The following is a 122,025-nucleotide window of genomic DNA, read 5'->3' as shown; positions in this document are numbered from 1 at the left end:
AAAATGTTTTAAATAGTAAGGTTTTAGCAAAAATGCATGTGTTTGGTGTGTGAGAAAAACAAAGTTTTCTTCACAAATTCAATGTAACACGGTATGAGAAGTATTGGCTTTAAAAAAAATGTTGCGGGTGAAGAATTCCTTTAAAAAACACAAATTGTCTGATGGTGGAATTTTGAGACCTAGATGACCATTAAAGGCTAATAAACTCTAGTAAATTTTGAGAAAAAAATTTACATATTTTATTCAAACATTTGCGTTAAGTTTTCATGCAAGCTTTACGTAATGGTAAAATTATAATGCAGAATGCAAAAGAAGAAAAACCTCAGTCATTCAGCTCACTCAGCATTATCGAGGTTAGCACAGGTGTATTTGCTGTAACGCAACTGTAAACTGATGCTGCTACAGGTGTAGTATCAGGAAGTATGGGTGTATTGTCAACTGACAAAGCTGCTTCATTGACACAACCATCTTCCCCGACAACAATAGCTTGTGTATACACACCCTCTGTTGATCATGGGACTTAGAGAATGCGGTGATACCAGGAGGCTGAGGAGGAGAGTGAAAAAGTTCAGAGGATTTACTGAGCTGATGAAAGGGAACTGAAGAAAAAATGGGATAGTTTGTGGGTTCATGGTTATTATAAGCATGATTGCTCTGGGTTTGATTTGATTTTAACCAAATGTGGTTCAAAGAAAAAGCCTTAATTGCCCTTTGGTTTCATCAGCCCAGAGCTAATCCACGTACCAGATAATACAGAGATCTGTTGAACTGTTTTTTTCGATGCTACTAAGAAATAAACTATTAACTAACACCAATTACGCACTGACTCAGTCATTACAGCCGGGCTGTAGAGACTGACCCACACAGACACACCTGGCTGCCTGGAGAAGACAGCCTGTGTCAGATCTGTCCACAGAGACAGGTGGAGACAGAGCAACATCTCCTGCTACAATGTAGCACGAATGAAGACATTAGAACAGAGTTCTTTATAAAAATTACATGTAAACTCTAAGATTTTGATCACTCTCTGACCAGATTAAAATGCAACATCTACTTGGAGAAAACAGTATCAACACCACAGAAACAGGAATATGTCAGTGCATATCAGCCTGAGAGATAACCAACACCACACATAACAGCTGGAGTTCACCCCCTCACAACTCACTCTCTGCCTTTTCATTCATTACTCTTACATCACTCCTACTTTACTTACTTTATTACTGATTTTGAATTGATATATTGTTAACTGTTACTTTGTTGATATGTATGTATATATGTGTGTGTGTATCAGCGCTTTCAGTGTTAAACACAATGCCATTTAGGCATTGATTGATTAATAGTTAATTTTTTTTAAACTCACGTTGAAAAGAAACATTACAGTCTTGTACAGTCAATTTACAGTCGCTGTACTGGGCTGAGTTTTAAAGCTAGAGTGATGATGAGCCAACCACGATGAGCCCTAATATATATATATATATATATATATATATATATATATATATATATATATATATATATATATACACACTGAGAGGGAGATGGACCTTTAAATTTAATATGTATATGTAATGAATGAATATATGCAGTTTGTTTGTTTAGAAAATGCATAACATTTTTGTTCATGCTAATAAAGCTATTTGAATGAAATTAAATGAAAATGTCTTATGCATGAGAAACGCATGTAGAGAAACTGCATAACTGACAACTCTTCACCACCTTTCTACTCCAATATCATCCCCGCGTCCATAAAGACAGATATGTTTATTTGGCACGTTGTGGAGGACTTCACATGACTCAGATGCATTAAAACATCCATCTTACTGGAATTAAATTATTCTACCTCTCCCACTCCCTCCCTCCTCTCTCCCTGTTCCTCCTCTTCCCCAGCCGGCTGTCGTCATCTCCAGCAACAAGTGGCCTCTTCCCCAGATGAATTTTTACACCCGTGGTAATGCAGTCTGCTCCTGACACGAAGCAAACGGGGGCGTTTCATTGATTGTGCTCAGGGGTGACAGGTATACATGGAGGAAGTGGGTTTATTGTTCACAAAAATATAACAAGTGCATACACAACACAGCCACACCGAGGCCTTCTATCTCCCCCCTTTTCCTCTTGATCAACCTGACTGAGCGGGCTGCTCAAATAAAATTTTAGTGCCGTGGTAATGTTGCGGAGCAGCATGGCGCCACAGCTAATGGGGGATCATATCTACACCCCCCAGTTCCTGCACCCAGCTCCATGTTAAACCACAGCGTCTGTCATCATCTTGTGCGCTCTGCACGGGACACAACGGGCCCAAAAGTTCAAATGTCCGCACATAAAATAAAAATAGAATTACAACAATGTGATATTTCTGTGTTATAGAGGTCATAAAGGAAGTTGGGAAAAGTCGGTAGCTTTTCCTCTTCTGTTGTGGAAGAAAGGTTGGTCACTGTGGTCGTGTGGTTTGTGAAATCCCCGAGCAGGGCTTGATTTGATTAAGGAAGCACTCCATTATCAGAAAATACAGAAAATAAACAAATACAGGCACGACTGTTAATCAAGTATATCTGTGCTGTTTTATTGCTCAGAAACATTGTAAAATCTGACCAATTGATCTAACTTAAATATAATCCTGGAAAACAATGGCAAGTGGAATATGGAAAAAAAAGGAAAGTAAATGTAACTATTAATCTTCATTTATGCTTCATCCAAATCTAATTGTTAAGTACTTAAAATACAGCTATATTTACTTAATTTTATTAAATTGTTGCAACTTAAAAATAACAGTTGAAACTACCTTGGTCTTTTTGAGTGTTAGCTTCAGCTAACTTCTGAAAACCAAGTCAGTCTAATTTAACTTAATCATGCATGATTGCCTGTAAAAAGTGATTGCCCCTACTTGTTGTACAATTGAAGTTATTTTAGCCTACTTAAAATAGTAATATGAAATTGTTTAAACTCACAGTACCAAGTTAAAACAACAAATAATAATATATTAAACAACTTGTAGTACTTACCCCTTTGTCTTAAAACATAGGTAATCTTGAAGTTGAACTTACTTATGTTTTTAAGGCAGCAGGTGAACTTTCGTTTCTAAGTTTAACCAACTTGAAAGTTATTACACAATCACAAAGAGAATTTTGCCAATGATGAACTTAGGAGATCTGTGAGTTTTGTTTTGTTAACAGGTTTAAGAAAATACAAAAATGTATCTTGTTTGCAACTATCTTTATACAGATAGCACAGTAAGCTTGGTTTACTGAAGTTGCTAAAACTCGGAAAGATTGATTTAATTAAACTTGTCATATTGAAGTTGCAACAACATCACAAAATTAAGTTCATATAACTACATTTTAGCAAATTTAATATTTAGATATAATTAAGCATAGCTTAAGACTGATAGTTTCATTTACCTTATATTTTTAAAGGCGATCAGTTTCCCGAGATTTGTTAGAATAAAATTAACTCATCAGACTTTGCAGTGTAAACATGATGCATATACACTATAGTGTACATGTTTTGCAGACTAGTCAAAATGTTTTATCAAATCAGAGGCCTGTCAGCAAAAGGGTGTGTGTGTGTACATCATGTGAGTGGAGCATTATTAGGCCTTTCTGGGGAGTTATCCATTAATTCGGGGTTAAAGTCCATTTGCATCTAGACAAAAGGGACATGGGCCATCCATCTCCACACTGAGGTGAAGGGGGTAACAGGGAGGGGGGGGGGGGGTGCGTGTAGTCTCGTGTGCGTGTGTGTGTGCGTGACACAGAGAGAACGAGAGAGAGGGAGAGGTGAACCGTCCTCTTGCAGATAAATCTGTTGCCCTCAGGGGTGCGTTTACATAGGTGAGGACTGACTGTTCTGCAAGCCGAGAGTGATTTATCTGAAAATACCACCAGTAACCACACACACACACAGACACCGACACACACACAAACACTGAATCAATTCCTTCACTATGGATGAAGCAGCCTATTTCACTTCCAGTGTTTGTGTGTGTAGATTAACTCACAGCTGCACACTTGCACATGCAAACACTAATGTACACAAAAAAGGGAGACACGCACACACTGCTTAACTAATCCATATATGATAAAAGGAAAAGGGGGAAAAGTCCAAAATCTATATTCAAAGGAGGATAAAAGTTGATTTTGGGTTTTTTTTCTTTTTTTGCAGAGGATTTTTTACTGCAGCTGCCTTCTCATCCTGCTTGTAGATCCTCCCTCACACAACCACAGAAAGGATTTCCTAGCAACGATTATAATGCGCGCGCGCGCGGGCACGCACGCACGCACGCACACACACACACACACACACACACACACACACACACACACACACACACAAGCTCAACGAGCTGGGGCTCCCTCCAGCTATCAGCGTGGGCTTCCCCCTCCTTCTCCCTCCTCCTTCTCCTCCTCTTCTCCCTCGCTGCTGCCGCTCCGCCGTTGAGGGAAGGAGAGAGACAGAGAGAGAGAGAGAGAGAGAGAGAGAGAGAGAGAGAGAGAGAGAGAGAGAGAGAGAGAGAGATCCCCTCTTCACAGCTCTCCCCTGGAAGCCCCAGCTGCTGGCTAGACTGCGCGGTTACACGGGCTGCCTGCCTGCTCACCGGAATGGCGGTGTGTGGATGTGGAAATGGTTCGTTCTGCGCCAAAAGCGGCCACGGAGCGAAGGAGTGGACGAGAGACGGATAGACAGGGGGAAAAGAGGGAGTGTTTGTGCGCGCGCCGGGGCTCGTTTTCGCGTGAAAGTCTAGAAAGAAACGGGAAGCGGCTCCGTGTTTTCGCGGAGAGGGACAGTGAGAGGGAGAGGGGGGATGGGGAAGCTTGGAGAGCCACGGATGCCCGAGAAGTGCGCTTTTATTCGGTGCGTAATGACACGGCGCGTCTCTGCGATGGTTGTACCGACGTGCTGTTGACGAGAAGAGGAAGAAGGGGAGGGGGGAGGGGGTTCAACGTGTGAGGCTCTACCGGCGAATACCGGGGACGGTTTCATATCCAGATACTACAACCGACACGGGAGCAGAGGCTACAGCCCCATTGCGCGCAACTCGACGCACATGGCACGCCCCTCTCTGCCCCTCGCCCCTTCCTCCTCCACACTGACAGGGAGGCGTTTGCTGCAGGGCGCCATTTTCAAAAGCCTTCTTTGCATGAGATTTATTTTGCTGCAGGAAGGCTGCAGCCGTCCTGCCGTCTCATGTTACACTTGTATCTGCACAACAACATGGACTGAGGAGGAAGATAACAGAGAAACTGGACGAAACTTCAACTTGTCATCTATTTTTTTTCTTTTTAAGATTAATTTAATTGCAAAGGTGAGAGATTTTATGATATTCTTTCAGTTATTTATTAACAGCAATGACATGTAGCTGTAGGTTAGTAGGGCACTGACTCCGGTGTGTTCCTGTTCGTTTTGATTTCCACAGCATTTACATTTTATTTTAGAAGAAAATGCAAATAATCATTAATTTAAACAATAACCATGTAATTATTATATGTCAAGAATTATGAAAGGTTATGAAAGTTAAAAATACAATCAACCTACACAAAAAGTGGTCACATTTATTTCAAAAAATAAAAATGAGAACGAATGCATATATTCAAATTTAAAATGTGAAAATATAAATGTAATGCGATATAAAACATTGCATATTGCATTAATTTCCCACCATTTCTAAATATAACTAAATTAAATGTAATATGGGGTTTATTTATTCTGAACTTTTCTGGATTTCTAAATATTAAATATTACTATAAAATAAAACAATATAATACTATTAAATTCAGTTTAAAACACATTATGGTGCGTTCAAACTTAAACTAATAAAACCTAAAAATCGATCATTGGCGGGGTGGGCGAGCCACATTCGCCATGTTGAGATCCTTTGTGTGTGTGTGTGTGTGTGTGTGTGTGTGTGTGTGTGTGTGTGTGTGTGTGTGTGTGTGTCCAGAGGTCTTATTACCCTGACCTTTTATTTCTACCCCAAATATATAGGTCATTTACTGATTAAATGTTGAATTAAATGTAAAAAGAAAATATTTTTATAAATGGTTTTACCCTTATTTCAGTTGCAAGAAACAAAAAAGATTTACACAAAAATTCGTAGAGAATTTGACACCAGTGCGAGAATTGTTTCTAAAAAACGAATTTATGGCGACTCCGTACTTTTTTTTCACGCTGAAATATTTAATTTTAGGGAGGTCTCCTCTTGTTTCTTGCCGTATGATTCGATGTTGGATCTTCTTTTTAAGTCCACAGGCTTCAGAAAAATGTAAAATTACAGGCTGGCTGCAGAAGCAGGCCTACTTTACATAATTACATACGGAGGACTAGTCTGCTCACTTTGAAGAACACGCTTTTAGTTTTACTAATCATCAGAGCACGTACAACAGCGGCTCATTAAAATGCAAACATATTATCCTTATTATCTTATTCGCAGTTTTTGTAAATCAGTTTGAACATTTTTGACAAAAGGCAACATTCTCTTCTCTCCTCTCAGTTCAATTGTCTCACTGCAAAACTGGGTGACTTTTAGTTCTGTCGAATAGTCTCTAATTTTCGTAAACAGTAATAAACATGTGTTTGTATTTAAGTGTGTTTGGTCAAACTTTAGTGACTTTACGCTGTAACCTTTGTGTGTGTGTGTGTGTGTGTGTGTGTGTGTGTGTGTGTGTGTGTGTCTGTTATAGGCTGCTGCAGTCAGTGAGGAGTTAACGTGTTAGTGAAGTTAATTCAAAGTGACTGCAGTAGTACGGGCAGCTTTCTGTGGCAGCCCGATGAGGCGGTAATAGCAATAATAACAATAACAGGACGCAGACTCACAGGCGGAGGAGAAACACCGGGATATTAACGTTATAACTAGTAGAGACTATGCGATCACCAATATTTATTTATCTGTTTATTTATTTTGAAAGTGTCCGACTAAAACCTAACTGATACCATGGTGCTTCAGAGAGCTTAATAAGTAGCCACACTAATAATAATAATAATAATAATAATAATAATAATAATAATAATAATAATAATACATTTATAAATAAAAAGTGTCTCATATAAATATTATGGATGCATTTTACTATTTTACAGGCTACGTTATTCTTAATATTTTAAAGATTAAAATTAAAAGTATTATTACTACATATGCATTGATAATGCTTTGAGAAGAAAAAAGAAACAAAACAGAATATAAAATATTGTCAATAAAAAAAATAAAAATAGTCTAATAAATAATTTTGTTTTGAGAAAATAAAAATGTTCCATTCTTCAAACAAGCAAATACACAAACTGTCAATAATCACTAAAATAAATGAATGAATAAATAAATAAATAAGGCAAGAAATAATTTTGGTTTATTTATTTATTTGTAATTATTTATTTATTTTTGTAAATAGACTTTGCCAGTGTTTTTTTTTAAGCTAAATGTTGCTTTAATCCGAATGGAGATTTGACAGCTACACGTGTGCTTTTTTACCCCCCTTTCATGATTGTTTAGCAAATGTTTAAAATAAAATGCTTTTAAATCATTTTGGCCATTTTTGATTTTTTTTCCCCTCAAAACGTAGATCCTTAGTCTTTTCACTGTATTAAAAATACACAGTGTGTTTATTTTTGATCATTTTGAAAATCTTGTTCATGTTTTTGTGCCACAATGATTATTAAGATTTACGATTTTCAGTTGTAGCTTATTTGCCTGTAAAATACTCCTGTACGTGCATGTGTGTCTCTTTGTGCATGTGTAATTATTATAGGCCTACCTGAACCATTTAAAAATTTGCAAGACAAACAAGCTTTGCGTGTGCGTGTGTGTCTGCGCGCATGTGTGTGTCCACGTGTGTAATCTATGCAAACTTAGATGAAGGCTTTTGCTGATAACTTTTATTGAATATCGCCTAAAGTGCAAATAGATTTAATTTAAAAGCATAAAAAAACGCAGCCTTTCAGCAGAGCAGAGAGGGTTATGATGGGCCACGGCAGCAGCGGGGCATGCTGGGATGTGTCCGCGCTGAAGCTGCGTGGCGCTCGGAGGTGATTCCAGCAGCCAGTCGAGGCCACTAACAGTCAGCCTCAAACCGGGGAGTCAAAGGGTTGATTTACCGGCCTGCACGCTCCTTCTGCTGCACTGATGGGCGTCATACACACCATCCATATCTCCATAATTGCATCGCAAACAATTAAGACGCAAATTAGCAAAGTGGTGTGCATATGAAGTGGAATGTAACAGAGTCAGATGTGCAGCCCGTGCAATGTGTGCGCGATCATTCAAACAGAGATCAGCCTGACAATAATAATAATAATAAAAAGTTTCTGCTAAGATAACTCAGACCCTGTTTCTTAACCTTATTAAATATATTTCGACTCATAAAATCAAATTGATTAAATGAGAAAATGGAACAAGTTGATGCTTTCCTGAAGATATAATCAATTATTTGTGTCTATTTTAGAATGGAGGTTACAATTGTTCACCTTTTTTTGCCCATCACTATAATTTAAAACGGACCAATGAACGCTGTAACATACAAATAACAACTTTGCTATTTAGAGAACACAATATCTGAATGCTTCACTTTACATGAAAGATGCCCATTTTCGCTACCAGTTGATTGTTTGGTAAGACAGAGGCGGAGCTGAGAGGAGGAGGGGTGAGGTGGAGTGGAGGGGGTCCCCTCTCCTCTCCTCACCCCCCTCCACCTCCCCTCTCAGCCCCTGCTGCACTGGGATGGCCTGAGAGAGAATCCCCCACCCTATAGCGAGAAGGCACCCAGCTACGAAATACAATACAAACTCAATTAAATGCAGTCTCCGCTGCGATTTACTGCAATGAATGATAAATTGCTCGTCGTTCTCACACTGTAGGATCTCTGAAATTGCAATAATAGGCAGAATCGTTATGTAAAATATGCATAGGCGCACATTTACCAAATTTAGTCCAGGAGGGGTAACTGTCTGTCTTGGACGCCTTTGTTAGGAAATTCCTGCTCAAATAACCAGGTTTGTCTCAGAAAAGCTGTGTGTTTAAGGTCAAACTGCTACATGGGCTAAATTGCCACATTGTTACCCGCGAGAGAGGACAGGCCGCTGCAAAATAAAAAATGTATCTACGACTTTCACATATTGCAGGAATGCTGAATAATTTTGTGGCTGTCTAGCGTGAAATTAGTACATGGCAAAAGATGGTTTAGCAGTAAACAATAATTACAAACAGAAAGAGGGAGGAGGGAGGAAGGGAGGGTCTGTACCTGCAGCCTCTGGAGCAGGGAGAACAAAACCACGCAAAGTCATTTTAAACATTTATTCTAAACCCATAAAACATATTCACAATCATTTATTTGCTTTAAAGCAGAGAGTTTCGTGGTGAGATTGCAAATAAGTCAGTGAACGCTAAACAGTCAAAACAAGACCGTCCTGTTACACACTCATCAAATGATACATGTTGAGGATTTAGAGATTAGATTAAAGAAAGAAAGAGAATTTAAAATTATTTACTAAGATTTGAATTTTACATGGGTTAATCTTGTTTAACTGCTTTATGAGTTTATGCTCATATAAGTAAAGCCTGTTGAGTGTTTGTATTACTTAGAGGAGATATTATAGACTTCTATGACAAGAACATTTTGTCCATTTTTAAGCTTTTTTGTTATTAAAAATCAGAGGATAAAAAGATGTCCAACTGGGGATCAATAGTGCAATAATGGATTAACTTCACCCAGTCCAAAAGATCTGGCAATCCAACAGTAATACAAAAAACACTAAAGTCAAAAAAACCCATTGCTATTAACCCACTATTGCCGCTGTTATAAATTGAGATTTATCCAGAATATAGTAATTTTATTGTTGACGTGTGCAATTTTTTGTATTTCAGTGGAGAAATAAATTAAGTTACAACATTTTGTGTAAATTTAATATACAGAATCATTGCCCATTTTCAAGTTGAATTGGATTAAATTATCTACATTTCACTTTCACACTTCATCATCAGATAAAAGCACAAATTAAAATTTCACTAGTTTGCACCCTAAATGTCATTCAAACTGCTCACTTGGAACAAATCTCAAAAGGGTTGCATATGGAAAAGAAAACAAAAATACAATTAATTTATCATGTTAAAAACATGAATAAACACAGATTATATATGACTTGACACCACTGCTTATAAACCTAAATCTACATTTATTTAAAATTATAGATTTCCAGCCTGAGTCACCTGGTGAGTGTGTAAATACGCTGAGGGTCCAAACCGCTGAAACTCTTTTTATGACTCACATTCGCAGCAAATATCACAGTAAGTGGCATCACACTGATGCCAGGTAGACGAAGCCCCTGAAGGAGGAGTGAAAACCACAATGACTTTTGAAAAAGTGACTTATTTTAGGTAACATTTAAAGCTTTACTGTCTATTTATTCTTGAAAACTTGTAGATTTTAAAGCAGAGACTGTTTCTGGCGAGCCACCCCGCTCCTCCTCCCCTCAGACTCTATTCCCTTTGAGACATTCAACGCATAGTTCAATTCTCTCCTTACTGAGGGCATAAAACAACAAGCCCACTATTCATTTGTGAACGTATCTGCACATTCCTTTTTCCCTCCTCTCTCCACACACTGAAATTTTCTCATACAAGACCTTCCCAATTACCCCGCTGTGCTGAAACACACTAATTTAATAGAACAGAAAAATCGATGCAGTATTATGCTCCTTGGGCTTCTTCTTTTTCTTTTCTTTTTTTTTTTTTTAATATAACAGACACCAGCATGCTGACATGATGGCAACATGTTGGAACTGGGTGCAAAATATCTGCAGAGTGAGCAACGACACTTACACTTTGCAGGAGTGTGTAGGAAAGCTGTACAGACAGTTTTATTATGAAAATGGAAAACCTCAGGAACACATTCATAAACAAATCAAATACTACAATTTCAAACAGACGTGTCTAATTAGTGCAGACGTCAGATTGCAAGTCGGGACAGCTAATATTTAGGTTTTGATGGGGATATCTGTGCGTATATATACGGCCAACAGTGAGAGCTGTGTATCATGGAAAAATATTGATTTTGCAGTGGCCTGAGAAAGACAGACGCACACACACACACACACACACACACACACACACACACACACACACACACACACACACACACACACACACACACACACACACACACACACACACACACACACACACACACACACACACACACACTCGCCTCTCTCCCTCCTCTTTCTCCTCTTTATTCCATTAATCTCTCGGAGCAGTGTAAGATACTGGAGGGTTAGTGTAACATAGTGCAGCTCTAATATATTCCAGCCCATACTTTGCCTGTGGCATCCATATGTTTAATTCCACTACAAATGTTTTGACAGCAAATGAAACTCGTTTCTTTCTCCCTTTTTCCAACATTGTGGAAAAAACCCCAGTTCTTTTCTTTCTTTTTTTACCGTCTCTTTCTGCATCTAGAGGGCTTCTCTCTCTCTCGCTCTCGTGTGTGTGTGTGTGCGTTTCAAAAAGAAGCACTGTGATGCTTTATTTAATTGGTTGTGGACCACCTGGAGTTTCAACATTTCCCCTGGCTGATTTCAGACTCCCTCAGGTCAACTATACATGTGATGTGTATAGCTGCAAAGAGACAGATGAAATGTGTCATTTGCAATGCTAAACTGGTAATAATGTTACATTAACTGTTTGTTTGTTTTTGTATTTAAAAAAAACGTAATCTTTTTTTAGAATGAAGAATTCAAAGAGAGATTTTTGAATTTGCGGCTTTGTTGACAAACATGACCATACAGTGTACTTAAAGGCATGTATGCACACAAAGCACATAACCTGCAGGTGCGTGTGTGTGTGTGTGTGAGACAATGGACAAGACACTCTCTGTTGTGGTCTCACACACACACATCAGGATCTTGTGTGTGTGTGTAGGGAAGGTAGATGTGTCGACCAGGAAGGAAGGAGGCTTATAAGGAAACCAGGAGAGAAAGAGGAGGAGAGATGATAGTGGAGAGAGGGCGAGAGAAAGCAAGAAGTGTGTGTGTGAATGTGTGTGCGCGTTTATGTGTGTGAGAAGCAGGCCGGGGTGGCAGGGGGTTTCTAACGTGTGCTTCCGGTGCAGGATAGCCCATTCATCATTCTCACATGGTGGGTTTACTTTGCCAGTGATAGAGAAAGGAGTGAGAAGCAGCACTACGGGGAGAATTAATGTGTGTGTATGTGCGTGTGTTGGAGGAGGGGCACGTCAATTGAGAATGGGTCCGATGGCCAAACCAGATGTGAAGGTGTGCTGCTGCATTTGCCTGTGTATGTGTGTGTTTATGTGGCGAGGTGTGTCACAGGGTCAGATTTACTCCCCCTTTCCTCCCTTGTAGCTGACATACACATCACATGCCACCTCTCCCTCCCTCCTTTTCTGTCCCCCATCCACACCTACATAAAATAAGGCAAAACACACACACACACATACACACATACACACACACACACACACACACACACACACACACACACACACACACACAGCTAAGAGTTTGCTTTGCTACATTCCTCTCACACACACACACATAAAAAACAGTGACACACACAACATTACAGCAGAGCTTCATTTAAAGTTAAAGGTGTCTTGTTCGAGATGACATCACACCACAATTGTGTATGTGGGTTCAGAGTAAGGTCAGGTGACATAACAGATGATCCCGTCATGGTCTCAAACAAACAGCTGCTGCCATGACAACAACTAAATATGCAACAGGCCAGAAAGAGAAAGAGAAGAGGAGGAGGAGGAGGAGGTCAAAGGCTGGAGGAGGAGGACAGATGAGGAGTCACATCCTCCCGTCAGGGTAAACTTCAACCACCGTATAGTGACTTCACACCTCCTCTTTGCCTTTCTGCACCTTTTTTTTCAGTTAAATTCAGAATCAGCTTGACTGGAAGCTTTTTCCGAGGCCATCTAGCTGACCTCTGACCAGCAGAATCAGCTGGTTTTGTGTTATGGGAAGCGACAGGAAGGCGTCTCAAAGGATGAGCCACAGCCTCCCCTACTGGCCACATACCAAAACACACTGTGACGAAGAGGAGCGGGACTTGATCCCGAATCATCTGAATCTGATTAACTGAACCAATTAAAGGATCCGTATGATTAAAAGTCAGCAGAGGAGGTGAGATCTGATGGAGAGTGGAGTTTTTTTAATTCTTTAAGGGGAAATGGTGAAGGGTGAGAGAGGGGACACTGAAGCGAGGTCGCCGCGGTAACTGGGAATTGGGAACACCTGTGGGATTCTGGGATTCGTCATATCATAGACATGCATGAATAATACACTGATACAGTGTAAACGTGCACGGGTCGTTCTTCCTTTCCCCTGCACACTTAAAAAGCGCACACACTTCCCTCTGACCTTGTTTGGGGTCACACGGAGGGGGACTGAAATGAGTTTCAAATGTTCACATTATTTATTATTGGGTATCATCTCACTGTACAAATCCTTTACAGATGTAGCCTCTGGTGCATGCCTGGGTGTGTGTTGCTTGTTGTGCGGTGTGTGCATGGTTAGGAAATGCTATGGAGAGAGCATATAATACTTTTAAGAGGAGGTTGGGTATGTTAGTGATTGGGGAGGTATGCACGGAGGTCAGTGAGCTTTAAGTGATGGTGCATCTTTGTGTGTGTGTCAGCAGGAGGTGAGGCTCTGAGTGACTTGAGGAGAAATGAGGGATGATCTTTATGTGGCAGCTTATTTGTTTTTAAATGCAGGAGGCTGGGAGGCCCCTAACTGAAGGCATCAAGAGCAAGGGCAAGAGGGGCGTCCGTCACCAGTACTGTCAGCAGACACACAAGCCGCTTCGTCTTGTGATCGGCCCCTTGTGAGTTTCATTTGAGAGAAAACAGCTTCTCTTTTTGCAGAAGGGAAAACAAGCACGGTGCAAGATGATCAGTCACGCACAGGATGCTGTTTTACAAGGTGAAGAGTCAGAGGAGTCGCAGAGAAGTAAGAAAATTCACAGCGATGATGTGATACAGGATCACGAAAAGTTGAAAAGGGGAACAATATAATGTAGATTACCACAGTAAAAGGTAAATGTTGGGCTGTCAAATTCTCCTGATCACTAGATTTTTCTATATGGATTATTGAACAGTCAAATTGTATAAACATTTTTGCAAAAAATTAAGAATTAAGTAAATATGGTAATATGGCATCTAAATGTAAATGTCTCAGACATAGGACTCTAAGATAATGCCCTTTGTAATTTGTACTGAGAATTTAAAATTTTAGTGACCGCTCGGAAACAACAGCACATCTATATACATCTATATTGAAATCAGACTATTTTGGCCATAAATAAATAATAAAATAAAATACAATTGAATTGTATTATATTACATATTTCAAAATGTCCTCAACAGAATTTTCTTTCATGCCATGCAGACATTTAAAGTACGTAGTTTTTCAGAAAATACAATAAACAATTCACCAAATAAATAAAATACAAAAACTAAATACAGAATTTTTTTTACAATTTATTTTTGTGTCTGGTTGCATATAGGGGGAGTTTACTCTCAGGACCTTAGTAATTGTGAAATCCTGGCTTCATGCCTGATAACGTCACTGGCAGGCAGTGAAAATCACATGTCTGAAAATTTTAAGTTTCCAGATACACTGAAGGATTAAAGTGTTGAGAAAGGTTACTTTCTTCTTTGGCCAATAAAACCCAGAAAAATCCTTTCGATTATCTCAGAAAGGCGTTATCACAAACATGAAAGGCTGTTTTTCTTAGTAAGTTAACAACATTCATGCAGTTGGACACGAAGTACGTGTTTCTCAAATGACAGTTACACAAAACTAAAATCTTAATGCAGAATGATCACTTACACTTTTGATACTAACAACATTCTTATTTTGCAATTATTAAATGTAGTCAAGGTAGTAATATCACAATTGTAAGTATATTATTAGTTTTATTAGAATTGCTGCTAATTTAAAATGTATACAAATCTAGATTGTCTCTGTTTTTTTTCTGTAAAATTGGTGGATTAAAAAAAAACCTGAATAAACTAGCTTTTGATATTAGTTGGAGATAAATGAGAGCTCTACATAAACAAAAAGAAGCACATCTGAGCAAAAAGATGGGCTGATTTTCCCGATGAGCTGCACTTTGTCTGAGGTCTGGTAGCAATGAAACTCTCTGTAAAGGTCAGCGGAGAGGAGAGGAGGAGCGGCACTGGTCGCCAGGCTCGCCTGAGGATAGAGGGTCAGCTTCGTCGCAGCCTGGACAGGACTGCTGACCTTTCTGCTGTCAGAGCAGGGGTCTGTGTGTGTGTGTGTGTGTGTGTGTGTGTGGCCTGGCCTGGGGGAGGATTGAAGGCAGGTCATATATAAATGTGCCCACATGTTGAGAAGGGGATACATATCTCCCTGCCTCTGCATTGGGATTTTTGTTTTGTGGGTGGATCAGAGTTGGATATCAGCAAATACATAAAGAACGCACACATATAGAGGAGGAGGGGGACATTGGTACTTTGTAAAACACCTCGGGTTTCTGTTTTTGGCCCACACACTACAGAGTCCTTGGCAGAAGCTAAATGGACCAAAGTAAATAAAAGTGGCCATTATGTGTGGGCTCCAGTAAATAGCTGCTCTCTTGTCTCTCTGTGCTTCAAAAAGAGGGGCGGAAGATGCGATCACGAGGAAAGCCCGTGTCTTTTCTTCTCCGGCCACTATAGAGGGGGTCTGGCTCTCCTCCTCTGCCTCCCCCTTTCCTCCTCTTCTTCTTTACCCCCCTTTTTTCTCTCTCTTCTCTCCCCTTTTCAGCTTTCTCTTTCTGCTTCCTGTCTCTCTCTCCAGTTCACTTTCTGTCATTCCTCTCCTCTTCGTCCTTCTACTCTCGCTGCCTCGCTTTTGCCCGCCCAGTGTTTCTCAAACATGCAGGAAGGGAGAGATCAATGGTGTCCTCGGAGAGGGAATTACACAGCTGAATTTCGATGAGAACAGAAGAAAAGGAGGAGGAAGGGAGAACAAGTAGAGGCGGGGAAGGCATGTGAAAAGGGAGAGAGGGAAGAAGGATAGTATATCCTTCAAGGAAAAAAAAAAAACAAGAAATGGGAGGAATGTGGAAAACTATGCAGAGGACTAGATGAGTGTGAGTGAGCCGTGCAAGACTTTAAAATCTAAAATTAAAATCCTTGAAAATTAATCTCTACGAGTGTAACTTAAGGTGTGTGTGTTTGCTTGTGTCGCTGGACCAAGACAACGCCAATAACTGTGACCATCGGCCCATAATTTGTGCTGACAAGTGAATGTGCCTGTGTCTTATTTTCTGGGATTGAAGAGATATTTCCTGTTTTAAGGGGGAATCTGCTGTGTTTGCATCCACACACACACACACACACACACACACACACACAATTTTCATCAGCAGGTGTGTTTTTTCAAGAGAAAAAATGTGCTTGTCATTTTGGTAAGCCATGAACCTCATTAAGGAACAGTTTCTCTGATGTCTTTTTTTTTTATTTGCTGTTGAAAATGTGTAATTTGGTTTTATTTTCTGGGCTCCATAGGTGAAATTCCATTTACTTCCATTGAAGGGCATATGTTTCATTTCAAAATTAGGAGACACATATAAAAAGGGAGTTTAGAGGGTCCTCGAAAGTTTGCACATCAAACACCTAATTTCTTACACTGTGGTGAATTACTCCAATTTGTGCATCAATTTACGGTGAAAATTTCTTTAATTTTGTCCTCTGCTACTTTTATATTTTTGCTGGCAGAAGAAAAATGCATGTGTTGTAAATATTTAGGGGGATGTGTCGCCTCGTTAGAAAATTAGACAAACTTCAGATTCGTTGTTTAAATTAACTCTGAACATCTCAGAAACCTCCATGTTCACATCCTCTGCCGATCCTAAAGCATTCTGCGCCTCCATGTGGCAAGATTCACTAGAGACTCACCATAGACTGTGAGAAAATTTTAGTTTTACTTACAGGAAACTCCTTTGCAGGATTTGGAAATGGTGAAAAGAGTTAAAAGCAAAATGTGGTAAACTGTCCGCCCCAGACCTCCAGACTCTTTCACCTCACGACTTTAATGTCAAACCGCTGTCTGTTTCTTGTCATGTCTCTTCTATGTAATCCTGCGGTTGGAAAAATTCATCTAACTTTCTGTGCACAGAGCACTTTAAGTAAATTTCAAGAAACAAACATTTAATAAAAGTTTTTTAGTCTGTATCATACAGGGCCATTTACTGAGTTTGTTCATTCAGGCTGATGTCTGTTCACTCTCAGTCTGTAATAAATCAGCAAAGCAATAAAAATGCAGGAATAATCCGAATATTCGTTGGGTAAGGACCTGACTGTTCATGTGGTAAGTGCCACTCCTAAAATCCTAATGATGCTGCTGGCACCAGAGAGCCATATAAAACAGCGTTTCAAATGAAAGGCCTGTTTTCTGGTCGACCAGCCGCAGACGGCCGCAGAGAAAGGAGCAGTGGAGGAGCCTGAGGAGAACCTGGGATAACACCATCTCTCCTGGCTCTGAACTCTGCACATGGCCTCGAACGCCGTCAATTACTGGGAGATATACGGGCCGGCCCGTTTCCACCACTTCACTGAGTCCCCTTCAGTTGCAACCCACTCGGACTGTAAATTATCACTCCCCCGTCCAAGCTTTTGCAGCAGTTTGGAGTCACCAGTGAGACCCTCCTCTGTCTCGGTCCGAATATGAAGGAATTCCCTCCCTCTGTGTGCCAAACCCCAAACCTTTTGCAAAGCGGAGCTGTGGAGCATGCAGCTGCACGCCCATGTGGACACGCTCATTCGCAAACATTGATTTAAACACACACAAATGCACACAAATGTTCGTATATGGGTATATAAAATCCCCTGGAGCTATAGATCATTGGGAACAGGTAGAGAATTTAACACACACACACACACACACACACACACACAAACACACACAAACACACACAAACACACACACACACACACACACACACACACACACACACACACACACACACACACACACACACACACAGGCTGTAGATCATTGAGGTGGGCAGGGACGTCAGCACTCCCATACACAGTGAGCCTTATTGCAGAGTTTAATAGAGGAAAGCCAGCATGAATCCCCACAGTCATTCTGTTCCAGTCAAACACACCATTCACTACACTCTGGCCCTGTATGTGTGTGTGTGTGTGTGTATATGTCAAAACACACACATGCAAGTCCCTACTGTACATCATGTGTTTCAGTGTGAACTGTATGTGTGGTCAAATATGTGTTCAGTATGCATATGACTGTGAGTGAGAGTGCTTTAATGCAAACGCAACACATTGTGGACTGTCTGACATCTGAGAGAGAAAGTACTTGAGTGTGTGTGTGTGTGTGTGTGTGTGTGTGTGTGTGTGTGTGTGTGTGTTATAGAATGGGGGCCATATTGACCCATCAGTGCTGCTCTGTCACCTCTTCTGTTTATGAGTCTGGCCTTTTAAAAACACACTGAATTTATGGTCAGTTTGGGCGCTATCTCAAACACGAGGGGTGTGTGTCTGTGTGTGTGTTTGTGCAGCATTGGGGAAGCTCCTTTGAAAGCATAGCCTTGCAAGCTACCAGTTACTTCATACTGGAAGAAATTCAACTACAGAAAAGATGCAGCTTGGTTAACAAAAGCTACTTCAAAAATTGTTCAAATTGATAAAATAAATAAATAAATAAAAAAAAAGAAAAAAGATATGATACAAAAAAAACACATGTGAGCATAAAATGCCACTCAGTTGAGTTAATCGCATTTGCTATTCATGGTAAAATGCAAGGAGAGTCAGCTCTAGTTTTGTGTATAATGTCCATCAGTCAGACACCTGTCTCCCAGAAGGTCTCAGAGTCCAAGTATTGCACAAAGCAGAGTACTCCATTAGCCAGGTAACTTCGAAAATGGCGTGCAACAACTTTTCTGAACATGCATTAATAAATAGAAATAACTGATACTCATTACTAACTGTGGTCAAATTACAGCGGAAAAGCGATGGTAAAATTTTTTTTTTGACCCATCTGACTGTAATTTCCGTAGTTAACTACACAAAAACTGGAAGAGAAGTAATTGAACTACTTCAATCACTATTAATATACAAATATATGAACACAGTTAAACTAACAGAAAGCTACTGCAAGTTTTACTTAAACTACTCGTTTAATTACATGTACCTAATTTCTTTCCAACACTGTGTTTGTGTGTGTGTGTGTGTTAAAACCAACCCCAAAGTAGGAAATTATCTCATTTGTTGTCAAAAGGGGAATCAATTACATAAACAGCCGAAGTGAATAGACATTATTAGTGCTGTGTTACTCTAAAGAACACTGAGAAATAAATGTTATGAGATATTTAAAGAGTGGTGAATATAGTAAAGCTGCTACAGTCCGAGTTACATGCAAGGTATAAAGAAATAAACCAAGTACTAGAATTTTTTGACCAATTCAGGTATTTTGTCTACAAAAAAAATCAGCAAAAAGATTCAGCCAGCTTCCTGGTTCCACTGTGAGTTATGCCATGGGAACCTGACAATCTCAGCAGTAACAGCAAAAAGGGACAATAGCTAATAATGTACCCATAATGCTTTGAGAGTGTGCATTTGCATTTATATAATAATGTGAAAGCACTTTAGTTTAGTTTGGGGTTTAAACTATCCAAGTTATGTTGTTTACATGTGTTGATCTAAAACCAGGTGACTGACTCAGAACAGAATTCCTCCTGCATCCAAACATAGTGATTAATGTCGATATTAACACTTACACACACTTTGCACATGCATGCGTACAGAGCTGAGTGGTGCAGATGGCGATTTGGCATCTCACACTCTCTCTCTCTCATTCTGTGATGCAAAATCTCACGTCATCTTTAAAAAAAAACACTCTGCTTCCAAATTGATTTCACAGAGCAAGAACCCCCCCTGGAGATTAACAAAGTAAATTCCACTTCTTCTCTCCAAAAGAAGCACCCACATTTTTTTTTCACTTGAACCTCAGATAAGCAGACGTGGAGGATTTTCTTGAGACTATACGTCCTTTATCTGTGATTCTAGGTGCTATGTAATTGTGGATGGAGTCTAATGTGTGGTCCATTTGCTTCATTAATGGGGCAGACGCAAGCCGTTCAGCCAAGAAAACGCCTATTGTTCCCTTTACCTTCCACGTTTTTAATGTGTGGCATTAGTCCAGCAGTTGTTAGTGCTCGACCGTAGTGCTTTGCTGATGGTCAAATGACAAAGTCTTAATAGAATATAGTGGGACGGGCAGGACAAAGGTGGGCAATGTTCAGCTGGATGCAGCCAATTTCTGTGTGAGAGGCCTGCCTAAAAACCCTATTCATAGGCCGTCTATTGCTGGTGCGTAATTAAATGTGATTACTGGAGCAGAGGGCTCCTCTCTCCCTCTCTGAGGGCCACACACAGGACTGGAGGCAGCGTGCATGCGCTCATTAAGGAGGCGCTAACAGATGTACACAAGCAACAACCACAGGCATACCTAAAAATCCAAGCCATATCTCTCTCCCTGGCACACAAACATAAACAGACGTACAAAATCATGTATCCCCAAAATGTCAACTTTTCAGCCGCTAAGAAAAGCAGGATTGGATTTGAAAGGGAAAAGGCCCCAGGGTGGCTGAATTTTTTTAAGCGAGGAGTATGTAATCCTTCAACTGAAGTTTAATTGCAGTTGCAAGGTTTTTACCTGACAGTTTGTAGCCTCCTAAATGCATAAAAACAAATAAACGCATACCAAGAAACGCAGCCGTAAATAAAAATCAGGCTAAACTATGACCTTCAGTCGCTGATAATCATAAAGCAAACAAGCAGAAATATAAACAAAAATCAATTATGGTTTACACACACACACACACACACACACACACACACACACACACACACAAAACACACACACACACACACACCTTGTCTGGCCCGCTCTCCGGTCCAGTTTCCTGGGCAGACACGGTCCCCTGGTGCTCATGGGAAATAGTGAGCATACCAGGCCCCACAAAGGCGTCCTTTCAGCCGCCCGCATGCTTGACCTGTGCAGGGTCAGCGCTCTGCTTTGTGCCCCACGACCCCTGACTGACCCGGGGTCGCGGCGAGGGCCCGAGGTCAAATCCAGATGCCTGCGTCTAATTTCGCCCCAACTGGGTTATCCGTCCAAATCTGCCCTAAAATTTGCCCTCGCCTACCCCACCCGAAAACCCACTGCTACCTCCACACATGACTGAGTCCCATAGAAATACATAGGTACTCTGTCTAATTGGACTACTGTGGAGTAGTGCTCACACTCAAGCTCTCTCTACTCTCTGTCTCTCTCTCACACACACACATGCTGGCCTGACCCCCTGTAACTGCACTAATACCCCATCCCATGGCCTTTGGTCTATCTTGAGGGATTAGGTGCAGAAAGACACACATACAAGCACAGATACATCCACACACACACATGCACACACACACTCAGGGGCGCAGCAGGCCTGGCTGAGGGTCTACCTTGAGGGATTAGGTGCAGAGAGACAGGACCCTCCAGCCAATCAACCGGTCTGTCACATTGATTTTGAGGGGTCACTGGTGCACAATGGCCAGGGTTTTCCTGTCTTAACCTCTCTGATCACACACACATGCACACACACACTCATACACATGCACATGTAATGAGAAAATAAACTTAATTTATATCATTTATGTAAAATACAGGGCTAGAAAAGTGCATTATGGGAGGGTAAAATGCCAAATAAGCGGGTAAAAAAGAATAGAAACCATACAAATGTTTATGCAGGGTTTGTACAGACAGGGGCAAGTCAAATTCAAGGATTTCAAACACTCACTTCTTCAAACACTCATTTTTATCCTTAAGGATGAAATTGTTTTCTCCACAAGCATCAGTTGCAAGAGAATTGAAAAAATGTTCTCCACCATCCACAGTGAGACACACATGGCTGCTTATTTACTGCTGAATTACAGCACAAAACTTGTGCTAACACCTGATGCAGCTCCAGTGTGAGTGTTTTGCAGGCTAGCAAAAGATCCTGGCGCAGACTATATTTACTGGCGTTTACCAACCCATCAGCACTCTGATCTTATATTACTCATTACGCATTAAAATATAATTGCAAACATTAACATTTAGAAATAAAAAAAAACATTTTCATTGAGAGGAAACGTGAATGTGTTCTTCCTCACATGGCAACCCTTTACACACTATTTCAGTAGGATAAACCCATGAATGATACTTGATAACACTGTGTTTCCTACAATGGCATCTCTGACATCCCTTTTTTAGATTCTATTTTCATTTTTTTGTATTTTTTTCTTTTTCATTTCTCTTCTTTTATTCATTTATAATGTATTTATTTATTTAATGTTTGCCTGTTAGTACTTTTACGTGCTCTTTGTAATTAAGAATGTACAGGCCTCCTGCCAATAAACAGAAGTTTAAAGAAAATGAAAATAAATCCAATCATGGCCATTCTTGGATTCCAAACTTAAAACATTTATGTAATATTTTTCACATCATATTCAAGTACTTTTTAAATTAAAAATATGTCTGATTTTCAAGGTATTGCAGCACTTAAATATCTGAGTTTCAAATTGAAGTACTTCACGCACCTCAAGCCCCTTGTATGATTAAAATATTTCACATCCAAGTCTACAAAAGTGTGTTTTTCAGAATTAAAGATTATATTGAAAGAATGTAGAAATTCTTCAGACAGGACTTTGTGCAATCTTGCCACAAAGGCACATACACATGCAAACACACACATCTATACAATTCAAAATTCCCCCCTGTCCGCCTCTCAAAGCTTCATCATGTCTCTGCTTCTGAAAATCCTACATCCCCGGGGGAAAGCACACCCGGCTGGGGGAAAGCTCCCAGGTCAACCCCCCTTCCAACCCCTCTCCCCTTCTTCTCTTTCCTGGTCAAACAACACAATAGTTGTCTATCAGAGAGGGCACCGGACCTGACTGAAATAAACCCGCCAACTGCCAGCAACATTTCAGGTGCGAGGGCTCTGTATTTTCTCTGACGTCATCTGTGATTTGCCTGTTCTGTTTTAGTCTTTTTTAGTTCCCCCCTAACACCTCGTATCCCTCTGTTTGCCTGTTTCCCTTTCCTGAAGGGAATCTCTGTGGCATCTGGAAAAACAGGATTCATGCATGTCTGTTGGTATTGTTATGATTACAGATCTCGTCAGTGGTGGGAAAACTGGTCAGGTCATTTAGTTAAGTAAAAATAGCAACATGACAATCTTAAAATACTCAATTACAAGTAAAAGTCCTTCATTTCCACTTGAGCAGAACATGCAGAAGTATTGTAAGCAAAAAGTGCTTAAATTATCAGAAGTTTAAGTACTCATGCTACATAAAAATAGCTCATGTGAATGGTGTTTTATTATATTATATCACATCATCATTACATTGTCCCTGATGCATCAAGGTGTCAGCTTGGTTTTGCTGTTGTAGCCGGTTAAGGTGGAATTAGTTTTAACTACGTTATGCAGTTCTGTAGTTATTTATTGATAAATCTGAGGGGCTGGGAGGAGATTACTGAAGAACAAACATGAGTGCTACATAGATGTGCAGTTATATTTGAAGAAAACCATATGAAAAGTCAAGTGGGTAAATCACTCTTTGGTAGGAGTGACAGAAAATCACAAACTTCTGAAACATAACACACGGCCCAAAGTAGAATAGGCCTAATTCTGTTGTAAGAGGTCAAAAGCTGAAAGCTTGAGAGCCACTTGTTTAATTTTTTTAAAACCTTATTTTATAACAAATCAGAAATACTGATTCCTGCGAGACAATTGAAACACATTACAATTGCTCTTATAGACCTATTGCACATAGAGAAATCATATGAAAATAGATATAAATAGTATGCAGGAAAATTGTTCATTATGCTACAATACATAGCCGAACACAATAGACATGCATATAAATATAATAATACGAAATATGTAGTTTACGAAATAAAAAGTATGAGAAATATGTACAAATATGTACATCATACTACCAGTGTGCTCAACATAAATGTAATAATAGAAGAATGGAATAGATCAGAAAAATTATATATATATATATATATATAAAAAGAGAGAAAGAGAGAGGGAGGGAGAGAGAGAGAGAGAGAGAGAGAGGCTTGTTTTAATGTCAAATACTCTGAATGTGGACAGTAACGTAGTGGTGGAGAAGTATCCAGATCCTTCACATAAGTGAAAGTACTAATACCACCCTATGAAAATACTCTGTTACAATTTGAAGTTTCTAAAATGTTTCTTTTTTTAACCTTCAAATATACAGGGAAATGTACTTAAAGTATTAAAGTAAATGTATCTATTTACTACCAGTACTACCAGAAAAAAAATAAAAAACACGGCCCCCCCCATGACTTAACTGTTTATCAGAAGACTGGAGGGCAATTAATTTTCCATCAATAAGATAATTTCTAAGTTCACTAACCATGTCAGCTGTACTTGTGTAAATTGTTTGGTAATTAAATTTCTAACAAAATATGTTTTACAAAATGTTCTCCTGTTTTAATGCAAAAAAAATCTTAATTTGTAAAGTAAGTGGTAACCAAATCTTTCAGGTGCATGTTGTTAAGTAAAAAGTACTATATTTTCCTTGGAAATTAAGTGGAGTAGTATAAAATATAAAGTGGCATGACAAGAAAGTACTTAAGTAAAGTACAAGTACCTCAGTCTAGGCACTTTGTTACATTCCACCCCTGTGTGTAACCATAGCTGTCAGATAAATGCACCATCTTAGGAAATTGCTACATCAGGGAGCTTTTTCACAGCAGACATTTTGACCTGTGGTAGTAGGAGGTGAAACTGGTAAAATTAACGATGGGTTACTTTGTTCCATTCAGTTTTCAAGTAGACTATTACAGTGACCCAGTGTGGACAATACAAAGTGGAAATGCAGCTAGCATTACTGTCATTAAATACATCTGTGCTTTTTCTGCAGTGACATGTCAAAAGGTCGTTTTCCCGCTGAAACGTAGTGGAGTAGAAACTTAGTGAAGCGCAAGTGAACTACACGACAGTAGAAAGTTCTTAAAAACGTAAAAACCTACGAATATGTTGAATAAAAACAACGAGAAAATGAAAAAATTGGACTTACCCTCAAATACGTCCAATGGCACTAGAGACATGACCCATTTGTTACCACTTGTGGGCGCCCACATATTTCACCCGCCATGAAACCAGCAGCCGTGTTGTCTCCTCTCTTCTCGTCGACTATAAGCTCCACTTCCTGGATACGCGTTCAGAAAAACAGCCAGGTTAGGTTTGTCATAATTATCTCACACCGAGGTTCCGTTAACCTGTAGAAAACACACATTAAGGCGCGAATCTTCTCCGATAAATGGTCGTTTAACACCAGGAAAATACCGAGGATGACGGAAACAGGATAGCGACGCGGCGCGCGCAGAAGTCGTAGAGAAAGGTGACTAACTAATACCACTAACGGTTACTTTAGCCTGATAGCTAAACGCTACAGTCTTTATTATCTTCATTTTGATACGTTTTTTATTTATGTTTGTGTCAGTGTGTATGTTACCAGACGACGAAAGGATAAAGTGTGTCAAATGTTGAACTCAGTTGTGTCTGTGTTTTCTTCCAGAGCGCCACGTCATTGATCGGCGGAGGAGTCAGAAAAACACACCCGGGATTTAGTCGGAGTTGTTTGGACCAGATATTAGACGGTTACGCAGTTCACCTTCAATGAGCTGCTGCCTCCGTGTAGTTTAACATTTACTCACCAAAGCAGGACCAGTCGATAAGCGGTTCAAAATGACGGCGTCTAACTGGGGTCTCATCATGAACGTGGTGAACAGCATCGTGGGAGTCAGTGTGCTCACCATGCCCTTCTGCTTTAAACAGGTGGGTCACCTGCAGCTGCATGCGCACCTGCGGATGTGCACATGCGATAAAAAAATCGTCTCTAGAAATAGGACCCTTTATTTTCGACTTTCGTTACAGTCGCTTTGATGCCAAGCATAGAGAGTTACAGAAAGTAGAAACAAGTACCAGCACAAAGTTTGTAAAAATATAAAGTATAAATACATTAATAATAAAAATAATTGGCACTAGCATGTGTGTATTTAAAAAAAAAACCTACCCATTAATAATTAAAACAATCAGAACTACTATGTGAATATTTGAAATAATGTGTACAATGTGCTAAGTGTGTGAAGTCTGCCAAAATATAAAATATAAATACAGCAATTAAACCAACAGTTAGCAATATTTTGAAAATATCTAATTATTATAAATATCTAATTATCTAATTATTATAAATATGTATAATGTGCTGAGTCTTGTGTTAAGTGTTTAAAAATGAAAAATATAAAAGTAATAGAAATACAGAAATAAAACAATTAGCACCACTGTATGAATATTTGAAATAATAAATTTGTATAATGTGCTGCGTTTGTAAAAAGTGTAAATATAATGTGCTTTATGCTACAATGCCACACATAAAGTCAGTATGTTTATTTTTTAGAAATGGAACATGTGTGATGCAACAATGTACAACAAATATAAACATAAGTAAGAATAACAAGAATATATTCAATATGTGTAACTCGTTAAATATAGCCTACATTCAAGAACTGAAAGAATACTGTGCATTTTAATAATTGCGCAGAGGACTGCTGTAAGTGAATTACTGCACAAATTATTGCACTTAAGACAGTGGTACAGCAGTGACATTTAGTTTTGTTTTTTTTTTACTTTAATAAAAGTATCACTGTCACTTAATAATAATTGCACAGGATAGATTTAAACTGTAAATATTGAAAGAATTTTGAATGATTTAAACCAAAGTACATTTATTTTACTGTATCTCCATCATTTAATAATAGACCCAGGTCAGCAATACTTTTATTTTGCCATATATCATTAGAAAGAAGTTTACCACCAGCTCCTCAGCTTGATATTGATGACACATTTTGGCCTCCTTGTGTTTTGGCATGTCATTGTACCCGGAAACAAGTGTGAAGGGAAATGAACGTAATGAATGACTGTCACCCTTTAAACTTCCTCATAAGATCAGTGGACACTTGTTCGAAAACAAACATCATTTCCATCTGTTGTTAAGATCTATTTGCTCTCAACATGTTATCGCTTGAACACATTGTCTTACAGGTTTTGGTGCAAATACCAAACTTTTGGCAAACAAACGTTTTGTGTTTGCAGAATTCTTGTTGAAGTAACATTAGGTTAAATGCTGCAGAGCAAGGCTGCCCCTCTGGCCTCCTTGTGGAAAACGGGGCATAAAGATATTATATTTGTTGTACATTGTTGCATCACACATGTTCCATTTCTAAAAAATAAACATACTGACTTTATGTGTGGCATTGTAGCATAAAGCACATTTTATGAAATATCACTGTCATGGCAGATTGAATTCAGGAAGCTGTGTTGTGAAGCGTTTCTGTCTTTTTCCTGTCTTACTGTCTCTCTGTGGTTGTTGTTTGTGGGCTTGGCCTGTTGAATGTAGCGTGTATCATTTGTAAATTGTCCACGTAATGTTTTCACACAGGTGTCTCTGGTGTTTTATTGCCCACACTCTTTGGAAGCAAATCATTCTGTTTCTGTCATTGGTCAAACTTCATTTCTCGATATTTTACGTTGTGGATATCCTGTACATGGACAAGCTGTCAATTCTTAAGTTATAACTTGATATGTATGTATGGCAATAGCAATTTTTTATGTAGCAGGTTTCATTAGACGTACACCCAAAGTGCTTTACAGACAGATAAAAGAAAAATATGAGAATATGAGAAAGATAAGATACAATAAGATGAGATAAGATAATCCTTTATTAGTCCCACAATGGGGAAATTTACACTGTTACATCAGCAAGGTGTTAAAAAAAGATGCCAAACTTGGCAGTTAAAAAGTAGCAAGAATTCTGTATTATTTTTGTGATATTTTGAATCTACTTAATGTAAAACAGGCAAATGTGTTTCCTCCTTGGACTGAATCCTTGGTAGGATTTTGTTGTTTGCCGTGTGTTTTAAGAGTGGCTGTGCTCTCTTTTCAGTGTGGGATAGTGCTGGGAACTCTCCTATTGTTCTTCTGTTCGTGGATGACCCACAAGTCTTGCATGTTCCTGGTCAACACGGCGAGCAGCACCAAAAGAAGGACCTATGCAGGACTGGGTGAGTCTGAATAGCACAGAGAGAAAAGAAGTTACTACTGACAGTCAGCAGTTGCAACAACAACCACCACGGCTGAACACACAGATAAAATCGAGTCAGAAACTTTATTTACAGAAAACCACATCACTACCCACAGTCATTTGCCCGCCGCTGCCATCTGTTTGTCCACATGTTCACACTGACGTCTCTCTGCTCTCTGCAGCCTTCCATGCTTACGGGAAACCAGGGAAAACAGTGGTGGAGATGAGGTAAGTCTTATTATTAATTCACGACATGCATTACGCTGTGTTTGCGGAGTGTGTTACGACGTGATTCCTACAGATAAGCATCATAGATGTAGAAGCATAAGGTGTATTTATTTCCAAAACCATAGACACTAATAATAATAATTGATATTTCCGCTCTCTGTCTCTCTCCCTGCAGTATGATTGGTTTGATGTTGGGGACCTGTATCGCCTTCTACGTCGTGATAGCTGATCTGGGCTCAAATTTCTTCGCTCAGCTGTTGGGTTTACAGGTACTGTTATTATTGTTGTAATTATTTTTGGTTTTTGTTTTCAAGAAATAAGAAAGCATATTAAGAAATGAGCAGATTGATATAATAATTTTAGATAAAAAGCTAGGGAACAATTTACATAAAACTATGTTCTAAATATAACCATTATACAGTACATCAAAAAATATTTTACCAAATTATTTTACATTTTTAAACACCTTTTTTCAGGTTATTTCTGTTTTCCTCTCTTTTATTATATATATATTTACTAATTAAATACTTTGGTGATTTTTTTTGAGTCACTTATTGCTTTCTTCCCTTATTTTTTTGGGAAAAAAAGACAATTTGAACAAGTTTCAAAGGGATTAGGAAAGGTTTAATCGTCCCATGTTCCACCTCCAAGCTCAAATCCTCCGAGCTAACACTTTCCTCACCATCCATGCTTAAGCAGTGAAAGGCGTCAGTGAATGGTGTGTGTGCATCAGCATAACTAACGCCGCTGCTTTCTGAAAATGGCTGAGTGGGAGTTTCCATTTTAAAAAAACACGGATAGAACACAGAAGGACCCACCCTTTAATTTTACTGTCATGCAATCAAAACTGCTTCCTGTAGTAAATGTCAGAGAAATTTTATTTAGGTAAATAAACACATTTATCAATAGGTTGAATCAAATCTGTTAGAAGAGAAACAATGTTGTATTATTGTGTCACACAATCCTCTAAAGGTGACTGGCAGTTTCCGCGTGCTGCTGCTGATCGCCGTGTCCCTGTTCATCGTCCTCCCGCTGAGTCTGCAGAGGAACATGATGTCCTCCATCCAGTCCTTCTCCGCTATGGCTCTCATGTTCTACACCCTCTTCATGTTCACGGTACGTCCACCAACGCACAGACAGCTGCACTCGAACGCAGTGTGTCCGCACAGACTGCAGTGGAAACACTTTGGCCTTGCTTACAAAACTCGACAATCAAAATGCATGAGAGAGAACTGCCCTTGCGAAAGATGAAATGCTCTTATCTACAGCACACTGTGGGGCATATAAAGTTCATCTTAAAGTGCAGTGATAGTCTGACATCAGCAGTATAGAAACTTTAATTGAGCTTTTGTTGATGCATGTTTATGTTCTCTGTAGTATGTTTAAAGTATTAGAGTTGATTCTGAAGCCAGTTTGCTCATCATTTTAGTCTTCTTACTCAAATATACATTACACATAAATACTGCAGATGCATTTATAATCTGTAACATCATTTATTGACCTTATCGTCTGTTTAAATTGATTTGATTTTCAGAATATTGCTTGGATAAACGTTGTACTTTGTGTTAATCCCTCTGTTGTACAGGACTGTGTCTTCCTCACTGTAACAATATTGTCTTGCTCCTCTTTTTTTAAAGAGCAAATTCACACTGAATCACATCAGGCAGAAAACATTTGCTGCACTGCTCTTTATAGCTGAAACAAAGGCTTTCCCCTGGGAAGGAAACACCACGTGGAAATGGCCACTAGAGACATTTTAAGAGCTGTAAGTGCAAAGTAAATGGAGGTCACACAGTCAACTCCACTAAATCACAAACCATTGCAACTAAAGGGAATAATCTTTCTGTATTTGCTCATTTGTAACCAGGTATAAATATGTCAAAATGCAAGTACATTTGGCATGCTGTTTACAAAGCAAAACATGTCACTTTTTAGGGAAGACTTACTCTGTAACCCAAAGACAGCACAATATTCCTATTTGCACAAACCTTTTGCCCCAGTCAGTCAGCAGTGAGTAGCAACACGGCTATGTCTGCTGAAATATTTCTGAAATTCATACAAAACTTAATGATTAGCTGAACATAGCTCCTTCTGGAACAAGCAATAATTAGAAGATTCATGGTTGAAAACACACATAAGTTACATTTTTAGCCTTGCAGCCCTCCTTAAACCTGCTGATGGGGTTGTGTCTTTCTTTGGAACATTTGAATCATGTTGCACTTCTGGCTACACTCGAGCCGTCACTGTCTAAGCAGGGAACTGTTCAATATAAAACTGTTTTATACTCTGTTACAGAACCAAAATTCTCTTTTGGTTTTCTCTCCAAACTGTAGGCTGTTTTGAAATTACCTTTTACTTTTATTTTGAAAGGGGAAAACTTTGCCTCCACAGTGCAAAGAGGCAACTAACTTCTTTTTTTCTTAACCAAATATTATTGTAGGAGCCATGAATTATTTTAGAAAGTAATATATATTTTTTTAAGATTAACAAGATTTGGGATGGTTTATTTTTTGGTATTGTTACACGTTACATTTTTTTGCCAGGTGCAGCCTCAGCCTCTCTGCGACTTTTTTTTATGTCCTGCTGTCGCTAAAACTATTTTGAATTTCTTGTAATTAATTGAATAAACTTCACGTAAAAAAGAATGTCCGAAACAACCTCAAATAGCTGTTTCAAAAGATTAATATATTGTAATTATACTGCTCCCAGGAGTAGAAGTTTCAGTACTTGTGCAAACTCAGCATAGAAATGCACATTTTTTTTATGTTAAAGTCAAGTCCAAACAACCATCAGTACACTATGAAGTACATTTTTGGCCAATAAACACATTAAAACTTTTTCTTTCAGTCTTCCCACAAATACTAAACTAGGACACTCACTATACCACTGAAGTAGCAACTAGTACAACTTTTTCTAACAGGACTTCTGTGCGCTGCTGCTAAATGTTAAGCAGCACTAAAAACACAGCTCTGATGGGTTTTTGCTTCATAGGTTGGAAAAAAAAGCTTAACTCTAGCAGCACTTTTCTGCCTCATGCGATTCAGCTCGTTTTCTCTTTAAATGCACACACAGAGTGTGTGTGTGTGTGGTTCTGTTGTACTGACCCGTATCGCTGCTTTCACAGACGTCGGGCTGCAGGTCACAGTCTCTCTGTGTGATGTGACGTGTAGTTCTGTAGCATGGCAGATCACCTGGAGCAGTGGTGTGGTGTGTGTCTGGCTTTAGATCCAGGCCCGGCCCAGTCCAGACCCCTAACCCTCTAACAGTGATGTATCTCCTTCCCTCCCTCCTTTCAACCTTCCCTTCGTTTCTCCTTTCTGCTCATTTGCACCTCCTTTCTCTTCCTCCTCTTTTTCCTGGTGTCCTCCTGCTGTCCCTCACTCTCCTCGACTACCTCCTCTCGTCCTCTGCACCCTTTGTTTGCTCCCCTCTGTCCCACTGCTGCTGCTGCTGTAGATAGTGTTGTCGTCTCTGCGATACGGCATAATCTCAGGCTCCTGGGTGGAGCGGGTTCACCTGTGGCGCTTCAAGGGCGTCATTCAGTGCCTGCCCATTATCGCCACAACCTTCTGCTGTCACCCGTAAGTAAACCATGGCAACCACCCCCGAAATAACACCACCGTAAGGGCAGTGGAGAGGGGTGGAGAGTGAAGGAACTTGATTGTAACTTTGTGCTCCTTAAACTCGCCCTCCCACACCTACCTGAACCTTCCGCTCACCCCCTCCTCCCTCAGTCATCCCCATTTTTCACCTTTAATTCGGGTTTGGTCTGAGCCATTTCAGCTCTGTGAGTGTGTCTGTGTGTGTATGTGTTTGGTGGCAGTAGTAAGGCAAGAGGAGTACTGAAGCAAAATCTTTGCTGCCCTCCCACTGCAGCCCCACACCCAGGACGAGCAGCCTGCGTGTGGGAGGTTGGAGGGCTTTTGGAGTTTTCTGCTGTCTTTTTGGGGACTTTAGCAGGTAATTAAAGGAGCAAGACGTGAGAAACACATGCTGATCGACAACCTGTGGGGCAATTTTTTTTTTCCAAGACGACCCTTTCATAAGCCCTTTATTTTGATCAAACTTATAATTTCACTGTTATTCATTGCATAACTCCGTCATAACTCTGTTTTTATTTCAGCTGTGATGGGTTTTTTGTTCAGTATGGGGTTTCTCGTCATGTCTCTTTGTTGTTTCCCTTTCTTCATTTTCTCTTCTCATTGGTTACTTTCATTATCTGTCCGTGAGCCGTCAGCATGGTTGCAGCCCCCACTCCCTTCTTCTTCTACTTCGTGCTCTTCCCCCACTTCTCCTCATTTGGTACGGGCCGTAACCCACCCCCCTCCCCCCTCCTTCCCCTCAGATGGTGCTGTCCTCGTTCAAACACGGGCTGCTCAGCGGCTGGTGGCTAGTGCAGGTCAATGTGGTGCGCTGGGAGGGTGTGTTTCGCTGTCTCCCCATCTGTGGGATGGCCTTCGCCTGTCAGTCGTAAGTACTCCTTCCGCCCCCCCCCTCCACCCGCACAGGACCATGTGATGAAACTAATGTCAAACAAGATTTGAAACAAGCTTCATTCTGAGGAAAATCTGACAGTCGTCCCAAAATCATGTGGTGGGTAGATGCTCAAAAGAGGGCTTTTCCACTGTCTAACTCCTGCTGTGGCACAGTGACATGAATCCTTCATTGCATGTGGAAATTGAGCAAAATGCCACAATCAGTGCATGTGCACTTGCATCTTTACTTTAAACCATAGTGGGGAGGGGGGTTTGGGGTGAGTCCTGTCATGTAAAGAGATGCACTAATTTGTGGTGGAGAAGAATTGGTTGTTGAGGGATTTCTAGTTGCGACGGGAGGCTACTTATTTTTGCTAATGTGCTTGTCACAGTCTGCTCTGCAGTTTTCATCAAAATTAACCCGAGACTTAAACAGATTTCTGTCCACACTGCTTTTGTTTTTTTCTAGTTTGACATGATTAAAACTCGATTTGGCAGTAAAGCGACTTCTAAAGCCAAGACACACCAAACTATACCACAGAACTAGTGGAGACAGAGGCCAACTGTTGCGTCGCCTGTGCCCCAGCCAAAAAGTTGCACATAAACACAAAGCAACAACTACGGCCAACAGCCACATCACTTTCCCCAAGGATCCTTAAAAATTCTTCAAAGGCATTTAATTAATTAAACTTAAAAGTAACGCTTTGATTGTTATTAAATATATTTTAAAAAATCTTTCTAAAGTCTTCAAAATGCGCTGACATGGAAAGTAGGATTTTATGCATTGTAAAATGTAAAAATAATCAGTAATACTATTATTATTATTATTATTGTATTTTATTATTATAATTAATATTATTATAGAAAGTCTGCCAAATTCCCCTCGCACGCACATCACCAAAAAATTCACATTTTATGTTATATTAAAAATGCTTGTAAATATTTTATTTTTTTTGTTGAAGTGGTCTGAAATTTCATTTCATATCACAAAATTACAATGAGAATTTGCTGAAAAAAATGTTGAAAAAAATCAAATGTAAGACATTAAGACAAGTTATTAACTGTTAGCTCACAAAAAAGGAGAATAAATACGTTGAGGTGAACTTTCAGTTTACAGTTTTTCCCCTATGACACTGAAATTGGGCAAAATAAACGCGGATACTGACTTAGCCAGTGTGGCAAATATTGTGCATACGAAGATATATATATATATATATATATATATATATATATATATATATATATATATATATATATATATATATATTTTTTTTTTTTTTTTTTGCCGGATTGTAAGAGGGTTTCCATTAACTTTCTCTACAGTGACTGCAAAGTTCACACTACTGCTCGTCACCTCTCACACTGTATTCATTCATTTGTCCATCCTCACCCATCTGCATGCTCTGTCACTGCCTCTTCTTGTCTTGTCCTCCACGCTTCAGTGCTTGCTCTGGGATTGCGGTGAGCTGAGGGGTAATGTGTGAAGGTCCGATGGGATGTGGGTGCACACAGTCTTATCTTTGAATTGAACGCGGCGCTGGGGAAGGATGTAGGGAGTGTTGCGGTGAGGTCATTAGGGGCCAGATGTTTGGGCGGTGCTGCTGTATGGGGTTATTTGTGTGAGAGAGAGAGTGAGGTAAGTGGCAAGAGTGGGTGACCGTCGCCCTGAGACTGAAACGAGACTTTAATTAACGTAATCGCACACGGCCAACATGACATTACGGTATGGCGGGGCGTTTTCATTAGAAGTGAAGTGCGCGCATGTTAGAAGAAGAAGCAGAAGAAAGTGTGCGCCTGTGTGTGTGTGCGTGTTTACGCCTGTGTGTTTTGTGCGTCGGTTCCCACTCGCAGCGCTGAGTGATATTTGGCAGGGTGATTTCTTGGCCTGCGGTCAGGCCGAGCGAGGCTCCGTTAGGCGGCAGGCAGCTAAAGCCAAACCACTAATCAACACATTGGACTGCCGCCACCTTACAGACACACACTGATGTATTCACAGGCTGATTAAACAGCTCTCAGCACATTGGATTTTTATTACATTCATGAAATGTGTTTACTTTCAGTTAAAACATTACTTAACATCACCATTATGACGGGATGGGAGCTGGCCCCGTTGTTTTTTTGGCTGCGCGTTTGAATAGCGAGGAGCAGTTAGCTCATAATAGAGGGACATAAGAAAAACATGTGCGGCGAAAATGTCCCTCTGTGATGCTACTGTCAGCATGCTCTCAACTCCAAGTTAATGATATTACCTACAGCACACATTTAACCCCTCCCAACACACACACACACACACACACACATACACACACACATACTTCCCCACATTTGATTTGAAGACCTCCTCCATCATATTTCCTTCATTTAAGGGCAGCATTAAAGCAAAACCACATTAGCCTCTGAGTCAGGACTATTGAGTGACCATTAGATGCTTCAGCTCCCCACTTACAATATGCCATTTTCTTTAACCTTGGCTACGAGATTTACTGGTTTGCGGATTAAACAAGCATCAAGAAAAAGCACCACGGGACAGCGCTTGCTCATAAAAACCAGAGCGTGTGAAAGAGAGACAGGCAAAGAGAGAGCGAGAGGCAGAGAAAGTTATGGTTTCTTGCTCTCTCTCATGATCTCTCTTCTCTCTGTTTCTTGCTTTAACATATATAGGAGGGAGAAAGAGAGGACGCGAGCACAAAAGAGTCTGCCAGGAAAGTTTATAATGCTCTAAAACCTGCCAGGCACTCGCCATTATACATAAAGCCTGTAAATTCACAAGTTAATGTGCCAACGGTCGCCCTCCGCGCTGCCACGCTCTCTCTTATAGCACAGGACAGAAAATGACAAGAGGGAGACAGATACCTGTGTTTATAGACGGGGCCGTCTCAGGTTCATCCTCAAACAGCCTTGACTGCTGTCACCCACTCTGTGTCACACACATACACGCACACACTCCACCCCCCACTGCCATGACATTACTCCCATCTATTGCAGTTAAAACATCTGCAAACATAAAATTGCCTGTCAGTAAATAATTGCATTATATTTAAAATATATGAAATGCTTGGAAACTTGTTGCATTCATGAGCATGTCAGATGTGCTTACACAATTTGTACACTGATGTGCTTTATGTCAATACTTATAAGCGTCCAAATTACCTTTGGTTGTATGGGTTTGGAGGCCCGTTTTTGCACATATTAAACAACTAATTATAACAATTGCTGGATGAATGATAAAGCAGAGTTGATAAATGAAACAAAACGAGCACTTTTGTGAATGAGTCACCCTTATAAATAGGGATAATAATGGAGAAGAAAGTCTCAAACTTGCAAGATCATCAGGTATAATGTTCAGACAATGAGTGGGAGCCCGATTTTGTGGACCCAGAGAATGTTTGCTTTATTTTCATACACAAATAAGCGTTATTCTATTGTAGGGTTCTTAGATCTGAAACAGAAAAAGTACCTATATAGGCAGAAACAGTGTTAATTCATAGCAACTTCCTCACGTCGTGTACATGAAATCAAGTTTCAGATCAAGTTTTGCAGAAGTTGTTAGTGAACTACATTCATAAACTATACAGATTGTCTGCAGATTTCCATCAGTGAAACAAGAAATGTAACTACAGTTCAGTAGACAGTATAAATCTTAATTTGATGTGTTACTAGTGACTGTCTTGTAAGTGTAAGAAAAAAATAATGGGCTAATTAAGCAAAAAAGTTCTCACTTGTCTGAGTTGGATGCTGACAAGGACAGGAGGAAAGACACGCATCGTGTGATCGTTGAGTGGCACAAATGGGCCTCCATATGGCTGCTCATCAAAGAAATCGACAGAGCAGTTTCCATGATCAAATTTTAGTGTGATGTTGCATCTTGTCAGCTGTTTAAGCATTACGAAAAAATCCCAACTCTGCTGATTCACGTTTCATGTAGTATGGGACTACTTTCCCTGCTAGATTTGGCTTCCTGTAGCCGATCATCCGGACGGCACATGAATGCACAAGAGCAACACCAGTTTGGTTTAGTGTCACGCAGCATGCGGAGTGTTGTGTTTTTGGGCTGCTTGTCTCTCACAGGCAGGTGCTGCCGACCTACGACAGCCTGGACGAGCCGTCTGTCAAACGCATGAGCACCATCTTCACGTCGGCCCTCAACGTAGTCACCATCTTCTACATCACCGTGAGTGGAAATGCACTTCCACGCACATCGGCCACCCTCATTCACACTGGCTACATTTACCACAGTCACATGGAAACATTCATATTTATAATATTCATGTCTAAAAGTTATTGAATGCTGTCAGTTTCCATTTTTTAATGTCAGTGTTTCACACAGGAAACACTGTGAGAAATCTGATTAATTTTATATTTATATCAGTGGTGGTCTTTTATTGTTTTATACTGGCATTAAAACAGTCCTCAATTGTATTGTTTCCATGAGATGGTGCCGCAGACATCTTATGCATGTGAACACAGTTTCATTGAGAAAACGTTGACTAATTTGAGCCCAGTTCTAAAATTCTCCTCCTTATTTATGTCTCCCACTTGCTTTTTTATTTCTTCCTACCCCGTATTTGGTTTCCCTCCTCCTCTCTCTGAGCCAGGTGGGTTTCTTCGGCTACGTCAGTTTCACAGAGAACATTGCCGGCAACGTGCTGATGAACTTCCCGTCCAACCTGGTGACAGAGATGATCCGGGTGGGCTTCATGATGTCTGTTGCTGTGGGATTTCCCATGATGATCCTGCCCTGCCGCCAGGCCATCAATACCATGCTTTTTGAGCAGCAGGTAAATGCTACTTTTAATAATAAATATAACAGCTCTATGGGGAAGGCAATGAAATATAAAACAATACAACTTGCTGCCTTATTATTGTGGAACCAGCACTCTAGATTTGGCAACAATATATACAGTACAATGGCAAAAATGTGTCTACCAGTTAAGATTTAGTAATAACCGTTTCTACCCTGGGTGCAATTTGGGGCAGTCTATGTAACAAATCAGTCCTAGATTCTCATGTGATTTCTTGATTCTCTTGTAATTCTCATGATCTTGCAAATCCAGCTTCCTGTTGTAAAACAGAAACACTTGAAATTATTGATCTCAACAACCTCAATGCTTCCATTTTGCAAAAATTTTAGTTGTACTTTTTTAATACATTTGTTTTTAACTCAAGTGTTGTCTCATTTGAGGCCATTTGTTTCATTTTTTATAGATATTCAGAATAAGAGAATAAAATAATCAAATATGATACAAGTACTGTATCGCGATATTTACTGTTTCCTTGATGTAATGTTAATATTAATCATATTATATAACTAGATCAAAGATTTTGCTCATATCACCCAGCTCTATGGCATTCCCATCCGCTCTCTATGCAGTTTGACAAAACATGAAAACAGAAACATGCTGCTTCGTGTAACCAGAGCACCAAGGAACCACCTGTTGTGGAACTCAACTGTGACGTCAATTGAATATTTATCACATCCAGACATTGCAGGCACATAACATCCTGTGACACACACAAGTCCTTTCACAGTTTAAAAAGGCATTGAATTAATGAATCTATGAATAAGGTAAATTGGTCTTAATTAAATCTTAAAAGTGCTGTTTGTGCTGATTTTATGCATCTTTTTTTTCTGACATTGCATAGTTAAATCTCATAATAATAAGTAACTTAAAAAAGGGAGGGAAAAAAATCACTGAATGCCAGTTTCATTGCAGTTACCAAAAAGTTATATTTTATGTTAAAGTAAATATTTGGGCGAAATTCTACCTAATTGGTGTCTCACCTTTTTTTCTCTCATTATAATTATCATTATTTTAATAATTTTGGTTATTGTGAAATCAGTCTTAAATTTCATTCAAAGTGGCACTGGAAAATCTTAAAAAGTCTTAAATCCCACTTGCCTTATGCTGTAGAAACCCTGAGATAAGTGGCATTTATACAGCACATTTTTTTGTGAGAACAAGATCAGGATTAAAGACTGCTGATATGATGAGAAATTAGGCAACATTGTGCACACGGACAGGTGCGCCCACAACACTCGATAATATATAATATATATAATATATAATATATAATTTTGAGATTTGTGAGATCTTACTTATCTTTCCTCACGTCCCTCTCATCTCAACTCTGTTTCCGTCTTCCAGCAGAAGGATGGGACGTTTGCTGCCGGGGGATACATGCCACCTCTGCGCTTCAAGATGATCACCCTCTGCATTGTGTTTGGCACCATGCTGGGAGGCATTCTCATCCCCAACGGTACATCCTCTGTGTGTGTGTGTGTGTGAGAACAATCAAGCATAGATTGAAACTGTATGTGTGTGTGTGTGTGTATACGTGTACAGCTTGCTGGCTGGAGGTCTTTAAGGTGCATGTGTTCCTTTATGTGGGCGGAGTAGCCGGGGAGCTTTACGACGTGTGTGAATGTGACTTTACGAGTCAGTGACTGTCACACTCTAACACAGTCCTTAAATCAGGGCCCTAACTTTTATCTCCTTTTAGACGGGCAGACGGGAAGATAGGGCTATTATTCTCCCAGACTCTCTCTCTCGCGCACACACACACACACAGACAGATATATGTACACACCAATATTGGCTCTCTGTCAGCTTCTTTGAGTCTTTCTGTCCCACTCACAAACGGCTCAAAGTGGTGGAGATGTAAAGGTTGGAATGAGTTAATGTTTTATTCATTCTTTTATATGGTGGCTGTTTGTTAAACTTTTGATTGGGCAGACACTCACACACACACACAGTGAGTTTGGCTGGCTCTTTGTGTATCTAATCAGACTAATAGACTGAGGAGAAGGGAGGTAAGGACCCTGGGGAGAATGGACACTAAATCTGTGGGAGACAATATGGTGTCCGTCCTCTGGATGAACGATGGGTTTCCAGGCCCGACGCCCAGCCGGCCCCCGTCCACAGAGACAGGGGTGAGGCCAGGTCCATGGCACCCTGCTCCTGGCAGCAGCAGCGTGCCATGGACGGGAGCCTGGTGCTGGGCGGGTGCCGCTTATGAATGGAAGAGGCAGGTATGAATGGAGCTGGTGATGAAGAGCGTAGATTTGGAGAATTGCTCTGGGTTTTTGTAGCAGGAGAGATATGGGACGGTGCGCTCAGTGGGACAAAAACCCCTCAAACCTGTCAATGTTGGTGCAAGGTTTTGTTCAGTGAGCTCTGCAGCAGTTCTTCCCACATCTTATTTCAGACACTCAGCACCACTTTCCAAATGTGTTCATGTCACTTGATTGTAACGTTGATGATAACCATGTGAGTAAAAGACATCGTTCAAACATCATCTTCAAGCTTTAGCCCTGTTATAGACCAGGATTTTTGGATTTAAATGATCATCAGAAAAAGAAAAGACAATATGGAAAAATATTTGTTTCTATTGCACGTTCTGTCTAAAATATGAAATTCTTCATTTGTAATGGAAGAAAGAAAGAAAGAAAAAAAAAGAAAGGATCATACACCCAGATAACCTACATAGTCAGAATGTAACATACATGTTAACAGCTTGATTTTATTTAAATTTATTTTATGTATTTACATATTAAACATCTAGCTATTTGTACTCAGAAGGCAAAAATGATCGGAAAAATTTACTGAGAAACATCTGGAATTAATTTGAAAAAAGGGGAACTCAGGATTATTTTTTATACTTTTTTTCATAAAATTAATAGTCAGTATATATAATAAATAATAGGAGTGACAGAAGTTGGATCTTTCAACCATTTATGTGTTATTTTGTCTTAATTATTTAAACTCTTTATTAATTATTTCTCTCTGATTATTTCAGCCATTTATCCATTATTTTTAGCTCACAATTTCACCTGCTCATCCATTAATTTTAACATGCATTATTTATTACTACCACATGTGCCCTGACATCTGCAGAGTTACTCTGTGGGTACAAGTACCGCTGGTTGGAAGTCAGTCTGGAGGTCCTCAAAATGATCCTCGTGTTTTTCTTCCCTTTCTCTGTCTTTAGTGGAAACCATTCTGGGTCTGACGGGAGCCACCATGGGCAGCCTCATCTGCTTCATATGCCCTGCTCTCATCTACAGAAAGATCCAGAAGAATGGCATCATCTCTCAGGTAAAATAGTCAGAATTACAGGGTTCCCACAGTCATGGAAAACCAAGAAAAAGTCATGAAATTTCACAGTCACACTTTCCAGGCCTGAAAAAAGTTATGGTACTATTAAAAATCATTGAAAGTTTTGGAAAAATGTGTTGTGTGTATACCTCCTGCCATGTATACTCACTGGACATGTACAATAATTATTGAAGCACTTTTGGCTCAGGGCATACAACTTTCAAATGGATGTATCTTGTATTTTTTTTACTGCTGATTTTGAAAAGAAAACATGGCTTTAAAAAAATTGGCATTTCTTACTCCTTTTTTTAAAGTTTTTTTTTTCTATAAAATGTTTTGGTGTTTTTTAATATGTAGAAAACTTTAAACTTTAACTTTGATTTGTTTTTATTGTTTTGTTAATCTTTTTGCATTTTTTTGATAACTAAAAATTTGGGGGCAATGATTATTTTTGTTGTATTTATTCAATGTATTTTATTTTTGAAGAAAATGGGTTTGGAAAGCATGTATTCTTTAAATATCACCAAAATGACACCATTTAACACAGCCAGAAACTGGAAAAACAGGAATATTCTTATGAATTTTAAATTTCCGACAGTTCTTGAACACATCATATGGGATACTGTTTGAATCTTACATGTTTGAAAAATGCCAGGCAAGTGCAGCAAAAAAAAAAAAAAAAAAAATTTGGTTCCTTGAAAAGTCATGGAAACGTTTTGAAATTTTGTCCATGAAAATGTGTGGGAACCCTGGAATGAGCACTGTCCTAATAAGTTGCTCAGTGGAAACATGTTTATTCATTGACCTGCTGTGCTTCTCTGTCTCTCTCTGTGCTGTAGCTGGTGCTTTGGGTGGGTTTGGGCATCCTGCTGATCAGCACCTTTACCACCCTCTCGATTTCGGCCAGAAGCCCCGGCACCAGGATCCAACCTCCTCCTCCTCCAGCACCAAAGATCAACCTGCAGCTCCCGGACCTCCCTGAACTACACGGTAAAGATCATGACACGGGCAAATGGCTGGCAATCACTTATTTACTTGATGGACTGTAGAAGAAAGTGGTTTACTAATGAGCCATGGAAACATTTACCTCAGCGGGCCGGTGCCAGGGTTGTCTGCAGCGTCTGAGCTTTGCTGCATGTGATTATTTCATGTAAAAGGCAGCGGCGGCACAAAAGACATGTTTATTTCTTGTTTTATTTTCAAAGTGGCGTACGACAGTAACCTAAAACAACAACGTATAGAGAATATGAGCCAGTGGCAAGGGCCGAGCGACACTCAAACAAAAGCACAAAGCCACAGCAAAAGAAAGGGTTTCTTTCATCTGTGTGAGAAGAAAAGATGGAGACAGACAGAGCGACTGATAGACAGACAGGCAGGGTGAGGAGATAACCTCTTGATAATATCTGAGAGCAGGGCTGAGTGCTCGACATTGATGGAGCGAGAGTGATGCCCTTCAAACTCCAGTAATTTCTCTCCACCCCTCTGCCTCTGTTCATTTCTCCTTCCGCCCCCTCCCCAAAATACATTGTCTTCTCCCCCGTCTCCCCCCATATCTCCTGTGGCAGCTATAAAATGCCTGCAAGCTCTGGCCGCGTAAAGGGAAGAGGGCGATGTGGGTTTGTGGAGGGAATCAAATGGAGACGATACGGAGAGAAGTCTTCTGAGTTGATGTTCTCAGTTTTCGGGTGAAACAGTCGTGGCTTTTAGTTTTAATACCTCTCTTCTGGTTCTTCAGAGGCACTTTAATATGTGTTGACATGTGACAACATTTTGGTTATATTTTTGTTTATTTGTTCATCACAAAAGTTTTTTAATTTTCTCTCTGTGTTCTGCTTCTGGTTATGTGTGCCCGCTAGGCATGTCAAATAATTTTTTTTAAACACGTTTGGCCCTAGGGAAGGGGCTTTAAGTGATTGTATATTTTGTTTTTTGTTTTAGCGCCAATTTTTCAAGAAAACATGCAGCAATTTTCCTTCTTAATTAACTTTTTTGTCTTAATTTATTTTTTAAAGAAAACCACAGGTTTGGAGGGCATGTTTTCCTTAAAAAAAAAAAAAAAAAAAGATATTTGGCAAATTTTATATAAACTAAAAAGATTTGGGTGATTTTTCTTATTCTTTTCTTATTTTAATTTAATTTTTTTAAGAAAACGGGTTTGGAATGCATTTTTTTTTTTAGATCTCACCCAAAGTACTCTGCTTATCAAAGCCAGAAATGGTAAAAAACTGAAATTAGTGTTGGATTTCCAAATATCTGATGTTCCTTGAACACATTGTCAGGGACGCACACTGGGCGAGTGGGTGAAGGAACAAAAATTATTTTGTGTCTTTGGAAAAATCATGGAAAAGAAACTGAAATTGAAATTTTGTCTTTGAAAATGTGTGTGAACCCTGTCTTTAGATCCTTTCTCTCTTTGATTTAACTACCTTTTTTCATCACATTTTGACACTTTGTGAAACCCATGTGGTCCATCCTTCACACCTATTTCCTGTTTGCCACTTTCAGTTTTAATTAATCTCCCTCTTTCTTCTCTTTTCATGCTCAATTACTCTGCAACACTAGTTCCGCCAGTTTCACCATTTTCAGTATTTGCTGCCATCTAGTGGATCTATGCGTCAGAAATAATCAGCTTGAAATCAATTACATCTGAGAGCGTCAGCACACAGAGTTCATGTGAGATATGACGAGGTGTTAATTTGTTTTAATGCCAGCAGTTAATGTGTGTAATAAATGCAAGTGTACAAGAAAATAAAGAGCGCATGTCAGGGCCAGTGTTAAATAATAATGAACTAGAATACAGTCGTTTTACTTTTCTCAGACAAGAGAAAATAGTGGACTAAATGAGGTGTCAAAAATATGGTTTCTTAATTTAGTCGCAATAATGTGCATCATATTTTTATATGTTTATACTGGCTGTGTGAGAAAATGCTGCAAAGGCAAATAAAAAGCAGACAAGGGCGGTACTAAACAAGAGTAAAAAATGATGCAAAAACTTTTTATGATTATTTATATCTATTACTAAGGGACTTATTTACTTATTTTGCTTTTAAAGGAATACATCACCTGCTAAATGACCATTTGTTTTTCAATTACTCACCCTGTGTTACTATGCATAGAGGAATTTGTTTTTCTCTCACGCCTCCACGGTGAACAAAGAATCCAAAAATTGAGACAGTTCTTGGTGAATTGAATTGAAGTCATAGGGGTCCACGTTTAAAGTCACAGTTGCTAACTTTAATGTAAATAATGCTCCATATTTGCTCTTACAATATATTGACAGAAGTACTTGAGGCAGATAGCCAGTGAAAAAAATCTTATCCCTCCTCCTTTTCCTGCTGCTTCTAATGACATTTGTCAGAAAAGACCACAGCGCACCAAAAACAACCAATCACAACGCTAAGGAAGCTGTCTGTCGTGTCAATCAATGTTAGTGTGCGGTTAAAGTGCTGCATTGCCTTTTTCTAACCTCAAATGTTTTCAGAGACATATTTTAATGTGCTGTTTTATCTTTAAAATGGGAAGCACTGAGCATACGACTGGATAAATGAGACTTGGATTATGCTGCGTGAGTTGTGAGAGTTTGTAAACAGATGTTTAAACGTGGACCCCTATGACTGCAATTCGTCAAGAATTTTCTCTAGTTATTTTATTCGTTATTTTTTAATTATTATTTTATTGTTTTTTTTTTTATATTGGAAAATTCATTTTAGGTTTTATTAAAAAAATCTGAAAAAGTCTTAAATCTAACTTTCCTTAAGCTGCAGGAGCCCTGTGTTACAGGGAATCCTGCTGGTTAAGGGATCTGTGGAATTTGTTTGATATTTGACTTTTCCATAGAGGTGATATCGAGTAGCGCTGGTCCTTGTTGTAATAAATTGTGTTTTGTGTTTCTGCATGTAGACAATCCTTCAAACAAGAAGCCAGCAGAGATAGAAAAACCGAACATTCCAGCTGTGGATGTGATACAACCTGTTGAGAGGGCCCCGGCTGAACCTCCCCAGATTAAGGGACCAGTGGAACTCCCTGAGAGGAAGAAGGAGGAGGAGGTGCAGTTGGACCGCCCCGATGCTGGTAAGGGAGCTCAACCAGAGCTGGAATCTTCACTGGATCTCCAGTGGACCGTGTAGATTGAGTATTGTCTGTATTTCTCAGGTGTTGCCGTGCCAGAGGCCGAAGCCCATCGCCACGAACCACCCATTCCTCACGACGAGGTCATGGTGGACACAAGGAAAAACAACGAGGAGCTGGAAGAGGAAAAGAAACAACCTGCAGGAGTAGGAGAGGAAGACCCAAAAAGAGATGAAGAGCAAGGCTTAGGGCACGCTGTGGAGGCAGCAGACAAAAAAGACAAAGCTGAAGAGAAACCAAAGCCCGCAGAGGTGGCTGTGCGGAAAGAGGAAGTGGATTTGGGTGGAGGTGAAGTCCAGTCTAATGAGGTGGTGGAGAAGCCGGGTGCACAGGGAGACAAAAAGCAGGACGTTGCCCCGCTAAAGGAAATTGAGAAGCTCGATCCTGTGAAAGATCCTGTCGCAGGGAATGTAGTCGTCAATCAGGTGGATAAAGTGGGCAAAGCTCCAGATGCTGCAGGGAAACGTGAGTATTTGTTCTTGTTTAACTGTAGTTTAAGGGTGGGAAAAAAAGTTGCAGAAAAATGCCTCATTGACCAGGTGATATTTGGTGATTGCTCAGCTCCACTTCCTGAAGGAGAGCATCATCCTGATGCAGACGAGGCTCCAGCTGCAGACAGCAAAGACACGGCAGACGAGAAGATGGAAGGTGAGTGGAATAGAAAGCTCTCAGGGGTCCAGGGGCATACACACCATTTAATAGTCTTATGTCACTTACATAGCAACAATGTGTACACATATTTTTAATGCAGTTGTTTGGATGTGATGTAATCTAAAACAGTGGTTTCCCACTGGTCCAGCCAAGGGGTCCACATTTGTCCTTAATCGTTAGTTCAAGGTCCACACAGTTTAATTTAAGTGGCTGTCCGTAATTCACTCACTCTACAGCAGGAAACAGCATTTCAAAATAAGAGCTCTGTGCTGTAAATGCATTGCACTTCAAAGTAAAGGGTTTTTAATCGGGCTGTCAAGCGATTCACTTAATCAATTGCAATGAATCGCAGAATTTCAAAAGTTTATTGCAATCAATGGCATTTTTTCTATCACATCGTTTTGAATTCCATTATATTGAATTACAAGACAGTTTTGAAGTCCACGTTGACAAGGTAAAGCAGTTCTGACCGGATTGTCTTAATTAGGAGTCAAATTAAAGCAGAATTTGCATGGAACTGGCATGAAGTGGACATGTCTGTAAAGGGAAGACTTGTGGGTACCCACAGAACCCATTTTCATTCAAATATCTGGGGGTCAGAGGTCAGAAGACCCCTTTGAAATGGTCATGGCATTTTTCCTTCGCCAAGCGTAACCTACACCACTTCCCGAAAAGCTAGCATGACAGGGTTGGTATCAGTGGATTCCTCATGTTTTATAGTTTCATATGATACCAGTGTCATCATGGTACGGCCTCTAAAAGACAGGAATGTTACTCGCGGTCCATTCAGAATAGACCCGCGATCAACTTTTGGACAGCAACCCAGCAGTTGGGAACCACAGAGAGTCGCTCCACATGTTCAACCAGCATTCAACAATCATTCAGCAAGAGTTTGTTGTAGGAGAGGCGGGTCTGCCAGTCTCTCCACTGACAATAGCCTTCATTGACCAGAATGCAGTGCAGCCGCAGCTTTATGTGGATGGTGTTTAAAGCCTGTATTTGGTTGTGTTTTGATGGTGGAATGCAGCACATAACTGTTTTCTTTCTAGACCTCAGTGAGGGAAAAAATCCAAGAACTAAATTATACTAGACTGATCAGGCTGTGTGTAACAGGGTATTGGAAATGTAAGTAAAATGATCACTAAATAAATGTCACAAGATAAAAATGATTGTTTTTCTTTAATTGGCCATAGTGCAACACACCGCCTCCGCCACCTGCCTCTCTTCTCCTTATTTCCCCGTTGCTTGTTTTGTAATCCCATCTCTGTGAGCTGTGTTGGTTTATTGTGCCTTTTTTGTGACGGGTCATATGGATTAAAACAGCAGAGAGATTCAAGTCCATTTCTTTCTCCTACTCCTTGACCTGGCATGATACACCATGCAGTCTTTTTTGGCTTTTGTTGACTTTCTTGTTCTGTTCACTTTTGCCCTCTTTTTCTCTCCTCCTCCATCTTTACCCCTGTCTCTCTTCCTTTCTCTGCCGGACTCCTATCACAGTGATAAAAAAGCTGGTTGCAGGTATGAATTCCCTCTTGCCTCTTCTCCTTATCTCAGTCTGTCGCTCAAATTTCCTGTCATTCACTCAGTGGGCAAAGTTAGTAGATATTTACATACAGTACATATATTGATTAGCGTCTTTATCATATAACTAAATAATGTACCAGTGTAGAATCCAACCACTCACCTTGCCCCCTAACATAGTTTGTGTGTTTCTCCCCTGAGTAAGTTTGATATTTTTCAACCTTGACCCTATCTCGCCATACTTTTGTGCGTAAGTGACTAACAGCAATGATTGAAGTTGATGCAGTATTGAGCGAGAGCAGCTGCAGGTGTTGAAACAGACTACGATGTAACCACTTAAGGCATTTATTATCATACATTCACTGAAATTGCTCGTTTTTGAGACTGGCAGGCTCAGATTTTATTCGAAGTGTCTGAACATTTATGTCAAGGATCCCTACAGAGGTGGAGCCTTTTAGTTAAAGAGTAAGAGATTTTTTTGTATAACCAGAAACGGCCCTGAAATCGCCATTGCCAATTCCACCAGACTACATTTAAATAAATAGTAATTTTAAGGTGCCTGGTAGCTTGGTGGATAGAGCGGGCGCCCCATGTACAAAGGCAGTGTCCTTGACACAGCAGCTGTGGGTTCACTCCAATTCGTGGCTCTTTGCTGCATGTCATCCTCTCTCCCCTTTTCATGCGTAAATTCTGTCCATCCGTCGTTACTATGATAAAATTACTGTTTTTTTTAGATGGAGTCTGGTGATTAGCAATAGCGATTTCAGGGCTAGATGAACATTGACAGTGTGAATATGACCCGAGTGTTTACATTGCAGCCTGTTTCACTGCAGCTGTCATGCTCAATACTGGACCAATTTAAAGAAATGTTCTTCCTTTTAGTCACTTAGACCCAAAAACATGAAAAAATAGCATCTACATTGGAAAATACCAAACATACCCAGTAAGGCTACAATCTATAGTTGTGTTTTTGATGGATCGGTGAGACAGTACTAAGCCATAGTGGGATATTTCCCTTTCCCTCTCACCTAGAGATTGGCCCTACATCAGCCTAACTAAGCTTCTTAACTAATGCAAAATGAGCTGGCTTTGACTTATTTTAATTCAATGTTTCTGTCGTGTAGAGGGCCAGCTGGACCACGCCGTGCTACTGCAGGTGATCAAGGAGCAGCAAGAGCAGCAGAAGAGACTTCTTGACCAGCAGGAGAAACTACTGGCTGTCATCGAAGAGCAGCACAAGGAAATCCACCAGAAACAACCTGCTGGTGCGTGTACATGTAATGTTTTGCTGGCATGACACTTGATATCATAGGTATTCACTTTAAAACTTAAATGTCACAATGTGTTTTTAACTTAAGGGCTTGCTGAAGGTGAGGCAGAGAAGGGCATCCAGGAGGGGGTGGAAGGTGGAGTAGCAAAACCCAAAGAGTCTGACCCGGACTCAGACCTGAAGCAGCCAAAGGACGCAGCAGGAGCGGGAGCAGCCGAGCCTCACGTCATGGCCCAGAATCAAGCGCAGGCTGGAGATATTGTTGCTGAGGTTGGGGCTCCTAAAGTAGCTGTTCAAGCAGCTTCTAAGGACGACAGCCACGCTGTGATTGGAGGAGAATCCCATAAGCAGAGTGAGCTGGGGGCGAGAGGAGTGCCACTGGGAAAGAAAAAGCCCGATAATCGTCTGCCTGTACCTCAAAATGATCAGGTAGCTCAACTAAAAGACGAAGAAAGAAGCCTAGATAAGGAAAAAGAGAAACTTGAAAGTATTAAAAAGGAACAGATAGAGAGAGAGGTTCAGGCAAGACTGGAAAAAGAGCGAGTGGAAAGAGACAGAAAAGAAAAACTGGCTAAAGAGCAAGAGTTGGAAAAGGAAAGACTAGAGAGAGAAAGGATAGAAAAAGAGGTGCAAGCGAGGTTAGAAAAAGAACGGGCGGAGAGGGAGAGACAGGAAAGGGCCAGACAAGAGGAGTTAGAGAGGGAGAAAGCGGAGAAAGAGAGGATAGCAAAAGAAGTGCAGGCGAGGGTGGAAAAAGAACGACTGGAAAGGGAGAGAAGAGAGAAGCTGGCCAGAGAACAGGAGCTTGAGAAAGAGAGAGCGTTGAAGGAGAAACTGGCACAGGAGAAAGCTGCAGAGGAGAGACTTCAGCAGGAGTTGCAGAAAGCAGACAATGAAATACTTGAGAAGGCGAAAAAAGAGAAACAGGCGGAGGAGGCTCGGGAGAGGCTGGCCCAGCTGAAGCAAGCCGTGGAAGACAGACAGGCTGCACAGGGGGCTGAGAGAGAAGACGGCGAAGCTTTGAAGAAAGGAGGACGAGACCTCAAAGAGAAAGTTGCCGCTGAGGCGGACCCCAGAGAAGGTGTGGAAGACGGGGCCGTCAAAGCAGAGGCTCACCCCCAGGGCTCCCACGAGAAGGTCAGGGACCAGGGAGACATGGATCTAAGGCGGAGGCGAAGGGCACTGGGACTCGGGGAAGCTGGAGGGCCCCCCGAGGAGACCGGGGTGTCCAGGGGGGTGCCGGGGCTGGAGCCCCTGCTGGAGCTGGGGGGCTCAGACCTGCACGCGGCCCTGGAGGAGCAGCTACTGGCTGGGGCAATGGTGCACTCGCGGCAGATTAAACAAGCCTCAGAGGATGAGGGAGCGAAATAACACACATCACACACACAGATTCTCCCTCAATGATTGGACAGCAAGTTCAACACACACTGTGCACCTGCAGAAAACTTCTAATACTGTGGACCATAATATCGATGCCTTACATTCTTCACTGCCTTTAGAAATGTTATGGACAAAGAGGAACATTTTCTCTGTCTTGATACTGTGTACTCCAGAAATAACCCAAAGTTTTTACAGAGAACCCCAGTAATGACTCCGAAAACCCGGGAATTAATTAGCATTTTAGCACCTCAGTTCCCTCTTCTTAAAGTCAATGGGTTTTTTGAATGTCTTTTTGGTTAGATGCCTTAAATTAGGTCTGTGATTAACACAAGCTCAAGAGACTCTCATGCTATGTTCTACGACATACAATTTGTAAGTAAACACCCCACACGCAAACTTTGAAGCTTTCAAGTGTCTTAAAAAACACTGTCGCCAACAAGTGACTAAATGAGACTACAGAACATCATCACGCTGAAGCACACCTACACGGTCTTACAGCCTCATAGTGGCAGTGATGCAGCCGCAATGTAGTTTGAGTTAGCCTAGCAATAGCTTTTTACTTGTGGCGATTGCTTTTAGGCTTCAAAACTCCTAAAAGTGGTGTTCATTTGTGATGAATATCTTGCAGAACAAAACGTGTAAGTATCATAAACTTCTCTTTTTACCATAGAGCTTATTTTCTTCAAAAATCCAATGGAAAAATCCCATGGGCTTTTTGACAAGGGAATCGGGGTGATGCTAGCTTCCGGGTTGGCCTATAGAAAAATGTCATGCCTGGGGCACTCTATTGAGGAGCAAAGTGCATGTAAATATTAACTTATTTTTGTCTGTAGGGAGGAGAATATTAAAGAGGTTATTATTGAAATGTATATAAATCTATGCAAATACCATTCTTTGTGTGTGTTAAGACAACGATGTGTTAATGTTTGTGTCTGAGTCTCATTAGTTCTGTTTTGTTCACCTTTGTGGTGTCTGTGCTTTGTCTTCATATAAAGTGGAGTTTGTGTTTATTTGTTACTTTGAGGTGTAAATATTGTAAATGTATGTTAATTGTGAACCTACATGTGTTATTATATTAGATGCAATGTGGGTTCAGGCGCCTTCGTTAAGAGTTATTTCATTATACTTTCACATGAAAGTAACTGAATTCAATCTCATGCTGGAGCTACGAGGTATTTAATGTAGCCTTACCGTTAGATAAACTGTGGACGATGAAGCAGCTGGATCCAGACCATCAGTTTCAGTCATTCCATCTGTTCCATGTTGATTTAATAGTGCCTTCAAATCCATATGCTGCTGTTATATCAAAACAAAATGTGGCCGTTTTCCCTCGATTTGTGGTCTCTTTGCTTCCACTCTTACTGTAAAGAGTACAGTAATTATAGAAGTGGAAGGAAATATGGACAGTTTGTAGTAATTCTTTATAATCTTTTCAACTTTTCTGAAAATCACCTCAGTTGGCATTTCAACGCATATTGGACCTTTGCTTTGTACAAGAGGCTATTTTTGTATTTTTCTATGTGCATTGTATTTCTGTACATTTTGCTGATAAGAATAAATAAAAGGACTCTATTACATCCATGTCTGTTGGTCTGTGTTTATTTTTTTATACTCTTTATTTTATTTCTTACCAGTTTGTAATCCCTTACAGTATTTCACAAAAGTACAGAAACAGAGGTATCAGACAACTTTTTAGCTACTGTATATCCCTCCCATGCCATAATCCCAACACCCCAACAAATAATAATCACAATAAAAGAAGAAAAAATAACAACATTAACAGTAATGATAATATATTTGGTTAAGAAATTGAAATAATGTGAAGGACAAAAAAAGGAAAAGAAAAAGGGAAAATGGTTGAATTTAGAAAAGAAAGACATAAACAAACAAAACAAAAACAAATTGAAAATTTGAGGAAAGAAGAATGGGTTTGGCTCAAGGAGTGCCTTAATATTCAAATACAATATTTATTTTCTGTAAACTATTCCATCTCGTGTGTGTTTCAATAATAGGAACAGATAACATAAATAGCTATATTTTATTCACGTCTGTATATCACATTCAGTCTTGCATATTAAAGAACATAGCAGTACTACATGGTTGATTGACAATGTTGTAAAAAAAGTACATATTCAGTTCATTTACAGTGACTCATATGGGAAGTGCTAGGAAGATAAAATAATATGCCGCCTGCACCTGAGGCCACTTAACATGTGCTCTTTTCACAGTCGAGGACGGTCCACTGAGTTTGCTGCTCCAACAGCCAGAGCAGTTTCCATTCATTTGACTTTTTTCTTGGCCTGTAATAAACCAAAAAAAAATTTAAAAAATTAAATGATGACCATCTATCACCACGATATAAGACCAACAGGAGGGGTAGTAACTTGTCACTTACTGCATTTGTAAAGCAGGTCTTCAGGGCTTCAAATTCCTTGGCACACATGTCCTTACTCAGCTCCTGTCTGCCTGTTGTGGTCGCTGCCACACACTTTCCGTACGCTGCTGCCTGAATCACACACAAGTTGACAAGTTGAAAAACAAAGTTATCTTTTTAAACTGTCTGTCTTGGCTAGTGGGCAACTTCGTGATTTACAAGAAAATTTCACATATAAAATGAAAATTCTCTTTTTGCCACTCTGCTGACCTCTTGTGTTTGTTTTTAGCACATCCTTCACCATTCTCACTGCCTAGTTTCGTTTAGGGCTGCAACTAATGATTATTTTCATTGTTGATTAATCTTGATTAGGTTTTTGGTCGATACAATGTTAGAAAATGGCGAAAAATGTCAATCAGTTTATCCCAAAGCCTAAGATGACATCATAAGAGACAAGTTAATATAGTAAGTGTTGTCTTTTCCTGTTTTTAAAGGCTACATTACAGTAAAATGATGTAATTTTCTGAACTGACCAGACTCTACCAGCTGTTATTTGCCTTTACCCACTAAGTCTTTATATCCACATTACTGATTATTATTTTATTTTTATTTTTTAAAAACTCATCGTGTAAATATTTTGTGAAAGCACCAATAGTCAATCCAGCAATAATGTCAAAATATCAGTGGCGAGGTATTTGATCAAAACGATTATGATATTTGATTTTCTCCATATCGCCATTTCTACCAATGAATTTATTATCAAATTAGCTGGCAAGTTTAATAGTTTACAACTAACTGTTTATTGTTGCAGCTCTAGTTTATTTGCACTACAACTTTCATTATATTTTACATAATGTGTGTATACTACGTGTATATAAACATACATTAATGCCATTTTTCTTCATTGTTGCTTTTACTTTATTAATGTCTTGTTTTGCTATCTTATGTATTATTTCATAAATGTTTATTTTCGTTACTGTTTGTGGAACAGGGAGGCTTAACTGTATTACACTTTGCAATCTGTTTTGAGTATTGAAAGTAAAGCTCAATCTAGTGACCCCAAACTAAACCCATAGCCTAAATACATTAAGAAACATTGAAACAAATACAGAGTAATAATAATCTTAATGACTGACTGAACAATAACCATATAACCATACAAACAATTGGACCCAAAAGTCTGATATGTACTCTATAATTTAATAACTTGCATGTTCTCATAACCTGCACTCTACAGCAGTGATACTCAACTTATTGTGCACCATTGCCAACATCAACGGGAATTGTTCTTGTATTTTTAGTATACATAAAGTGCCACAGTGCATGGAAAAGCATCAAAAAAAAGCTTGTTTAGCCAAACTGTGTTTTGTAACGTCAGTGCAGTCATGTAAGAGGCATGGGCAGGAAGCTGGAATTCATGTCAAAGTTAATAATGTTCAAAACATTAATTAAATTGCAAAGCGCATTTTTCTTCACAGTGCTTACCTCTCCGGCACATTGTGCAAAAAGTTCAGGGAAAAGTCTCATTTTTTCCCGACTGCGACTCCAGGCATTTGACCCAGACATGGCTGCTGTTCAGTGGTCCTTAAAGTTTTCAAGTCAGCTGATGAGCACGATAGAGGTGTACTGATAATTCTCCACAATTTTCTGAATGTGCTGGCAAACTCATAAAGCATTCAAATAAAAAACTTACATCAACTAGCATATGAAGCATTTCTGTAAACCACGGACAGCGCCATATTGTTGACCCTGTCATCAAGGAAACGCTAGGAAGGATATTCTGGAATCTGATTCGCTCATCGCTCTGTCAATCACAGCGTCAGCGCTTGCTTCCCTGACGACGATTCGCTGATTTGCAAATTTAGGCGTGACCAAAAACGCCAATAGAAATGAGGATTGCTTCTTGCTGTTCCGTGATTGGCTAGCTGTCAGCTCGAGCCCCGCCTTCCCCTCGTAGCCCTCGGAGGAAGATGAGTAACCCGCAGCCAGGACTGCTAAATCATGGCAACATTTATGGAGCGACTGGCTTTTCTTCAGAAAGTAAGTGCTGTTTACAGTCATTACTAGTTGCGAAAACCAGTAACAGCTGAACGAAGCATGTCGAACATAACATACGGTAACGTGTCTATTTGAAGTTAAGTTGTGCCATCATTAGCTTGCTAGTAGCCTGTTAGCTAACAGCAAGAAGAAACATTTGGTGACAGCATTTAATGTCATTTTCCTGTTAACATGCCAGCTTGTTCCGTTCAAGTCTTAAAGAAAAAGACAGAAATACAGCGCTGTCATAACTGCCTGTTTGGCCAAATCTAACCTGGTACTCAGACTCTGGTGTTATGCCAAGTTTGTATCTATGTCAATGTCTGTTACATCGTTAATCACTATGTAAAGTACACAAGTTGAGTTTTAATCAAATGTTTTGCGGAGTGTGCAATATTCATGGCATATAGCAGTATCCCTGACTGACAGTTTTGGATGTTTTATTTAGAATCACTTTTTTTTTTAACCATCATGTTGTTGTTGTTGTTTTTCTTTAATTCTTTATTTTTCTGGGCAGCATTTTATGGTACAGAACATACAGTTCAATTTCCCCTGCTGTGCGGACTTTTTTTTTTTTAAATTACCATGATGTTTCTTAAGTCAAAGCTAAAAACGTTCCCTCTTTTACACTGCCCACTTCACCCACTAATGACTGCAAACATATTGGATTTTAAATTATTTTACATTAGATTTTTTTTTAATCTTCGCATCTCACTTTTGCTATTTTTAATGGTGATTTTTATTGTAAAATTTTAAAATAATTTAGTAATTGATTTGAACTTTTAACGTCTTATATCTGTACTCTTTAATCATAAATCTGTATCCTTTATTATGTTTTTATATTTGTAAAGCACTTTGAATTGCCCTGTTGTATTAAATGTGCCATACAAATAAAGCTGCCTTGCCTGGCCTAACATCTGTAGGTCCCGACTCTGATGAAGGCTACAGCAGATGATGAAAACCCCTGTCCTGGATACCTTTTCCAAGAGATTGGAAGTATCCTTTGTCAGATTCTGTTGTGGTTCTGCTATGCAAATACAAGGAATAACTGCTGAATGGTTAAATTTTCTTCTTAAGTATGAAAAAGGTCACATTTTTTATCATATTGTAAACTTATTAAGAGAAAATGTATAGCTGTGAATATATAGTTCAAAGGGTTAAAAGTGCTCAAGGATATGTCATAAAGCAAAGCTCTGTGACAAAAATCTCCCATTTAATATAAAGCATGCATGTTCAAAGTCTGGCCTGGGGGTCAGTTGCAGCCCTCAAACCACATTCGATGTTTGTTCATAAACAGACAGTAAACAAGCAATCTTACTTACTTACCAGCAGACATTTCCTGCTAGGTGGCAGACACGGCCACAGCGAAGAGGTGAACAAAGAAACAGCTGTGTGTCTAATTATTTGAGACTCTTTTTTAATAACCCATTTGCTGCGAGAAGCAGTTGGCCCCCAGGCATTTTTCATCTAATCTGGCCCCCATTCAAATAAGTCTGGAGACACCCCGATAAAGAAAAGTTTTCAAATTGAAAGCATCATTTCAAATCATATTTTTTGTTTTCCAGCAACCCTAAAGTGATGGAAAATCTTGAGTTAAAAAACATGGATTGGAATCCATTAATTGGTTTTGAATACAAAAGCAGGTCAGGATTTAAAGTTTATTAATCTGAGCAGGAGTTGATAATAAAAAAAGCACATGGGTAATTTCCACGCAAGACTGACTGACATAAACATGCCAGCAGAGATATGTTCTTCACAGTTACCTTATTATCCTCTGGTATTCTAGCCAGGGAAGAATCACATCGCCCAGATCAGACATAGAGTCGATTATGCTGTGGTGGTAATATCCTTAACCATCACCACACTGTAGAAATCTCCCATGAGTCTTCAGGTTGTGGTCAATGTTTGTTGGAGTACCTTCTGGAAAGACTGCAGGTGGAGTCTTGTCACGTCAAACTCAAGGTGAAAACAGTCTTTTTACTCACATTACTGTCTGTAAAATAACCTGTCAAAAGATCTGTGTCATGTCACCATAATTTATAAAGTTAAAATGTTGGTTATTTTCTCCTATTTCCTTCATGAAAGTAACTCGAGGTTCTGTTTATGCTTCTGATGTTTTAGGTGCTGAAAATCTTTGTCCATCTTTGTGGTCATGGCTCAAATCATTTCCTCACAGAACTCAGAAGGAATTCCACCTTCATCCAGCAAGCGTCAGGTTGGACGTTGATCACTTGAGCTTTTAGCTCCATTTAGCTCTCATCACACTGTGGCCACTCTGTTGACGGTATACTCATTTGCATACTTTCATGTTTTGCTTTAAAGTTTACAGTGGGCCTCCTGATCCTATCCATGGCACAGCATTGTACCAGAAAGTGAGAAACACAGCACAGGTGAGACACAGCTGTTGTTGGTGACGAGTACTGAAAAAAAAAAGTATTTTTGCTAGAACTGTCACTTTATTCACAGAGCACTATGTTCCTCTGCTTACTTATTGCCGCGTAGCGCTTCTAATGGTCTTTAAAGCGGTTTTCAATCATGGAAATTATGGCTCATAAATTGCGGTCAAACTGTCATAACAGGCAGCAGTGTTGGAAATTAGTTCCAACCACAAGCCAAATGCTGGTAAAATATTAAAGTGGCTGTTAGATTGGCTTCACTCAACAGCCAAAGATACAATGGTAGACAAAAATGTTAATTTCCAACCCCGATAGGCAGCGCTGATCAAATGTGGAACAAGATTCTGTCAGTGCATGTGCTATCTCTCACCTCACCTCACCTCATTTTTAGAAACGTGCTGTATTTTAGTGTACTGTTTAGCTGTGAAATGAGAGGGTTGGTCTGGCAGGTGGGTGGTGCTTGGTACGTCAACTGTATCCAACATTGCAGCCTGGTCATAAATGTTCTCATTTTACAGCAAAGTACACTAAAATATCTCTCTGAAAGTATTTAAAGCAAGAAATAGGCAATGCAGTAAAAGGGTTTCGATTCATATTTGAACAGCGCTGCCCAGTTTGACCACAGTTCACGAGCAGGGATTGACATGATTGACAGTAGTGTTAGATGCGGTATAGATTATGCAGAAATGGTCCTTCAGACCATAGACACAACAAATATGACAAAAAAAGCTCATTTTATGAAGGTTATCAACTATTCCTTTAATGATCAATCATACATCTGTGACTGGTATGCAGACACCCAATTTTATTTTTTTCTATTTGCAGGAAGTGGCCAGGTTGCTTTTCACAGATACAATTTCCACCAAAAGCGGCGTCTCCCCGCTCAGCCTCGCACCCCCAACAATGGGTGAGTATAAACAAATGCTTAATTTAGTAGTACTTTCCATACTCCACGCACTTCATATAACCCTTTGAAACCTGAGCAATTTGGTTTGATTTCTTTCAAAATCAAAGCAACTTGGCAAGAAATGTCCCACAAATTGTAAAAGGTTACAAGAAAATGACCTGAAAACTAGTTATTTTATTTTTTTCAGGTCATTTCTTGTTTGTTTTTTACTTTCATCTTTTGCTTATTTTCAGGTCATTTTCTTGGAAATTTTAAATAATTTCTGCCTAATTTTTTGGTACACGTCTTGTGAAGCTGCCCATTGGATTCTCTCCATATTTTTGAAAGAAATCGGGTTTCAAAAGGTTAATTACACTGTCAAAAAGGTTTTACAAAACCTGTAAATATCTTATACTTCAGTGTTTTATTGAAACAAGGGGTTGACATGTAGAGCAAATAGAAAAAGACAAAATTTTATTTATTTATTTTTTTGTACAGACTTAGCAGAACCTTAACCATTAACCTCATTCAGTCTAACCCCATCCCATTCAACAGACCTCTTTCATGTGTAGCAAGTGACCAGTGGAATTATGAAATAGTAGAAATGTATAGTAAAAATAGGAAAATGACAGAAAATTAAATCAAATATAATAATCCCAGATAGATCATTAGTAAAGGTAGTGCCTAGCAATAAGAATAAGCAGAAATAGTGAAAAAAAAAAATAAAAATGAAAAAAAAAAAGTAGTCGCTGATGTCAAGGGTATCAGGCCTGACTATTGAAGAGTAAATATCGTAAAGGCCCTGTACACTCTCACAGGTGTTTTCACTTAATCTGGTTAATTAGACTTCAGCTCAGATTGAAGTTGTGCTTAACTACAGTGAGAGCTATGTGAGGGCCTGATGCAATCCAGAGGAGAGGGCTAATCAGGCACAAGTGAAAACACCCGTGCAGATGAACCAGGGGTGTGTGTACCTTTTAATATTAAAGAATAAGAATTCAAAAGGTTGCTATAAAAGCATCTATCTGCTGTTAATCTAAATGACCACCTGAATGCTTTAAACCATTAAAAGGGACAGGAGATTTGTTGATAAGAGTTTCATCAGATATGGAGCTGAATCAGTCAAACTTGTCGGAACTCATTCTTACTGTTATATGTAATAATACCGTCCATCATCTGAAATATTAGCAAGAGCACGAGTGTCTCTAAGGAGCTTGAATGGTTTAAATCAGCTACAGAAGGTTCTTTGTATTTTGTGAACTAAAGCTTTGAGTACAATAGGTCTCCTGTGTTTGTCTGTCCAGGTATGGGCTCAGCGACTTCCCACAGGTCGGGAATGCAGGGCTTTGGCTACAGTCCAGGGAAACAGGGGGCAGGTGAGTGACACACCACCGCACACACTGACTGCACACAAATCCAGTCAAGCTTATCTGCTGTGTAAGTTTCTGTACCTTTATGTCTGTACCTGTGACTCCCAGCAGGCAGTGACTCGCTGCTGGATAAGATCCAGAAAGCTGCAGAGGTTGTGGCCAGCGCTGTCCTTCCCCCAACTGAACACCAGGGCATCCGTCTCCATGACAACCATTACCGGGCCGTGGTTGCGCCGTCAGCTCCCATAGAGGTTGCCGTGCCCGCGTGTGCCTATAACCTACCTGCTCGCACACAGAAAGGTGAGACATTGTCGGTGTAATGTGGTTCCCATCTGGTGGGTAGCGGGCCTATTCTGAATGGACCTTAAGTGACTCACGATCATTTCAGTTTTGTTCTAAACGCATTTTATTTTGAAGGACAGTGAATTTCTGATGAATAGCTTTTATTTTGAAGTGCCGTTTACTGCTGTAGAGTAAGATTATTGTTTTTTTTGGGGTTTTTTTACAGCAACAATTTAATAACCCTGATCTTGGTATCATTTGGCCTACTAACATACTGTACTTTTACAACTTTTATCTGTTTTTCTTTTTGTGTGTGTTTTATTTGATTTAAAAGGAATAGATGACAGTTCATTATACAATTATTACTATCCAATACCCACTTAAGCCTACCCTCAACAACCACCCTCTACCATATATATATATAATTATATATATCTATCATATATATAATTATAGAAAATGATAATAGTAATGATTAGAATAATTTAACACTTATGTATAAGAGACAAAATAAACACATTAAAGAAAAAAATGTAAATAATACAAAGGAAGAAAAAAAAACAGTTTTCAAAGATTGGATCATAAGGATGTGTGCCAAATTACATTACAATCATGGTGGAGATCTAAACAAGAACAAACATGACCACAAACGGCAAATACATTATAACACACATCATATTGCACCTAAAGCTGCCCTTCTTGCCATAAAATCTGGTTGCTATATTTTAAAAAAGTCCTTCAACTGGTTTTGAGGTAATAATATGCACTTTTTTGGTTGTAGTTTCTAACCCTTAAGTTTGCACTTTGTTATATGTTATTTTTTCATTGTGTTCTAAGCCCATGTGTTGTTAACATTTTGTAAAAATAAAATTGAAAGGTGGAAATGTATCATATGAATGGACCTTGAGCTAACGACATAAGTCTGGTTCCTGTAGCTGGACCAGTCTGAAACCACTGGTGTAATGGACACGTGGGCTCAGGTTTCTAAATAGAAGGAGAATATTTTTGCAGATGCGGTGTATGAATCATTGATCTGCTCACTATGTAACAGCATCAAGATTTATGCAGTTCTGATTAAAAATATTCATTTGACACCTGGGTTCTACTGTGTGTCTTCACCACAGCATCGACCCGGCGGTGCCCAGGACAGGTAGGAGGCGGGTGGGAAGAAACCGACAGCGGCAACAGCTCCTCTCACAACTCCTCTCAGGATATCGCGGCTAACAGCAGGGCCTCTGTGGGCAGCAAGTCGGCTGGTACTGGGAGCCAATCGGGGGCCAGCAGAGAGAGCAGTGGGGACCTATCTGAACGGTGAGTTGCAAAGTCGTCTTGTTAAACACACAGTTTGGTCACATTTTAGAGCTGTGACATTAACATAAAATGAGATAAGATAATCCTTTTCAGCCCACAGCTGGGAAATTGTCTGGGACTGTCTAGTGTCCTCCACATTATTGTCATTTTTGCCTCACATACTGACTTTGTTTACATGCACAAAATATTATGTTCTTTATCCCTGTTACGAAAAGGACAATATTTCTACTTAGCTGTTTCCATGGCTAATGTAAATGAACATTCAGCTAATATTTCTGTTTACATGCAGCCCTTGATACTGTGATCAACATGTCCTAATGTGTCATTTAGTCCTTCAGAAAATATAAAAATGGAACGGCTGTCGCTTATGCCATTTTGTGGCTTTGCATCAAAATAGGATTTTTAAAAAAGTTTTTCTTCTCACTTGTTCGACCTTGTGAGCGCAACTTCCCATTTTCATTTCTTTAACCGACTTGAAAAGATATTTGCAGATATCCAAAAACCTATTGATAACCAAGTCTTTCATAATGTCTAAAAAAATCGCATTTCTCCTTCCCACCAGAAATGTGGGCTTTTCTTTTGGACATGTACAACAGCCTTGCAAACTTTTGGCAAGTTGGTTTGTGCATCCATGACATTGCACATAGCTAAGCAGGTAAAAACCGGTGTTGCAAACTGTGGTAAAAAACCCAACACACATATTCCGAATGTGCTGTATTTATTTTTTTAAAGAATGCTTCTAAAACCCCAAAAAAACACGTTCAGAAAAAAAAGGTTTAAATGACGTGTCAAAATCAGATAAGTGTCATATTTGGAATAATAGTGGGATATGTGTGTGCATGTAAACGTAGTCACTGTCTGGTCTCCAGGGTGGAAGCCTTGCAGCTGGGGGACTGCGGCCAGGAGATGGCGCTAATTAACAGACTGACTGAAGGATCCAGAGTCTTTCTGTCCAGAGAGGAGAGCCAACACTTCATCAAAGAGTCAGTGCATCTCAAATCAAACTTAAAATACTTCTGATTCTCCCTATATCAACTGTTTTATTTGCCTACTTTTTGTAAATGTCCCTCTTTCTGTCTGTTCATCCTGTCAGGTGCTCCACTCTCAACTGTGAGGTCGTGCTGGAGTTGCTCTCAAGCAAGCTTCAAGATCCCTCAAACACTGTTAAGATGGTAACAACTGATATGATTCACGGAAGATCCAGGTTTTCCTCATATTTTATTATAAACCTAACATACATATTTTGTTTTCCTCCAATCCTGCAGCGGGCACTGTGTGCTGAATCATGCCTCATGACCTCTGACCTCCTCTCTCTGGAACAAATGTTTGGAGCTACACACAAAAGGCTCCACCAGCTGAGTGAGGGACCTCCAGGACCCGTGGCCAACAAAGCCACCAAGGTACGAGAGACATAAAGAGAAAGCGACACATGGTTGACGGCTGATAGGACAGAACTAGAAAATACTCAAAAACTAGTGGGTTTTTTTTCTTATCTCTGCTTACCAGATCCTGCGACAGTTTGAGGCTTTGATGGGTGGATCTGTGCACACTCTGAGGCGGGATACAGCGAACAGCAGCCATGTGGCAACAACTAATCAGCTTCCAACATCTACATACTCAGACACTTTACTACCAACCCACTCTGCTGACACCACTAACAATTATCAAGCTGACATCTCACCCACAGGTGCCACCCAAACACCAAATCACCCATCTTCACCTTTTAGTGCGGCCATGGCCCAGAGAGACTCCTCATGGGAGCCGATGAATGACGGTAACGAGGAAAAACTTTCTGCAGCTCAGCAAGAGTTAGTGCCAAACCAGTTGGAGCCAGTCAGGACTGCCGAGTTAAAATCTGTCGCTGAAGAATCAGAGCTCCCAACGGATAGAAGCTGTTCTCCTCCAGCCGAGCCCCCGAGTGAGCCGCCCTGTCTGAGCAGACTGTCCCTGTTCAGCGGTATGGAGCTGGTGACTAAGGGCAGGCCCCTGTGTAAGAGAGACACGTCCCAGACAGAGATGGACACGACGGGTGACGGCGGGCGAAGGGAGAATCTCACTGTGCATAAAACTGGTGATGATACTCCTTTATTTTGCAATTCAGTCGCATCTGATAGCAGCCAACCAGTATCGGCCTTCTCATTTCTCAACTTTTGACCATGGACCAACTTTTTACAGCTGGAGCTGTCTCGGTTTAGCCAATGATGTCATCACGTATTAGAAATCTATTTAATTTTATAAACCAAGATCAGATCTGTAAGCTTATGAGAATATAGTCGGCAGATTCACTTTTTTGTTTTGGATTTTCTGTTCTTATTTATACGGTGCCTCCTTTAAAATTGTATTTGAGCAGCAGATTGGGTGAAGAGACGAGAGATTTTGGATGCATAGTAACTGTAGTCCTTTAGAGTGCAATCTGAAGTCAGCATGAGAAACAACCTCAACTGTCCTATACAGGAGGACTGGTGTCGAAGCTATGTTACTGTTTGTTGGCTAATTCCTCAATAGTATTTAGAAAGAATGGTTGTCTTGAATTACAGGTTTTTATTGACAGTTGCTTTATCTCAGGATTCCTTTTAATGAACTGAACTGTTATGCCTCTGCAGCACGCCCGAAACCTCTGAGGGAGAATCCCTCTGTTTGTAATTTGCACTACAATTGCTTTCCTTATGGACTCATAAACCTACAGAAGAGAGTTGTCTTCCATATCTTTTTTTGGTACTAAGCTAGTATGTCAGTGTGATGAGTTTTAGTTTACAATTTATTTATCATGTCTGCCCTGTATTGATTAATCATACCAGTGAGAGTGGTGGTAGAGTGCATGTATATGATTAGACTAGTTTAGAGAACTAATGGATGAATAACTTTTGAGATATTCTGTGCGCATTACTGTCTGCCGTCAGCATAATGCAAAATCAGCAATTTCATGGGTGGTTGCTCCTGTAACCAAATAAATTGGTTGCTTTACCATCTCACCATTGTTTTTCAGTTGCATACTATCCTGTGGTGTTGAGGACTGTGGAATGTGGTACACACTCCACGCCAAAATGGTGATCCAGCCTACCGACTGGTACGTACAATGAACGCCACTGATGTATTTTGTTTGAGTGAACACAAGCTATGCTGCTGCATAATGCTGAGGAACAATAAAACCTGCTGTATTTCTGTTACAGCAATAACTACTACAGAAATGAGTCTTGTTAAAATGTATTTAAAGGTACAGTGTGTAGAATTTATTTGCATCTAGCAGCGAGGTTGCAGAACTGAAACTTCTTCTGTGTGGCAAACCATGCAGGTGAACTATGTTGAACAATGCATAAACACAAAAATGGGAATGGCTCTATCTATAGCCAGTGTTTCGTTTGTCCATTTTGGGCTACTGTTAAACAGCTCAGCAGACTCTGTGAGAGACAACTCACTCTGTGTGTAGATATAAACAGCTCATTCTAAGGTAGCAAAAAAAAACAAGTTCTGATCATTTCAAGTGACTAGAAACTAATGAAAACATAGCTATGAATATAATGTAAAGGGTTCCCACACATTTTTACCAACAGATTTTCAAAAATTTTTTCAAAAACCTTTCAGAAGCTGGGTCAACATTAGTTTTGTTGACCCCTTCTGCAACTGCTATAATCTAACTGGGACCTGTTTCATTTCTTTTGAAAACGCAGGAAAAGGGCAATGAGCAACTTGGCAAGAAATGTCCCGAAAACTGCAAAAAAAAGAAGTAAAAGGTGACAAAAGAAAAAAGAAAATTAACTGTACACACCTGTATACACCATTTCTGCCAACAGATGCCCCTAAATCCTACACTCTGTACCTTAAGATGGTATCAGTGACATGATGCAGATATCACTTTCAGAAACGTTTTATTTCAATGTCAAATGATTTCGGAAAATTACATAAAATATGAATCACTTTCACATCTCTCATCTTATTCGCAACACAGTGTACTGGTCATATTAAACCATACATTAAAAAAATAACAAGTATGGCTGACAGGCGTTTATGACGCATCCACACTCATGATGTGTAAAATGTTAAACACATGGTTACAAACAGATTTAGAGAGCTTTTTCTTGTGGCTGTTTTTTTTGAGACGCACTGAGCTGAGCATTACACGGCCCGAGCCACAGACTCCAGTGCCTACTCTCACAGCTCTATAATTAGCCAGGGTCTAATCTGAGATTGGATTTTGGTTGGTGAGGCGCATGAGGAATCTCTGTTCTATTACCTTGAACCCACTGACGTGCCACACCAAAACACAGATTTCTTTAGATAGTAAACGTAACTGCAAATACACTATAATTTAACTCTGTGACTTTGGTTAGAGAAAACAAAGAAGGCCTAAAAATTTGATTTAACTGGATTGTTTAATAATGCTCCTTGGGAGTGAATCCATTGGCCCTCATGAACTTCCTTTGTGAATGGGATCGCAACAGTTCCCATTTCACAGATACAAGCATGTGACCGACTTCCCCAGTCGAGAGTTAACAGAATGAGGAGTTATTGAGTAAAGTGCTTAGCTTTATTTAGTTTTGCAAGCACTTTGGATCATCACACGTTTCTTGATATTAGCACCAATGAAAATGTCCACGCATCGACGCACGCATGTAAAGAGAATGAAACCTCTTTATAAAGTGCACAGGGTGCGTGCAAACACACATACACACACACGCACACACACCCACATACACACACATCAATACTGCACAGAAAACCACAGTGGCTGGGCCATGGAAAGGCGGATGTGCTTATGGTCTTGACAAATGGTACATGGTGAGGTGGGGATGAGCCTTTGTGCCCAAAATCTGTAAACCTCCCCACACAACATCCCCTTCCCCCTGACCCCGAGTGTGTCGCTTGAGGCCTTCCAGGAAGAGCCGCTGTGCCAGTAGTGTCGGCACTGATGGGCCAGGGAATAAAGGTCAGGAGAGAGGTCAGGGGTCACGGTCATGTCGAGCCTGGACGCCCTCTGGTCTGCAGACTACTGAAATGCGCCTCCCTCAGGACTCTGTTGATGTAGTCGTAAGAGACACTGCTGCCATCGCCATGGAAACCGTGCTGCAAGGAGCTACTGGAGTCTTCGGGCTTTGGGCTGAGGGAGTACTGGGTGGTGCAGTTGTTCTGGCTGTGTATGCACGGCCTGGTGGTGGCCACTATTGCTCTCTCTGGACTACTGATCCCGTTACTGCTGTCGCTGCTGGAAGACTGTAAAAGCAGAGCAGAGACAGGCTGTGGATTGTAGCTTCACGTACTGATGCAGAAGCTGTAAATAAAACATTCTGTGCTTTTTCTGACAGTGGTGCATTGCATATGCAATGCAGCGTCACGTGTATTTATATGCATCATGCCAGGCTGCTTGCACTGTCTCTAAATGTCAACGGGCTTTACATTAGAAAGAGAATATATGACCTTGTCAGTAAACTTTCATCACACAATCAGATGAAATCTGGGTAAACTTACGTCTGAGTGATGGTCTTAAGATGAATGCAAAGTTCAATTCGGTCTCACCTCTGAATCCAAATCTGACACTAGCAGGCTGGGACCCCCTCCTGACCTCTTGGCCTGAGGACTCAGCTGTTGGTCCTCCTCACTGTCACAGCTACGGTGTCGTTTCCTGTGTGAAACAGAAATGGAAGGAACAGAGAGTGTTGTGAGTGCAAAGGACAGTAGAGCGAACATAAAAGTGTGAGTGTGACAGAAACGATGCAGGCAGGAGGAGCAAAGAGATGGGTGGAGAGAGGAAGACTATCAAAAAGAGAGAACATGAAGAGGAACCAAAAATAGCAACTCGTACTCAGGCAGTTACATGATCAGACATGTAGCACTCCCATTATGTGAATATACTGATTAACATACCTTCCCCGGGGTCTTTAAAGAGATAAAACATAAAGTGTAGATACTGCATTTTCAGCCTCAACTGTCTAGCTCTTGGTTTTTGATCACTGGTATATTTGAGCTATTTACAACGTTGCATTACATTAAACCGATTACACAATTATTAAATGTTAGATAAGACTTTAGTTATCCCTCACTTTGAAAATTCACATGTTACAGCAGCTAAAGAAGTCAGAAACAGAAAAAATGCAAAAAGTGATTTGAGTGCCAAAGATGAAAGATGAAATAAAAATATAAAATCTATATACACCTTTTACTTATCCAGATACTGTATGTTTATGATTGACAGATGCACCGGATAACTGAAATACACACATGGTGTGTAATATATAAAGATACATAGCCTATAAATATTATTGCACAGTAAGTTGTAAGATAATGCACAGTGGGAAATTGCAAGGCATGTGACATAGTATAAATATAACAAATATGTATATATATTTGGCGAATATTTATAATAATGGTGAAAAAGTGTATTTATATATATATATATATATATATATATATATATATATATATATATATATATCCCTATATATACTGTCATGTTGTATGTGTTAGGTGGTGTTGGAGAGATCTAGTTACAATGTTGCATTACAATGAAGTAATACAAAATAAAATGTAATACTGTATGTAATGATGAGCCTGTACTCATGGCGAAGATGTGTAAAAATGCTTTTTCTCGTTACCTGCTGTCGGTCAGCATTTCTGCAGTCTTGACGGATGTTTTTGGCAAAGAGACAGATTGACTCTCCTTGGATTCTCGGATTGAGATATCTTCTCTTAAAGCTTTGGCTATGTCACAGCTCCACGACCATTTTGTAGAAACTCAGTATGGCAAGCTCCCTCTCATGTCATCTGAAAGTCTCGGGTGTGTGATAGTGAGCGATCACCAGACGGCTACAGCACCGGTCGGAAGCCCTCAGCTATGGGTGAGTTCAGACCTGTCACTGCTTAAAGTCCAGTCCGCCCTGCCTACGCCTCGGTGGTTAACAAACCGCTGCTGAAAGCTAACCAGCTAACTATCAGGTGTTCTCGTTTACGCTGTGAAATCTCGGGGAGCTCCAGGCATGACAGCAAAGGGAGCAAGCTAGCCGGCTAGCTGCTACCTTTAACGTTATATCAGCTGCCTGTCAAGCTAACTACTTCGGCTAACTACTGCTGCACTATGCTAACTCAAAGTTCTTCCGCTTTCGTATTCCGTCCGTCCACTTGCCGTTAACAGCCGTTAACTGTTGCCTGTACTTGGCGACACTCCGACGCGAGAAATTCAATAAGCAAAGTTTAAACTACATTCATTTTTAATGTTGTCCAGAGCAGGATAACCGGCACCGTTAGCTGGTTCGGTGTGTCATAGCGGCGAGGCTTGTCGTGTTTTCTGGTCGTCAATGTTTCCAAAGTGAAGAGCTCCACCCCTGTGTTTACCTGACGTCATCAGAGCAAGGCGGAAACGGCTTCCGGTGTCAACATGGTGAACTGCCTCTCCGCATTGGAACACATTATCCTTTTTTTACCTAACGAATGAGTTAATTAAATTGTCGTAAAAAGAAGTATTTTGATAGTGTAGAGGACAGGCTACTGCGTTGCAGAACCAAAGTGTAGGCTAACGAATATATTTTTATACCCAGGTGCGTGTAGTTAAAGGTTTTTACGTTAATAATACCTTGTAGAACTTGTGTATAACCTCTTGTGCTGTATTTTATACACTATTACACATTTCCATACACTATTCAGGGTTTCATAGACAGTATTCTGTCAAATATTTTCTGCAAGTTAATTTTCAAACAATTTCCTTTGCTAGCAGGCTCTTATTTGGCTGCCACAGGTGGCTGGATATGCCAAGGCAAAATATGAGTGAGGGCAGCAACTGTTAAAAGATTGTAAACAGGCAATTATTTTTTTATACATATTGATAAATATTAACTGGCCCTGGTCTCTTGTCATTTTGCAAAAGTGGCCCCTGGGCAAAGCAACCTGAGTAACCCTGCCTTAGGGTGTCAGAAAATGATCTCTACGTGAAAGCAAAGCTATATTTAATATTTTACTGTGACTTCATCTGTAACCGTATTAATGCTGTATATCTCTGCTGCAGATGAAGGTGATCCGGCACTCAGCGGAGACGCTGCAAACAGCTTTGGTCTCCAATTGTCAGGACTTGGTGAAACTTTACAGCAAGTACACCAAAGAAGAAAGGCGTCTTCTGGAGGAAGGGTTCTACCCAGGGCAGCCTGGGTCCCTTTTCCAACTCATCACAGTTCACTCTGACTCAGACTGGATCTCCGCTCACCCTGAGGAGCCTCAAGACTTCGAGAGATTCTACAGAGACCCCTCCCGCAAGGTCCCCAGTGCATGCCACAATACTATTTATATTCAAACCATAGGTGAGTGTGTTTGTGTCATTCCTTGTGAGGTGTGTGGGAGTGTTTGTGATAATGTTCACAAAGCATTAGCAACATTAGCCTATTTCTCAATTCCAGTGTAATGACGCACATCCCGTTAAAATAAACATGTCATCAGAGTTCATGTGACTGAAAAATATCTACAGGAAACTACATTCACACTACATTTTAGTCTCAATGGATGAATGATGTATTCACAGTATGCTGTGCAGCAGTTTTTGGACTCCATGTGCAGCATGATACATCACCTGCTGCTTTAATTGTACACTATATATGTGTCTTGTAGGGTCCTTTGGGGAGGCGGGGGCCCAGACAGACCAGTATGTGGAGTGGCTCAGAGATTATTGCCAGGCCTTCTTCTATGGACTTTCTGTCAAGTTGCTGCCAGCGGTAACTGTGGCTGAAACAAGATGCTCTTTCAGGGTCAACAGTAACTCACACAACCTTCAGATCCTCACTGGTATGTTAGGGAGTCCATCACTCTTATCAAAAACTAGGGCATATTTTTGTTTCAATGTTGTGCAGCAAACATATGAACCAGACAGGTGGAGGTACAATCAGTGATCGCCAAACACTGAATTTCCTCCATTCTGGCAATTTTTGTAAACACAACCACTTACAGTGAACCAGCATGCCCACTCTATATTAAATTAAACACACATATTCAAAGATCTGTTTTTTTTTTTTTCAAAACAGTTTAAATCATGTACTGAGCTAAAAATCAACTATTACTTAATAGTATCCAAAAGTTGTTTCAAATGAAAGAAAGTTTCCATTATTTGTTAGGAGTTTAAATGTACAATAAACTGTTAGTGAGGACTAATGCAAAATAACATTGTATCACAGTCAAAGGGGTTAATTTATGAAACAGCTTTAGTGTGGAATTGAAAACATGCAGAACATTTAACAAATTTAATTATTGGAGGAATATGAGATGGTAGAACCGAGAGGGAAACAGTCAAAATAAGACAGGATATAAGAGGTAGGATGCTTTTGATAGTGTGACTTTGTTCACCATATTGATGTGTTTTCTTTGTTTTTTAGTGTGTGTGTGTGTGTGTGTGTGTGTGTATGTGTGTGTGTTTGTTCAAATTGATCTGTTCTTGTTTTGTCTTCATTCTTGTTTGATTTGATGGAGGTGTATATGGTGAATATTGGTGCAGAAATTGGGAATATTTGTCTTTATCATTAAGTTTTTTTGCCAACATTGAAATAAAGGGGGTAGGATTAGATTAGTATTCTTTCTACTCCTTTGCAGACATTTTGCTGAATATGTCCGATGGGCATTTTGGTGTGTTTTATTTTTTATTTTTTAACTTCTATTTTATTTTATTCTCCCATCTCATTTGGCATGTTTGACTGACTTTGTGCCTTTTCTGCGTAAATATACGGTATAAATGTCTTTAATTTAGTCAGAGTTAAAGTCCTCAAATACTTTCATGTTTTTATTGGGGGGATGGAAAGAGCCACATGTTCTAAATATCCAAAGATCTACGTTTATGCCAATACCTGTTGTTTTCTTTTTTTTTGATCATGCTCCATGTAAAAATCCAAGAGGATGAGGTGCAAAGTACAGTGATCCCCAGCTGTGTATGATTTATTTTGCTTTATTATTGTTTTCTCGTGAAATGTAGGCGACCTGCTCCGGTTCCTGGGGAACAGGAAACCAAAAGATGCTTTTTGTATCGTCGGCATCACAATGATAGACCTCTATCCCAAAGACTCCTGGAACTTTGTCTTTGGACAGGCTTCCCTCAGTATGGGTGAGATAGTACTCCTGTGCACTATAACATACTTTAAATCTGCTGTTAAAATAGCCTAATAGGAGTGCTACATTAAAAAATAGTAAAGAAACACTGCTAGATAGTTGAGGAATATTTTGTCAAAGTGAATCACAGAAGTTTAGAATGATCAGTAGTGTGGTTGAGCTGCCACTAGATGGTGCCAATGTGACATACATACAGTCCAGGAGTGATTGTTTTTGTTACCCTCATCATAACTGTCTCTCTACCCTGCTTGCAGGAATGGGTGTTTTCAGCTTTGCCAGGTATGATGACAACTTCTACAGCAGAAGTTATGCTGGGAGGCTGAAGAAAAAGCTTCAGCCAAAGCAGGGGGACTACTCTGTGTTTGACAGATATTATACTCCCCCCATCACCAGCACCCTGCTGCTTCGATCCTGCAAGGTATCTCACAGACCCACTCCACCACTCACTCAATTTTGGTACTATGAACCTTCGAGTGGTTCTGCCAAAGGTCGCACAGCCCTTACCTTAAATCAATACTGCTGATAAGAACACTCAATACTCCTGAATGGTTGCTGATGTAATATTTTTCTTTGCAGACAATGACCCATGAGATCGGCCATATGTTTGGAATAAAGCATTGCCAGTGGCTGACCTGTGTCATGCAGGGCTCCAACCACCTCGACGAGTCTGATCGTAGGCCGCTGGATTTCTGTCCCGTCTGCCTTCGTAAGCTACAGAGCGCTATGGGCTTCAAAATAGCTGAAAGATACAAGGTAAAATAATAATAGTCAGTCAGTCAGTCATTTTCTGTAACCGCTTGTCCTCGTAAGGGTCGCGGGGGGGCTGGAGCCAATCCCAGCTGTCATTGGGCGGAAGGCGGGGTACACCCTGGACAGTTCGCCAGACTATCGCAGGGCAAAATAATAATAGTTTTAAAAAATATATAATAGAAAATAAATTATGATGATAAACCCAAATGAATCATTTGGATTTCTTTTTACAGTGGACACTTGCCGACAGTTTAGTGCTGCTCTGGTGTTAAAATAAAAACAGCATAATTTCATCCTAGTTAAGACAGCACTATCATGACTTTTATTCAGAATGACAGGATGAAATTAAAAATCCTAAAAATTCAATTTTAGATATTTTAAAGACCAGGGGTCAGCAACCTTTACAATCAAATGAGCCATTTTTGACAAAAAATGTTTTTTAAAAACCTGTCTGGGGCCGCAAAACATATTTGAGCCTTAAAGTTAATGTAACACAGCCTATAAAGTCTAAATAAGTCTATCAACATTATTTGTCTAAATAAGTATTTATTAATATGTTTAATAACAATGTGGCTACTCTACAGTGGGCTATTCATGATTATTTGGTACTTTAACTTTCTAGAGTTGGCAGTTAAAGCAAAGAAATCTTTTTACACACTGTCAAAGCCAACGTCAATGAGTTTTGGCAAAATTTTAGTAGAAAAGGCGCCAGGCCATAGATGTATGACACAAAGTTTAGTCAAGTTTAATTTAATTATTCAGTGGGTTTTCTAAAAGTGGACAATATAAGTATTTATTTTGACCTAGAACAGAAAAATAAATAAATAAATATGATCATTTCCATCTTTTTTTTTTGGTGCTAAAACCACTGGAAGCCACTAGCGCGGGGCTAAAGAGCCGCATGTGGCTCCAGAGCCACAGGCTGCCTACCCCTGGTACAGAGCATGTATGTATAAAAATATAAAAAGATGAAAATGCATGCATGTTTAATTTTGATAGAATGCTCCCTGTAATCTTGACGTCATGTGTGGTGTAGTTGAGCAGAGAGCTAAACTTTAAACTAGCTTTAAACTGGATTATATTTCCTGTCATTTGCATCAGAATAAAGTCACTATGCCTACAGCTCACCAGTGGCTCTTTTGACATTCAGAAGAAATACCACTACACTGTATTGCTTTTTGCAGCATGTGCTGCGGTTTATACAGAAGCTTCTGGTTGTTCTGAATCACCAAATTTGGTCAAATCTAAAGCAAATGCTAGACGACCCATACATACAAATTGAAAATAACTTAGAGCTGCTCTTGAATGTTACAAAAAATGTCTCAAGACTTGAAGCAATTTATACACATCTTTCCTGTGTCCTTTTGACCAAGGTCCAATTCATTGGATTACAGATTAACGCACAGACAACATCGGATGCATTTAAATTCTTTCTTTGGAAAACTTCCTTTAAGTGAATGTTTATCTGTGGTCAACAGGCCTTACTGCAGTGGATAGAGGAGGATCAGAGTCAAACAACCAGACCAGAGGAGGCCTCTGCCTGTCGTTCTGTGCTCCACTTTCACAAACCCACGGAAGCTTTCCAGACATCCAGACTGTGGCTCCGCAGGTGCGTGGACATACTGGGAAATGGTGTAGTATAGTACCTAACCATAAATCTGGATAAATTCTGGGAATAAATGCAATAGCTCTGGCTTATTCAAGGTTACCATGCTAAAATATGTACGTAATGTTTCTGCTGCTGTTTGCAAAACAGTCTTTATTATGTTTATGGCTGTTACGCCCCATTTGAAAATGACCACAGGGCCCTCTTGAGATGCTATCAGGTACATATTAATGTACTTATTTATGAATTTTATAGATTAATGTGATGTAGATTTTTATAGATCTACATTAAAGATGCAATGTGTACGTACATATTTTTCAGCATGAAAGCATATCAAAACCTTTACCATAATTTGCCCTGAATTACATGACAAATGCAAGAGCAGTTGAACAAGTTACTGTACATACAAAACATAACCTTTAAACATTGTTGAGTGATTCAAATCACTTTATTGTGATTGAACACGTTTTCATTACAAAAATAGATCAAATCTGACACGTCACATAACACTTCATTACATCAAATAAAACATGTTTAATTACACAATCTCCTGAGTTTTATGTATTTTCTATCACACGTTACAGAATCTGTGCAAATTATTCTCGCAGCTACATTTGCGTCACAGTTTTCTGGCACTTGTTATGGTATTAAACCGGCAGGTAATTAGTTCATCAAGTATCAGTGTTACATCTTGCTTCTGGAATATCTCAAACTGAGGCACCTTCATTAAGGCTGCGTGGTCTATTTTTAACACGTCCATACTTTCCAGCTATATCTCATAAGATTGTTAAAGGACCAGCGTGTATGATTTAGTGGCATCTAGCAGCGAAGGACCCAAGGGACCCGAGACCCTACCCGGGACCGATAGGGGCTTGGCTCCACATTTCATAATGATCAATCAGATCCAGATCAAGATTTATTCTATTACCCCGAGTCCTGGGTCTATTTATCAATATGTATAACATCCAAATGAATGCGAGACGACCCGTGATCAGTGCTAATCACCAGAGAAACACAGAAGCACTGTGAATGTAGCTTATGCGATGATTAGGCTGATTTAGGATAAGATTACAAGCTCTAAAGTAAGATGAAAAAAAAGGTTAAGCTGCAGCACCAGGAATTTGGATGTGAAGCAGAGGAAAGGCGGATAGTGAGGATGACAATATTCAAAGTTAATTTTTATGAAGCCTATTGATTCTTTTGATTGGTTGACACTTACGGACTAAAGGAATATAAGTGATTGAGGAATGGACACATATTCTGACTTTATGACCTTCATGACATTTCTGTATGGCTGTTTCAGGCTGCTTAAAACCATCATAAACTCGCATCACAACAGCAACAACAAAATAAGCTGTGATAGAATAAAATTAAATAGAGACCTAAAATAATATGAAACATTATATACAGTAAGAAAGACCTTTGCTAGGTGCTTATAATTGACCTGAATCTCAGGTCTATCTGCTGGACATGCACCAGGTCTGGTCAAGAATACACTTATAAAGATATCGTTATAAATATTACATTCCAGTTTTGCCAACAGTTCCCGCTACATCCTACACACTGGTCCTTTAAAGCAACATTACATCTAAGGCTTTACTCACTTAAAGCTACTTTAATTGTATACACTTTTTTAATTTAGTGTTAACTCTGGAAAAATACTGTTTGGTACATTAGATATGTAAGGCACAACTGCTACATACATATTGTAATGTAAAAGGCCTAAAGATTGCTGTCAGAGCCCAGATCTACAACGGCAGATCATAAACACTTTTGGTCCTTCTCTTCATTGTATTCGTGTCACTTCAGCACTTGCCAGCTGTAGTCTTTAGAAAGCAGTTTACCCTCATATGGCTTGACCGTTTATCGCCCTTATCCTTTCTTGTCAGCTCAAGCAAAGCGTATAACCTCCTGGACGTCTCTTGTGGCCGCTGTCTGGCCGTCCACTTCAGAGCAATTCTGAGGACTTTCAGTTGTACTGTACTTCACTGTACTTTGTTCCTCTGAGGCCATTTCCCTTTCTTCAGGGTGTTTTGAGTCCCTTCTCCTACAGAGTAATCCTCTCTTAGCAGGTTTTACTAAACCCAGGAACAGGGCACTAAGTCCCATGCCGACTGCACAGGAATAGAAGGCTGATCCATAGTTCTGAGTCACATCCACCAGCACACCTGGAGACAGAGGAAGAGACAGCATTAATAGAAGCTCTCAACAAATGAGTTGTCATGATGGGAACAACTCCACTTTTGGCAACAGTCATATATTTTTAAGGAGCTGAGAAAATAACCCCAATGATATCATGGTGATGTCATCAGGGTTACTTTATTTACTACCATTTTTACATAAAGCACTACATTACAAATAGAAGGTGTGAACTTTACTAGACATTTACTGAGCTCTCAATTTGCATTATGGGAAATGTAGGATCCAGTGTGGAAATCTCAGCCCCTGTTGCACCAATTTTGACCACTTTTTTTTAATGTCTCTTGCAAGTCCCTAAACTTTATAGAGATGCAGTACTAAAAAAAATTGAGTGGCCCTTTAAAGCAGACAAAAGCTATTTCACTTTAAAGCCTTATAAAAAGATAATACATCTGACAATACTGATTATTAGGTATGCACAAAAATAACAGAAAAAGGGACCCAAACACATGCCAACCCCCCACCCGTCATCAGCTACCGCCAGACGTGGATTCTAGTTCAGTGGGAAACACAGCATCATCCTTGTGTGTTAGGAAGATTAAAGCTGTAGTAAAGTGAAACCATAGCCAGTATTTACTATTTATAGTAAACATCTCACTATGAGATAACGCTTACCTCCCAGTGGGGGTCCAGCCAGCCCAGCGAAGCTGTGTATGAACACATAGACACCAGCAGCTGAAGACATCCTCTCTATACCCACCACATCATCCTCAGCCAGCATGGGGATGTGTGTGCATGCGAGGGTTCCCATAAAGAACCCATACAAAGCGCAGCACACAGCCAGGCCGTAGAACTCCCTCACCAAAGTAAATCCAACCAGATCCGCAGTCATTGTAATTACACATGCCAGGAGCACAAGCAGCTTCTTCTTCCTGAGCCGCTCCCGTGTCAGAATCCACCCGATGGAGAATCGGCCTAAGATTTCAGCCACAGCCATGGTGGAGAGCATGTATGTGGCGCGGTCCCGCTCCACACCTCGACTCACACTGAGCTCGATGATGTAAAGTTGAGGTGCGAAGAAGCCAAGTGTGGCGAACAGTCCAAACAGAGAGTAAAGAATGAAGCTGCACTCTCTGAGGATGGAGAAGTCTATGAGTTTTGTAGTCTTTATGGAAAGCTTTTCATCACCGGATTTAATGTCCTCATCTTTTATCACTTGTTTCTCTGCGTCTTCGCTCGTTTTCTCTGTTTTAGATTCTATAACCTCAGTGTTTTCTATAGACTCTCTTGTTTCCTCGCGCAGTAAAGTCTTCTCCTCTGCGCTGCTGTCCTCTGTGTCCTTTAGAGACTGGACACCAGAGTCTCCAGTGCTCACAGAGCCTCTGGTTAGCTCATTGTCCAGACTGTGGGAGATATTTTCTGCATGTGAGGTATTGTTTATTACAGAGTCCTCTGGGTTTATGTCCTCTTTGTTCTCTGGTGTACTGAGTGCTTCCAGTTCCTTCAGGGACAGTCCATCAGTCTCTGTCTCACAGGTGGCTCTGGGTTTGATAATGATTGGTCGAAGCAGAGCACCACAGATGATGATGGTGCTTTGCAAAGCTCCAATCACTGCCATGGTACGTCGCCAGCCAATATGGTCCCTCAGTGCGGAAAAGGCTGAGGGGCAAGAGCAGGTATTTAGTAACAGTTCATCAGTAAAAGTGCAATTATTAAGGGGAGTGTTCCAAGTGACTGCTATGGAAATGGACATAAGAAAGACAGATTACCTTGGTGCTCTTAATGATACTTAAAGCTGTGCTTCTCAGTATTTAAAGGATAAAGCTAGCAGTGTTTTCTGTCAACAAGTCTAATGAAAAGACTTAAAACAACATGTTTTTAGGGTATGTCTCGCAATACCTGTCTGTTAGCCCAAGCCCAACGGTTTTCAATTTAAGCAGGAATCTTTAAAAGTAGGCAAACTAGAATTATGGCTTCACATTATAAATGGCTCCTCCTACTAGTCAAATTTAGTAATATTATTTTTAGCTCCGATGTTACAAAGATAACCGGATCACTTTCCATTGTTCCACCATCTCCCATTTCTGCAGCTGGGGATAGTGACTAAGAACTTACATTGATATTCTGTGGTAAAATGGGATACAAAAGCGTTGTCCTCTTCCTGACTCGGTTGTGCAATGGTTGACACATTTCTTTTGTGCCGTAAATCAGGCCTTTATTTTCCTGGCTTACTTACGTACTTACAAACAGATGAATCACATGGTTCTCCTTAAGTGAAAACTCTTGCCCTCACCTGGTGCCAAGGCAAACATGGACAGGGACTCCCCAGTGGAAGCTACAGCTGTAACCAGAGACCGTCGACGGTTAAAGTAGCGGGAAAGGATGGTCACAGTTGGCAGGAAGGTCATGCAGTAGCCCAGACCTGCACAGAAAAAAATGCACATTTTTAAACTGTGATGCAGCTATGAAGACAAGCTGCTAAAAATGAATTCAAAGAATGACAGCATTATGTGATGTTCATGTAGGAAGACGAGAAAAAAGGAATACCTGCAACTAATCCATAAGTGATGTACATTTGATTGATTGAACTGGTAAAGCTGGTTGCGATGGTGCCTGAGGCAATTAGTAATCCTCCAAGCATAACAACAAGCTGGAACCCAAAGCGGTTGGTCATAACAGAGGAGAGAGGACCTAAAGACTCATGGAGAATAAAACACTGTTTAGTGGAGACGATGTTATAGTGTTATTGTCATTTTAATCTATAATCTGTGCTTTATTTGGTTTTGCAAGGTTGCACCCTGGTAACCTCATTAGCTCTACTCACCATTGAAAGTCATGACAAACACGCAGATGGAAACAATCCAGGAGACCCGACTGTTGGTCTCTCCGAACTCCGCCATTAGATCCTGGAGGAAAATACCGAAGCTCTTGATGGTGCCATAAGTGAAAACCTCCACCAAGAAGAAGGCGATGGCCACCACCCATCCCCAGCCTCCATCGGGGGCCTCTGGGTACACGTTGGGTCCTAAGAAACGTGGCCCCTTGACTCCACACAGTGCCATGCCCTGGTAAGAGGAATGACAGTTTAGTGACTGGTGGGTTAAAGGGGTCAAAACAAAACAAATGAGCACCCACACAACAGCTTTTGTGCAAAAATTGGTGGGGAAAAATGTGAACACACACTGCACAGGATTAGAGCATTTTAACTGGGCTGTCTCACATCGCTGGGACCCGCAGCGAGAAGCTACACATCTGATAGCTTTGTTTACCCTACAGAAACACACATTTAACACAGACATACAGGCAACAGTTTTGTGACGTGAGCTGCATTAGCAACACATTTAGGTAGAAGAACTGAGTTGACAACTGTTGCAGCTCGGGTAAAATGTAGTATTTTAACGATGATGGTATGTACATTTTGTCAAAAAGATACAGAATCTCATCTTTTCTAAACTTGTATTTACTTGTACTTGTATTACTTGTACTTGGGACAGAATACATGAGTGGTTAGTTACAGAGAATGTAGGAATTGATTATCATACGGTTAAATTTGGTGTTTTTCTTGTGTAATATTTTGATTATAGGTGATTTTGATAAAAATGGACTGATTGATAAAAATGTCAATCAAGTTGTGTTTATAAGTCAAATTTAGCAACAACAAACATCAAACACAGGCAGCAATGCATGCCTCTGCCCTGTGCAGCCTGTCGCACACAAGCTAAGTTTAACCAGTTCAGGTAAGGCTGAGTCATTGTGCTGAAACTGTTCCTGTTCACCGCAGAGAGGTTCAGTGGTAAACATGCTCCTGGCCTTCAGTTACAGAAATAAGGTGGCTCACCTGTGGGGTTGTAAATATGATATTTTGATTTTAGTTGCCCCTCTTATATCCCTCTTCTAATGGCTCCTCACCTTCTAAACAAAGTGGCTCTGTGAATCTGTAGCAGGCTGCTGTTTAAAGTAGGCTTACACACGCTGTCAGTGCTATAACCAAAGACGGTAGGGAGGAAAAGGTGGCAGTAGCTGAAGTTCTGCCTGTATTTGCACAAGGCTCGGCTGAATCAATGATTAATGCAAAAGCACATGGGGTAGGATTAGGGTAAAGCATAGGATTCTGGGTAAAGCACCACAGGAGGATATGCTGAGATATATGGGAGTGGAATGATGTACAGCTGTATTTACAGTTTGTTGTGTAAGCCCTTTTGCTGTTGAGTCTTTACAGTAAGAGGGGGAACACAAACTGTCTATTACTTTAATTTTACTTAAACATAGCATAGCCTGATTCTAATTTTTAAGAATGGACAAAATAATGATACAAAACCAGCAACTCAGTCCTATATTTTGAAGTTGTTCTGAAGTTATAAGATCATACCGCTAACAGCCATGGATGAATTAGGCTACTGTAAGATATAAAAAAACCCCAAGGTGTCAAAAAATGTACTGCAAAGACACATAAACAACTAAAAAAAGACACAAATTACATCCCAGAGACAAAAAAGAACAAAAAGATGCATAACGACGCAAGAGATGCAAAACCACCACAAACCTGTGTGTCTTGTTCCTATAGTAGAGGTGGTGGGTCCCTTTGCATCTGTGCCCAGGGGCCCATTGTCTATGTTTTCAGCTTTGACATAATGTAGAATAAATCATGTCCATAAATCAAGGTGCAGATCCCAGTACCTTTAACACCATGAAACCAAGCAACAAAAAAATCACATCTTCTTTGACCAAGTTAGTACTCTTTACTGTGCTATACTGTTTGAGGAAATTTATCAATAATATATATTTTTTGATGTGCTTAGGGTTTGGTGTCTCAAACCTGCTCAGCAAATAGGCCGACAAAGTACAAACTCAATCCAGTTTTGATAAACAAACATGTTTTACTGCCTCTGAAATAGGATTATTTCATAACTCACAACAGTTGACTTCCCTTGTAAAAACCTCCGTCAGTGGGTCTATTCACTCTCTCCAGTTACTCAGGTATAATCAGATTCAGTGCGTCAACTAAGAGGAGCAATGGTCACCACAAGCTGGAACCAAGCAACAGGGGCATTATAGACATTGGGGTTCAAATTTAACCCATTAAAACCTGGGTCAATTGGTTTGATTTTTTTTCCAAAAACATAGTGAGAGACCAGTAAGCAACTTAATAAGCCATGGCACAAAAGTTAGCAAGAAATTAGTCAAAACGTTACAAGAAAATAACTTGAAAATAAATACAAAATAAAAACAAACAAACAAACAAGAAAATAACCCAAAAACTGTTGTAAATTATTCTCAAAAATATGTATATTTTTTTCTGCAGCATAACTTTAAATACAAAATTATCATAATTATAAATATGTTTTTTTTGGACATTCCTCCCTAGTTTAAAAAAAAAAAAATATATATATATATATATATATATATATGTATATATATATATATATGTGTAGTGAGTAGTTGTTAGGTTTGAGATCACTGTCTGTCCTCTTACAGGATCCAGTCCCCATACACCTTGTTTTTCAATAATCATTTAAATATTTAACATACACAGGTCACATTATTTGATTTGGTTGCCTTAAAAAAAAAAGAGTTGCAAATTGTTAAAACAACAAATAGCTGGTTTTAAACAGGTCAATTTATTATCTTTAATTTTGAATTAAGAAGGGTGGGACAGGGTGGTTAGGCCACAGGTGGAATGTTAAGTACTTAAGTACAAATTTAAGGTACTTGTACTTTATTTGTGTTGGCTAATTTATTTTCTTCCACCTTGTACTTTTTACTCCACTTACATTTATCTGACCATTTTAACTTGTTATATAGTAAATCATAAAACAGTTTATACAGGTACAGTTAAAAAGATTATTTGCTTAATCAAAAAGCCAACTGACAAAAATGTAATTGTCATCTATTTTTGATAAACAAAAGTATGCCATTTTCTTTATTCTTGTAATGTGTTTTTGTTTGATTGTTTGTTTTTTGTAGGTTTTATTTTTTTTTTTTTTTGTTTTGTTTTTTAGATTTTTCTGCAGAGGGTACTTTTACTTTTAATACTTTAATACTTTTAATACTTTAATACATTTACTTCATACATTTTCAATGCAGGACTTTTACTTACAACAGATTATTTCCACAGTACGGTATAAGTACTTTTACCTAAATAAAGGAACTGCATACTTCTAACACCACTGTGATCGGCTAATATTGATTAGTCGCAGCCTTTTTTTTTTTTTTTTTGGATGATTAGTCGCAGCCATGCGGTCCGCGTAAACTCCTCACGTGGCTGACGCAGTGATATAAGATAGTCCGGCTGCAGCTCGCGTGGTCGGCGGATAATGTGACTTTTCTAGCTACACACTTTGTAAGTACTTGTATGTCGCCTTTTTGAGCCATATATATAATTAAAAACGTTCCGGATCTATATTTTGCCACATAAAGTTATCATACTAAAACATCATGTAAGGAAATAACTTGTATTGAGGTAGTCGGTCTTACCTGTGTGTAGTTTATTTTAGACGGACGTACGGTAATCCTTCCCTCGCTCGACTATCCTGTCACGTTTGTGTCGCGCGCTGCCTCACTGAACTTAACTACACATACTCACACGTGTAGACACGCAAACACACATGCATACTCTGTCAGACACAAGATGCATTCACGAACAACCCCCTCTCTGGCAGGCAAGGGGGTTTAAGAAGGGTTAAAAAGATCTGGTTACAGCCAGTTCTCGCCCCGTATCCGTCTGCAGACCCTCCACCCCCTGCTTAACTGTGGGGAGCAGAGCTGTTAAGAAAATTTCTGCCTCCAGGGCTGGTGTGAGAGACTGTTTGGCCACTGTCAACTGTCCAAATCACCACAGCCTCCCCACACACACCTAGATATTCAACCACTGTCTAACTGATTGCTGAAATTACAGTAACCTCTCCTCTGTGACAATCTCCTTGTATAAATTCTCATTTCACATTTTTCTTTGTTTCATCCTTACCCATAGACTGATTTAGAAATAAGAAATGACTGTGAATCTTGCTGTATAACCCTTTATAAATTGGCATAATTTCTTTCAAAAACATAAAATAACAAAAGAAGGAATGACCCAAAACTTTGCAAGAAATTAGTAAAAACAGGTACTGGGTAAAAGAGAATTACCTGAAAAACAGCAAAAAAGTAAAGAAAAAAAGATATACAAAAAGATGACCCTGAGAAGTGCTTTAAAGTAATTATAATTTTGTGACATAATTATGAACATATAATAACAATAACTATGAAAGTTGTTTTATGGACATTTTTTCCCTAATTTATTTATTCATTTATCTAAATAAACTAATTTCTTGCAACTTACAGGACATTTCTTGCCAAGTTTTTCACTGCCTGTTGAAGAAAATTACCTGAAAATGAAAAAAAAAAACAACCAATAAAACAAAACAATCAAACACATAAAAGGATAAAGGAAAAAATCAGACAAGGCAAATAAGACTTGGAAAATGTGCTTGAATGTATACAAAGTCTCTAAAATAATTTTAAATATGTAAGCAACATAATTATAATTATAATAATTATAGGCTATGCATAATTTTCCCCTTGCTTTTTCTTGTTTTTGTTTCCCCTTTCCCCAACATTTAAAACTTTTTTTTTTTCTAAATCCAGTCATTTCTTGCAATTTCTGGAACATTTCTAGCTCAAAAATATAGATTGATAAATGGCACTGTTGGTAAGATGAAAAATATGCAGTGTTGATTCTGTGTTGAACTTTCCCTTGAATTTAAAGCCACAGTTGCTCCTTGTTTTGACTGAAAATTCAGCTGTAACCATTTGATTAGAGTGTTCCTGTTTATTTGTCTCTATGTCTCAGACTTTGACCTTCTGGATAATGATAGGTTGATATACAAGTTTAGCTTGACATACTGATATGTTGAGTAGAAGAGACACATTTCATAAGAGCGTGAAACCTTTTAATTTTGCACATATGGGAAAATGTCTCCAATGTGTTGTATATTGTCACCTGATACAGGAACGTTTCACAGTTCAGTCACTGCAAATTCCCAGTTTCAGTCAAACTGAAGTGGTGCGAACCATGCCACACACATCATTACCACCATTTTCTTTATTTAGATAGTATAAGTAGAACTAGTGGGAGGGAATTATGCAGCCGTTTAGCTACAGAACAGAGTTTCACATTTCGGGAAGTGATTTGGTGAGTGTAAAAATGAATATATATTTGTAGACTTTTGCATTGTATCCTGAATGTGATGGATGCAGTCATGTTTACAGTCTGTTAGCATGCTTTGCTGCTGCCAATGGTTTAAACAACAGTGCATGCCAGCTATGGTGTTAATGAAACCCATGAAACTGTTTGCAGATTTTGACCCAAAATGGTGGAGGGTTTGATGATGTTTCTTCTCTCTGGGATGCTGATGTGTGGTCTGCTGCTCCACACGCTGTCCCAACATGAAGCGGATGTCGATAAAACCAGCAAGAGGCCCAATTTTATCATCATACTAGCAGACGATATAGGCTGGGGTGACCTGGATGCTAACTGGCCTGACGAGAGGGCAAACAACACGCCTTACCTCAGCATGATGGCTGAGCAAGGACAAAGGTAGATAGTTATTGAGTTAGATAGTTGATGTAATATATAGCACCAAATTCTTAAAGTCATGCCATCGCAGTCTGAAATATCCATAAATACCTAATGCTTTTTATATTATAGTCTCTAGCCAGAAAAGGTTATATTTGGTCACCTGAGCATCTCACATTCACTCCCAGTTCTCAACAATTGTAATTTCTCCTTTAAAATGTCATATTTCCAGATTGACAGACTTTCATTCTCCTGCTTCAACCTGTTCTCCGTCCCGTGCTGCCATCCTGACAGGACGCTATGGATTGAGAAACGGGGTGACTCATAACTTTGCCATAGGCTCTGTGGCCGGTCTGCCATTATCTGAAGTCACCTTGCCCCAGCTCTTACAGGAGGCGGGATATTACACCGCCATGATTGGGAAATGGCATCTTGGCCACAATGGACCGTACGGTCCAACTAACAGAGGTAAGCGTGAGCTCCACATTTATACTCCAAAACACCTGGGAACCAAGCTGAACACGACAGAAAGGAATTTCCCAAGAAGTGTGTGAATTCTGGTTAAACTCATCCATCAACTTTTCAGCCTACAACATTGAGTTTGCTCTGAAGTAACACCCCACCTGGCCTCACTTTGGAATCAATAAGTTGGTTTTGGGCTGTTAGCTACGTAAAAATATAGCGGCGTAATGCCAAGTTGGAAAAAGTGTACAGTGTAACGTACAAGCATTTATTTATGGGTTAAAAGGTTTCAAATAATACATAATACAATTGCAACAGTAATTGTGTGCGCCACATAAAACAATAGTTTCTGTTGTGCTTTCCTCTTGTTTTTCCAGTTCTGTGATATGTCGTCAGCTGTTGTTTTTAGGTCGTTCTAGCTTCTTCGAGGGTGTAAGTGAGTCCTCGCTGCAGGAAAAGGACTTCTCAGGACATGTCTCGCTGCAGCTGCAACTTGCTGTTGACTTTTAGCCTACAGCAGACTCAACAACACACCCCCCTACCTCCTGCCCGTCAGCACCCCCCTCACCCCTCTACTTATTACTTTCTGTGGTGGAAGTCTTGCCTCCTCCACCTCACCTCAGATAACCCCAGCCTGTGTGACACAATATATTTGTAAACTTGTGCAAAAGTCATCCACCTTTCCAATCGCTCAAAGTGCTTTAACGTTGCGTCACATGCACCCATTGAAGAGAAGAATAAAAAACAAAAGTCAAAAAGTGGATGATGATCCCATGGCTATTTAATATAATTATCACCAAGGTGATGTTTCAAACTACATGCTCATCATCAGAAGAGCATCACCTCAGTGATAAATATATTAAATATTAATGGGGGCAAAATCTAGTTTGCAGACTTTGTTTTTTCTTCTCTTGTATCATCCCTTGTCCAACACTTAGGCGTTTTGTCTTCCGGAGGTGCGTGCTTTGGGGAAGTTTTTGTACAACATGCACCCATTTACGTACACGTTCTTACACTGTTGGCCAAGGCTACTGTACAAGGTGTCACCTGCTCTCAAGCAATCACACACCAATAGAGCAGCCATCAGGAACAATTTCGGGTTTTCAGTATCATGCCTAAGGATACTTCGACATGGCGATAGGCTTGGGTGGTATCATGGTATTACGGTAGACCAGGATGTTTAGAAATAATGATGGAATGATAACAGGGATAATAGGACTGTAAACAGCTGGCCAGCCACAGACACTGCAGGGAAAAACAGCATATTTTTACATCTAACTGTGAATTACGGGTTAATTTTCACTAAAGCAGAGTTTGTGATTGTGGGAACAGTGGACAAGCTAATGAGATATATTACGAGACACATCTTCTAAACAGTCTTAATAAATTAAATTAAATTTTTTGGTGTTTTTTATTTTATGTGATTTTTCAAGTAATGTCGAGTAATTTTTCAGGTCACAGTTTTTTCGCCTTGTTTGAAGGAGCTATGCAACATCTGGTTGTGATTTCCATCCCACCGGATGGCAAAAAGTTGTTTTTTAAAAAAACTATTTTATTTTGGTTTTCCTCAAAATATATAAACAACATAGTCACAAATTGACAGTATAAAAACACCAATTCACATTACAAACGAATCAAAAATAAATGAACAGACAATGATAAATTAGCACTTACAATTCACATACAAATGTAACTAATAGAATAAAGTAAAATATTTTAACTTTGAATGACAATGGGGTTTACTCTTACCATTGCCGGTATTCTCTGCTGGCTTCACTATTTTTCATCCTGCTCTCGTCCACTACAAAGATATCCAATCATGTGATTGCAGCATTAGTGCCTTGAAACTGATGTCATTTAGATCATACCGTTGTTGGGAGACACAGAGTTCCTTTATGGTAAGGTCATTTAGAGACCGTACATAAACACCGCATCAAATGTAATTTCACAGTTGTGTTTAGTCAGACTTCTCTTTCAATGGTCAAAAGGGAGCTTTCACACTCAATTTCTTACTCACATTAGTAAAACATTCTATATTATTGGTTGAGAAATATTTTGTCTTGTTAACAGTGTACTAATGTATGTTTTTATATGAGTGTCAGTTTATAGCCCAGTCCAAATGTTATGCAGTTTTGTCTGTTGGGTACGTGTATTTATGTCAACAAAAACACTGTGTTTTTGAATACTGGCACCATGTCTTTTATCTCTTGGGCAGGTTTTGACTACTACCTAGGAATTCCTTACAGTAATGACATGGGCTGCACTGACATACCTGGGTATAATTTGCCTTTGTGCCTTCCCTGTGACTCATCTGGGCCTCAAGTATTCAGGTGTGGCTCTGTGCTTCTAATTAAACACAATTAGACACATGAAAGTTGTTATACTGAGAAGTGCCAATTCTAATTCTAAAACTGTGATCACTTGACAGTGTTAGTCACACCAACAAAACACATACCATTCATAATGCTCTATTTCTCACATGGTCTAGATTGAAGAGGAGTGTACATGGAGGATGTTATTCCAAAGTGGGCCTTCCTCTGATTGAAAACAGCAGCATTGTGGAGCAGCCGCTTGACCTGTGGACGCTAACAGAGCGATACAAGTCTGCTGCAACCAGGATTATACGTGATGCAAGGTACAATACAGCTGCAAACAAACACAAATCAATAAGACGTTTATATCAGGCTGCTGATAAGTGGAACAAACCATTTATTTGAATTTGACACATTTGTCTTTATGACAAATCACCCTCATCTGTTTCCTCCACTAGTCAATCAGTTTATTAAAATTAGAGATGTCCCAATCAGATTGAAAGTATTGGTATCAGGCCTGATCAATGCATTTTTTAATTCATCACGATGGGTTATTCAAGCATATACACTGGATTGATTTGAATAACTTTAAAGTACTTGAAGTGTGCATTATGCAGTTGCATTATCCAGGTAACTACACTCCGATCAGGATCAGGGGCAAAAAAAACTTGACTGAGGCATTCCGACATAAAATGGCTAGAAGTCAAATTAAAGTCTAACTTGCGACATACTGTATTATAGTTTCTACATACTCATGTACATAATACTAATATAAATAAAAAAGGTTGCACTGATTCAGTTTCTTTACATGCTAATAAAAACAACATGCTAAATGCAATCATAATAGAGAACCATATGACCTACAAGCCTGCGTGTTTAAACTTGCGTGCTTTCTGTTTCCTGTATTAGATGTTGACAGGCTGCTGCAGTGCAAATACGCTGTGAATGACCACCGAGCTTTAGGGTGTGAGCTCAGCTTTTATCGAACCTTATAATGCAGCCTGTGTGTTTGAGCCAAACAGGCCTTTCAGCCATAGAACGAGAGCTTCTGTTTTTGTGTCAGTGTGTTGTCCACTGACTCAGCAGCTGGTGAAAGCGACTGTGCGTCTGCTTTTCTCTATGACTGTGTGAGAGACAGCTGAGGAAGTGAGGCATGTTTTTCAAAAGAGGAATGAAACAGCCAGTACATATCTAATGTCACATGGAACACTGATAATCTGATCATGACAGGATCAAAACAACTTTATTTTGAAGGCTATGATAAAACAAGTAAAAGTCAAAATCATTATCACCTAAGATCAAGTCTAAGGAGTCATAGTTCATAGGTGTAGACTTCACAGGAAATATGTCCCACTCAGTATATACAACGTGTATTTGTTGCCCTCCTCAATAAAAACATGAAAGTGAGTCCACTGTCAGTGGACAAACCTCAGCAATGTTTCATCATTTTATATTATGTTTGGGAGGTGGGAAGATCAGGTAGCAGCAGTTGCAACATACGTATACACCTGTAGTTCATTGCCATCCAAAGGCATACACAGACTGTGCTGCAGTCCACAAATACATCACTCAAATGTATGGCCTTTATGGGTTTTTATGGTTTTTGGGAAGATAGTTTAGTTTAAGTAAAGAGTGGAGCTTGGGGAGATGAGTTACCTGACCTAACCCTGGATCAGATTATGTGGGTAACCTACCAATAGACTGTAATGTAATATAACACAACAGCCCTTCATTACATACTGCTTTTGTGAGGCTTGATGTGTGTGTGTGTGTGTGTGTGTGTGTGTGTGTGTGTGCGTGCGTGCGTGCGTGCGTGTCAGACAGGAGGAGGGCGGTGGACCCTGCTGATTGCAGCTGTCTGTGAAAGGAAACGTGCTCATGCTATAGTGCAGGGTCATGTGAACTAGTGCAGCAGTTATGAGTCACGTGCTGTTAAGACAGGATAGAGTTCAGATTTACATTAAGTAAAGTGACTTATGTCCCAGGCATGTTTGGGAAGTTGGAAAGTCCACATTCCTACGAAGGAAATTTAAAAAGCCAACATGGACGTCTAAGTAAAAACATGCTTCATTCAATATGCACATTCACATTGTATGACTACCACACAGAATATAGTTTCCATGATTATATCCACAAAATTTGCTTAAGTCCATTTTCAGCAGTGTATTACTTAAAATCCATAAAAATACAGCAAAACATCACTCTGCTTAAAGGGATAGTTATCCCCAAAATCAAAAGTACATATTTTTCCTCTTCCCTGTGGTGCTATTTATTAGTCTAGATATTTTTGGTGTGACTCACTGAGTGTTTGAAATATAAGTTGTAGAGATGTCCACCTTCTCTTGAATATTATGAAACTGGATAGCACTTGCCTTGCGATGCTCAAAGTGGCAGGAAAATATATTTTTTTTAAAAAAACAACAGCGATGTCTCTTTCCAGACATCTTTACGGCTGATATCTCCAACACTCTGTAACTCTTGATAAAAAGCACCACAACAGGTAAGAGGAAAAAATGTCTAAGTTGGAATTTAGGGTTCGATTTTAATAAAGCATACGTCACCAGAAGTTGTGTGTGTCATCATAGTAATTTTGCCTGCAGGGAGAGAGGACGGCCATATCTCCTCTACATGGCGTTGGCTCACATGCACGTTCCCCTGGCCCCTCCGCTCTCTCCAGGTGCTTCCGCTGCAGCCACTCGTCGCCCTGATGACGACACAGTGTACAGTGCCAGCCTGCGAGAGATGGACAGCCTGGTGGGGGCAGTAAAGAGCGCCTCGGATGACACAGACAAAGATAATACTCTCATCTGGTTCACTGGTTTGTCAGCTATTTGTCTGCTCTTCCAAAATACCAGCTTAATTGTTGTTCTCAAAATGCCTAAATCAATCTTATGTGTTCACTGATCAGGTGACAACGGTCCTTGGGAACAGAAGTGCCAGTACGCAGGAAGTGCAGGGCCTTTCATGGGAAAGTGGCAGACCAGCCGAGGTATATGAGGGGGAGTTGATGTGTTTACTTACGTGGAGGCAACTGTAACTACTGTTCATTTTATTGCTGTGAATCCTCATATTCCTTAGTTCATTTTTTTGACTGTTAGGTGGAGGCTCAGCTAAGCGGACCACATGGGAGGCAGGTCACCGGGTGCCAACAGTGACTTATTGGCCCGGGAGGATCCCTGCAAACACCACCAGCTCTGCCCTGCTCAGGTATGCCCCATTTACCAATATTCAGAGACTACTTTAAATGCCTCCTACTTTATAGCATCATTCCCACTGCACAAAAACAAGCGCTAACAACTGGCTTTTTAATGCAATGAGAATACGTACAATCGCCATTCACACACTCTGCAGTAGGCACGGGTATTTATCGCCTCCAGCTCCGATCAGCATTGATAGACACAAAACACCAAGGTGAATACGCTAATTTCCGCTCCTTAACCAGCGAAATGAAATGACTCACCGCCACTAATTACTGGTCGTCTCCTCCTAAGCAACACAGAACATTATTCCAGGTTAGTCTGCATTGAGTTTAAAAGAGAGACTAAATAAGTAAGAGATATGAAAAAAGACGAATTCACTGAAAAGTTTTCAAGGACCTTTACTTGTTGTCCTGCCTGTCCGTGACGTCACACGCACACTTAACCACTGTTGAATGAATTGCCATTGAATTCTGTACAGATATTCCTGTTGTCCAGAGGATGAACCCTGATAAGTTTTATTGTTTCTGTGTCCTCTCATCTCGGGACATCATCAGGTCAAAATGTTCAAATTTAAAATTGAAAGCATAATACAAAACTGTCCTCCTCTCTTTCTGACCTTTTGCAGTGGAATGGACATCTTCTCAACCCTGCTGTCCCTGGCAGGAGTTACTCCCCCCTCAGACAGACGTTACGATGGCATTGACGCCACAAAAATCCTCCTGCATGGTGAACAGATCGGTCATGAGGTACTAGTTTTTGTTTTAAATATTTTTGTGGTTTATATTCAAGCAGTAAGCACCTTGAGGCTGTGTTTTCCAGTTATTTTAGCAGCTAAGAGGGGGTCGTTGGGCATGACGTGGAGCAGACTAACCAAGCTACACTGTAGGAAAAATAATGTTGCTAGCCAATGACATCATAGCTAGAGGAAGGGAGGGAGATAAAAGAACCGGGCGTTAGCAACGACAGGCTTCCCGTTATTTTTCCAACAAAGCGATAACAACTTTTTTTTACTGCATCTTCGTTTTGTTTTTTGTGGATTCCTTCAATGATAATGTTGCTTACTTCCAACCTTTTCTGTCCTGGCGGATGATAAATGATTCAGGCTTCAGTTGGCAGTTTACCCTCTTAAATTCTGCATTCCACATGACAATAGGTGAATAATTGGTGCAGTAGTACTGAAATTTCAATGTGGTCACAGCTGCGTGTTAATCCATAAAAATACAGCAAAACATCACTCTGCTTAAAGGGATAGTTATCCCCAAAATCAAAAGTACATATTTTTCCTCTTACCTGTGGTGCTATTTATTAGTCTAGATATTTTTGGTGTGACTCACTGAGTGTTTGAAATATAAGTTGTAGAGATGTCCACCTTCTCTTGAATATTATGAAACTGGATAGCACTTGGCTTGCGATGCTCAAAGTGACAGGAAAATATTTTTTTTAAAAAAACAACAGCGATGTCTCTTTCCAGACATCTTTACGGCTGATATCTCCAACACTCTGTAACTCTTGATAAAAAGCACCACAACAGGTAAGAGGAAAAAATGTCTAAGTTGGAATTTAGGGTTCGATTTTAATAAAGCATACGTCACCAGAAGTTGTGTGTGTCATCATAGTTGGCAGTTTGCCCTCTTTAATTCTGCATTCCACATGACAATAGGTGAATAATTGGCGCAGTAATACTGAAATTTCAATGTGGTCACAGCTGCCTGTTAATTTTACGACTCTAAGTGAAGCTTAGCCAATCACAATCACGGATGGGAACTATTATTATTCATTTATTTATTTAAATTATTATTGTCCTATTTAGCTATTCAATTATTTCTGGAATGGGCTGATGATAGTTTTGCTGTTTTTTTTGTCTATGTTGACCTACAGTAAGGCCTACTACAGTTACTGTAACATTACATGTTGTCTGTGAAATTACAGAATAGAGAAAGTTGCAAAAGATGAACTATGTTTATGACTCTAATATTGTTTGATGGGTGTATTGGTGAGAAGTTTGTTTAAATTTTAGTTTTCTTTAGGACCACCGTTAGAAATAGCAGGAATCACTTACAGAAGTGGAAAAATTTGTTGGTAGTCTTATAGCTCATTGAAACAATGTTTCATTCCTCCTGAAAACTGATCGAGTTAAAAGCAAATGCGTCATGTATACCTGTGTTCCTTTGGTATGTCATAGAGTAAAGTATGTAGGTAAAAGTCTATTTTCATTAAGTATGGAATTACCAATAATGGATGCCAATAACTTTTGTCAGTGTCAAGTTATTTCAGAGAAAATTGTGGGTTCTTCTATTTTCATGGTAGGGTACCAACAAATTTGTCCACGTCTGTATATGCCGATGAACTGTGTGTGTTATGTTTTTCAATAAAAGAGGAAAAAAAGAAAATAAAAGATGGGAAACATCAGTTTTATAAAAATATTCTTCCTCTATTGGGTCTTAATGCAGACATTATCTCATCTGGTCTTTTTTTTTTAGTTTCTCTTCCACCCTAACAGTGGTGCTGCAGGGAAGTTTGGTGACCTGCAGACAGTTCGAACACAGAAACACAAAGCTTTCTACATCACAGGTAAGGGTCATACACAGGTCATGTTTGTCCACAGTGCAAAAAATCAGTCATATGTATTATATATGTATGCATGTTACTACTCTACTACTATTGGAACAGTTGATCAGCAGAATAACAAAACTTTTGTCTTTAACAGTGATGACTTGTTGAATGATGTCTGTGCTACTTGTTACGTAATGCCCTGCCACCATGGTAGATGATACGCACAACATTATGTCAACATGGTGGTACCGGTCTAATGTCCTGTCTTTATTCTCAGAGCATAAATGAAAAGGCTACATTTAATTCGCACAGTGATTTGTACTGTATATAGGTACTGCAATTCTGCCTGTTTTTACACAACTTTCATTATATTTTTTATACTTTATACTTTTTTTTTATTGTTTTTTTGTTAAGAACATAAAAAATCAAGGGACAACAGACAGGGTCATCAAAGTTGCATAGGTTACAATTCAGTATCAAGGACTGTGCATCCTTTAAGTCCACAGTTGTCCTTTAACATCCTACAAGGTCCTTGTGATCCATGACCCTGATTCATGAAGAGCCAGGGAATTTTTTTTCCTCTTTCTTTCTTTCCTTTTCCTTTCTTGAGGAGTCTTCCACTTATTAATAAGCCAAATCCATTCTGCTTATCATAAAATACAGTTCTCCAAACAAGATAAACATAAAATGAACTTTAAATTCAAAGAGGATTTCCACTTTTTCCATTATTTTGCACATTTTTCAGTGGCCTGTCTTAGAGAAAAAGTTAGTTGTTCCATAACATAAATTTCCATAACTATTTCTATCCATTCAGCCCTTTGTTCGAGACTCTTTACTCAGCCTGGTTATTACTTTTTTGCTACCTGCTAACATATCTGTCCTGCTTTATCAATCCAGTTGGCACATTTCCTGAATGAATAACATTAAAATTACAATCAAGTTCTAACCGGGTTATTGATCGATTTCTGTAACTGTGTTCATCCAGTAAGAAGATATTTTAAGACACCCAACGCCTATCATGCATACCTTTGCAGGTGCAGCTGAGGCGTGTGGTGGTTCAACAGGAAGACAACAACTCCATGACCCACCTCTGATATTTGATCTGGAGCGTGACAAGGCTGAGGAAACACCCCTGGAAGTCGAGACACCTGAATACCAGGCGGTAGCTGAGAAGATTGCCCGGGGGAGGGAGGAGTTATTATGGGACATTGCCACCGACAAGTCAGTGTCTTCAGCAGACTACAGCACAGATGTATCAGCAGTGCCCTGCTGTGACCCCAGACAGGCTGTTTGCCGCTGCCACACGCTGAGCTGAGGGGTGGGAAAATCACACACACACACACACACACACACACACACACACACACACACACACAAACATGCTCACAACAGGCTGAAAGCGAAGCAAACAGATGTGGAGACAAATATCTCTTTTAAGATGTCCTCAGCTGTTTGTAGAATGTGTTTTGCATGATTCAATTGAATGAATGGATGATACACTGCCTTGGTGGCTTGATTGGTGATTTTGGAGGCTGTTTTTGGTTAAACAAAAAGGATTTCACTCTTTAACAAAAAGGTCTGTCTCTGTAGGGATCCATCACATAATGTTGTCAAACACTTATAATCACACTCACAATAATTTAAAATATCATCACAATTTGAGCCCATCATTGGCAAAAACTGTGGCAATAGTAAATTGATAGTGCATAATTGCCCCCAGAATTGTTGTTCCTATAAGCACTTGACATACAGTATTATAGGTCAATGGGCCACTGGGCACAGACAAAGTAAAAAGCCCCCATCCCTCTTGGTTGTGGTCATTTGTTTCATACTTTGTTTCTTGTGTTGCTTTGTGGTCTTTTTTAATGTCTTTTTGCTTATTGTTTTTTATCTCCTTGTAATATTTTAATGGTGGTTTTGCCTTTCTCTATAGTAGTTTTAATTCCTTTTATTGTTTTTGTTTTTTCTTTCTTTGTAGTCTTTTACAGTTGTCTCTGTAGGATTTTTCTTTTTGAGGCCTTTTTGGCGTACTTTTGTGTTTTTGTGTGTGTGTGTTTATATCTCTTTGTAGTTTTTTGCATCTCATTGTAGACATTGTGCATCCCTTCGTAGCTGTTTGCGTCTCTTTGGGAATCTTTGGCCTCTCTTTGAGGCCGTTTTGTGTCTTGTAGTCACTTTGCGTTTCTTTGTAGTAGTTAGATTAATTTTCCAACAACAAATTCTACACTTCAGATAGCCGCTCTGGTCTAGGGGCCCATTTCCCATAGGCCCATTTAATAACCCATTCTTGCCCGTTAGTCACTTAGACACAAAAACATTATAAAACAGGGAAAAAAACCTACCATTTAATACAGGATTTCAACATCGGTAAATAAATGAACTATTTAAAAAAAAACAAAAAAAAACTTCACCATGCAGAGATTGAATCATTTCTCAGCTTTAATGAGTCTCTGGTGTCCAGTATTGAACAGCTCAATGCATCGTAAGGGTGTCCTAACAGCGCCACCTTTTGGCAAATCAAATGGTATTACCATGTTACTTATTACAACAGTACTATATATAAATGTTATATATACATTATACACACAGTAAAAAGTCTCAATATATATTTACGCATGGTAAGTCTATGCGTTGATGTGTAATACTTAAAACATTTTATTTTGCAAAAGAATATTTAATACATCAAAGTAAAAATGACTATGACTTTGCATGTTAACATACTGTATTCAGCATCACATAGTAAATAAAAAGGTCGTCAGGATATCACTGAAATTCAATGATCTGTAACTTTGTCATGTACAGCTTCACCAACGAGCTTTTCACAGTTAGCTGTTGACTGCTCCGCCACTGAGCTGACTCCTCCACATGTCTTATCAGGTTACGTTTGTGACTTCCACAGGTGTTTAGTCTCATCTATCGCTACCATAATTAGTATGACAGCTGCATCTGCAAGTCACATAATACTTACTGCATGTATCATGATTTAAATAGTGTATCACACTTACAACATCTTTTTCTTCTTGAGTGAACCACTGCTCCTTTTTACTGAGGTGTGACACCTTTAATGCTCGTTGATAAGCTCCCAGATTCCTGACCAAAATGCCCTTATGATAGATTTTTCCCAGACTTGCAAGTGACAGAAAACAAAACATGATGTTAGAGAGCTGACTTATTTCATATGATATTTATATTATTGTCTGATTGCACTTGGCTCATAAAATTACCTTTCAGGTGAACTCTCTTAAGAGCATTTTTGTGAATCTGGCCTCTGGTTATTCTATCTCTAACACCTTGGTACATTCAAGTCTGCTCACTGATACTCTGCGGGATCAATTACATGTTCATTTCATTGCTACCATGATAATATCGTGCAACGATAATGTCACTGTGTTGTCAGGGTTTCATTTTTAAAAAAAAGTTTAACACTGTTGTTAATGGCATAGTATGGGAGTTAAAGTCCCCCTCCAGACACGATTTGAAGTATGTAAAAATACTCTACTATGATTAATATTTTGTTTGACATAGTTTTCCAACAAAAAAGTAAAAAAATAAACTCAAAAAAGGGTCTAGAAGCACATCTATGTTTTCTCTTATCTGTATGAACAAGCGAATGTTCAACCTGAAAACGTTGTGCCGTGTTGACCATTTTTTCTCGTGTGCGTTGGCCTTTGAGGTACATTTTCTCCTATTTGGTGTTTGTAAGAGGTGTTATTTACTCAGCAGCAATGTGTATATAAACCTGACATATTGAAAAGGCAGTGCATTTGATCAGCTCAACATACACAACAGGATGTTCCTAAAACCACTGTTTCTGTACATAAACTTTTTACTATTTTTTGTAAGGGCTGAATGTGTCCCAGATATCTGCAAGCATGTGGTATTGGAATAATTTTGGTTTCTGTTTGCAATCTTGGTAGTACAGAGAACCCCAGGAATGAGTCCCAAAACCTGGAAATCAGTTAGCATTTCAGCACTCATGGTTCCCTTGTCTTGAAGTCAATGGGTTTTTTGAAAGTTGTTGGTTAGAAGCCTTAAATAAGAACTGTGGCTAACACAAGCTTAAGAGACTTTTATGTTTTGTTCTACAACATAAAATCTGTCTGCGAATAGACCATTCTTGAGCTTTGCAGCTTTTATGTGTCTTAAAAAGGCAGCTGCTAACAAGGGGCTAAATGAGACTAGAGAACAGCATCAAATTGGGCCATGCCAAAAAATAGCTTGTTGTGGTAGCAATGTTGTCATGTGATTGTAGAATAGTTTCTTCATAGCCTATCATTAGTGTTTTAATTCAAAAATCCTGAAAGTGGTGTTCATTTGTGAATATTATCTTGCTAAACAAAATGTGTAAGTATCATAAACGTTTGATTACTAAATAGGTTATTTTCTGCAGTGATCCACAATCCAATGGAAAAATCTCATAAGCTTTTTGACGAGGAAACCAAAGCTAACTTCCATGCCGGCCAACAGAAAAAACGTCATCCCTGGGTCACTCTTTTTAACAATCACATTTGAGCGGCTTTGGTGGCCTGCAGTTAAACAGACCATAAAGAGAGCAAAAGTGGCGCAACACATCGGCAGACACATTATCTTGGAACTCATATTCTATCATCTGACGATTTAGCTTGGTATTAGCTTTTTTTTTTTTTTTTTAAATTTGCTTGCATTCATATGCAGATATCTGTTGATAGAGATTAACCAAAATGTTGTCTTGATGTGTCTCAAGTTGGTAATTGAACATGGTTGGATTGGTTGGTCTATGCATGAGGAGTGAGACTGGTTAGGGTTAGAGTAAGAATATCAGGAATAGCCAGTCAGAAGCAGAGTAAGGTGGAGTGGGGTGAGTCATGCCTTTGCCATCCAAGGAAAAAAAGCTTGTACACCTGATCTCCCCAAATTTTTCACTATTAGAAGTTGGCTTAGAGAGCTTTGTATCAAAACTAGATTTCCTGTTTAAGGTTAGGAAAAAAATGTGGTTTTACTTGTTTTCAACTGAATACATTTCTGCCAGAAAAGGATTTCAGGAAGAAAGTCTTCTGCAGCCCGTTACAGCCCCCAGAGGCTTTAGATGGCAGATTCTGATATTGCTTTTTCTCCCTAATTGAGAAATTCGGAATCTGGCCTCCAGCCCGCCCTCCACCACAGCTCGTACTAGTTTAACCACTGAAAAGTGCGCATCAAGACGGCTAGAGGACCCAAACTCAGATGGGAACTTATCTCGCTTGCCTGGTGTACGTTTGAATCTCAGATTTCGGGAAAGGACGCAGACATCACCCCCTTCAGTAGAGGAATGTGAAAACACCGCTGTAGTGACAAACAGATACAAGTCAGTATGGTCAAAGTCAGACATTTTAGCGGATATAAACTGAGAGAAAACACGTTTTTGAGTGGAGGGAATCTTTAACACTGGGGCTCTTAGACAGTTTTGAATATGTCAAACATGTCAATGTGTTTACATGATGTGTGGACCTTCCACTCTCTTTTTGTATTTTTTAAAACTTTTTTTAATATCTTTATTCCTTTCAAAAAGAGAGAGGGACGCAGAATACAGGAACACCAGGAAGTAACATTCTGGCAAGCTTTGACCCTAGGCCAGCAGGGGTACATGTGGGAGGCTGGGGGTGCAACAATGTCTCAACACAGGAATATTTTTGTCCACCTTCCCCGCTTGAAACAGTCTGATTGTGTGCAGGGATGATTGTTTTACGGGGAGGAGGGGGTTTGGTCAATTACTCTGGTTGCCAACTGGAGGGAATTCGTTCTCGTCATCCAGGCAGACCGGGCCCTCTGCGAACTCGTGCTCTGGGATGACTTCACCCTTCTGGGCTCCACCGTCCTCTGAGTATCCTGGAAAGAGAGGGGAGAAGAAAAAAAAATGTGGCCCCTTAATTACTTTTTTCTTTTAACATAAATTCTGGAAAGGATGTAATATTGTGTACTGCAGTTAGAGCTCAGATGTCGTCTCAGACTAGAGTTGTAAAATAGACTTCACAGGCGCGTTAGGTACTTTAGAGCAGTGGATCCCAACTGGTCCAGTCACAGGATCCAGATTTCTCCTTAGTCATTAGTTCAAGAACCACACATTAGATAAATAAAGTGTAAATGACGGCATTTTTAAAAGTATTGCCTTATACTTTCAACCCCTAAATTTACAATCCAAACTCATAGAACAATTAGTTATTGCTATTTACAAACTATAAAACTATAAAAAGTACTAAAAGCATATTTTTCCTGCCCTGATACTTATTTACATCACACATGCCAGATATGAGCCATTTCAGGAATTTCTGATGAAACCATTTCTGAGATACAAACAAATTTGAAGGGACAGTTCACCCCAAATTCCAAAATACACATTTTTACTCTTACCTGGGGTGTTTTTTATGGATCTAGATTATTCTAATGTGAGCTTCTGAGTGTCACTTGTATCACTATCACATTATTATTAAGTATCCAGTTAAGAAGGCCAGTGTTGAATCATGGACAGACTTTCATCAGTGCGTGATCAGGAATACTTTACCCATGAGAGTAGTGGAGGAGGGCGGGGTTGAAGGGAGTGCCACAGTCGCAGCGTATGATTGGCTGGCTGGTGGGGGAGACACATCCTCTGGATTCTCCTCCTCCTTCTCTTCCACCTGCTCCTCGCTGGAGTCAAACAGCCTACACCAACAGAGCAAATACAGACTTAACAACGCTGAAACACCCAAGTCCTTGTGACAAAACAAGCAGAAACCAATATTACGTTTAAAGGGCATGGTCACACATCAGTATGAATATCACGAAAAAATTTGTGCCGAATGTGGCCAGAGCTGCATGTGACATGCACCAAAAGTTAGCTTGGTAGCTAATGTTATCTGGTTTGCTAATAAATACAGCAGAACATGATGTTATTGAAACATTTGTTCATGTCTGTCTCCTGACTCACTTCTAGCCAGGCAGCATCTCATGGGGCCAGCTGGTTATCAGCTGGTTAAACACAGTCACATTCAATGTCTCATCCAGACTACACTCCTTTGGTTGCAACTGTGACGTCACCAAAGTTGAACTCCAGGCGAAGTGAAAATATGAATTTGCTTTGCCACCATAAGCAAATGTTCGCTTATACGCTTGCACTGAATGGAAGTAAACAGGAGGCAAATATTCGCCAAAATTATTTTTGGTCATGTGTGACCGTACCCTAAAGCTGCAATCTGCAAGATTTTGACGCAAGAAAACATAGTCCTGGTATATTATTTACACGCAGACATGCACAATGCAGTGCACTAGGACACACACCTGTGTTTTTGGACCAGCATGCACTCGCCTCCATCCTGTGGATCCACGTTATAAATGTAGAGATACCCGTCTGAGGATGCCACCAGCAGGCGAGGGAGCTTCTGAATACTGACAAACAAAACACACACGAAGTGAATTAACCTATAAATTCATGAAATAGGTCTCTTAAAATATTCCTCCGTCTCTTGTCTCGCTCTGCCTTACGTTGCCAGGGCGCAGATGTTCTTCAGGCCGAACATGTTGAGTCGCACCGTGGCGAAGGCTCTGTCCTGATGCATCATGTCAGACACCTGGGCGGGCAAGTAGGTGCTGGCCGCTGTGAACATTTTGCCAACATATGCTGACCATGTGGGAGACTCCTCGTCTTGACTGGTAAGAAACAACATGGCTCATGGTTAAAGGTGCAAAGGTGAACATTTTAACATGATCAAATCTGATCTGATTTCTCTCTATAAAACTGGATTTTCCATCATCAGCCACTTGGTTGAATTTCCTAGGTGAACTACTGGATTGCTTTACATCAGAAATACAGCAGAGGGTGCTGGTCATTCCATGTATGCATTGTCCTTTTCTGAACCATGCCAGGGTTAGAAGAGGACAATGTACTGGAAGCAGACTTAAAGAGAAATCCCTTGTTATTGTGAATCAGAAAAGGAAATACGCAAAATGAATGTAATATAATGTTCAAAAGGAAAGAGTGTTTTTTTTTGGGTTTTTTTTAAAAGTCAGGAAATAAGATGGTTTATTTTGATCTGAATGAAAGAGTAATACCACATCACAAGCTGGTTAGTTGTGTAACTAATTAGTTAATGTACAGAAGAGGAGCCAGTGAATTATTAAACAGACACTAACAAACTGTGTGTGTGTTTACCTGGGGCTGTGCTGCTCCAGTTTAAAGATATGGACTGTCTCAGTGTTGCTGGAAGCACACAGGAACTGGGCGTCTGCGCTGAAGGACAACGAACTGATGCTAACATATCTGACACACATAGGAGAGAAAAAGGAAAAAAAAGTCATGATTTTTGTTAAAAAACACACATGCACATAATTAATATTTTTTATTCAATTTGTTCATGTTGAATAGATAAATGTACTTTGTTGAACCTAAACTGGATATTCTGTGACAGCAGCAGTGTAAAATTAGTAAAAATACAGTAGCACACACTCCACACTAAAAACAAAACAAACTCTGTAAGCAGAAGACGTGTCTTTAAAATATCTATAGAATACAAATTGTATATAAACTAATACCCTCTAAATATACTAAAATACAAATACATAAATATTATTGTCCAAATGTAGACTTTGGTCTATGTTTTTAGATTAAACCTGATCACTGCTCTATATGTGCGTGTGTGTGTGCGTGTGTGTGTGTGTGTGTGTGTCTGTGTGTGCGTGTATGAGAAGACAGCCTCTACAGTGTCTCTGAGTCTAATGTTTCCACGATTCAGCTGTTCACATTGCTGTTGTCTTAATCACTTTTACTCATTCGTTGACACAGTGCATTAGCAGCTATCATTGGCTCCTGAGCAGCAGCAGTTGTCTTACTCACCTGCACAGTAACTGTTAATAGTAACAGGAGGGTTGTTTAAACTGCTGACCTTCCTGTCACGAGTGTTTTGTTTAATCGCCACCGTGAATCATCTTGTCACAGTCCACTTGTTATTACTTTTTGACTGAACCACATGAAAATATGAGCAAACCTCTTCATCCCTCGGCGGAATTCAAACAGTTTCTGTCCTTCAGGGACGCTGAAGACTCTGATAACTGTGCCCTGTAGAGGAGAAAGTTGTCACACAGGATGTTGGGAAATAAAACATATGAAGGGTTTCAAAAAAAAAAAAAGTCCTCACCTTCTCTGAAGCACTGGCCAGTTTGGTGCCAGAGGCGTTGAAGGTGAGGGCCGCCAGGGCACTGTCGTGGGCTTGGATCAGCGTCAGAGTGCTCTAAAGGGGGCAAATACGTTTCTAATGACATCGGCAGCCGCTTGTCCCCGTGGGGTTTGCAAAAGACATGACAACAGTAGCAAATTTTCCTTTGCTGCTATGTTAGAGTTTAAAGTGGAAACGGATAACTTTTAACCCCCTGGTGGTTTCAAGTGGTATTATTGTTGGCGCTGCTGTCGCAAACAACCAGATCACTTTCCGTTTTTTTCTCAGTCTAGCAATGGGCCTTTTTTTCTTTTGCTGGGCTTACTAACACTGATACTCTAGTAACTGTAAAACCAACACCAGCAACTGGTGAAACCGATAAAAGGAGCGATCTTCTCCTGGTTTAGGTTGCACAATGATTGACGCACTTCCTTTGTGCCATAAATCAAGCCTTCATTTTAACCTCCTGGCAGAAAGCATTATAGGAAACCAATCTCAGCCCCATTGGTGTTATTATTTTATATCCATTAACTTAAGTTATCAACATTTACTTCACAATGATGAGCTAAAGCAAAAAACATGTCTATATCTACTTTCTTGTTGCCTCACCAGGTTGTTGGCATCGTAGACGGTGATTTCTCCATTGGTGGCGCTGCCCGGGTACGCCAGGTAGGAGTTACTGTGGTTGACTGAGAGAGCACAAAGACCTACAGGGGAGTACAGAAGATGATTAAGATAGTTTTTTTTCTATTTCTGCCCCACTCTTTTTTTTTCAAGACATCTCCCATTGCTTTACAATGGAGGTTCATATGTGTTGTCTGTCTAGGTATATTATTTTTCTAGAATAGTCCTGAAAACTTCCAAATCAAACAGGCGTTGCATACTTACACATTATTGAGTAACAATCAAAACATTTTTGCAAAAGCTTGGTTGAGTTATTTGAATATCTAGTTATAATACAAGGCTACACTGGTTCTGTGCACCTGGAAAAGTAGCTTTAAAACAACACTACTTATTTTCTGAAAGAAGAAATAATGCATTCTTTATTTTTCAAATGTAAAGTTCATATGTAATGCACTTTTGCTAAATACAGTACAAAAAGTGGTTTCACTGTGACAGCTTCTCTTGTTCTGGTATGACCACAAGCTTCCGGTGGCTAATGCTCGCAAACTTGTGGCAAACTGACTTTGTTTGCTGGTTTTATGTCTCCTCTCTGGTTGTGCTGCTGTTACACTATATGTGATGACATTTAGAACAGTAACGATTAGCTGTTCAGTCAATTAATCAATTAGTTAAAGCTGAGCAAATGATTTGATTTCTTTTGAAAACAGGGAAAATGGCTCACAAATTGCAGAAAACCCATTTTTTTAAATTTTCTAGATTTTTTTTGCTTATTTTTAGCTACTATTTGGGACATATCTTTTTAAGGAGCTTGTTGCCTTCCCCCTATGTTTTTGATAGAAATTTTTGCTATCTGCTTCAGGTTTTAAAGGGATAAAGTGAAGTAAGTTAATTCACAAGATTTTGGTCAGAGCTTAAAGGAAAATAATGCACTCACTTTTTTTGTCTATTTAGAGATGTATGTGAAACAGCCTGAGTGTACCTGTGGGATTGGTGGGTGTGTTGAGTAGGGTCTTGAGGAGTTTCATGTCTTTGATATTGTGGATGTAGATTGACTCCTCCAGGCACACCACCAGCCGCTGAAGTAACAGTGACACAGTGAGAAGTGACAGCGACCAGAACATAACAGGTACGGAGCAATCTATTTCCTGTCCTTACCTGTCTGTTGAGCCTGACAGAGAGGATGTTGTTGGAGTAGCTGTAGTTACAAATCTCGGTACCTTTCTTGAAGTGGTAGACGTTCATTCGTCGGGGCATGGACAGACTGACTACCACCACAAGACTGCTGGAGAACAGTCGCTCCACTATATACACGTCTGGACACTCTACTAGGAGGGGGACAAGAGACAGACCTTGGATACAGATACTGTGTACTTTTACTTAGAAGAGCAAAGTAAACTTGCATTGCCACTGACGTGAAGGTAAGTGCTAAATCTTGTGTTATTAATACCAATAAAACTTCCTGTACTTTAATTACAAATGGCAATGGCACTGCAACCATGCTACCAACCCATGTTAGAGACACATCAAAGGTACTGTTCATCTCCAAAATAAATTTAAAAAAAGGTATATATTCTTTTTGCACTTTGAGCACCACAAGAAGAGTGCCATTTAGTTCCATTATAATCAGGAGAGGGCAGACATGTCTTTGGCTGCTATCTCCAAAACAACCTAAACTGATAAATAGCATGTCAGGTAAGAGGAAAATGTGTGATATTGGGGGTTGAAGTGTATCTTTAAGAGAAACCATCAGTCCCAAGACAAAGAGAGCTTTAAGAGAAACTGTCAGTCCCAAGACAAAGAGAGCTCCAACTTCCTCTAACTGACTCCAGACTTTCTCTTTCGTCGTTGCGTTTGAGGATTAGAAAACTGAGCGTTCCTGTGTTTACTCTCTGTATGCAACAGAGCAAACATGTCGTGGCCTGTTTGTGTTGCTGTATGACCAAGGTGAACCTGACCACAGCTCAAATATAACTGTGTGACTTCTATCACTCTGCACTGATGACACTTTAGGGAGGGGATGCTGCTGGTTCACAGTGTTCTTACTGTGCATGCATGACTGGTTTTGTAGATGTGGCATTGCAGGGGAGCTGTCATGTGACATTATAAGCACTTCCTGTAATTTTAACCCTTTTCAGTTGACTGCAGAGAGTAAAGTTCAGTGTGAATCTTACCTCCCTCATGGATGCAGTCCAGTTTGTCCACAGCAGTGACTGAGAAGAGTCGGTAGCCGGTCTTGGTGCCCACTGACAGAGAACTGCAATAAAAACACAAACACAGACCATCTCACTGGCCACATTCATTACTGTTTTTGGTGAAAAACACCTTTATAACATTCAGGGGTGGATGATGGAAAGGCCCCTAGGCATAGACATGCAAAAAGCCTCTGCACCTCTCCTACATAGAAGCAAGACACACAAACTTTGTGGTGGTTCTTCTGTTGCTTGATTGTGTTTTGTTTTTGTTTTTTTTGCTTTTTGTCTTTTTGTGTCACCTTGAGGCTGTTTTTCCCATTTTTGTAGTTAATTTTGTGTCTCTTTGCAGTTCCTTTGCGTGTCTTGTGGTCTTTTTGTGTCTCTTTGCAGATGCTTTTCATTTTTTTGCGGTTGTTTTGAGTTTTTTTATAGTAATTTTATGCCTCTTCAGTGTAATTTCCTGTCTCTTTTGGTTGTTTTGTGTCACTTTGTGGTTGTTTTACATCCATTTGTGGTCTGTTTGTGTTTCATGTCATTTTGAGTCAATTTCTGGTCAATATGTGTTAATGTAAGCAACATGTTACAGGTAAGGGCCACTACGCCTGTGCCCGGTAGGCCCATTCACTAATTCATCCACATTAACACTTTAATTACACTTTTCAATCATGCTAACCTAAAAAAATGATCCTGAAACTGTTCCATGTGAAAACTGATGTGTAATATTTTTTCTCACACAGACAACACACAAGTTGTTGTCAGCATTTCGATCCACAAAGTCTCCTGCTTACTTGCAGTAAAATAATCCCACAAAACATTTTGTATTTGTTTGGTATTACTAGAACAGATTAGTAAATGGATTGGGTTAAAAGGAATAGCTCACTATAGAAAAAGAACAGGATTATCCATGCACACTAACATGCACAATCACTCGCGTAGTACTGAACAAAACACGGTGAAATCTATGTTATGAATGCTATATATCACTGACTCTATTACTTGTTATCAGGGAAATAGTGCAGGATCAGTGTGATCACTGTATACTTGCATCATGTACTCATACGAGCTGAGATGACTTCTTTACAGTAATGCTGATAACTGAAACATCATTGGCCATGTTGTTCTAGTAGCATGAGGCCAATGTACAGCATGTTCATAACTGACAGGAGGCGGTCACCAGGTCGGATCCAGGCTTTACCTCACCTGAGGATGGTAGCCATATATGACATCTTATCTTGTTTAGACAGCACAGCCTGCAACAAAGCCTTTACTACAATGAGTTAATTTTCCCAAGGAAGCTTGCCTTATCTTATCATGACTGAAGCTGGCTGACTGTTTGGCCACCTGCTAAGTTTTACAATCAGATCCACAGCAGATGTTTGTTGAAGGGGACCTGTGCAGGATTTGTGTGTTATACTTAATAATTGCTAAGCATGGGACAATAGACACCTACAGCACTGGTGTGAGTGGTCAGAATGGCTCAAGAGTCAAAAAAGTGGCACAGGAACCTCTGACTGTAAAACTACTTTCAATATAACCTCAGAATCAGAGAAACAATGGTGTGAGATTTTCACGGTGTGATAAATGTCTAATAAAACATTTTTATCACAGTATTACAGAGTTATTATTGGTATTATTATCAGTCAGATTGACACTTTTAGGAATGAAAACAGAGGGATTAGTTTAGGTAAAAAAATGTTTTACCACTATAATTAAGACTTAAAACCATTTTAAGTGGAAGTATATGTAAAAAGTCTAGCTTTTGACAGGATAACTGTCAACTTTCATGTTATGGCACACCTTAAAACCAGTGTATTGCTGCAACCTTACTCAGAACACACCACATTTGGGCTCACAGTTGATTATTAGCATGTATTATGAAATACTAACTGATCTCATGAATCAAGGAGGAGCTAAGCAGGAAACTTGAATGAGATAGTAGAATAGGCCTTGTTTTAATCAACTGTATTAAGCTAGGGTTGCTAGGGAACAGGGTTGCAACAATGTGAGATTTTCACTGTTCCATAACGGTCTCAGAATATATTGCGGTTTTAGGGTATTACAGAATTATTATTATTATTATTATTATTATTATTATTATTATTATTATTATTATCAGTCAGAATGACACTTACAGGAATGAAAATAGATGGATTAGATTTGGTTGATCATGTGTTTTATCACCATAATTAAGACTTGAAACCATTTTTTTAATGGACGTATATGTAAAAAGCCTTTTGAAAAGAACTAAAATAAAGGTGAGATTCTAATTCCAGTTGTGTTTTTTTTTCAATATCACAGATCAGCAAATGTACGCGGTAGGATAATCGTCAACTTTTGTATCATGGTATACCTTAAAACCGGTGTATGGGTGCAGCGCTATACATAACAGACACAAATTTGGTTATTCAGTGTCTAGTTTTATGTGCAACAAGCCTTGCAGATTAACACAGTGGCCTACTTCACTCTCAGCTGCTAAAGACTAATCTAGAAGTTTTAATGAGGCATACTGTGGTTTCATTTTGGACGCATAGACACGCAACTGCCTGATTATTCGCGCTAGTACAAACTGACATATAATAAAGCTGAAAATGTAAATGCGACTGTAAATAATGATGCAACAGTCAGGTGCATCAAGGAGATTGAGTTCAAGCTGGGCCCAACCCCAGGTCGCTTACGTGGTGTCCTGGTTAAACGAGGCACAGATGAAGGCTCGGTGCACCGCGGGACCGACCGGCGCGTCCGGGGACTCCTGGGTCTCCATCCGAGCCACCGAACTCCCTCTGCTCTCACTGGCCGAGGTCGGAGGCCTTGGGCTCGGGTCGATCCCCGCCGGAACCCGCTTCCTCTCCTCTGCCCCCCGACTCCAAGCGCCACGCTCGCACTCTTCAGGGAGAGGAATGTCCGGGCAGACTGGCTTAGATGGCACACATTACGCACCGCGTGGACTGTCCCAAATGTGAACAGAAACAAAGATAAACGATTTCACTTCCTCAGTGAGCCGTTTCGCTTGAGTCAGTCGACAGACGATGTTGTTATTATGTTATTAACTTTCAATAGTCTCACAGCAAAACAAAAACAGCTGATGGGTGGATGCGTCACTCTGAGGTGCGCCCTGATTGGCTGGCGGTAACATGTCAAATCCTCGTTTTCCACGTTTGTAGTGGTCGAGCTGTTTAAAGCCTTTAAGTGATTTGACGCCGCAGCTATCGATCAAATAAGAACCGCCTATTTGGGAGAAAAACGAATGATTGGCCAATTATACTTTCCGTCTCGTCACGAGGAATTGTTTTGGTGATTTCATTGGATAAAACGCGCATCAAGCTTTTTGACTGCCTATCTGTGCAGCACATCAACGACCCTGGAGGAGATGCAAAACAGCTAAAAACAGTAATTTAAGTCTTATTTGACCCTTTTTGGGGGGATAAAATAATATAATTTTGTTTGTTGTTTTAGCTTACATTATTTATTTATTGTGTTTGCATAGCATCAATTGAACTGAAATTCAGGTGCTGAATACTGAAACATTCAAAATGCAGTGGTGGATGAAATATCTATTAGTACCTATTATTTGGGTAAAAGTCAGAAAGTATTTGATATTAACTACACTTAAGTATCAAACGTTTTTTTAGTCATTAAAAGTGCTTACATATCGAAAGTAAAAGTACAGGTAAATGCTGGTATTAAGAAAGCAAGCTGTCAGAATGTTTTAGTTTATTTCATGGTAATTTGCACCACCTTCAAAATGGACACTATAATACACTTAAAGAAAATCGACTATTGACTCTTTTTCCTTCCCTCCTTATTTTGTAGTAACTAAAATGGGTAGAGGAAATCTAGCGGAGTAAAAGTATATATTTCATTTAGAAAATGTCGTGGAGTAAAAGTGAAAGTTGACAGCAATTAAAAATAAAAATTCGAACAAAGTATAGATAGGCCCTGCTCCACAAAAAAAAAAAAAATACTATAACAAAGTATTCTTCCTTTGTTAAGTACCCTCGTGTTGGAAATCAAAAGGAGTCCTTGCACACTGCAGTGAACAAGAGACAAACGAAGACAACACTGAGAGATTTCTGTTATCAGGCTAATTTTTAATCAGATGTCAATCGATTTTTTTTTTTTTTCGTTTCTAAACTATTTCCTTGACGTCACGGTTTCCGTGCGGGCTCCTTTAAGGTTGCCAGGGGTTACGGGCTCACATGTCAGAACGAGGAGAATTGACGTCAGTGACGGCTGTTGATTGGTTCTCAGCCGTATCCGGTGGGGCAGCGGTCCAGGGCTCGGGAAAAAAATCGAAGCGAGGAGGATCTGGTAACGGTACGCTTTGAGAAATATCATCCATCCCGAGTCGCTATCGAAGGGCTCGGCAGGAATTAACAGTTTCTTGTGAGTATCTGTGTTTTTCGGCTCGTGGCTCATGTGACCTCTGGATAGGTGAAATTTGTTTCCTTCGTCTCTCGTTTGTTTATGATAGAACTCAAGATGGCGTCATTGGAGGAGAGCTTTGCCTTTGCACGGGGCTAACGAGCTAGGCATGAAATAGACACACTCTCGGACACAACGTAGGCCAAACATAGTTAAGCAAACGTATACATTATTTGTTATTTACATTTTTGGGGGCGCATTGGTTTAAATAATTCAGAGAAGTTCGCTTTTTAGCATTAGTCCGCTGGCTGTAAGTTACTCGGCTGCAGCCGTCAGCCTCCTCATGAAGCCTTCCTGACCTAGACGGTGTTACAGACAGGGCATTTGCTTCACACTGTCTCTAAAGGCGAAAACATTTACTCTCTTCCTAAACCATTAGATGTGTTATCATCATCCATCCTCCTGCATACCCTGTTGTCACTTGTTCAGCAAGGTCATTTGTGCATCGCAGTGTTTTCTCTAATTCAATTGACAGCCCGCTTTTTAGCAGACAGCAGGGGTGATGCTGCAGCTCAGTAACTGAATTAGAGAATTGACACGTTAATTATATACTTTCACTGCCTCACATATTCCACATAACTAAATAAGACTTAATAATGTTAGGTAGAAGGGACTTGCTGTTGTGTCTGTAGTCTTAGATCTTAATCTATCCCACCTGCTCTGAAAACAGTATCATTTGTCACTTAGTTATTCCTGTAGTAGGTTTAGATTAAAGCAAGCCTGCCAAGTTTCCACCACGAGTTTAGTTAGTTGCATAAAGGCTTTGCAGTCTCATCTTTGATAACATAGCTAGTAATCTCCCCTGGGCCTTGGCAGATTAGAAATGATCTGAATCCTATTATACTGATGTACTTGCATGATTGTGTAGAAACAGGATGGAATCGGTCTGTTTGTCATTTCACTCACTTAAAATACACATGTTGGTTACATGAGGCCTTCCTGTTTTAGACTGCACAGCTAGATCAAGCTCAGAGCTATCTGAAGAAGCTTATATCACAGAGGCCGATCACATGATCGGGGATCTGTCAGGCTATTTTGCTCAGCAGCGGCATTGTGGCCTGAAATGTTCAAACCTCAAGCAAGTGAATTTACTTTCATGGTTTGGTTTGTTTCACAGGGGATTGATTCACCGGCCCTCATTTCAGCATTCGTCTAAAATTAGGCCTTGTGTGTGATACTGCCTCTCTGACTGAATGCTTCTTTCACGCTGACGAAAAAGTTAGATTGTTTTGAGTAAATAAACCCAGGACATACAGTGTGCCTGTCCCAGTTTGTTGTTTGTGGTCGGACATGTGTGATCACATCATATGACCAGTTTTCACTCCTGACACTGAGAAGCACTCAAGCTCCTCAGTGCCAAAACAACACCCCATCTCTCAGTGCCTTCTCACTCTGGTTCTATTTTTCTCACATTCTCACGTTTTCTGTTCATCCACTTCTCATCACGACACACAGGCACCCCTACTCTGTACTGTTTTCTGGTCATTCTCTGACTCCACGCTGTGCAAGTGATGATCTGAAATCGTGCTCCTTTCCCCCCCCTGTTACTGTCCACTCTGTACAGTACAAAGGTTAGAGGTCACAGAGCAGGGTCGCGGTTGTCGTCATGGCATCTGGAAGTACGAGCAGCGAGGAGGAACGGAGCCTGAGGGAGTGCGAGCAGTACGTGCAGAAACACAACATTCAACAGCTGCTGAAGGACTGCATTGTCCAGCTGTGCACCTCCAGGCCGGACAGGCCCATGGCCTTCCTCAGGGAGTACTTCGAGAGGCTTGAGAAGGTTTGTTTGTTTGTGTGTTTGTGTGTGTGTGTTTCTGTGTGCTTTTCAGTTGTCCTGATGAAAAACTAAACATTATATACTCCTATATTACACCAGGCATTTACTGTCTCATACGTCAGCTAATATCTAGCCTTAAGTGCTTTATTTTGTTCTGTAATGTTATCAATAAGTTTAGTAATTCAGTTTTGAATTCGGCCTCTATAACTTTTTAACTTTTTTTTTTTCATTATCGTGTTCATAAATGTTTGTAACATTAAAGGGGAACACCACCCAAATTAAGAATTCTTTTATATTATTCCCATGGTCCTGGGTAGTTTGATCAAAATTTGTTAACATGAGCTACTCTCTTTTAAAGCCAGAAACCAGAAAACTAACTCTCAAAATTGTGTGTGCATGTATGAAGTCTGTAGCTGCTCCATAGAGGATATATAGGGCCCTGACTTTGTGGACCCACAGAATGTGTGATTTCTTTTTTTATATCCGAATAAGCTTCATTCCCTTGAACATTTCTCAGTTTAGAAATAGAAAATGTTCACATAAACTCAGAAGATCCCACTGGGTGCTCTCAGTGTCTTTTCACACATCTTTAATTGTCGATGAAGCAGTTACAGACTTTGTACCCAATGACATCACAAATTAGAGTTTTAGCACTAAAGTTTTGTTATTTTGAAAAGTTACTCATGTTCACTATTTTTTTTTGACCGTTTGAAACCATAGAAATATCATTTATGAATTCTGACAATGGCTGTAGTTGCCCTTCAAGCGCAAACTAATTAGCTTTCTAGCAAAGATGCTTACCCTATTTAAGAGCTTCACACTTGTACACAGAACAAATGTGTTTCTCTCACTTTGCAACTGTACATTGTGAACAGACACTGAGTTGCAGGATTTTTGTGTACACTATACAAGTGTTGAAAAAGATGTTGGAATTGCCAAGTGCACATTTACATTTGGATCAGGCTTGGAGAGGCTACATTCAAAACCTGATGCTAGATTCGCTAAAAACATGAGCTAAAAAATATAGGCAAAGTTAAGGTTGCGTGATTAAAACACTCAATTGAATTAAAACATGTATGCACAATCATTTAAATTTCACATTACCACAACTGTTAAATGTTTGCATCTGTTAAACGTTCTGCAGCTAGAAAGATGCACTCAAAAATATCTACTAGCTTTTTGTTTCAAGGTAGGATTGTTTAGCATTCTTTGAAGTGTCTTTTATAGCTTATCATCATTCTCTTATATGTCAGATTTATTTTTAGATGCTCACTTTACAGAAACCTTTAAATCATCTGAAAGAATATCATTAGCTGAACCAAAACATAGAACTGAGAAACTTAGCTGGAAGCAGTTTCATGTTTATATTTTGTAGCCTCTGGAATGACTTGCCAGACGGTCTAATGTCTGCAAAAACACTGGATGATTCAAGGACGAACTCCAGACTTAAGTTTTAGTTGTGCTTTTATTTGAACATTTGATTAAATCTATATCTCCCTTAAATGTTATGTTGTATTTTATATGTGTCTGTATATGTTGCAAGGGACTCTTTGTGTAGCTCTTAATTGAAATGGTGCTTTTATAAATAATCATTTGACATACAATGTGGATTGAGTGCAGCAGCTTTAAACCTTGCTGGCTGTCTCAACCCCCTTTCCCCTCTTTTCCAGGAGGAGGCCAAGCAGATTCAGAACCAGCAGAAGGCGAGCAGTTCCCGTTCAGACTCCCGCGATGAGGAGGTGTCTCCACCCATGAACCCTGTGGTAAAGGGTCGCCGGCGGAGAGGAGCCTTCAGCGCAGAGGTCTACACAGAGGAGGATGCAGCCTCATACGTCAGAAAGGTTAGCCACGCGTGTGTGCAAGCAGCTGCAAGAGTGTCGCAACACTTAAAATCTACACCAACGATCTGATACCGTCTGTGTTATGACAAGTTGCGTGTCTTTTTCTCAGGTCATTCCAAAAGATTACAAGACGATGGCAGCCTTGGCCAAAGCTATTGAAAAGAATGTTCTCTTCTCACACCTGGATGACAACGAGAGGAGGTACGTCTCTTGATTAAATGAGTCTTTATAAATGTCTTAGTAAATAAAGTTTTGATGATTTTGTTCAGCTGACGAACTCACAAATCTGCTCCTTTTCAGTGACATATTTGATGCAATGTTTCCAGTCACCTACATCGCCGGGGAGACAGTTATTCTGCAGGGTAGGGTGACATGTTTTCACTGTAAAGTTGAACAAATTGAAATCACAGCACGTCTTTTTGTGATGCTAACATTATTGTTGTTTGCACCCAGGTGACGAAGGTGACAATTTCTATGTTATTGACCAAGGGGAGATGGATGTGAGTGTTTAATCTTTGTCGTAATGTTTTTCCTTATTCAGTAAATCTTTTTGTTGTTGTTGCTGCATTTTAACACCTTGGTTTCTACCCTGCTAATCCGCCAGGTGTATGTGAACAATGAATGGGTGACTAGCATCGGGGAGGGAGGCAGTTTCGGAGAGCTGGCCCTGATATATGGCACCCCGAGGGCGGCCACAGTTAGAGCCAAGACCAATGTCAAGCTGTGGGGCATCGACAGAGACAGCTACAGGAGAATACTTATGGTAAGGAGACGTTTTATTAGTACACATCGGTCTATAATGCAAAGAAAGATCATTTATGAAGCTTGTTTGAGATGTATGTGTCATTAATGTCATTTAATGCAATTCTCGTTAGCTTGTACACATTCTCAACTGTCTTTAATTTTTATGCAATTACTCTAAAACACAACTGTCTTTTCAGGGAAGCACTTTGAGAAAGAGGAAGATGTACGAGGAATTCCTCAGGAAAGTGTCCATTCTAGGTGGGTTCATTTTTTAAAATCAGCCTCATCCTGCAACTTAAAAATAGAAGACGAGAAGCACGTAACTTGTGTTTGGTGCTGAGATTAAAATAACCTGAAAGAGCATTTAAAAATACCTTGTTTAAAAAAAAAAAGAAGAAGGTTCAACCTTTTCAAATGAGACTTTTTTTTCTTCTGGGTTGTCTGTCATTTCTTCTGACTCCTTTCTTCTGCGTTCTCCTCTCCGCAGAGTCTCTTGACAAATGGGAGCGTCTGACAGTCGCTGATGCCTTGGAGCCCGTCCAGTTTGAGGACGGACAGAAGATTGTTGTGCAGGGAGAGCCTGGAGATGAATTCTTCATCATCTTAGAGGTAAAACTTTTGTCACTAACTTTGTGTCACGCACACACATGCCTGCATGCATGCTGTGTGTGTCGCAATACCAGGACTTTACCTGTGAACTTTGAAGTTTAATCAGTTCTATAATTGACTGCTGGCCTCATTACATCAAACAGTTTAGGAAGTGTTGGATCCACTCATCGTGACTTAATGCTGCTTCATATTTTCAGATGTTGGACTCCACAGAATATTTAAACAGTTTCAGTCTCTCACCCACACATGCACACCCTCTTGTGGTGGTTTGAAACTGTGGCCCCGCCCTAAATATGTGTTTAATCTATGAGATAAAACAAGTAATCAATTAATTAGTCAGTCAATCAACCGAAAACGGATATCAAAGTTAATTTTTAATGTGTAAAGTCATTAAATGGAAAAATGTGACAAACAGGGAAGGCTGACGTCACACTGTGTTACGCCTGGAACTAGAGCATCGTAGAACCTATCGGTTGTTTTTCCGGCGCCCGTGTTAAGAAGTTAAAGCAGCCACACCGCCTGCATGAGCAGCGCTGGTTAGGTGCATCACAGTTCAGGCACATCTTGAGAAAAGTTGGTTTGCCGATTTTTCCCGATCTGCCTCGTGTGGTTTTCAGCAGAAAAAGACCATGAAAATTGTGTTTTGGTAATTCTGTTGACTCTTTGATACTTTTTACTGCAGCTTCAACATCTTTATCTATCACAGAGATGAGGAAATACAAATATGTCCGTTTTAATCAAACTTTTCTGCTTTTGTTTCAAAATAAAAGTCTTCGGACAACGTCTCCATTGACAAAATCACATCAGTTGTTGACACAAGGCATTTTATTGTGAAACGCTTGCAGGACCGTGTTGTTGACAATGAGCTTGTGCGACTTCATATATGAGCAGACTGTGTGCTTATATGCTGAAATACAGTTCAGCAAGCAGCTCTGCTGAAGTGTCACAGCAACAACGCTGCTTGTGACGATCTGCTGTTTCCTGTGTGTGTGACTGTAGTCAAGCAACAGCTCTTTGACAAACTTATCACGTTTGACTCCATTGATCCATAATTTGGCGGCCCAAGGGTGGATTTCAGACCTCGATCCACTACCTGTACTTACAAACCCAGACAACTTTAAGCCCACAGGCCAAATACAACATGGCTTTTCTAATTCACAGTGAAAATAAACTGATTCACACTGGGCATTTTTTAAAATGCATTGGATGTAAATGAGTTGGGAAAAAAAAGAACATGTTAATCAAAACAAAGTGCCGGGGATAGATTCTGAGCGTCCTAGAGAGCGGTCCCTGGCCCCCCTGCAGATTTGCAAAAGTGGTCCCTTGGAAAAGCAGGTTAAGTCTCTAATGTAAACCATCTCATTTTTGATGAAGAGCATACACCTTGAATAAGATTAAAGGTTACAAATCTCTTAAAGCTCATGAACACTTTTACAGTAGCTGGATGCAAAATCTGTGAATTCACAAGCTGGCAGATTGTGTGAGCACAGCTTTATTTGCAAGGTAACGTTGCACTTGTCTTTTTGGCCTAAATTAGCCAATGTAATCAGATAAAATACAACAGGTAAGCAGGTATAACCACCATAGCAGGCACAGCTAACAGAGCGCGTTCCCACGCAGCGTGACGTACCTTTACATTCCCTGTGCCGTTTTTGTTTTTTGTTTTTTTGCCTTTCATTTCTGTCGGCGAGATAAATAAAACAATTAGAAGAAATCATTTTTGATGGAAATTATGATGGGAAATGTTTTTATTCTTATTTTGATAATGTATTTTTATGACATTTTATTGACAATCAAATTAACAAGCAAGAAAATATTCAGCAGATTAAAAAGAAAATTTGACTTAATTTCATATATTCTCTGTATTTCTACTCTTGCCTGAAAACCTGTTCAGTTCAGTGTTCTTTTTATGTGACTCCGGGGCCCCGAAAATTAATAGGCAACTCTCTGTTACCACAAAGTGAAAACACATGCTAAGTAATGTGTAACTCATGCATGATTCATGATGATTTAATAAATAATTGCTGGGTGTATCTCAAAATCCTGTTGCTTACTGTAAGGACATCTAAGAGTTAATGTGATTACTTAATGCTAAATGGATGTTTAGTTGACTTCAGTTTCACAGTTACTGTTGTGTTATTGATGATTTCAAAACCTATTTGCTACTTTTAGACACTTGAGTCATTCAGATACTTTTGAAATGATTTTTTTTCTTCTGCTACAAGTGTTCATGTAACTAAAGTCTAGAAATGGAAAAGATAAAGATGCTCGATCCAAACTGATTTATAAGTGTGTGTGTGTGTGTGTGTGTGTTTGTTCAGGGTTCTGCAGCTGTGTTGCAGCGTCGCTCAGAGAACGAGGAGTTTGTGGAAGTGGGGAGGTTAGGACCCTCTGACTACTTTGGTAAGAACATTATCTCGACAGCCTCATATTAATTGATAATATTTTGTGGTACTGTTGGGGGTTAAAAAAGGAATAAAAGATGTTTTTTGCATCTCGATTGCACTGCTTCAAAATGAGATTTCTATGCATGTCAGTTTTTGAGCCACGACAAAGGCCAGAGTGTGGCCTGTAACAGACAGTGAGAAGTCTTGCTTTTAGTCCAGCCAAATGCCTTTCGCTCAGCGCCCCAGTGCTGTGATTTTGTCAGGGACTTCTGGCCCCAGCCGGTCAGATAAGAAGTGAGGAATCAGCAGTCAATGATGGTATAAGCGCTCAGTTAAACAGGTTTTATTGTAAGTTTCCGCAACCATGAGAGGTCCTTGTGCTCACCGTCATAAATGTGCACACAAAATATCAGGCTGATCAGCTGCAGACAGACAGGTGCACAGACAGGTTCACAGACGGGTTCACAGACGGGTGCACAGACGGGTTCACAGACAGGTGCACAGACAGGTGCACAGACAGGGGTTCACAGACGGGTGCACAGACAGGTGCACAGACGGGTTCACAGACGGGTGCACAGACGGGTGCACAGACGGGTTCACAGACGGGTTCACAGACGGGTGCACAGACGGGTGCACAGACGGGTTCACAGACGGGTGCACAGACACGTTCGTAAACGGAAAGCGCAATTTTCGGCACATTTCTAGGTTTTATTGTAATATTGCTACCCCAATGTGTAAAACCAGATTTTTTTCATTCTCAATTTAAGGTGCTACGGCATTTTGAGTTGAATTGAAATTTTTTATTTTTTGTTTTTAAGTGATCTAGTTTTACGTTAATGCTGTAATAAGCGGAATTATAAGCGATTTTAATTTGTTGTGACTGTGAATGTTAAAGTTCAGTTATAACACTACTTATATTACTCATTTATAGTGTTTAGTACTTATACTACAGTGCTGCAGTAAGTGGATTTTAGAGCAATTTCTGAACACACATTTTTGTTTTTTTATTTGTTGAAAATGAAATGCGGCACTGAGTGGAATTGTGATAAGAGCCAAATACACATTATATTTTGTTTACTTAGTTACTTACTGTTATTTTAGAAAGATAAGATTTAAAATCCTTAATGAACTGTTTAGATGCAGACAGCTTGTTTTGTAATGCAGTACAGAGCAAAACTGCCAAGCATATAAACTGGATTGATTTTAACAACTTTAAAGTAGTTGAAGTGTGTATTGTGCAGCTGTATTAGTCGGGTAAATACAGGTATCAGAATGAGACTCGTTATCGGCACATACTTATTATCAAATTACTCAGATTGGGATTGGGGCAAAAATACCTGATCGGGACATCCCTAAATATGATTTTGGAGATTTTTAACAGTTTGTTTCTTTGTTTGTTCTCTAGGTGAGATTGCTCTGCTGATGAACCGTCCCCGCGCTGCCACCGTGGTCGCCCGCGGCCCACTGAAGTGCGTCAAGCTCGACCGGCCTCGCTTCGAGCGCGTCCTGGGTCCCTGTTCAGACATTCTCAAACGTAACATCCAACAGTACAACAGCTTCGTCTCGCTGTCTGTCTGAAGGGAGCGTCTCTTCTCACCCACCGCCTTCCCCTCCCTTCACCCTTTCCCTCTTTTCTCCTTTTAGACCCAGGGTCCACCAATGCAATTTGCTTTTTTTGTGTCACTTTTATTCTTTCTGTTTTGCTTTTCTCCCCCCCCTTTTTTTTTTTTTTTCCACACAGAGATCATTTTGTTGTTACCACCCGTCACGCTGAGGTGACTTTCAGCCATTCACCAGCGCTTGTACCAGCTGCTGTACGCTACCTTGTAGGCACAGTTACATCACGTTACCTATGTTATATATGTATTTGCTGGTTACGCTTTCTTTTTCGACTTAAACACAAAGCAGGATTGTTAGGAGATCTGAAAGACGTTAGGGTCTCGGACTGATGAGACAGGACAATCAAACTTTACATGGCGCTTTTGGGGAATTTGTTACAGATTTATGTTGTAGATTGAAGTAAAGAGAGGACTCCTTTTTCCCGTTATAGAGTTTCCTTTTTGACATCGGTTAGCCTGAGTAGATGTACAGCATAGAGCAGAACCTAGAAACTGTAGAAGGCAGGACGGAGATGACGTTTTTAAGGTTTCTGCTACATGATGGTTGTGCTCTGTTTGTTTTTGGTTACCTTTGATTGGCACGATGACACAATGACAAGTCTGTTTTGCTTAGTTCAAGTGAGCGTATACAACTTAAGGTTTTTAATTTTATCATGCAGCTACCAGGGTAGTGCCAAATGTTGATTATTGTCACAACACAAAGATGCATAGCCGTGGAAATGCAGTGCGTGTTCTGTTCCCTGACTATTTGGAGCTCCAAACAGGAAGTAGTTATTACCCTTATTGTCCTCTTAATTGGTAGAATGACCATACAAGAACTGCCTTGACTACTCTGAGGAAAAAAAAAGAAATTAAAAAAGAAAAGAAAAAAAACAAGAGTATTAAGTGTATTTCAGTATTCAATTTTTTAGTATATACCAAATAACTTGGTCACTCTTCTGCTATGGTTTATAATCAAAATGTTATCATAGTATAGTTAAAACGATCATAGTTATTATATTATTATCATTGACTAAATGATAAATTTATGGTTTGGAGTGATGGTGATCTTCAGAAAACTATGTTTAACTGTCTTTTGTAAACACTTATTTTTCCATAAATTCTATTTTAGGTGTCCAGTGCCACAAAGTAAATAAATGCTTCTTCTTGTCAACCGACAAAAAAAAACAACAGTATGTAATCGTATTGTGTAAAACGTCATGGGTTTTTAAAAATAGATCAAATGGGTAATTCCAGGTTTATTGAAGCGAAGTCTTGAAAAGAAAAAAAAAAACAAGATGGTTTTAAGGATTTCAGGACATCTGAAGTATTTATGTATCGAAGCATCACAGGTGAGCTGACGGGCAGAGTGAGCTGATATTTATTTAAAACTAGTGTCATTGCTTATTGCCTATTGAAAAGGTGGCTGTCTTTTCATCAGAGTAGCTTGTGATCTGTTCTCTATGCTTACTTGGCATGATGTTTTAGGCATCCAGTGATCCGGTATGAATGGAAGCGTGTATTTAAAAAAAAATTTGCCCTGCAGCTGCGTGCGGGAGCAGGAACTTTGTCAAATATTTGGTTTGTTACTCCCTAGCTTAACTGCTTCATGACTATTTAGATGGCATAAGATGTTTAAGTCTGTTTTTTTTTTGTTTGTTGTTTTTTTTTTAAAGATCTTTACCAAATCAATGTTGACTTCTGGATTATAGGCTTAACTCTTCATTCCTGCCTCACTTGTCTGTTCTCAGAAATGACATAGAACCTGTCATGTGTTTCTGTTTTGTATGGAGGCGAATAAGAGACAAAATTACTTCGATTTTAACAAGCAGTGAAATTTGATATAGTGAAATTTAAATACCACCTTGTTTATAGCATTGGAACATTTTACCTTAAAAAAATAAACAATCATGCAATTTATTTGTTTTTAATTCATCTCTTTGAAATTTAAGTATGAATTTTCTCGATTTGCCGTTTTCAAAAGCTGAATTTGGATATACTCCTTTTCAGTGTTCTGAAAATTCAAGTTTCAGAGTGAGAAAAAAGAGAATATTTGACGTGTATTTTTGGATCTGAATTTTAATGATGAACTATGTGAATTTTTTCAGCTTGAATGTTATACCTGAGTTTGTCCAATCAAATTTTTAACAATCTATCATTTATTTTTTCAAATTCTGAAGCATGAATTTTTCAATTTGAATTTGTGAACACTGAGGAACATATATTTAATTTTTTTAAAATTGCAAATCAGTCGTTTCATGTTATATTTCCTAAGAGTTTGATTTAGAGCAAATACATTCAGATACCAATTTTTCAAGGTAAAATATTTTGATGCTATAAATTAAATGGTGGTTAAGCTTCAATACTAGGTATTCCGTGGCTGTTAAAATTAAAATAGTTGTGTCTCTCGTTTGCTTCCGTAGTTTTGTCTCATTCAGAGCGCTCGCTTAGAATCGAGATGTCTGTTTGTACGTCCAAAAAGATTTGATTTTGGTGCCGATTGCAGGGTAGTCAGGTTAGTGCGGAGAGTTTTCGTTAATGGGACATGAGTAATATGTATTTTTCGTTACAGTTAGATTGATCATCTTCATCTGATTCTTATCCTGATCCACAGGAAATGACTCCCGTTAGGGGGCGCTGGTTTGACTCTCCTTTATCGAAATATTGTTTTTGTGTAAATAGCGGCATCATCGGTTTTAGTCCAAAATGTTTTTAGCCACACTGCAATCGTCCCGGTTTGCCTTAGCTTACCTAACCTGGGCTTACAGTAGTCAGTCAGTCACTCCTGCTAGCCCGACCTTCAGTGAGTTTGTTAGGCCTGCAGCGCAGAGAGCTGCAGGCGATCAGAGGACCATTCTTTTTCTATTCTACCCTGTATTCAGTTTGACCTCCTGTATGTGCAAAGATGTTTATCCTTTTGGTATAGATTGTTCCAGATGGCAGTTTAAGCAATAAAAAAGTAAAAATGATTCAGCTTTGTCTCGGGTTTTGTCTTTTATGTCGCACCTTTTGACAGGGTTACTGTTCTTGTTATTGTGGGTCCAATTCAGGATCAGGGCTCCCCAATATATCGTTTTTGTGCCTCCGTGCCGGCGATAGCTGAGGCCTGTCGTCTATTGGCATTTGCAGTTAGTTGGTAGCAGGAATGTCTCACTTGCAAGTGAAGATAGCATGAACTAGCACTTTGCTTATTTGCAAATGCCTGGAAAGTGCATGTTTATGCAATTTTAAACTTCCTGAACAAAGTCATGGAATTGGGGAAAAATATTGTAGAAAAGTTTTGAAAATTACCTGGTAAAAATGTGTGGGAACCCTGTTAATGTAAATGGCAACTTGAGTGGTTGGGGAAGGCGTACAATCTTTTTTACGTACTCAAATAATGTAAAAACTGTTTTTAAACAACTTTCATTAATATTGTGATAAAAAGTACATAAAATCACTTAAGAATTAAAATGTGGAAAACAAATTTCCCAAAATTAACTTGTATGAGATATCAACTGCAAAACGTGTTTGTTATTATGATGATGAATTCTTTAATGACCATCTTTATGAGCACAAATTTGATTTAAAAAAAAGGTTGATTAAAAAAACAAACATAAAAATAATATAATAAATAATAATAAAAGTTTTTCACACAAATTAAAGGGAATTTCAACGTGTGATGTACTGTTACCATAATTATGAATCCATGTTTTTAAGTTGAGTAAAATCTGAATTAGTCCACCAAATATTCCACATTAATGAGCAAGAATTGTGTCATATACGTAATTACTGTAATTATGAACATGGTTGATTCCTCATAGAATTATTTTATTGCAACTCATTTTTTTCCACTATATTTAAAGGAATTTTAACATGTTGATTTTGTTTGATACAAGAACGTTATACATTTCCTTTCATAACAAATTTAATAAGCAACTTTTTCAGCACTATAGTAAAGGCACCAGAAAGCACCAGGGAGAACAGAGTACATTTTAATATCTGTGTATTTATCCCAAGTAATATTATTATTGCAATATTCAATATGTTATTGTATATTTTCCTCATATTGTGCAGCCCCATCTGTCCACAAGGGGGAGACATGTTGCTGTACGTGCAGAAAAGCCTTACGATGATAAGGTATAAATTCCTGCACCTTAACTCAAATAAAAAGTCAATTATATTTTAATCTATATATATATTATTTTTTCATTCCTCTTGTCAACTCTCATTATTTTATGAACATGCTTTGTCTGCTTAATAATCGCTCACTTTTTCCTATAAGAGGATTTAAGACTAAGCAACTTAGGTCATTTTTCCATGCAGTGATATTTTCAAATAATGAGCAAAAGTATTTCAACTTAATTATTAAAAATTATACTTGGCTCAGAGGAAACTACCAGCTTTTGCCGCTTTAAAAGTTGTTGCTATTTAGTTATGTGGAGTTGGAAAAGTTCACTGTGTTCCCTCATTTCCTAA

The 122,025-nt window shown here is 39.6% G+C and overlaps 9 protein-coding genes across 16 annotated transcripts; 5 read left to right on the top strand and 4 right to left on the bottom strand.

Annotated features, from left to right (window-relative positions):
* The first annotated feature begins 25,231 nt into the window (after positions 1-25,231).
* slc38a10 (solute carrier family 38 member 10) lies at positions 25,232-51,514 on the top strand. 3 transcript variants are annotated; one of them, XM_042507465.2, is made up of 18 exons: positions 25,232-25,442; positions 25,620-25,879; positions 28,047-28,164; positions 28,367-28,412; positions 28,588-28,681; positions 29,385-29,528; positions 32,758-32,882; positions 36,956-37,058; positions 37,483-37,665; positions 39,034-39,145; positions 40,877-40,983; positions 41,823-41,973; positions 44,884-45,054; positions 45,136-45,576; positions 45,673-45,759; positions 47,260-47,280; positions 48,408-48,548; positions 48,642-51,514. In XM_042507465.2, the coding sequence occupies exons 2-18, from the start codon at positions 25,790-25,792 to the stop codon at positions 49,922-49,924; spliced, it is 3,417 nt and encodes a 1,138-aa protein (XP_042363399.2). In that variant the 5' UTR covers positions 25,232-25,442; positions 25,620-25,789; the 3' UTR covers positions 49,925-51,514. The 3 variants fall into 3 exon arrangements, with proteins under 3 accessions (XP_042363399.2, XP_087926647.1, XP_087926648.1); XM_088070521.1 differs by lacking the exon at positions 32,758-32,882 and adding an exon at positions 31,869-31,993; XM_088070522.1 differs by lacking the exon at positions 47,260-47,280 and having other exon boundaries at positions 25,233-25,442.
* ndufaf8 (NADH:ubiquinone oxidoreductase complex assembly factor 8) lies at positions 51,515-54,074 on the bottom strand. The gene is made up of 4 exons (XM_088070531.1): positions 54,001-54,074; positions 53,793-53,891; positions 52,329-52,439; positions 51,515-52,233 (listed from the first exon to the last, which is right to left on the bottom strand). The coding sequence occupies exons 2-4, from the start codon at positions 53,871-53,873 to the stop codon at positions 52,213-52,215; spliced, it is 213 nt and encodes a 70-aa protein (XP_087926657.1). The 5' UTR covers positions 53,874-53,891; positions 54,001-54,074; the 3' UTR covers positions 51,515-52,212.
* Positions 54,075-54,217: 143 nt separating this feature from the next.
* Positions 54,218-63,777, top strand: tepsin (TEPSIN adaptor related protein complex 4 accessory protein). 3 transcript variants are annotated; one of them, XM_088070525.1, is made up of 13 exons: positions 54,218-54,347; positions 55,268-55,340; positions 56,215-56,306; positions 56,466-56,559; positions 56,667-56,734; positions 57,566-57,647; positions 58,931-59,002; positions 59,108-59,296; positions 60,403-60,589; positions 61,441-61,572; positions 61,683-61,761; positions 61,855-61,989; positions 62,096-63,777. In XM_088070525.1, exons 1-13 carry the CDS (start codon positions 54,309-54,311, stop codon positions 62,741-62,743), a joined length of 1,890 nt encoding a protein of 629 aa, XP_087926651.1. In that variant the 5' UTR covers positions 54,218-54,308; the 3' UTR covers positions 62,744-63,777. The 3 variants fall into 3 exon arrangements, with proteins under 3 accessions (XP_087926651.1, XP_042363816.2, XP_087926649.1); XM_042507882.2 differs by having other exon boundaries at positions 59,105-59,296; positions 61,459-61,572; XM_088070523.1 differs by having other exon boundaries at positions 59,105-59,296.
* A 661-nt stretch (positions 63,778-64,438) lies between these two features.
* LOC121958827 (protein VCF1) lies at positions 64,439-67,870 on the bottom strand. The gene is made up of 3 exons (XM_042507967.2): positions 67,177-67,870; positions 66,101-66,206; positions 64,439-65,797 (listed from the first exon to the last, which is right to left on the bottom strand). The coding sequence occupies exons 1-3, from the start codon at positions 67,191-67,193 to the stop codon at positions 65,540-65,542; spliced, it is 381 nt and encodes a 126-aa protein (XP_042363901.1). The 5' UTR covers positions 67,194-67,870; the 3' UTR covers positions 64,439-65,539.
* Positions 67,830-73,556, top strand: amz2 (archaelysin family metallopeptidase 2). The gene is made up of 7 exons (XM_088070530.1): positions 67,830-67,958; positions 68,580-68,868; positions 69,173-69,346; positions 70,521-70,649; positions 70,909-71,072; positions 71,231-71,407; positions 72,883-73,556. The coding sequence occupies exons 1-7, from the start codon at positions 67,956-67,958 to the stop codon at positions 73,045-73,047; spliced, it is 1,101 nt and encodes a 366-aa protein (XP_087926656.1). The 5' UTR covers positions 67,830-67,955; the 3' UTR covers positions 73,048-73,556.
* LOC121958726 (monocarboxylate transporter 7-like) lies at positions 73,437-82,268 on the bottom strand. Its single transcript, XM_042507830.2, has 6 exons — positions 81,624-82,268; positions 77,974-78,214; positions 77,697-77,840; positions 77,443-77,571; positions 75,825-76,808; positions 73,437-75,178 (listed from the first exon to the last, which is right to left on the bottom strand). The coding sequence occupies exons 2-6, from the start codon at positions 78,209-78,211 to the stop codon at positions 74,901-74,903; spliced, it is 1,773 nt and encodes a 590-aa protein (XP_042363764.2). The 5' UTR covers positions 78,212-78,214; positions 81,624-82,268; the 3' UTR covers positions 73,437-74,900.
* On the top strand, positions 80,644-94,635 carry arsg (arylsulfatase G). 2 transcript variants are annotated; one of them, XM_088070526.1, is made up of 12 exons: positions 80,644-81,489; positions 83,485-83,724; positions 83,936-84,171; positions 86,381-86,495; positions 86,654-86,800; positions 89,078-89,295; positions 89,386-89,466; positions 89,576-89,684; positions 90,303-90,423; positions 92,158-92,248; positions 93,265-93,570; positions 93,607-94,635. In XM_088070526.1, the coding sequence occupies exons 2-11, from the start codon at positions 83,498-83,500 to the stop codon at positions 93,543-93,545; spliced, it is 1,626 nt and encodes a 541-aa protein (XP_087926652.1). In that variant the 5' UTR covers positions 80,644-81,489; positions 83,485-83,497; the 3' UTR covers positions 93,546-93,570; positions 93,607-94,635. The 2 variants fall into 2 exon arrangements, with proteins under 2 accessions (XP_087926652.1, XP_042363765.2); XM_042507831.2 differs by having other exon boundaries at positions 80,646-81,489; positions 93,265-94,635.
* Positions 94,636-94,651: 16 nt separating this feature from the next.
* On the bottom strand, positions 94,652-107,308 carry LOC121958608 (WD repeat domain phosphoinositide-interacting protein 1-like). Of its 2 annotated transcripts, none has more exons than XM_088070527.1 (12): positions 106,865-107,308; positions 104,169-104,251; positions 103,153-103,322; positions 102,977-103,073; positions 101,983-102,080; positions 101,356-101,448; positions 101,206-101,276; positions 100,374-100,481; positions 99,707-99,871; positions 99,503-99,610; positions 98,748-98,887; positions 94,652-98,074 (listed from the first exon to the last, which is right to left on the bottom strand). In XM_088070527.1, exons 1-12 carry the CDS (start codon positions 106,948-106,950, stop codon positions 97,953-97,955), a joined length of 1,341 nt encoding a protein of 446 aa, XP_087926653.1. In that variant the 5' UTR covers positions 106,951-107,308; the 3' UTR covers positions 94,652-97,952. The 2 variants fall into 2 exon arrangements, with proteins under 2 accessions (XP_087926653.1, XP_087926654.1); XM_088070528.1 differs by having other exon boundaries at positions 103,153-103,319.
* A 182-nt stretch (positions 107,309-107,490) lies between these two features.
* Positions 107,491-120,536, top strand: prkar1ab (protein kinase, cAMP-dependent, regulatory, type I, alpha (tissue specific extinguisher 1) b). 2 transcript variants are annotated; one of them, XM_088070529.1, is made up of 11 exons: positions 107,491-107,576; positions 110,176-110,391; positions 112,059-112,229; positions 112,339-112,430; positions 112,530-112,591; positions 112,683-112,729; positions 112,834-112,992; positions 113,171-113,231; positions 113,461-113,582; positions 115,904-115,985; positions 117,375-120,536. In XM_088070529.1, the coding sequence occupies exons 2-11, from the start codon at positions 110,218-110,220 to the stop codon at positions 117,545-117,547; spliced, it is 1,143 nt and encodes a 380-aa protein (XP_087926655.1). In that variant the 5' UTR covers positions 107,491-107,576; positions 110,176-110,217; the 3' UTR covers positions 117,548-120,536. The 2 variants fall into 2 exon arrangements, with proteins under 2 accessions (XP_087926655.1, XP_042363560.1); XM_042507626.2 differs by lacking the exon at positions 107,491-107,576 and adding an exon at positions 108,413-108,572.
* Positions 120,537-122,025: the final 1,489 nt, after the last annotated feature.

This window comes from Plectropomus leopardus, chromosome 19 (assembly GCF_026936395.1).
Source record: "Plectropomus leopardus strain MGB_pleo_1.0 chromosome 19, ASM2693639v1, whole genome shotgun sequence".
In the NCBI taxonomy this organism is placed as follows: domain Eukaryota; kingdom Metazoa; phylum Chordata; class Actinopteri; order Perciformes; family Serranidae; genus Plectropomus; species Plectropomus leopardus.
The sequence above is the reverse complement of the archived record's forward strand: the minus strand, read 5'-3'. Positions and strand labels throughout refer to the sequence as shown.

Excerpts from the sequence above, each read along its gene's own strand:
- slc38a10 (XM_042507465.2), top strand. The coding sequence starts at position 25,790 with ATGACGGCGTCTAACTGGGGTCTCATCATGAACGTGGTGAACAGCATC. Across the intron at positions 28,682-29,384 it reads CTCAGCTGTTGGGTTTACAG|GTGACTGGCAGTTTCCGCGT; the intron begins GTACTGTTATTA and ends AATCCTCTAAAG. Across the intron at positions 47,281-48,407 it reads GATAAAAAAGCTGGTTGCAG|AGGGCCAGCTGGACCACGCC; the intron begins GTATGAATTCCC and ends TCTGTCGTGTAG.
- LOC121958726 (XM_042507830.2), bottom strand. The coding sequence starts at position 78,211 with ATGGCACTGTGTGGAGTCAAGGGGCCACGTTTCTTAGGACCCAACGTG. Across the intron at positions 77,572-77,696 it reads CACTTATGGATTAGTTGCAG|GTCTGGGCTACTGCATGACC; the intron begins GTATTCCTTTTT and ends TTTTCTGTGCAG. Across the intron at positions 76,809-77,442 it reads CATGTTTGCCTTGGCACCAG|CCTTTTCCGCACTGAGGGAC; the intron begins GTGAGGGCAAGA and ends CTTGCCCCTCAG.
- tepsin (XM_088070523.1), top strand. The coding sequence starts at position 54,309 with ATGGCAACATTTATGGAGCGACTGGCTTTTCTTCAGAAA. Across the intron at positions 55,341-56,214 it reads CCTTTTCCAAGAGATTGGAA|AAATCTCCCATGAGTCTTCA; the intron begins GTATCCTTTGTC and ends ACCACACTGTAG. Across the intron at positions 59,297-60,402 it reads ACCTGCTCGCACACAGAAAG|CATCGACCCGGCGGTGCCCA; the intron begins GTGAGACATTGT and ends TCTTCACCACAG.
- amz2 (XM_088070530.1), top strand. Across the intron at positions 68,869-69,172 it reads TATTTATATTCAAACCATAG|GGTCCTTTGGGGAGGCGGGG; the intron begins GTGAGTGTGTTT and ends TGTGTCTTGTAG. Across the intron at positions 69,347-70,520 it reads CAACCTTCAGATCCTCACTG|GCGACCTGCTCCGGTTCCTG; the intron begins GTATGTTAGGGA and ends CGTGAAATGTAG.
- prkar1ab (XM_088070529.1), top strand. The coding sequence starts at position 110,218 with ATGGCATCTGGAAGTACGAGCAGCGAGGAGGAACGGAGCCTGAGGGAG. Across the intron at positions 112,230-112,338 it reads CAGCCTCATACGTCAGAAAG|GTCATTCCAAAAGATTACAA; the intron begins GTTAGCCACGCG and ends TCTTTTTCTCAG. Across the intron at positions 112,993-113,170 it reads GCTACAGGAGAATACTTATG|GGAAGCACTTTGAGAAAGAG; the intron begins GTAAGGAGACGT and ends CTGTCTTTTCAG.
- LOC121958827 (XM_042507967.2), bottom strand. Across the intron at positions 65,798-66,100 it reads TGTCAGATTTGGATTCAGAG|TCTTCCAGCAGCGACAGCAG; the intron begins GTGAGACCGAAT and ends CTGCTTTTACAG.
- arsg (XM_088070526.1), top strand. The coding sequence starts at position 83,498 with ATGGTGGAGGGTTTGATGATGTTTCTTCTCTCTGGGATGCTGATGTGT. Across the intron at positions 89,467-89,575 it reads AAAGTGGCAGACCAGCCGAG|GTGGAGGCTCAGCTAAGCGG; the intron begins GTATATGAGGGG and ends TTTGACTGTTAG. Across the intron at positions 89,685-90,302 it reads ACCAGCTCTGCCCTGCTCAG|TGGAATGGACATCTTCTCAA; the intron begins GTATGCCCCATT and ends GACCTTTTGCAG.
- LOC121958608 (XM_088070527.1), bottom strand. The coding sequence starts at position 106,950 with ATGGAGACCCAGGAGTCCCCGGACGCGCCGGTCGGTCCCGCGGTGCAC. Across the intron at positions 99,872-100,373 it reads CTGGAGCAGCACAGCCCCAG|TCAAGACGAGGAGTCTCCCA; the intron begins GTAAACACACAC and ends GTTTCTTACCAG. Across the intron at positions 98,888-99,502 it reads ATGCTGGTCCAAAAACACAG|GCTGTTTGACTCCAGCGAGG; the intron begins GTGTGTGTCCTA and ends CTGTTGGTGTAG.
- ndufaf8 (XM_088070531.1), bottom strand. The coding sequence starts at position 53,873 with ATGTCTGGGTCAAATGCCTGGAGTCGCAGTCGGGAAAAAATGAGACTT. Across the intron at positions 52,440-53,792 it reads TTGCACAATGTGCCGGAGAG|GCAGCAGCGTACGGAAAGTG; the intron begins GTAAGCACTGTG and ends TGTGTGATTCAG. Across the intron at positions 52,234-52,328 it reads AGACCTGCTTTACAAATGCA|GCCAAGAAAAAAGTCAAATG; the intron begins GTAAGTGACAAG and ends GGTTTATTACAG.